Source organism: Hesperophylax consimilis, chromosome 8 (assembly GCF_061612785.1).
Source record: "Hesperophylax consimilis isolate HC1 chromosome 8, BYU_Hcon_1.0, whole genome shotgun sequence".
NCBI lineage: Eukaryota > Metazoa > Arthropoda > Insecta > Trichoptera > Limnephilidae > Hesperophylax > Hesperophylax consimilis.
The window spans coordinates 10040148-10168537 of record NC_142843.1 but is presented as its reverse complement, the minus strand read 5'-3'; the positions used below and the strand labels follow the sequence as shown (position 1 = coordinate 10168537).

The window sequence follows — 128390 nt, the reverse complement described above, 5'->3', positions numbered from 1 at the left end:
TGGGGGAGGATAGGGATGAGGGAATATTGCCGCGCAACTGAAATTAAAAAAATATTTAATTGGCAATTTAAAGATAAAATAAGGTACAATTAATTTAATCATGATTTTGTGCTATTCACACCTAAAATATGATATGTATGTCTATATTTGCAAGTTTTTTGTGGTAAAATTGCAGTTTCTGTTCATAAATTCGTTTTGATTGGAGTTGGTGTTGCATTTGTCAATATAGAAAAGGGTTTTCTATCTGCTATATCGAAGCGGTGCGTGGACATAATATTTTGTATACCAACTCCAGGCAATAATCTTTTGAGTTAATAATTTTGTAAAGGAGCATCTGATCAGTGAAAAGCCTCCTGTTGAGTAGTTTCATGAGTTAGAAACTTTTCTGGATTTCATCGTAAGATTTGTATATTATGTTGAATGATTTAAAATTGAGAAATTTTTGAAAACGCTCCTGAACTCTTTCTAACCTGTTTATATAAACAATATAGCCCGGATTCCAAACCTGTGAACAGAATTCCAGGTGTGGATGAACATGTGAATTATAGAGAACCAGATAAGTCTTAGGATGAGTTGTTTGGGAAAATTTGAACAATTCATCAAATTTCAACGTTAATTTTCGGGTTCTGTAGAAGTCCTACTCAAGTTCTGTTACTATATCATTATAGGCTAGTTGCTTGACAAAACTGAAATAAAAACAGAACTTAAAAAAATCTTTCGCAGAAGTTGAAAATGAACGTTGAAATTTGATGAATTGTTCAAATTCTCCGAAACAACCCGTCCTTAGTGTTGTTGAAGTATTTGCATGTTCTCAGTACAAAACCTAAACTTTTAGTTGCTTTGGTGACAATATGTCTTGAGTTTGGAATCCTAAAGATCCCCAAGATCACGTATATAATCTTTAGTTTTTAGTAGCGATCCAGAAATGGCGTAATCATACGATATTTTCACACAGTTGCGTGGGAATGTGACATTGCAATATTTCGGGGGAGCTTATAGGAAGAATCAGCAAATAATAAAATTTGAGCGTTGTGAAAACATGTCGTAATATCATTTATATAAATAGAGAAAGGCAAGGGACCCAAAATGGACCCCTGAGGCACACCGGAAGTGAAAATTTTCCAGATGGAGGAAAATCCACCCATCGTTACAGCCTGAGACCTATTCGTTACGTATGAAGATATCCAACGAAGGAGATCTCCATGATTAACAAGTTTTTTAAGCAGAACGTTGTGGTTGATCTTTTCAAAGGCCTTACTATAATCGGTATAGACTGCATCAACTTGCACACGTTTATCCATGCAGGCAGACAAGACATTTGTAAATATTATGAGTTTTGTAGCAATAGAGTGACCTGCAAAGAATCCATGCTGAAATTCGTTGATCGAATTCTTTACGACAGGGAATATCTGGTCATAGACTATGTTTTCGAACACCTTTAAGAAAATGCATAGCTTCGAAATAGGTCTGCAGTTATTTGCCTTGCACACTTAGTTCCCGAATTATGGATTGGTGTGATCTAGGCTCTTTTCCATTTATCTGGAAATGTATCAGTCTTGAGCGATATATTGAACAGTATTGACAACGGAAGTGACAAATGATCTGGCTCAGCTCCCTTGTTAGATCGAGACTTCTTAAATATTTAGATACAAGGTCAGCATCTATTGAAAAAGTAGTGTAATGGGAGAGGTTCTTATACATAAAATATAGTCTGTGAAATTTGTTCTTTTCAAGAATAAGTTTTATTAACGATGAGCTATACCACGTGGGGTAAGAATGTTTACCTATATGCCTTAATGGAACCTTGTCCGAGATCAGACTATTGATAATATTGTAAACATTAGATACTGCAGGATTAACAGAATCAGATAAGTTAAGGATGTTCCAATCTACTTGTGCCAGAATGTGGAATGAAGGCCGTTTGATTGGGTTTTCCTTTATACGCAGGGGTTCAGTGAATTCAGCAGAGATAGTGATGGATTTATGGTGAGCATCCTCAGGAACCAATGGATCGTTCGCGGGAATAACGCGTACCGGGAAATTGCACAGAACAGGATCAAGAATTCTTCTTGACATATTTTGAACATCATTGTAATGGTACAGGTTACAGTAATTTATATTATCGATAAATGTAGAGCTTATTGTGGAATTGTAATTGGAAGGAATTAGGTTAACTTCACCCACAAGAAGAGTCCAGCTAATATCGGGTAGGTTAAAGTCTCCCAAGATACAAAACTTATCATCTAGTCTTTCAAAAGCTTAATACCTAAATCATTTGAAAAATTTGTGATTTGAGCATTGAAATTAAAGCTTTTGGACAGATAGGTACAACAAATAAGAATGTTAGGAAATCCAGTTGTGGAATACGAGGAGTCACCCATGTTCTCATCAGTAGAACAGCATGAGTAGTTACAAATTGCTTTGAGCTCCTTTTTCAGTAAAGGAAAGGACCGCCCTTACCTTTAATTCTTCTATTCAGAGTCCGCACTTGGAACTTCCTTGATTAAGGTGTGTACCTTATGTCTACGCCGAAAGAAAAAGAGTTGTGGCTCTGTAGTGTGAGGTTGTCCAGGGAGAGCTTAACACACTCTCTCTCCGCCATAAGCGTCTCATGTAACAGAGGCTATATACTCCTTCTCGCTGGAAAAGCTACACACCTCAGGAGGTCTGAACCTAATATTTATATTGTTGACTAATCAGGTTTGTAATGTTGTCTTATTTCAGACAGTGGACAGGTGGTTCGGGACGAGGCAGAAAGAAGTTTGTTGCCTGCGATCCAAAAATCTAGAGAGGAATGATGAAGAAATTCACCAAGTTAGAATGGAGATTGCCCGGGAGCAATTAAAATCAGCCCGTCTGCAAACCAAACTGTTAGAAGGAAGCGTTGGCGACCGCATACGGAATAAAAAAAGTGTAATAAAAAAATAAAATGTTAATCTCCTTTAGACATTTTATTTATTTTTCTGTTTCATTTAACTACCTAGTCATTACATTAGACATGGTGTCCTTTCAAAGTTCATTACATATTACAAAAATAAAAACTTTTCACCAGTCATTATTACATTAGATATGGTGTCATTTCTCAGATCATTAAACATCACAAAAATAAAACTTTTCACCGGTCATTACATTAAGATATGGTGTCATTTCACAGTTCATTACACATCACAAAAATAAAACTTTTCACTAGTCTTTACATTAGCTATGGTGTCCTTTCACAGTTCCTTAATTTTGGAAATCGTTCCATCATTTCCATCATGAAAAATGTCTTTGGATAAATGAATCTCTTATCAATCTACCTGATGCAGACTGCACCACCGATTTCACAGGTATATTTCTGCCCTCATACTGCCCAAAATGCTTGTCGTTTGAAGTTATACACAAGTTGTGCAAAATTGCACAAGCAACTATAATATTTGTTGTATTAGACAATTTATTCTCTAATTTTCTTTGCAGACAAGGAAATCTCCTTTTCCATACACCAAATAGCCTTTCAACTACATTCCGGGTGGAAATTTGGGCTTTGTTGTATTTTTCCTGCGCTTCATTAGCAGGATTTAAAACTGGCGTGAAAAGGTAATTTGTCTGGCGATATCCACTGTCCCCGAGGAGAATTCCTGAATTTTTTTTCTCCTCAAACATTCGGCAGCATGCGCTTTTTAGAAATATCCTGGAATCATGGGTGGAACCAGGCCATCTGGCGACAATATCCAAAAATTCTAAACGTGGGCCAGAAACTGCTTGCACGTTGATGGAGAACCATCCTTTCCTATTGCGAAAAGATTCCCCTATTGCTCGGCTAGGGCTCTTGATGGCAATGTGGGTACAATCAATGCAACCGACTACTTCTGGAAATTGAGCTCTTGAATAAAAGAGTTTTCGATTTTCAGCATAGTCCTCAGACCGTCGAGGAAAATGAATGAACTCCATTAATCGTTGCGCCAATCCGGAGGAAATCTTTTGCACCACTCTGCTGGAGGTTGGTTGGCTCAGGTTATGAAGATCTCCCGGAACAATCTAGAGTAGTAGATAAAAAAGGTTAACATCTTGTTTTCCTTTGTGCATTCTTTGTCGATTTCAATTTGGTATAAAACTAATATTAATGAACAAGTTTCATCATAGTTGCCTATCGATAATTTAGGCCATAGTGTTTTACGGCCTAAATAATCGATTCAATTAAGATAGTAGAGCATAATTTTACAAAATATATAGTAAAACGGCGTATTTACCTGATAATTACCGGTAGCGTAGAATCGCAGCGCAATAGCTACCTGAATAATAGGAGGTACCGGCAAACCTCTGTTATTTACCAAAGCGTAATTTGGAAATAAGAGAGGAATTACTACATGCATCACAGTTATCTTTTCCAGCCGATAACGTTCTTTAAATTGCCTGTCACTATAAAATTCCACAGGATTTTCGAAATCGCGTAAGTATCGCCGTACGCTGCCCATGCCCACACGTGTGTGGTATGGATCAACGGCGAAGTCCAAGAACTCGTTATCTATTTCCATTTCCATGATTAAATCCATATCCATTTTGTTAGTTTTACTTCTTCGACAACATCCATAAATAAACAACTCATTAGATCGATAACTTCGGGCTTTTTGATTGTTTTTGACTTTTTGTATGAAACAAATTGGACCTAAAAAACCATAGATGTGCCAATATATAGACATTAAAATTCTCATTCGGAGCCTACTTATTACACTATACACCAATAAAAACTTTGAAAGTTTATTCCATAGATTTTCAGAGTTTTTCATTGGTGGATATAGTTAGGCAATCATATGAAGTCACAATATTTCGGTTCCAATTTTTGATCTGAGTTGACTGGAAACAAATCACTGTCTTTGAAGGTAAAGGTACCCCTCCATAAATAAACCACTCTATCCTACCAACCTCGAGTTTTGACAGTTCAAATCCAACGTCTGCAAGAATGCGCATGCGCCGTTCCGTAGAGACTTTCGTAGTGACATCTCTGAATATAAATATTTTAGAAATCTGATATTCTATTCAGACAAGGCGATTTTAGTTGAACGACAAAAATTGAACAAGAATCGTTCGGACGTTTCAATTTAACTCGAGCCGATATTGTTAATCAAGATGGCGTCAAGTGAAGTTATCGCTGCGTGCTTTTACGGAACGAACTTTAGATTATGAAATGTGCAAATAACGTCGTATTTAGCTAGAAAATGGATTGTAAGAAGAAACGAATTGGGTGCTTCTAACACTAATTGAGATAGTTGGCGTTAGAAGATACTGGAGGCTATCGCAATCATTTGCGAATTTTGGAAGAACAATTTGATGTACTGTTGTCTGATTCAAGAAAAAAATCCAAAAACACGACAGTTACAAATTACTCTAAAATACCTGGCAACGGGGGATTCTTTTTCAAGTTTGGCTTATGTAAAGAGTTCAAAAAAATACGATATCATTGCTTATAAAAGAAGTGTTCGTTGCAATAGTTGATGCCCTAAAATTTGTTACGAAGGTAAAAAATTAATTATTTTTTTAAACATTTAAGAGACGTGTTATTTAATAATAATAACTACTAAGTTACAGTAAGATTTTAAAAATAATATAATTGATTGCAGTGTCACGGGCATTCTTATTATTGTAAACTTCTTGCTTCTGATCCCAAAGACAGGGATGGCTTTGGTATAAATCCATAAATCTGAACATCCTACCACATTCTTTCATTGAAGTAGATGCCATGATGGTAGGTACTAGGTAGGCATAAATAAACCACTCACCAGGAACATCTTACGTCTATTTTCGACCGCAGGGAACTAAAAATTGCAAGTGACTTGAAACATATGTTCACACTTTTTTTTGTTATTTGTTTTAGGGCACATATGCCCTGATGATGGACACTGCAATGTTGTCCGAAACGTTGGCTAAAGAAGGAGTTAGCGCAACACGGCATAACACCCCAAAAACAAATATACTTTTGGCCCTGAATATTTTAAATCATATATGTTCACACGTTTCGATTCGGCAAGAAAATCGAACAATGACTCGTACTTGAACAACAAAAGTAGACGGGCTTTCAACTTTCGTCGCTCAGCTAAAAACCTGATTAACTCTGTTTAAATGCTGTTCACACATGTCGATTAGCTTTCAAGTGTCATTCAACTCAGACTCGTGATAACAATGGATAAAATTTAAATGTATTATGTCAAGTGGGCCAAAACCTCAACAAATGATGTTTGAATTTGGACGAAATAATTAAAATTTATTTTTTTAAGAAATACAAACATTCCTGGGTTACGAATAATTTGACAATATTTGAAAATTTCCTACTACCACCACAGTAAGCGGAATATGTTGCTTATGTTGTGATGGAAGACTTAGCCAGCTGAGGAATTGAACACACTACGCCTGGGTCAGACCCAAACGCGATATCAATTTAGCCAGCGACCGGTCAAAATTAAAACATCAATATTCTTTCATACTTCTCCGCCTACATCAAAACTTCCACCCCTTCCAATGAAAATGGTATCCAGGATAATAATTATAAGATCGTTAATAACGCGAATTTTTATGCGAAGTTCGTCAATTTTATGCAAAATACCTACGTTAATTTTGGCATTTTTACGCGAAATGCGCATTTTTCACGCGATATTCTGATATTATAAGAATGTAGGTACGTTCTAAATATTGTATTGTTCTGAAAATGTTTCTGAAAATTCATATTTTTTAGTTAACATGAAACCAACCGAACCGGTATATCTATGCCTACGGGAAAGTAGCGAGGTAGCGAGAAATCATTTGGAAGTTTGTAACACCTTGTGTCATTTTCTATTTCCAGAAAATGGGTTGAGAACAAACAGATCAGAATAGTTTATGAAAACGGAGAAGCTTGCTTGTTGTGAATATGGCAGCGCGCTCGTTTATTGGGACCTGGGAAGTAAGAAAATGTCATAACTTCCGTATTCACATTTTGAATTCACATTATCTTACCGTAGAAGAAATTCCTACGCAAAATCAGCTTTTTAGTGCATTTTTATGTTCCTCATGAGAAAAATAAATCGCGTTTGACAGATACATTAATCTGACAGTTGGATTGGGTGGTGTGATCTTTATTATGTATTGAACGCCCACACGTAATCTCAAATAATAATACGCCGACTTTCATAACATTTGCTGGAAACTGATTAACGAATTCTTTGTTTTATTTGCACAAAAAGGACGGCATATCATACGTAATTTAATTATATGAGTCTGAAATGTTTATTAACGGAACAAATAATAGTTAAAGTTAGAATACACGATTTTTTTTTAAATTTTTACCCACCATCAGAGTGGTTTATTTATGCCCACCATTATCGTTTTAACGTTATGTACGCAAATAACGTATTTTTATACAATATTCCCCTGACATTTCACAACACTAATCAATAGTGTTTTAATGTCAACTATACATACTTCCTTTTATTTGAACATTGTTTCGTCACTTCTTACATTCCTTGTATGAATTACAACAATTTATTTTATTCTAGGTGGAGTCGTGCGTAATTCAAGGAAACTGTGATCTCAAATCTGGACTCGAAGGGTGAGAAATTTGCCATAATAGAATAAGACGCTATGCCAACTTGGTTTTATTTATAATTTCGTAGATCCCATAAGATCGTTGGTTAAATATATTTAAAAACAATTCGTATCAGTTTAATAGCAATGAGGAGCATCTACTTCAGTCTCCGGAGAAGCAAAATAAGGCATTATATTAGCTAATTCGTTCAAATTAATACATGGATAATAACACAAGAAAATACTCTATAATTATTTAAACTATTCCTCAAAATTTATTAGGTTTTTTTAAATAAAATATGTGTAAAACATTTCTGGTTTCTTGTTTTACAGCACCAAGTTTGTGTTGGATGATACGGGAGACGTAACATGGTGTCCGGAAAATGAAGATTCTGCCGCCATCCCGTTATTCTCATGTGAAACCTACGAAATCTACAGTACCAATCTCCATGGAGTTATCATAAGATTTGGTGCTTATGCTGAACACATCATCGAATTCAGGGTAAGTTTAGTAATGGCTTTTATTTAGATTTCAATTTTACATGATTAAAACATTCCCCCTAAACGTGAATGTCATCTACTCATCTGCCACAATAAAGAACTAAGATGCGAATTCTCCGAAATAGAGCAATGGGAATAATACTTAGGCGATTTTCAAAAGTTACTGTAAATGTTAAAGGAACTAAATTGGCTAATAGTGAAACAGATGCTGACCTTGAATGCGATGATATTTATACATAAAATAATAAACAACCTACTACCAAAATACTTTTCAAACATCTCCTGCATCTATTGGTGTTTACAACTCCCAATATCTGCATGTGTCTCCTGAGATGGCAGTGTTCCGTTAGTAGTCCTTCCAGTTCCCTCAGCGAGTTTCTGTCCATATCGAATAGTTTCTGGGTTCGTCTAGGGTCTGGTCCTTTTATGAGTACTTAGGATTGTCTCATTCCAGGTGCCCTCTCCCATTCTTTGGGGTGCTGGGATTTGACCCACCTATCAATGTGTAATTTTGTGTGGCAAGCTGCTACTCCTACGGCCGTCACGGATCCTACAAGTGGTGCTTTCGCCCCTTTCCTTGCTAGTTCGTCAGCCTCCTTGTTGCCCTCAATACCTTTATGACCTGGTACCCAGATTAGGGTTATTTTATTGATGGTAGCGAGTTCTGTAAGAACAGTCCTGCATTCCATCACCAGTCTAGAGTCGCATCGGTTACTTCCCAGTGCCATTACGGCTGCCTGGCTATAAGAACATATGCTTATGTTTTTATTCCTTTACGTATATTCTCGTGTGCGCAGGCCAAGATGGCTTTCATCTCAGCTTGCACCGCCCCTCAATTTATATTGAATCTAAGGTGTTTTTTCGTTTGAATTCGGACCTGCCTATTTCGTATGGAAATTCCTATACAAAAATTAAGCCCCTAATCGAATGGAAAAAAATCAGACCATTTGTGATGTTTTTAACACTGACATCTCGCGGTGAGTTATCAAAGTACCCTTTTTTACCGAACAAAAATTTGAATGTCGTAGGTAACTCTCCAACGCTTCCACCAATATGGCCGTAGTTCTATATCGTTCCATTCAAATTGTCACTGGTGTGGGCGTGTCTGATTTTGGCCTTTAAGTTTCAAAATTAATAATTCCTAAGCAGGTGAGGGGTGGTTGAAAAGAGACCGCTTAAAAAAAATATTAACTAATTTTTTGCTATTATTAAAGAAAAAAAAATTTCCGAAAATCACGTCGGTCGGTTTCGGCAAACGTTTAAACGTTTATGAAATATTTCTCAAATTGCGAAACAGAATTTTTGTGTTTTTCGATACATTTATCGTTATGAATAATGATTTATTCGCAAAAATAGTAGCGGCGTTCATGAATTCTAAAGATGGACAATTGATTGATGTCATTTTCAGAAAAATAATTTTTAAAAAGACGATTTAAAAAAAAAAGTTTATATTTTTAATTGGTTTAAAAAGTTTAGTGCTAATCTGAACCACTATATAGGGCTTTTTGTAGATCTCGCGGCTCAGCCAATCACAGGCTGACCGTAGGGATGTGTAAACCGTAAAATAAAAGAGACAATAAAATCTTTGTAGGTACTTACTTTGGAACTTCTTCTATTTAATATCGATAATGCTTTTGAACGAAATAAAATGAGGTTTGATTATAATAAGTTTTTTTCTTAATAATAATTTTTTATGGCCATTTTAGTGAAAAAATACATCAATAGGCTTCACGCAAATTTATAAATTATACCAGGAGGGCAGAAGTTTGTAGCGGTATTAGTGGGTTCAAACAATGATTTGTTTTTGTAAAATAAACATTTTTTTGATTAAAAGTTTTTGTATTTTGCATGTTTATAATAATGATTAAATTTAGGAGGTGGGCATGGGTACCGTCGCCCCGGGAACCATTCATATATAGTATGATGCCTTTATTTTTTAACAAGTAAGTACCTAATTGCATTTTGTATATATTTTTTCGGTAATTTTTTTTATGAAATTAAATTATGTTTGAAATGACAATTTTTTTCCTCCATAATGATAATTTTTATAAAGCCATTTCTGCGAAAAATTACCTCGAGGACGCTGTAATCTACCAGGAGCACAGAAGTTTGGGAAAGTAATTTTACTATCAAAATTAATTATTTAATTGAATTTTTTTTTTAAATATTAATTTTTTTTAATTAAAAGTTTTTTCATTTTGCGTGTTTATAAAGCAAAGTTTTTACCAAAATAAAACTGAAAGCTTTCGATCAGCAGAAAGTGTACTGAATAAAGCGGTAAACTCCCTGGAACTTGTCAAGAGTGTCAGTGACAAAAGTTGGAACCGTACATATGATATGGGTATCAAACTACGCGTCTCAACCTACACAACCCGAATGGCTCGGTGAAAAAATGATCAGTAATAATCCTTGGCACTTTTTTTTCTCCAAATATTAATTTCTTTATTTAAATTTTGTAGTCACACATTCCTTGCTTCATTTACATTCAAACATCAAATCGCTTAGCACTTTTACCAATTAGTTCATCGCATGACCTTAAGTCTGCTTTAGTTTTTATTTTAATTTAACTGTCTTTAAAAGCCTACAAATTGTTAGTTGTTATCATTTTTATTTATTTATTTTTAATTATTATTTTTATTTATTTTATTTTATTTTTAGTATTTTATTATTTTTTTTTTTTACATTTTGTTAATTTAAATTGCCGTCGACTGTGGAAGTGGAGATTTCTGAAATTATGGATACGACTGTCTGAAAAGGTGCGTTTTAAGTTTAGACCTAAATTCTGTCGAGTCTGCGATCATTCTCAAATCATGCGACAGTCCATTCCAGGCTTTAGGTCCTGACACGGCGAAAGCACGCTCACCGAACTTAGTATCTGGTTTCTGGTACTTTATCTGAGTAGTGCTCTCAATGTCGGGGCACTGACAGCATTCATCGCAATTCAGACATGAGTGTATTCGAATAGAGGCACCGTCATGAAGCTGACCTGTAACAAAGAGGTTGAACAGGAACAAAGATGGTCCTAATATGCTTCCTTGTGGTATACCATAGTTAGTAGAGCACTGGTTGCTATGTATGTTATTTATTTTAACTTGTTGCTTGCGTCCATTTTTGGTAGCTTTTAAATAAGTTAAGTTCTTTGCCCGTAATATTGATTTTTTCAAGTTTATGTATTAATTTGCGGTGGGATATTGTACCAAAGGCTTTAACTCCTGGAAAAACAGCAAGCTTCAGACTCTCATCTCTTCTCAGAACGTGTCCAAAGTATTGGAAGACACGTCTCAGACATATTGAGGGCCTGTCTTTGATTTCGTTGCAGAATTATTGTGTTAATGTGTCAAACTGCCGAAGTTGTCCTATCTTTTTATTTTCTAGTGTCTTGATAGTTGATGATTCAATTCCATGTAGAAACGTAGATACAATTCTGAATTTTGCTAAGCTAGATCTTTGGGGATTACATTGTGGGGAAGATTTATAGTGAAATGTTATTTTCTTTTAACAGGCCGAACCATCTGAGCCCGTGGACAGTGTACTCCTCTCGTGCGATGGATGGTGTGTTCTCCACTGTGTCAGGATTGTGTGCGATGAAACTGAAAACTGCCCCAACGAGGAGTTCAGCCTGCTTCCAGCTGTGGAAGAAGGGTTCTTCTCCGATATGGTCATCGAGGCCCAAGATCATAAACAGGTGAATACGATCACATACTTTTCAGAGTGGCAGATACTACCAGTATTGCTTTAGTGAGAAACCATCATTCAGAATCGAACCATTGCTGACAAGATCTGAATAGCCAGGTACTTTTCAACCTTCCTCTGTCCTCCTCCTTCCCTATGTTTTTCAATCTCACAACATTCTCCAAATTGAGATTTCCATAGTACCACTAGTTCCAGGTGGCTGGGACTTTAGGATTGTACTGTTTTTGCTTTTACATTATATTAGAATGACTTTTGCAAAAATCATCTCCATTATTAGGACCGATTTGTCCTGGGGGACGGATCCAAATACAAATTTATCCACTCCTTCTTTTTCCTTTCCAGTTTCACGTGCATTCGAGCATTCTGGGCCTACTCGGGACCGATATGTCCTGGGTGACGGATCCACCTCCTTTCTCCGGCCTGCCCGAAGGAGTTGTAGGCTCCATCCTCCACTGGCTGTATGCCGAGTGCCTGCCCAATGCTATGACGGAAGAACTGGCTGTTCAGGTCATCGAGGCCGTCAAGGAGTACCCGTGCATGTCCAAGCTCGTGGCTGACTGTAATGAATACCTTAAAAATATGGCCTTAAAACAACGTAAGTCTAACTAAATCTTACCTATTATGTCACAAATTCCAATATGTACAAATTAGTTTAGATAATTTATTGTTGTCTTTATTAGGGTTGTGATTCTACAGTTCGAGCTTAGCCTGTGTGCTTCTGATATCTTTTAACCTTGTGTGGGACTACTTTATTTCCTCCCACATGTGGCAACACTAACTTGAATTAATCCGCCACTAGACGCAAGCGGGCACGAGAAGAGAAATCTTCATTCCGGTTTCAACCTTCGATCCTACCGCCACTCTCTCTACTTTGTCTGCCACCGTCTCCGCGTTCTGTAAAATTGTAATATTCGTCCTCGAATAAATTTAATTAATACCGCAGACACTCATTTCAATCTCCCATCTCCTGAACACAATTTACGGTTCGGGCAGGCACCGTAAATTACAAATACACACATACACACATCGCTGCCACACTTGTAACACCATGATAATATATATAAAAACAGCACAGTGGTTAAAATTGATATTTTATCATCTTTAAGTACAGCGTTTCTCAACGGCTAATACTTAGCAAATTCTCAAACCAATACATAGTAGTTTCACCAGAGTACAGATTTCTACTATAGGTGCTAAGTAACTTACTTCCACACATTTGGTACATTTTGAATTGTTTATAATATTAAAGGTATAAAATATATAGAAAGAATTTAGTTTGTATATGTATAAAACTATTTATTATTTTTTTAATGATAAACTAATGTTCAGAAGACAAGGTTTTTATGCATAGCACAAAGTAAAACAAATTATTATAAGCATTAATTACTCACCTAAAATATCCATACAACAAAAAAAAAATTGAAAATATCTCCCGAGTAAAAATAAATGCCGCTGATGGGAATCGAACCCGCACCTTCTGATGTCCGGTCAGGTGCTCTGAACCACTGCGCTACGTATGGATATTTCAGGCGAGTAATTAATGCTTATAATAATTTGGCGGAAACAAATAATTCATCCTCAATATTTTGAAGCATAACTTGCAAAAAGTTTTCGAAAATAATTTAATCAGCGCCATCTATGGAAGAGCAGATTATGAATTCTTTGAATGAAAGTATGTCCTTTGTTAGATTTGTAGAGCCATAGGAATCATCTACCAGCCAGACACGGTAACCAGGCTGTAGTATTTATGCGATGTCCACACCACTGTAACGGGAACGGCGAGCCGGCGTAGAACGCCCTTTGATTCGCATCTGGCTCGCGAGTTACATACACTGTACGCACATTTATTTTTGGCAATGGTCAGTTCGCAGATGTGTATGGGGCTTTAGACAAAAAAAGAACAAGTTCTCCACACCGCATAAGCATGTACAACGGACACAGTATGAGCAAACTGGAAGCCGAAGAATTTGAAGCCGTTTTCTTATTTTGACAAAAAATTTGTTTGGTGGATCTGAATTTTTTTTGCCACTTCTTTAACAGGGAGAGAGCTTGTGAATAAGTGTATTTGCGTTGAGCAAATCATTAGTTTAAACAATGTTGGTGAAATGGAATTGATTAATCCTTTGCTATTTTTTCTGCCAGGGGTAAAATTTTATTAACATAGCATTTGCTATTTTGGTTGATGAATGTATTGATTTTTAATTGTACATTGATAATTAAATGAAGTTTTTCTGACATTATGCATTTTGTTACAGAAATAGTTGACTTAGTAAGTGATATGCATGCGTGCGCCAACCAAATAGTAGAGTACTTCAATACCCCGGGAGAGTGCTTGGGCTGCCAGCCGGCCAAGCTGTGCTTAGTTGTTAAGCAATCTGTTAGAGAAACTGCAGTAGGTATGTATCACCTTTATACACCATGTTTCACGCTCATGCCACCAAACCTATTCCAAGACCTTCAAAACAAGAGAAAGGTCAATGTCTACGGTTGATTTTGAAAAACTTTGTGTAAAGCATGGGAAATGCCGGGGGACTTCACCTAGTGTTAATATAAAAAATGTATTCATGTATTCCCACAAACAGTTCTCCAACTTGTCGTGGAAGGAAATTATAAATAATTGATTCTTTGTGATAAATCAGGGATTTATTAATACTTCGCGTATTACAATGGTGACTCGATAGTCGACCTAACTAGAAGCTGGCTAATTGAGATCAGAGATACTAAGTTTGTCTGGGAGCATTCTAACCGGTCCTGGCGACTACTGGCTACTAGCTGCCATCTTGCGGACTTCCACGCAACTCTATGCACTGCCCTCTATGAGGGCATCTGTGAAGCTCTTACTTCCCAACACTTTTGTACTTACAAATCATCAGAAATACAAACTAAAACGTTAACAAATTTGAGTTGCAAAAAATCTTTTTTGCCACTGTGAAATCTTTTGTAGACGAAATACTAATTCAGCCAATACACGGGAAAAAGAAGAAAGAAGTTTTATTTCCATAGCTATCTGCTTTCACAAATAATTTTAATTATAATTAGTTTTGTATTATTTCTAAACTTTTTACGGTTGTTTATTATTTATTTCAGCTATAATAAAACTGTTACTCCTTTGCGAGTTGTTTACGAAGAGGAAGGGAGAGCTGTCCAGAGAGGAGAGGCACGAGATAATCAGATACGCGCGCTCTCGACTGCCTATTTTCATGTCCCAACTGCGAAGGCTCTTGGAGTATTTGAATATTACCTTTAACTCTATGACGCATGCCCAGAGGCATGAAGTAGCTACCTATATCGTTCCAGAGGTAAGATTTCAAATGTTTATAACTAATAACAATTGTTTCCTGCTTTTCTCGGGATATGAGGCACTAAATCTCATAATCTTATATATGTATTCTCTCTGTACATAAATCTGTACCTATTATTATTTATATAAAGACGAGTATCCGTGGCGGACGGCGCGGATTTGTTTTTTATATAAGTGATGAAATTTTGCATACTTGACCTTCAAAAAACAAGGAAGGTCATTGTCTAGATTCATAAAACCACCCCATCCCTTAACCTATTAACCGGGGAGTTCAGTTTTGAATTACGCAGCATACAACGGGAGCGAACTCCTTCACTAGGACGTATCAGTACGTCACGCCCGGTGGACGTAATTTCATATTTTTATTTTTTTTTATTTATGCATAAAAAAAAGTGAAAAAATCGAATTAAAAAAAACAATTATAAAGATTACAAAAAATATAAAAAAGGTTATAATTACAGAACAATAAATAAAAGCACACAGATAAAAGAGAAACATTGAGTTTAAAAAATTAAAATATGTAAAAATTAAAAACTCAATTTCCGTGTGATATGCTCGGAAATATACGTCCCGCTTGTTCCAGGGGGCAACATATATTTCAAGGACGTATTCATACGTCCTACCCGTACCCGATACTGTTTACGTTTGACATATTTATACGTCCCGCCCGGTTAACAGGTTAACCACTCGGAACATTAGAACGTCAAAAGACGTAAATATGATAATAGCGGTCAAGACATTAGTACGTCTTTTCACGTAAGCGCGCGAGATTTTACAAAAATCGATTTATTTCCATCACTAGTATACGGATTGCCATGATTTAAAAAACAGAGTATCGATAATGAATAACGCTACGCGTCTGCATTCAAAAATATCTATGGAATCTAGAGGTGCATTTTCTGAGTCGATTGAATCTGTCAGCTTGTTCGTTCGTAATTTATTGCGTTTTTAAATAATTTATTAAAAATATTTTAGTTCGGACGGTTAATATTTTGAGGTGACCAATAGTTTTTAATTATATTTCTTCAATATATAAAGTGTTATTTCTTTATGATACTCAGAAAAAAGTACATTTTTCACAGCTTTGAAATAATGGTCAGCGATTTTTACATATTTTTGACGTTTTCAGAAAATGTATATTTAGAAACGCAAATATTTACGTATAACAAAACAATACGATAGTGAATTTCATAATCTTTCCAAAACATTTTTTAGAATGAGGCTACGTTTCCCAAAACGTGAGTTATGGAGCTTTTAACAAAACTCGTGAATAACACAAAAATTTCCGCGTTTTGACAGTTCGCAAAGGGACACAAAGTAAATAAAAGTCCTTTTCTGAGAGGTTAAAGCAGAATTTTGATTCTTCTTGATAAAATTTTGCACACTTGACGTTCAAAATAAGAGGAAAATAATTATTGTCTACATCTGATTCCTCAAAAACTCTGCATTGCCCGAGCAACGTCGGGGACTTGAGCTACAATATTATATAAAGAAGGGTGTCTGTGGTGGCGTGACTTTGTATTTTATACAAATCTACGAATTTATTCCGAGATTGATGAAATTTTACACACTTCACCTTCAAAACAGGAGGAAGGTGACTGCCTACAGAAGACTTCGAAAAACCACCCACACCCCCCTTTCCCACCCCTTAGCAGAATTTTACACAATTTATTCAAAATACCAGAGAAATTACTGTCTTCATCTGAGTTTGAAAAACTCTGCGTAAAGCCCAGGCACAACATCGGGGACTAGAAAATAATATAGTTGAAACCATTGGTGAAAGACGTTAATAATGGGGTGATAAAATTCAAACAAACAACACAATATTATAAAAAGTAAATAATTGAAACAAAAACTAAATTATGTTATTATGAAAAATACATGTAAGTAATGAATTAATTTTGTTTCTTTCCAGATAGAGGCAATACTTAGCATGATCTCTGCTCTGATATTTGAGGTTAAGATAGCTCTGGAACAGATAATGCAAGCGCTCTCACCTGCTGATGGAGGAGAATCCTCTACTCCTGCGAGCAGCGGAAGACCGAGTACTGCTGCTGACGATGCTTTGGGCAAATCACTGAGGGATGTCTTCAGGATAAGAGAACTGTCGAAGCTCAAGAACTTCCACAAGAAGGTGGCGTTCAGTCTGATGCATTTGTTCTATAAAAAGTAAGTAAGGATTATGTTACAACACACAATCTTTACAAAAAAGTCCAACCATTTTCTTTTACAGTATTTTTCTTGATTTCCTTTAAGCTTTAACTTATTCTTCAAAGCATACTCGATGTGTATACAATACAGGCATGTATTGAACTCTTTTTCAATGTGTATATAATAACAGGGATGTGTTGAACTCTTTTTCAATGTTTATATAATAACAGAGATGTGTTGAACTCTTTTTCAATGTGTATACAATAACAGGCATGTATTGAACTCTTTTTCAATGTGTTCACAATAACAGACATGTATTGAACCCTTGTTCTATGTGTATACAATAACAGGCATGTATTGAATTCTTTTTCAACAACATTCTCTTATAAATCAGTATTGATTTTAGTTTTATTACATTAATTCAGGGGTTTTTTACATTCACACAGGAGACCCTAAGGAAAATTATTTCCTCATGGCCTAACAACGGCAAATCGTTCCACAAACAAAATCATGACATTGATATTACCACATAACTGAATGGTACCTACCCCACTCGATTACTTTTACATGCATGCCTAAGTACCTCCCAATTGGAAATAGTGCTTACCTGTCAAATGGTATATCCACACATAATATCATTATTATTACAGATTACCAAATTCTTATTTGTTTTTATCTTCATTGTTTTCCAGGGAAAGTTTTGCCGGCATGACAGACAGCAATAGGGTACGCTCAGTATCACGCAACTTGGACCAGCTGATCGAAGAGTTGCCGGTATTTTTTCACCGATTGGAAGAGGTCACCACTGCTATGGACGACAGGCTGCAATGGAGAGAATTCAAGTTCTGTTTCAGGGTAGCAACAAGCAAAGTTGTAAGTACAAAGAACAACACAATTCAAAATTAGCTATTTTTTGGGAAACAGTTTGAACATTTTTAATTATTCTTATAATATCGTGAAACAATATTGACACTTACTGCTGTCTCACGGCAACTTTTTATAGTTTGAGTATGTTCTTCTATCAGTAAAAAGCACAAGTGGAAATGGTTAGTTTTGACGAAATAATTCAGATGTGGATATTTTTTTTGTTGAAAAAAGTGATATATTTATGTCTGTGTGTATTCAAATAGACTGGTGTCGTAGGACGTTTTTTCGTCCACCCGGCCCATTGCAAAACTTCTGATGGGCGCACAAACAGTCGGACGGGTGTTATTTAAAATCAGTTTTCTTTCCAGTCAGTGTAGATCTCCATTCTTAGAAATTGATATTTAGCTAAAATTAAATCCTCGAATAAATCGATAAATAAAAAAAACAAAGAAAAAACATTATTATTTCAGTCTGGCATTCTCAACAAGTTGGTCCTGCACCGCGACACGCTCCACGAGGTGATTGTTCGGATGTGCTCCCTGGTGCAGCGGGAGGCCTTCACCCAGGGCCTGGTGAGTCTGGGCCTGCTCAGCTCCGCAGCCCAGGTCACCACCGAGCCGGCGGAGGCTGCCCAGGACCAGGTACCCTCTGAGCCGGAGAAAAACAACCCACAGCAGAAGCACCAGCAAAAACCACATGGATTTAAGGTTGGTATATCATTTAACCCTTTTCATTTGTACGGAATAAGTAGAGCCATTGTATCTATACATATATTCATTTTTGGGATTTCTACAGTTTACATTGTATCAGTTTATACATGTAGTATATAGCCAAAATAAAATTAACTGTGGATTTCCTCTTTGTGACTCTAATAAGGCAACATATAAAAAACATAAACATGATGGAATTATGAAAATTATATATATAAAACAAAAAAACGCTCATGACAAGTAAGAAAAACATTTATTTTATGAAGGTTATTCTGGTGGTAATTGAAGATGTCACATTAAGATAAGATATCGTATGATGAAAATAAGACAGAATATAACCTAAGGGGAACGTATAACGATTGCGCAGCCTTTTTCATACAATATTTAAATTTGTATTTGAGGCCAAAATACCCATGCAAACTGAATAATTATTTTTTTTAAATATTGAAGACAATATTAGTGATTTTTAAACGCAAATCTGAAACAGAAAAATCAGAAAAGGAAACGGTCACATCTGGGACTCGAACCCAGGACCCTTGTCTTTCCGGGACAATGCTCTACCAACTGCGCGAAGTATGATACAGTTAAAAGTGACCGATGAGGATAGGGTCCCATTAGCGCAGTTGGTAGAGCATTGTCCCGGAAAGACAAGGGTCCTGGGTTCGAGTCCCAGATGTGACCGTTTCCTTTTCTGATTTTTCTGTTTCAGATTTGCGTTTAAAAATCACTAATATTGTCTTCAATATTTAAATATTATAATTTGAGGTTTTACTCAATAAGTTATTCCGAAAAATAATAATTCATTTTCTAGACTTGCAGAAAAAGTCAATAGATGTCGCACATTAAAAATAAAAACAATAAGATAGGTTTATCTATAAGACGCTGTCTAGGATTGCATTTAGTTCGGGTTGAATCTTGCGATCATACATAAAGATAGTTGCCAATAAAAATGTGCGGTGAAAAAAATGAAGACAACGTTGGTAGTTCTTATTCGAAGTATGATACAGTTAAAAGTGACCGATGAGGATAGGGTCCCATTAGCGCAGTTGGTAGAGCATTGTCCCGGAAAGACAAGGGTCCTGGGTTCGAGTCCCAGATGTGACCGTTTCCTTTTCTGATTTTTCTGTTTCAGATTTGCGTTTAAAAATCACTAATATTGTCTTCAATATTTAAATATTATAATTTGAGGTTTTACTCAATAAGTTATTCCGAAAAATAATAATTCATTTTCTAGACTTGCAGAAAAAGTCAATAGATGTCGCACATTAAAAATAAAAACAATAAGATAGGTTTATCTATAAGACGCTGTCTAGGATTGCATTTAGTTCGGGTTGAATCTTGCGATCATACATAAAGATAGTTGCCAATAAAAATGTGCGGTGAAAAAAATGAAGACAACGTTGGTAGTTCTTATTCGAAGTATGATACAGTTAAAAGTGACCGATGAGGATAGGGTCCCATTAGCGCAGTTGGTAGAGCATTGTCCCGGAAAGACAAGGGTCCTGGGTTCGAGTCCCAGATGTGACCGTTTCCTTTTCTGATTTTTCTGTTTCAGATTTGCGTTTAAAAATCACTAATATTGTCTTCAATATTTAAATATTATAATTTGAGGTTTTACTCAATAAGTTATTCCGAAAAATAATTATTTTTTTAATCAAAGGATGTAGCAAAAATATGGTACAAATATGTGATACTTTATTTATTTGTCTTTCAAATTATTAAATATGGGCAACCAAAGAAATCGATTTTTTACAATTTTGGGCATGTTTAGCAATTATTTGGGACTTAAAAAATAATCTTACCTTTTTTACTATAGTGATATATAAAATTTTAAAAATATCAATTTAAAAAAAAAACTGTTTTGATCGGTTTAAATTTAATTTTCATACAACCGATTTATGTTGAAACATAAATTTTAAATTCTGACACAAAAAATGCCTTTTGTATGATGTTTTATATTTTAATTTATATTTCATTGTATTTATATAGTAGGATTGAAAACAGAGGCGGCTCGTGACAGAATTTGCCAGCAGTGCATTTCACAAATAATGGTAACATGTAAAATAGGAAAATAAAGTGATTTAAAGGGAACTACATACCCAGTACAAATAATTAATTTGTAGAGAAAATCCATTCGCCGCTCTTTCATTTGAGAAAATTCTTCAATTACAAGATTATTAAAGTCTGGTATAGACGAGATCAAACTTTTTTCGAAGCTCATCATTGATAAAGCATTGAGACGATCTTGGGACATAGTATTCCTCAGAAATGTTTTTACACATTTCAACGTAGAAAAACACCTTTCGCACTCGACAGTTGTCATCGGAATAGTACAAATTATTTTTAACAGTTTCACTATTTCACTAAAACACTCCACCAAGTTACACTTGTAAAATAATTGTAAAATTGATATTGCTCCGTCAGCATTCGCAAAATCATCTCTAGAGTAAAGGACACGTAATTCATTTTGAAGTTTCACTTTATCCAAAAAATCGTACACACTCGTAGTCACTTTAAACTCTTCCTCCGGGAAATTATTTTTGTACACAGGGAACATTTCAGTAAAAAATAATTTTGCTGCTAGCAAATGCTGCGTGAATTTGAAACGGTCAGTAATTCCGGCTGTTATAAGATCGCAAACTTCTGCACATAATGCAGAAAAAGGTCGTTCTAGTCGTATCCTTTTTGCTGGTGGCTCCACTCTTCTATCCAAAGAATTCCTAACGTTTTGAATGCACTTTTCAAAGTTTTCAATGAACGATTTTACTTGGATAGTATCAATTGACCGTCCTTGCAATTGTTTGAAAAGTACTTCACAGTGTGGTAATACATCATTAAAAAAAGAAAGCCAAAAATTGAACTCTTCGTCGTTTAGATAATGTAATAGCATTTCAGCTTGATTTAGAGTATTAGTATCTGTTGTCAATGAATTTGTTATATTTTCCATGCACTGTATTAATGAGAGTCTGTGACCGAATATAGTAGAAACAGTTAGAATATTATAGCTCCATCGTGTTTGGGGGACTGATTCTATTTTTTTGGACACAATTTCATTTAAAATAGCGATGCGTTTTGCTGAGCGCGAAAAAAAAAATGGAAAACTATGTAAATGTGCAAAAAAATTTTTCACATGTATATTTTTCGAAACAGATTTTTCAAGAATTAAGTTAAGTTGATGTGCATAACAATGGGTAAAATGTGCGTATGGATAGACCTCTCTTACTTTTGCCTGGACTCCATTTAAATGTCCACTCATGACACTCGCCCCGTCATAACTTTGTGCAATAAATTTATGTTTGATGTTTTCCTTGTTCTTGTTAAATTGATGTACTTCAGTCAAAATGACTTGGCTTAATCCTGATGCACTTTGGTCTCTGGGCGTTAGGTATTTCCAGAACCGTTCATATATTACTCCTTTCATTTCGTATCGTACAATTAAAACCATCTGGGTTGATATAGAGACGTCAGTGGTCTCATCGGCTTGGATCGAAAAAAAATTGGCTTCCGAAATCTCTTGCAAAATTTTCTCTTGACAATCACGTAATATTGCGTCCAATAAGTCATTTTGAATGGTCTTAGAAACGCCTTTAAATACATTTGATTTTTCAAGATGATCCTTCATATAATCAATTTCAGCTACAAAATCTATCAGACCACGAAACACTCCCCTATTGGTAGAATCTTCAGATTCGTTATGTCCTCTTAAAGCTAGTTCAAATGCGCCACAAAATCTAACACAGTCTATAATTCTGGACAAAATCAATCTGTTTTGGCGAACTTTCTCATTAAATTGTTTAACAGATTCGCGAAAACCAACATCAAGTTGTTTAAAAATACAAAAATAACAAAAAAAACAACAAAAAACATCAAGTTGTAATCGTATATCAACTCGTCCCAACAAACTAAATTGTAATACGTTATTTATGTGTGCTTGGGACAATGAGTGTTTATTTACTTTTCAGTAAAATGAGCAATATCATTTACACCACTTTCACTCCACGATTTATCACCTCCGAAAATTGTACACGGAAAACAAAAAAATGTGTTTAAACGCCTGGTAATTATTTACCTACGACTACCGTTTTTAATTATAAACAATACCGCATTTAAAAATAAACAATCATTTGATTCATCTTAATGACAATAAACAACAACTTTTTGCATTTAGGATTTTGAAAAATATTGAATGCTTTCGAGTAAAGTTATTTTTTAAATGCTCTATTCACAGTTTTTTCCTTAACCTTACAAACTTGTATTATGTTCAGCAATGGTTTGGGAGGGCCATTATTTTTCAAAAACAAATTATTTTCAAATGAACTTCTGTTACTTTTGATAAAATCAATGTTAACCGCAATGTTTTCATTAGCACTCATTTTTAAAAAGCTTTTTGCAGAGCAAAACTCGCAAAAACCGTTAAAACGTCGCGTCAATCGCCAATACTGAATACTGTCAAGTTTGCAGATATGTAGATCGCGCCGGTAACGCTAGAATATTATAACATTGTTAATTAGTTCGAAATCTGTCAATCCTAACTAATGAATTCCAAACGTTTTAAGTAAGTTTAAGGTATTTGATATAGATCAGGATGTTTCGGCGCATGCGCCGATAATGCACCGACCATCTTCTATCTCCACTGCTCTAACACATCAACAGCCGTTATGGGTCTCTATCTGTCTCGCTCATTTCACGGTTCCGGCCTCTAGAGACAGTGCCTATAGAAGGTACATGGCATGTCTCGGCAAAGCGAAAGATGCACGGGTTGATATATTACATTGTTTTTCGCATGCGCGGGAGTCTAGTACAAACTTTGATTGGTAAGAATATTAAAATGATCTGGCGGGAATTCTTCGTGAGTGGATATACGAATTTACATTTCTGACGTATATCGATGTTTGGCAGTGCAGTGCACAAATGCACTAAGGCAGGGACCGCCTCTGGTTGAAAAAGATTGTTTTTTTAATAATTAACATTATCTCAAAAAAAAATTGTTAGTCACCTATACTTGACCAAACTAAAATATTATTTAGTTTAAATAAAATTGCATTATTTGTAAAAGCTCTATGGGCGTTTAAATTAAATAAATATGTAAATAAAAGTGAAATATGAGGAATTCTCATCTTGCAGATGTCTTGTTGGATTAAAATACTTTGTCTCACATCAAATTCACTTGCGAACCTTAAATGCCGTATTTGCCACTATTGACACAATGCAAAATCAAATGTCGTAATCAAATTGTAAAGCTTTCAAAAAAACACTTATTTTGACACATTTTCAAAGACGTAAGGCCAGAGGAGCCACAGTTTGAAAAATAAATACACGGAGTGATAGCCAAACAGCACATGTCAGAACATAAACTATCCAAATGTTATTATTAATGTTTTTACAGTGCTCAAATTCAACTCAAAATAAATAGGAACATTTCTGTTTATGAAATTAATTATACACGGCTTTTGCAATTCTGAGAGCAATTTACTAAAAATTCCAGTAACCTTTTACACTTCCACTGGTAAAAGTTTCTAATGCAAACACTATCTGCAAATAGCCCAACATCAAAAACCCAAACCTGAAATAATGGAAGTTAACCTCAATTCTACATCCACCACGAACCATAAATTACTATTCTACTTTGCACCTTTTCAGATACTTACAAATCAGGGGTATACTATATCGAGGCAACTCCGAAATCAGCGTCAACGTCAGCGTAAACCAATTTTATTACATGTACCTACTCTCATGTACTCTACAAACATATAATATGCGTTGTGACATACATGGGTGAGGAAATAAAGGCATGGTTTTGTGTGTATCCCGAAATCTAATTTTGAATATTTCATTACTTTGAATGCGTTGTTCTTTTTATTTCAGCTGAACTTAGTAGACACACTAATGAAGCCACCAGCCATTAGCAACAGTAACCTCTCCAAGGCTGCCGGGAGACTACTGAAATCAGAGAGATTCGCAGACATGGTCTTTGAAATCCCCATTCAGACTCCCGTCCAGAATTGTACAAAGTCAGGCGTCGAAAATTCTATCACTTCCAAGTTTTTACCTTCCAAAGTGCTTTGTAAGTACATTATATTTATATTTTACCCTTGAGCACTAAACTCGTGCTAAAAGCCTTATAGCATTACTCATTCATGACACCCACGAAGACATGTCGAATCCGACTGAAGCGATCGATTCGGACTCGGGACCGATTTGTGGTACCAAGTAAGGGGCAGGGCTGGACGGAGGCGTTACGTATATATCTGGCACTAAACTTGTCACATGCATAGACAGAAAATGTCAAGTACAGTTGTCCATGACAACAATATTCTGATGGCGTGTTATGTTTCAATTTTAGTTGAATATGTAATTGAATGATTTGTATAATGTTGTTTTCATGAAAAAATCAATCAATCTCAAGGGCGCTTTATTAACCTTTCCTTATCTGTGGTGTGTATTTACTACACATTGCTTCTAATATCTTTAATAACTCTATAAATATAATAAATTCTGGGTGCAGATTTTAAGTATTCCTCCGTTATACATTTATGCACTGAATTAAAAAATAATATTGTACGTAGTTTTCAAATTCAATTAAAAATCAGAGATTTTTGTCAAAAATCGGGAACAAATACACCAATACAATCAACCGTGTGATACCAATACGCGAAAAGTGTGGGAGGAAATGACACGCTATGGACGTCCCGCTTTAATTCGCTATGCAGGTACATGAGACATCCACACGTCTGCAGTTATATTTTGATTTAGTCCATCGATACCTACGACCGCACAGCTGTGTTTGTGCCAGCCGCCAGCCGCTAGCCAGTCGGCCGCGAACCGTTGTTGGATGTGGACCCCTCGCAAGTTTCTTTAGCATCTGCCGATGGTTTTTTCATGGTTTCAGCAATTAAATTACAATTATTATCACTTTTGATATAAAATACAATAAACATAATCGATTAGCCATGAATATTAATATTTTTCCGATATTAAAACGCTTATTTTGAGATGTGTATTGACTACACAGCACCGGAACGCGTGGATTTTTTTAGCACAGTAAGGGAAAGGTTAATGTTAGGTAATCCGATTTTTTATTTTATTTTTTTTTTTTTTTATTATCAATATAAAGTTTCTTTTACAGGTTTTTTTTTTCGATGTCTGTCTCACTAGGATAAACCTGTGTCGAGACAGACGTATTTGATACATTAAAAATGTTTACATATTTTTTGATACATTAAATATTTCACTACATTAAATGACATTGTGAAAAAGATAGAAAATAATAAATAATAATAATAAATGATACATTTGTTAATCAGCATCTAGTTGGAGTACATACTTATGTAGGGATTTTTATAAAAAAATTTATCATGGATCTGTCTTGGCTGATGATCCAAGATTTGATGTCTGTTTTATATTTCAGAAAAAATTCGTTCAGTCTAATGGCTAGTGGGAGAGCATTATATAGCCTTGTTGCAAAATATCTAAAATTTCTCTGGCCAAAAGTTGTTTTAGCGAAAGGGATTTGTAAGAAATTATGTCCTTTTGTTCTAGTATCACGAGCAGTTTGGATATTGTCAAAAGTAGTTTTGTGTTTGAAGAGGTATGTTAGTATGTTTTTGGCATAAAGTTGCCTAATGTCCATAACACAGATTTTCCTAAAGATTTCATCCGAACTGCTTGTGATTGGTAGTTTGAGGATAATCTTTATTATAAGTTTCTGAGCTTTAGATATTGGATCAATGGCGGCAGCGTTTGCTCCTCCCCATGCTATGATACCATACTCTATTAAAGATTGACAAAGTGCATAGTAGATTGTTTTGAGCTGGCTTAGGTTGAGAAAGTTGCGAGTTTGTCTAAAAAAATAAATGAATTTTCTAAGTTTGTTTGCTGTAGAGGTTATATGTTCTTTCCACTTTAAATTGCTATCAAAAATAATACCTAAGTATTTAATTTTAGTTACCTGTTCTAAATAAGGACAATCACATATTATCGGATTTGTCAGGTTGCAAGCACAAATTTTAATTTGATTTTCTGGGTTTCTTAAGGAAGGATTAATACTAAATTCAATGTATTTAGTTTTGGTCACATTCATTGTAAGTGTATTATTGTTTAACCATCTTTTAACCACAGTTATGCCCCTGTTAGCTTTTATGTATACATCATTCCAATTGCTTGATTTGAAGAGGAGAATCGTATCATCAGCGAAACTTACAATTTTGGCATCTATTTGAAGATTACATAATTCATTTATGTATATTAAGAACAGGGTAGGACCTAAAACACTTCCTTGAGGCACGCCGTAGCTAATTGGTAATTGATTGCTATTGCAGTTGCTGATTTTCACACTTTGCTTTCGGTTTGACAGGTAATCGCTAATAATAGTAAGTTCATCACCATTTATACCAATATTAGATAGTTTTTGTAAAAGTTTAGAGTGAGAGATAGTATCGAATGCTTTGCACAGGTCTAAGAATATTGATATGCATTTTGATCCCTTGTCTAAGTTTTCATTTAGAAAATCGGTAACTGTTGCCAGGGCTTCGGAGGTGCCTTTATTTTTCCTGAATCCAAACTGGTTGAGTGATAGTATGTTATTTTGTTCAAGGTATTCAATTAGTTGATTATTAATAGTTTTTTCAAAGACTTTAGATAGTGAATTTAGTAATGTAATTGGACGATAGTTCGTTATGTCCGCTCTAGAGCCTCCTTTATGTATTGGGATTATGATTCCGTGTTTTAGATTGTCGGGGAATCGGCCTTTTAGGATGCTTAGGTTAATAAGATTTGTTAAGGGAGTGGTTATTTCTGATACAAGTTTTTTTAAGGCAATATTTGATATATCGTCCAAGCCAGTTGAAGACGAGTTTTTTAATGAGTTTATGATCAATCTAGTATCTTCATTTGAAATTTGTTTTAGACTAAAATGCAAGTTGTTGGGCAAATTTGTATTACAGCTTAGTGAACTGGAGTTGGTATGGTTTACATCGATATTTTTTGCGAGTTGTTCACCTATTTTTGAGAAGTATTTATTTGCATGATTAACAATAATATCGGGATTACTAGAAAAACTAAATATTTTATCATTTACTTTTAGTTGTTTTAAGTCATTCGTAGGATTAGGTTGAGAGTGGGTGGCTTCTTTAAGTGTTTTCCAAAGTTTTTTAGGATCATTATTACAGTTTTCTATTTTCTGTTTGTAATATATCTCTTTAGCCTTTCTTATTATTTGGGTACAAATGTTTCTATATCTTTTATAAAAGTTTCGAAGTTGTATATCATAAGGATTGTTAATAACGTTTTTGTGGAGTTTGTTACGTTTACGGATAGATTTAATAATAGTGTGGTTAATCCATGGCTTAATTGGTAAAATATTATTTGGTATATGTTTTATAATTATGTTTGTATGTTCGTTAATGGTAGTCTGTAAGTAATTGATAAAGTACGTCCAGGCGTCTTCTGGATTTGTAATGTTAAGTAATTCTGACCATGATTTACTCATCAGAGATTGACGAACACAATCATAATTGATTTGAATGATTTTTTTCTTATTTGTTGTGTTTTTATGTTTGTCTTTTCTGTTGCATGTTTGTATGGAAAGAATAGTGGTGTAGTGGTCGGTAAGTGAAGATTCATATACAATAGATATTACTGGGCAGTTGGATTTGACCATGATGTGGTCGATGCATGAAATGGAGTCTAATGTAGCACGTGTGGTAGTGTTTATGGTGCTTTGGAATCCATGGTAAGTGAGCGTATTTAAGTATTCTTGGCACTGAGGATGTTCGTTTGTGGGCAGAATATTTATGTTGAGGTCACCAGCAATAATACAATTTTTAATATTACATAATTCAGTTAAACAGTTATTAATTGATTTTAGGAATGGTGAAATATTATAAGAGGATGGAGAACGGTATATTGCTAAGATACATGTGTCATTTTTGAGAGTTATTTGCAAACAGTTTGCACCGCTGACTTGGATTTCCTTGACAGATAAACCAATCAGGTCAGTTCTGGTATAGACAACAACTCCATCATTTTGTTTAGTATGTATTGAAGTGCTGTAGTGATCATACCCTTTCAAAATTTTAGGAGCATAATTTTTTGGTATCCAGCATTCAGTAAGAATAATTATATGAAAAGAGGTTCCAATATTATCAAGTTGTAGCAAGAATTCGTCAAAATTCTTGGAAATTGATCTAATATTTTGCTGTAAGATTTGAAGAGAGGATGAGTGTGTTTGTAGTACATTTTTACAGAATTTAGGATTTGACGTCCTATAATTGGTAATACATTCCATTTTTAATAATATCCATTACAGTAAGGGTTTTCTCTAGAATTAAAAATCTACAATACCATTTTTTTAATGTCACTTTCATGTTTGACTTGAATGATTTTTTCCCCCGGACCCTTACGAACGAGTAATTTATTGGCTTTAAACCATACAAATTCGAATTTTGTTTCTTTAGCCTTTTGTTTTGCTTTCCACAGCAATTCCTTATAGTAAGGCGTAAGCACTTCACTAATATAAATGGGTGATTTTGGGTTAAGTATTTTGGCTGTATTTTTGAAAGATAAGACCATATCTCTCGTTTTCTGGTTGTAGAAATTTACTTGCAGTTTATCGGGGGCGTTAGTTCTGCGGTCCTGGGTCCTGGTCACAAGGCGTAGATCCTGCTGCAACAATGGCATACCAAGGGAATTGGCTACCCGAAGAACGGCTTCAGCTGGTTGTTCTCCCGGCCGCAATTCAACACCCGCCATTTCCACACAGTCGCAGAGATTATTTTGTTCCATAGTGGCTAGTCTGGTTTCCAGGCTTGAAATTCTTAAGTCATTCTTTATATTTATTTCACGTAAGGATTGTGTATCTTTTTGTAGGTCTTGTAGTACTTTAAAATTTGATAACAGATCTTCATATTGATTACTTATAAATTCGTTGCTTCTCTTCAGTTCCTTAATTTCGTCTTCGAACATTTTTTTAAGTTCAGTGACCTTTTGGTCAAAATGTTTGGTCAGACGAATAAAGAGCATATCATCATCGTCGGTATTTGCAGCCGAGGATGTAGACGGTGATCCTGGTCTGATTAGGCATTTTGGGCATTTCCAAGAAGTTTTATTTTTTTCTGCCATTTTTTTGTATTTGGAATCAGAGATATTGAGGCAATTATTGTGAAATGTTATTTTGCACTTGGTACACGTAAACATATACTCATCTTTATTTATTGGGTTTAGGCAACCTTCACAGTTAAGCATTGTGGTTAATAATCCTCAACGCCTAAAAAATAGTTTTCCGCAAAATTTTAGCACGAAGCGATCTCACTTTTGACCAATAGCGAGATAGGTATATTGTTTTGAATTTTGTTTAATGTCAAAGTAATTATGGACACTGATAATATGATCCTAAATTTCACTTAGATACAATCTTAAAACTTAAATAGGTGTTAACTTTTCACTTATCAATATAGGTAGCCACAGAGTAATTTTTAGACCGTTAGGTTTCACCGTTTTACACACGATTTTACAGATTTAGTTTCACTATTTTATCACTTGACTATTTCGTTTTTTTTATACTTAATTTGTTTATCACATTTATATAAGCAGCGCGAAACGCAGTGATGACACTGTGAGTAGAGTTTGACACTTTTTTGGTTTTATTACAGTGATTTTGGTGATGTTTTTTAGATTTTTATGTAGAGCGTTTGACAGTCGACTTGTAGGTAGGTAGGCTAGTTGTTATTGTGATGATTGCTTGAGCCCCAAGCCCCTTTGCCCGGTGATTCATCCCCCTCTGAAACCCCTCTCAGCGGCCCTGCCTAAAGGCTCTAATTTTGATGTACCATAATAAGACAGTGACATAGAAAACATTGTGACACAAAAAAATCCATAAGTGTTGCCCTTTTTTATCTGAATAATTCGATTTGTGAATCATTATTATTTAACACCCTAGTTGTTTTAGTACTGACTTTTAGCAGGGTAAACTTAAAATTATTCATAATTTGCTCATTCATAAATGGTGTTAACTTAATAATTTTAGGAAAATACATTTCGAAAGTTATGTTTCAAAATATAAAGATGATTTACACCTGTACATACGTTTTAAGAATATGAATTTTTTTGTCCGTATAAAAACTCGATTCTTTTGAGGAAGGTATACAAATACAAAATTGAATTTGTAACAAGCAAAACTTGCAAAAGTGTTTTTTCCTAAAATGATTAAATTAGCACCACATACAATAATTTTATGTTTACCCTTAAATATTATGAGGACAGCTTGAATTTCAGCAGATCTTAAATATTTAATGTGTCACCCCTTATAAGCAGACTCCAGACAGAATCAGAATAATAATAATTTTAAGAACCACTAATACTGAATTACCATTTTTAAGTTTGTTATAGTTAAGCGCACTTCAAGTGAAATAACACTTAAGTGCGCTATATAAATGCCATGTTATTATTATATAATATAAGTCATATAATCTGTTTCAGCTCCTCAATCGACATTGGCGGACAAAGGCAGCGACAGTGGACCACCTGCCAAGGACAATGCCTACGGAAATGTAGAACCCAATGGAAGTGTCATAATGAAGGCGCACCGCGTGATAGTGGCTGCTAGGTGTGACTGGTTCAGAAGAGCTCTGCAGTCGGGAATGAAGGAAGCCATCCATAGGTACGCAGACTCTAAGATTATGGTATTTTGTTAAAAGTTACTCTGCAAAATAAAATGTTATATTGCCTTTCAAAATGCTCTCCCTTTGTTTCTATTGATGAACTGTGGAATAGAAAACTACCTTATTTTAATCCTTCTAAGAATATGTATTTCTTCTATATATTAACTAGATATAGGTAAGATATACCAGAGCCGTACAAGAACGTAGGATACTATTTATGCTCCCACCGCCCATGTAGAAGGTCGAAGCACACAGGATGCAATTGCAAAATTATCTAGCCTTGTTCATAATTCTTTATATAAATCATTAAAATGCATCGGAATTTTCGTAAAACTCAAAAAAGCGTTCAATAGCATATCACATGATAAATTTTTAAGTAAATTAAGTAATATTAGATTAAATGGTACAGCTCTATGGATAAATAACTACCTTTTCCAACCCCAAGTGGTAGAAATCAACGATGTGCTTAGTCAGCAAAAAATAAGTAATTTTGGTATACCTCAAGGTACAGTCCTGAGACCGTTACTATTTATCATCTATGTTAATGACATTTTTATACAAAAGCTAAATGGTAAAATAATATCTTACGCTGATGACACTGTCATAATAATTGAAGGCACTGACTGGAATACTATTAATAATCTACCAAATACTGGTATCAATATATTGAAAAACTGGTTTGATAAAAATTTCCTGTCCTTAAAGACTGAAAAAAACAACATTTACCCCATTCTCTATCAATAAATTTAAATTAAAACCAGAATTAATAATTGTAATATACCAATGTAAATGTAGCAGAACTAATTGCAATCAAGCATGTTCTATACTTAATCCAACTTACAACATTAAATACTTTGGGTATATATAGATCAAGATTTTAAATGGAAAACACGTATTTGTTAACTTGTCAATAGAATTAGGAAATGTCTTTATATTTTTATAAGACTAAGAAATATACTTAGACTAGAAAACCTAAAGAGAGTATACTATGCAATTGTTCAATCCACATTACAATATGGTATTATTGGCTGGGGAGGAACATATGAAAATATTTTATATCCAATTAAAATAGTTCAGCGATATATAATTAACCTTTTAACCGCGTTAATTTGCTCCGTTTTATCTATACCCGTACGCGGTACATATTTTCAAATACCTATGCACGCAACTAAATGTCAAATGAAAGCATTCTGGCACGATTTATTGGACTATATAGACAGAACAGATTATTCTCCACAATATGATAACAAATCCTCGTGTGTCAGCACTCTTAGATGTTTATAAAAACAAAAACATAAAATTTAATACAAAGACGTACCATATCTTTTGAATGTGGTCCCGCCATTCACTCGGCGTGTGTGTACTTAGGCCACTGCGTTGATAGACACAAGTGGGACACCATGAGCACTTATCATTTTTAGTTATGAAAACTTTTTCTAAAACTGAACATTTAAATTTTATGTCACATAATATAATAACAAAATTGGACTAACGCCATCCGTTGACAAAATTGTAAACTATGGCACTCGAAGGCGCAAAGAGGCTCACTTGATTATCGATGTTTTTTAATGAAATACAATTTTATTTTCGAGAAATTCTTGTAGATGTCAGCATCGTGATAGTTCTACTAATTTTCAAGCGAGCGGGAAATAAATTTATGTCGAATGACCGCTGGAATATCGGCATTCAAAATTTCCGTATCAACTGTTGATACAGCCGCGTATGAGTATGGACTTTTTGCCGTAACAACAGTTGATACGGCCGCGTGCAAAGAGTTAAGGAATCACTTAAAAAAATCATCTACATTTTCTACCGAAATTGTCTTTTCAATATTCAATGTAGGTACCCACAATAGACAAAATGTATAAAAAATATTCAATTCAACAAATTTTTGGAAAAGCAATTAAATAATTTATAATTCAATATATCAGCAAGATATCAGAATAATATTAAAATCCCAAAATTTAATACCAAACACATTCAAAATACCTATCTCTATCTAGGTACAACTTACTTTAACAACCTTCCTTTAAATCTAAAGATTATCGAAAATATTCATAAATTTCAGCTAAAATTGAAAAATTATCTTAGAGTCCACATATCCGTTATTATTTTTTTTTAAATCTTAAAATCTACTATTCATAAAACTTGCGTTTTTATTACTCATCTTTTTGTTATTATTTACAATGTATTAATTACTGACATAATTTAGTATAATTGAGCTACAATTCCCTCACCAAGAGCCATGTCTTTTTACGGTGAGGAAAGGCTATTTTTTTTGTTTTTCATAATAATACTGTATGACATGTAAACATTGTATATTCATTGCAAAAAATACAAATATTAAATAATAAAAATAAAAGTAGGCTCATATGATGTAACTCGACAAATGGAATTGATTGAGCGCTGTAAAGCCAAAATATTGTATCTATAGATATGGCATATTGCCAAAACACGGGCGCCATGGTATGTATTGCAGATCTTCAACAAATTTTGCCAGCTTCACCTTTCTCATGGTGCACCGGAGTGTTGGTCTCAAGGAAAGACTTAGCAAGATTGATAACTATTAAAAGCATCTTTAAACAAAAATAGACCCATTAACAAACACGTTAAAGCAACCAATATCTATTCTATTTATATTTACCTAGAATACACTTTAGTGCTTGACTCCAGTTCCAGAGTATCCTATCTGATCACTAGCCTTCCCAACATAGGATAGGAGAAGAAGCTTATAAAGTTAATTAATTTCCATTTGCAGGCGAATTGTCATCTACGACACCACTCCCGCCCTCTTCCGCAAGCTGCTGGCGTACCTCTACACCGGCAAGCTGGACACAAGGATCACCACCGGGGAGCAGTTGATTGAGCTGGTTCTGCTCGGTGACAGATATGAACTGGATGCCATGAAGCACTCCTGCGAAAGGGCCCTGGCTGGGAGGCACCTGGACAAAGATACTTCCTTTTATTATCTCAATATTGCCGACCAATATAACGCCACTTTTCTGAAGGTTAGTCTCCAAACATGTTTTGTTATAATATAAGGCGAATCGATTTACCGTTTTTTGCCAGTACCAGTATAAAATTTTCATTATATAAAAACTTATAATATGTTTTTATATAATGCTGATGAAGGTTCAGGGTGAACCGAAACCGGTTGGTTTTATATATTGAAAATATATACAATAAAGTGGTATTGAAAACAATGTTATTTTATTCTTATTATTAAAAAAGTATTAGTTTTTGATTTGAAATTATATTTATTTTTTAGATTATTTATGGAAAATTTAACATAACTTAGTGTGTGTGTTCTGCCAATTTATGGAGCGTAAATAACTTTATAATACTTCATTATTACGTCAAATATCAAATTTCAGACTTGTCAGACGTGTAATATTGTCGTTGAAAACCTTAAAAGCCATCCAGATAGTAAAATAATTCACGAAAGTTTATCCTGTAACCTGTAATTCCTCGAAACAAATACATATTATTGTGTGACACCTCAATTTTAACCAATATTCTTATGCTTATTTTTAATTATCGTAGATCACTGATGTCATGTCAACCCGATAGAATTGTGTTGAGGGCGTGTCTGTGTGTCAAAAGTGAGCTCATTTGTCCTTTAGTTTTGTTGAAATTGAGCTGTCGAATTTCGAATTTCTTTTTTTGAACCGATATTCATCATAATTGGCTTATCTGGGGCTTAGGAGTATTTTCTTAAGTCGGTATCACACTTCTCTTAATTTTCAGTTCAGTGATTTCAACCCTGTCTAAGAGCGCCCTCAAACGAGATACTTTGTCACGGTGACAATTGCGAACATAAAAATCCATTATGGTATATGGCGGTGCACACACGAGCGATACAACAGTTGGGAGATTTAAAAGAAACTTTGTATGAATATTGGAATAGTTTGAAACTGTCTTAGTTAAACTTAGGGGGCATTTCACTATCTCTGATTATGTTCTGACTAAGCACTAATCCGCGGATTAGTCATTTTTTCGTTTTCACTATATCTGAATAACGCTAACGCTCGGGTTAAAGTTCGATTTGACTAATCAGTGCTCGAACCTCACGTTAGGCGCTATTCCTCGAATCAAAGATGGCGTCAAAACATTCCGAGTTTGACAGCGGAGAAGTGAGTCGAATTTTGTTGCGAATTATTATGGATACCGAGGTTTTTGATTTACAGAAGCAGGTGAAAGGGCGGCGATGCGAAGGCCGCGAGTTTTAAGAGCTCGAATGAATTTGAATGCTTTTATGATCCATCCTGAATTATTTGATTGTGTTCAAAATAAGAAAAAATGTATTAAATCGACACGAATCTATCTAAAATGACCTGATAATCAACATAACATAACCAAAAAAATGCACACTTTGCGGTGTGCGGACTGTGGCGGGAAACTGGATGACGGCGTTGACCACAGATCAATTGGCGTTGACGCTAGCATTCCATAGACATTGCGGCAAAACATGACAGGCGTGGCAAACATTCGGCGATGTTGCCAGACTATTTCGAGTGTTATCTATCCGGAAGCTCGGCAACAATGGTGAAACGGTCGCCGTTGAATAACGAAGTTATTCTGATCTTTTAAGCCAGCCAACGGCTAGCTAGTCAGATATTTAGCCCGACATAGTGAAATACCCCCTTAGTATAACTATTATTTATGTACCTCTTATGTCTGTCTCGACACAGGAATTTCCCAGTGAGAGGGGCATTGAAAAATCGATTATAATAATTATGTTTTATCATGATATATACTAAATTTACAAACAGGGTATTGGTTCTACATATATAAACACACACTTCACCACAATCTATACATCTGCCCTGATGATGAATACTGTAACGCTGTCCAAAACGTTACCCAAAGACATAATGACCCAACTTAATACCCAAAAATAAATCACAATAATACTTTTGGCCATGAAAATCTCTAATTTTATCCAAATGATTTATGTATTTCAACCCTGTCGAAAATTGAGACAACACTTTATTCAGCTTTCCGCCATTTATAACAAATAAATATTATAAAATAATATTTGTTCCAGGATGCATGCATCAGGTACATAGCCTGCACCGGGCTGACAAAGTGCGAGCTATTCGCAGACCTGCCCCGGCAGCTGCAGACAGATATCCTCAAATCGTCAGCCAATTGGCCCCTGGACGAGGAGGGGTTGCAGTTTCTGCTCGGAAGCACCGCCATCGATGATGTTAGTTAACACACAATTATTTTTTTTTTTATTAAAATTTTTACAAGTCCTACATAATGAGCGTTTTTATAATTCCTAAGGTTAACGGCACGTCAATGGTGTTTCATTTCTTTAATACGTGTGACGAAGAAGTATGATAATGATTACATTTTTTTTTTGGAGAAAACAAATATTTTATTGTTATAATTTGGTTGTACGCTACACCACTATTATTAAAAGGTTCGGGATTATTCATATAAATGATACTCCGAGATTGATTACTATGTTTATTGTTAACCGAGTACAAAGATTACGGATACGTGGTTACTAGTTACACGCTGAGATATGAGAGGGAGATCGAACTAAAACATGGGCTTTTATACATCTGTTATACATATGTCTCGCTCTACACTGTGCTTTTGTGCTAAAAACCAATAAATATATTTTGGATTTTTTTTTTCATTGAGGGGGAGGGGGTTGACAGCAAAATTCAAAAGTTAAGGTTTCTGTTATCATTAATAGATGTCGTACATTAAAATAAAAATAAAAAATAAGATATATTTGTCTAAAGACACTGTCTAGATTGCATTTAGTTCGGGTTGAATCATGCGATCATACGATAGCTGCCAATAAAAATGTGCGGTGAGAAAAATGAAGACAATGTTGGTAGTTCTTATTCGAAGTATGATACAGTTAAATATGACCGAAGGAGATAGGGTCCCATTAGCTCAGTTGGTAGAGCGGTACCCCGGCAAGCAAGGGTCCTGGGTTCGAGTCCTAGATGTGACTGTATCTTTTTCTGTTTCAAATTTTCGTTTGGGAATCGCTGATATTGTCTTCAATTATTAAATATTGATTAAAATGGATTCATAATAATCGTATGTTAAGTTAAAATTGCGAGTATATTATCGATGGTTTATATTCAAAATATATCCAAATTTGCTTGAAAATGTCTTGAGTACTGAAATGTACTAAACATTGCCTACATTTTTTGGGTTCAAATATTGCATATCCTAAACCTACCATCCCAAAAATACAGACATATTAAAATGTATTGTTAATCCTCCGGGTAATATATTTATGTGCACATATATTGTATCTTCTTAACAACATAATGTATCTTACAAAGGTCAATGCCAAAATATTGTATTTACATCAGATTCAAATACCATAAAATGCAAATAAAAACTTATTTTTATAACATAAGTTTTCATGTTGTCTATGGACAAGTGAAAACAACAGCTGATTCTGACAGATCCATATTTAATGACAAAAGTAGTGAAATTTAAGCAAATTTAGCAAGTAATCAAAGTTGAAACATATAAACTAGTGAAAAATTAATCAAAATAATAGTGTATTTCGTGTTGACAGTGCGAAACAACTTTACATATTGCCCTGAAAAATTACGCATAACGAATTCACTGTCATTGTAAGCTATAACCACAGACAATTTATGTTTTTGAATTTTTTAAATCTTTTTGAATTTGTGAAGAGGTTTTTTTTTGTCATAGACAAATAAGTTAAATTAATTTTAACTCAATAAGGGGTATTTCTGAACAACTATAAGAAACCTACCTACAAACTAAGATATAAATCAACCAAAATGTCTAAAACTCGCAAGGTTTGCAGTGCAAAGAAAGATACATCTTCACCTTTAGCAACCACGTCTGGCCCTATTGATTCACCGTCGGCGCATCAGTCAATGATTAACATTGACACTGACTCATTAATCAATTTTTTTGAGTCGAAACTTGAAATCATGCGCACTGAAAACAAGAAAGCAATTGACGCTGTTCAGTTAAAATTAGATGCGCTATCTAACGAGTGGAAGGACCAATACACAAAAATTCTGGGATGTGTGAGCGTTCTCCAAGAAGAAAACTCAAACCTCCGGCAAGAAGTCCAGTCACTCCGAGATGCACAAGATGAGATGGAGCAGCGCAGCAGAATATGCAATGTAGACATCCATGGGATTCCCGAAGCAAAGGGCGAAAATTTGATGACATTAATAGAGAAAATAGGATCCAACATTAACGTCCCGCTTCCAAGTAGCTATGTGGTTTCTGCGCATCGCGTCGCTCGCGGCCACTCCTCGCCCTCCAACCGTCCGCGCAATATAGTCGTACAGCTATCCACAAAACGACTTCGTGATGATGTCATCGCTGCAGCAAGGACTCGCCGCGGCCTTACCACGGAACAATTAGGATTTGGTGCTCCCACCACCAATTTTTATATAAACGAGCACCTTACATTGAAAAATAAAATCCTATTTGCCAAAACACGAGCCGCCGGAAAAGCTAACGGCTTTAAATACATATGGGTGCGGAACGGCAGTATTCTGGCGAAGAGAAACGATCTCTCTCGGGTTTTCACCATTCGCCGTGAGGGAGACCTTCAAAAGATAATCACACATGATCAGCAAAACATGTGACTTCAAACATGTTACTGCTGTCTTTGGTATCCGCTTTCTCACAGTATTCTGTATCCTGTAATTTGTTTCTTTCAAAGCTACTTTATATTTTTGTTTAGCGCGCAATATCCCTATAACTTTAAACCAATACCATGTTTCTCACATATTCATTCACATTCTAAAATGTCAACATATTTCACATTCATTGATCTAATAAGTAGTCTATGTTTTTTATGTAATTTCGAAGCCTCATATGCCCTGCATAATGTATCACTCGTGCGATTGTGGAATATGTCAAACGGCACTCCCACTCTGGTGAAATGATCTCATCATCATCTATAACCGTTTATTACCAGAACTGTGGTGGTATTAGGACCAAAACCCAGGAGCTACTAATTAATGTATTATCGAATAACTACGACGTTATAGTTATAGTTGAAACATGGCTTGTAGCAAATATAAATACTGCTGAATTCATAGATTCGCGTTACACGGTATTCCGACGTGACAGGGACCGTACACTCACTGGTAAAATGGATGGAGGCGGTGTTTTGGTAGCAGTGCGCAAGGAGCTTGCATCTTCCCGGCTCGATGACTGGGAAAATGGTCAAATCGAACAAATCTTCATTTCTATTCCGGTAAGGTCTTTCAATCTCATCATATGTGCAGTATACATACCTCCTGCCTCACAACCTACGGTCTATGATACGTTCTCCAAAAACCTGGAATCTGTATATTCATCACAACCAAATAATACTTTTTGTGTACTAGGAGATATGAATCTACCAACTCTGACTTGGTCATTTTCCGAAAACAGCAGTCAAGGTCTCGCCTCCTCAAATACGGCTGCATCGAAAACGTTGCTTCAAGCAATGTCATTGATGGACTTATTCCAATATAACTGTATACCTAACCATAATGAAAAATACTTAGACCTCGTATTCTACAGTCGTGAAACAAATGTTACACGTAGCAACAACCCTCTCATCTCAGAGGATAGACACCACCCAGCCCTTGAATTTGATATATCCTTCGTAATTCAACCAAAAATCAAAAACAAAATACAGCGTAGGCGCAATTTCAGGAAAGCTAATTATGCTCAGATTAATGAGGACATTAATTGTATTGATTGGTTATCTGAAATCGCAAATTTATCAGCCGAAAAAGCAGTAGATCGATTCTATTTAAAAATAAACAATGTAATTGATAAGCTTATTCCAGTATTGGCACGACGAAATGACAAATTCCCCATATGGTTTACTCCAGAACTTATTAGGTTATCAAGGAAAAAAGATAAAGTCTGGCTCAAATGGAAGACATATAAAGGTCTTTCTGATTATCGTGAATTTTCCTTCTTACGTGCTACATACAAAAAATTGACTTATGAAACCCGAAGGTTATTTTTTGACAACATCGAAAGTTCATTTCAAAATAACATCAAAAGCTTTTGGTCATACATATCCTCATTAAAATCGTCTGATGGATACCCTGCTGCAATGTCCTTCGAAGGGCGCAAATCTGACGATGCCCAGGAAATTTGTGATATGTTCTCTGAATTCTTTAAGTCAACATTTGAACCTTCCTCTATCAATGACCCAATTATTAACATTGACCAACTTGAGGAAGTTCAGGACTCTGGACTTGCGCACATTCACACAATTAAACTAACGGAAAAAGAAGTGCACTCGAGTTTAAAATCGATGGACATAAACAAGGGTGCGGGTCACGATGGAATACCGGCGTTTTTCCTTAGATCTGCTGCGTCGTCACTGTGTGTGCCGCTTACCATAATATTTAATAAATGCCTGAGTGATGGAGTTTTCCCTGATAGGTGGAAGTTGGCATATATTATACCGGTCCACAAGGGTGACTCGCGTCAAAGAGTGGAAAACTATAGACCAATATCCATTCTCTCGGCGATCCCTAAACTATTGGAAAGACTTGTCCATAACAATATATATCCCCAGCTTGCTGCCAAAATTACTGAACAACAACACGGGTTTGTAAAAGGCAAATCTACCATGAGTAATTTACTTATTTACTCAAATTTCTTATTTACTAGTATGGATCGAGGCCACCAGGTAGATGCAATATATTGCGATTTCAAAAAAGCTTTTGACAAGGTTGACCACCTTATTCTTATCAAAAAAATTATGTACAACGGAATTAGAGGAAATTTATTACGTTGGTTTATCTCATATTTAACAAAAAGACAACAAGCCGTATCATTACGAGGACACACTTCTACATGGGAACCAGTTACTTCTGGCGTGCCTCAGGGGTCAATCCTGGGTCCGCTGTTGTTTATTCTTTTTATTAACACTGTTACTAAATGTTTCGTGCATTGTTTATATCTTTTGTACGCTGATGACATAAAAATATTTGCCATTGTTCGGAATCTAAACGATTGTCTGCTCATACAAAGCGACTTAGTAAGGTTCGAAACGTTTTGCAATGAAAACAAAATTTACCTAAGCTACAATAAATGTAAACAAATAAGTTTTACTAAAAACCACAACGCTATCAAACACAATTATTGTATTGGTAATTATTTACTCGAGCGCGTTTACTGTATAAGAGATCTAGGCGTTCTTTTTGATTCCAAACTCCACTTCGATGCGCACATTGATAATATTGTGAATAAAGCTTACAGCATGCTAGGATTTGTCATCAGAAACAGCCGTGAATTTCGAAAACCTGAAACATATCTTCTTCTTTACCACACTTTGGTCCGTTCTCAACTTGAATACTGCACCTCCATATGGAATCCACTTTACGATATCTATAAAGAAAATATTGAAAGTATTCAAAAGAAATTTCTGCGTTGCCTCAATTACAGAATGAGCGCACCCAAACGCGGGTACATAAATATGCTCTCGAGTTATAAAGTCTCCACTCTATCTAACCGGCGAACATACCTTGATCTCATGACTCTGTATAAAATCTGTAACAACGTTATTGACTGTCCCGACTTACTGAAATTAATAAACTTCAAAGTACCACCCAGAGTAACAAGGCTTAACGACTTATTCCACATTAGCAGGACGCGTACAAATGCTGGTGTCAGGGATCCAATCAGAAGAATGTGCGAATCACTTAATCAGAACCAAAACCTCAAGGACTCTGACTTATTCTTTGATACACGCACTACTTTTAGTAGAAAAATGAAGACTGTTTTCCTACAAAGTTCACAGTAAAAAACTTAGACATACTTGTTTAAATATGTATATATTTTTTAATTTCTGTTTAACATTGTTTATCTATTTATATATATATATATATTTTTTTTTTTTTTTTTTGTTTTACTCTCTAAATTTTTTCAAAAATAATTTGTAAATTCTTATAAGGATATTGCGCATTTCTTTCATATCTCTATTGTAAAATAATATTCTTATGTATATATTTTTCCCCTATTTATAAGTCAAAATATTTGTAAATGTTTTTAACTGCTGTTTAAGTTAATTCGTGAGAAATAGTTTGGATGCAGGTAAATTCTCTAGTTGATGTTTTGTATATTCTTGTCAATTGATATCTGTATCTGTTTTTTCTCCTAAATAAAAAAAAAAAAAAAAAAAAAAAAAAAAAACACAAAATCTAATTTTCCAAGGTTTAAAAAGCTTTCAATTTCAGTTTTCTCATTACTATGATTTATGGAGATACAATATTTAACCCAAAGCCATCATTACGTAATTTTATTGCTAAGGGGCCGTTCAAGTATTACGTAAGCAGATTTATTACAATTATTTACCCCCTCTTCCCCCTTGTCACCAAAAGTAAGCAAATCTCTTACCCCCCCCCTCCCATGCTTGCGTAAATATTGGTACCTATATGCATTTTTCTGTTAATGTATTCTGTTTTTTAAGCGAGTACCTAAACGTATTAATTATTTGTGGGAATCCCCGAATATGTATTCGGTTTTCAAACATAGACAATGTGTGGGTTGCCAATGTGTAAAAAAAATAACTACTGCTGAGCAGTGCTGACGTAATCACTATCTCGACCCCCCCATGTCATCAAAAATAAGCAAAGCAAAGACCCCCCTGCCCCCCTATAGTGCTTACATAATACTTGAACGGCCCCTAAGCATGTTTTTCAAATTTTGTCCATATGTATTCTCATTGTTATTTAAGTGTTTCCGGGTTACATGAAACTTACAAAAATAGCTTGAAATCAGTTATAAATAAATAATTTTAGTTGATAACTCTCAATCTAAATTGTTTCTTCTGTAGGGCTCCAACTCGGAATGCAGCAGTGTTGAGGAGATATCCATCGATAGAACGCGTCTTAACGACTGTCTGGCTCACTTGCGAGACGTGCTGGGGCCACACGTTCCGCTGGACGAGCTCAACCGCATAGCCCTGGCGGCGGACTGCGATGCCAACCGAGCCGTCAACTTCTACTATTCACAATCAAGAGAGTCATAAACTTCAATATGCAAATTACTAAAATCTAAATAATGTACACGGGAGACAGACTCCCCACTGCGACATAATTCTCCGGAAAGTATTGAATACCGACCGGAAACTGGTCATTTTTTGACTTTGCTTCAAAAACACGCCTGGTAAATTTATCTAATGAATACTGTTTTCACTTTTCTACTATGATGTCTTTGAATGTTGGCACTTGCATGCTTGCAAACTAATGATATAACATTAAAATTTGGCAAATGTTGATACTTGCAAACTAATGATATAACATTGCCAAAAATATATACATATTATGTTGGTACTTATGTACTTGCAATCTACATAATGATTTAAAATTTGCCCTTTGTTGGTACTTTCTTGCAAACTAATATAACATTCGCCATGAAGTTGGTACTTTCTTGCAAACTAATATAACATTCGCCATGAAGTTGGTACTTACTTGCAAACTAATATAACTTTCGCCATGAAGTTGGTACTTACTTGCAAACTAATGATATAAAATTTTCCATTTTTGTAATTAACACACTCAATCCATTCAATTCCATTTTTGTAATTAACACATGATCTCGCAATCATGATACATAATATTTTTTTCTAAAGTTAGCATTGTTTCTGAGTATTGTTGTTTTTGTACATTTGTGAATAATAATTTATGAAATGCGTAACGATTCATTTGGTGATTGCTGTTAGTAAAGTTTTACCGAAAATAAAAGCAATAATTTGTTTTATTGGTTAAACAAAATAGGCACAGTTCAATGAGATGATTTTATTTATAAAAAAAAAAACAAACAAATTTTAATGTTTAATTTTTAACACAAACAGTTAACAAAAGAAATCTTTGTATGAAGAGAAAAATTTAACTGATAAGATTTACATATTTTTTACGTCAGAGATAATCTGTGATTACAGTAATGCTATGTAACATGCGGTTACAATGCATTAGAATCACAAAATGTATATACATTATGTATATATGTACAAGCGAGGTTCAAATTAAGCTTAAAATTGTTTTTTTTTATTATTATGTATAACTGATATGCTGAGGAAAGTACTGTTTCAGCAATGATCTCTGTTTTATTTTTCCTACAGCCTTACCAAATTTTTAATTTTATTTTTATTTATTCTGTGATATACCTTTTTAAAGGTGGCTTTCTTTGTTAAGTATTGTTTTAGGAGTTGTATAGTCAAAGCAGTTTATTCGTGTCAGTTTGTTGCTTTGAGTAAGGTTGGACTGTATTGTTTTAATTTTAAATATATTCTTGTTGATCAAATTAATTAATTTGATCATTCAGCCAACACCTGTAAATTTACCATTCAATAGTTTTGTATTATGTATTAAATTGTAATACAGTATTCTCTCTCTGTAGTCCACTGCTCGATTATCCAACAATTACTGTAATCCGCTGTTATTTTGACTAGTTGACAGCACAAAATCAAGCTGTATAATTCTCCAGTATTTGTATGACAAATTGAGTAGTCCGTCGCTTGCCTAGTTTCGAGCACCAGGCTTAATTACTATATCGCCGGATACCAGCTATACCAGCTGGTAATTTTAGCAGACACCAGGGTTCTTTATTGTTATTTTAGAACATTTCCGTTCCTCTGTGTATTCTAGCAACCCTTGGTGTTCGTTGTTCGTTCTATTCTGCCTTGCTTGAATAAGTTTACAAAATTGAGTCTTCTCACAATCTCGTACAAGTACAAGTTTAAAATTTAAATATTTTGTATGTATGCACTATAATCCTCCGCTTTCACTAATTTGACACTTGCCCAGTTTATGGGGTGACGGATTAGTGGGAGAGTACTGTAGTAAAATCATAATACATTGAATATTTCATAAGTTTATTTAACATGCGGCAACATTGAAACAATAAGTGAGCACAAACGATGTGACATTTTTTGAGAAGTCGGTGCTTGAATAGGGGGTGATCCTTTCATGAAATGTGAACTTTAAAATAATGTTACTGCATTGACAATTATTATAATTATTGAGATCTGCGTACCCGTCGCCAGAGTGGAAAATAAGTCCAATTTTAAACTTGTAAAAGACCACCTTTTCAGATATGAAATATTGCTTAAAATGGCCTTAGTTGTGTATGACCCCAAACTACACTACTCCTTCCCCGACGTCTTGTGATCTCTTATTTAAAGAAAATAATATCAATCAATATATATTATAAAAGTAAGTGTACAATGTACGAGTCCCGGTACGATCAAGAGAGTTATATGGTCTGGTAGCCCTCTTTCCCCCATCCTTGAAGAAGGACTGGAAGTTTCGCCCTCTAGAAATTTCTAGAACTGTCCAGAACATTCTAGAGCATTCCACAACATTCCAGAACATCCTGGAACATTCTGGAATTTTCGGGAATAGTCTGGAACGTTCTTGAACATCTGAAATCATAATGAAATAAAAACGAGATTACATGCCGTTTCCTGATAAAGTTTTAGCAAATTCGTAATCGTGACAGTACTTTAATAAAATAGTATAAAATAGTCACTATTCGCGTCTGTCTGTTTGTGCGCTTATTTCTCCTAAACTATGCAACGGAGTTTGATAGGGTTTACACCATCATTTTGAAAGTTTCTTCCGGAAGGTTTATATATAATACATGGATATTATATTTATTGAAAGGAGAGAAAAGCTGAGCAATTCCGGATACACGTCAGCTAGTAATTATTAAATCAATAACTCATTTTTATAAATTAAACCATCAGCAGTGTGATTTTTAAAATTAAATTAACTTAACACCAAATAGTACCTATTATTATATTTGTGTGAAAAATGACATTTGTGAGATTTTAATGTATTTGAATGTAATTTTTTTTTAATAAAGGTTTTTGATATCTAGATGTGATCCAATATTATGAATCTTTGATACTTCTATCGAGTGTTTCTCTCGAGTTTTTATTCCATTTAAAATATTTATTAATGTGTTTATTCTACTATTAGATGGTAAATTTACTATAGTTCAGATTACTAATAATTATTGCTCCAACTTTTTAAAATGTATTTTGAATGTCACAATGTCGTTACTATGGTAAGAAATCATCCATTAAAAATTAGTCAAGAAAAATGTTATCTCAATGCATTTCTGAATACAGAGTGTCCGGGGTAAAGTGCACTAACTTCGGGAGGTGATTCTACATGATGGTAGATGTAAAAAGAATAAATAACGTTTTTTCAAAAATCCATTTTTTTCCATTCAATGAATTTCGTATGAACATATTTCGTTGGAATTTCGAAAAAAGTTTTTTTTTTTCACCTCTCGAAGTTTGTGCACTTGTACAATATTTTATTTTCCAGTTAAAGTTTATGTTGTGCTTATATTGATTGATGTTCTAACATTCCTTTTTTATGTATTTATTTAAAAACTAAAACAGTATTATTTTATACTCCAGTAGGAATTTAGTTATAGACAGGAGATTCTCACATATTTTTACTGTGGTATATTTATATAATACATTTTACTGTATATCCATCACCATTTTTATTGCATCCATATTCACTGTTTATGAACCACTCCCTCAATCAGCCATTGTGCAAGTAATTTTTGTGGGTTGATTTTAGTTCACGTAAAATGTTCACCACGTTATTACGCATTGAATTGTTATTTAGAAGTTGTTGACTTGTTAATAAAATATTTGTAAAGTTCGTAATATTGTAATCGCCTAAAAATATTTAGCATACTTTTTATACTTCTTGGCACCTAACTGGAAAATATTAATTTGAAACTTATCAACGTTCAAATAATACTTATTGCACTAAAAGGCCTTGTGCATAATATATCTATAATTTTCTTGTTATTCCATTGTTTTTTTTTGTAATTGGAACAGAGTGACAATTCGCTAAAAATCGTTACCGCTGTTTGTTCAATAACAAATAAATAAAGTACCTACTTACCCACAAGTGTAATAAAATAAATCCATAATACATTAGTGGATTCTGTGAGTAGGTCCCCTGTTCTATATTTGTTTTTAGGCCCAGTTGTTGGTCAAAGATCCCCATTAAACGCTGATTCTATGTGCGTTTCTGCTTAAGGCGAAGCTTAATGCCAAATCACTATTTTGATTAATCTTTATAACGAATTGGTGTACATTATGAATACCAAAAAATATGCTTTAGATAAATTGAAAGTTTTCCTATAATTTCGAAAATACTAGTAAAAAAATAAATTACTCAATAAAAAATATAAATGTAAACTACTAAAAAAATTATTTTTCAATACAAATGTATGAACGCGTAAAGGAAACAACTTTAAAAAATACAGTATTATAGCTAAGTTTCACTTGATTAACTTTTTTGCTTTCTTATAAAATTATTTACAAAATAAATAAAAACTAAAAAAAATAAAATAAAAACTAGTTTTGTGGTTGAAATCAAACGTTTCTAGACTCCATTTGTCAAGGGATTTTAATGCCTATTACCTACAATATAAGGTATACCAAGAATATACACATCTTGTAGCTTCCTCTTAATATCAAATTGTAATAAGCTTTGTTCTAAAACTGAAACGGACTTGGAATCGACATTTGAGGGAAAACTTTCAACTGTCAAAAAAACAAAATGGCGCTAAATGGCCATTTGATGACTTTGTCACACGTGAATTTCTGCAAAACAACTGGGCCTTATACTAAAGGTTGAGAAATATAATGTAGGTGTATCAAATAAATTGTGCTAGTCATAAAAAAATAATTGGATGATGTGCCTGAGAATTATGAAGTTTTTTCAAATAGGATTCACGCTTCACAAGAAGCTTCATAATTGTATAGACTGATGGATTTTTAATAAATTATCTCTGTATGATATCTGTACTTCTAAATTAATTGGATTTTTTCTTGTACGTAGTTTCGGTTAGCATACATTAATAATATTGTAGAATAATACACTTTTTACTGAACTCCACTTACTTCTTATGATAAGAATCTATTTGAAAAAAATAAATTTTCGCAACCAAAGAACGAAAGAAAATCGTATGAAATATATTTGTAGAAGACTACTAAAATTTTAAAGAAAATGCTTTTTAGAGTCAAAAAGAATTTTTTATAAAATACAAGTAAATTGTGTGACGATAACAAGGATGCTTACACGGTTTAGTTAGAAAGAGTTATGGTGGGTAAACGGATTAGGTCACATTAACAATAAATTATACGGTCTCTAACATCAGCTTACCAGGAAAAAGAAATTGAGCTTTATATTATTTTGTTGTAAATGAATAGAATTTGATTGCAATGTTGCAAATGGTCTCTATTCATAATAATATTTTGTAACATTTTATTACTAGTCATTTTGTAAGATATATATTACATATATACATATGTGTATGCTTTGAACTATGAAAATTTTTATATTACCTAAAATTGCACATTTTTTGCCTTTTTTGAAATAATAATATGTAATGCCACTTGGTTTCTTGTTTTATTTCTATTTTTTAACTGCTCAAGCCCGTATCTATTTGATGTGAAAAATTTGTGTCCATTAAGCGCTGGCATATCCAATTAGTTATCAGATATGTCGGCCCACTGTGTCGTGGGAGCTCGTCATTTCAATGTCCAAAAACACCAAAGGATTGCTCACTGTAAAGAAACAATCAACTGATTCTGCATGACTTATTTAGGATTAAGGCCAGGAATACATGTCCAATTTTTCCATCCGATAGTCTGATGAAGACCTTCGATAAGGCCTTTGCGTCATACATCTGTTGAAACAGTCTGTTCACATCCGATCCGACTATTGGATCGAACGGCCAAAGAAGATAGGGCATGGCCAATTTTATTACCGATCTGATTGTCTGAAGGCGCTCGGTGCATACTCTACTGAAACTGAAATGCACGTCCGACTTTTTCTTCCGACTCTCGTCAGTTTGCAAATGAGTATTGACACCTATCTACTTATCGCTGCAGTACAAAAGTACCAATGCCTGTATAATATAATATTATTATTAAATTTCAGAGGAAAAATTCCCCAGAATAATTTCGAAATTACCCAGATTATTTTGATTTTTCCCCAGAATTATTACCTTGTGTAGTCAACATTTGAGAATTTCCCTAGTTTTTTTGGTAGTTTCCCTTTTCCCTAAAACAATCTTCCCCCGAGACAAAAAATGCTGTCTGTGACTGCATCTATTGCGCCTGCTGAACTCCAAGTCCTCCGAGTGGTGTGACATCTCTAGTTAGTTTAAAATATGGACCAAACAAGCCCTAGACGGAGAAATTCGACAACAATTTGAAGCCGCGGGGTGAGGGGGAAGATCCCATTCCTTGTGTCATCAAATACTCAAAAAAATCATAAGCCGAAATAACTGTATTAACAACACAAAAATAAAATATCAATAGTTCATTATGCACCACTTTGAATACAAATCAGTTCAAAAGTAGTCGTACAAGATGCCAGGCAATTTCCCCTCACCCTAGATTTGGCTTCAATGACATTCATACAAAAATGCATCAATGTTCTGTCCGGGGTTTTTTAGGTCCATGGATTTGGCTTTCATGCCATTCATAGAAATTCGCACCAATGCTCTATCTAGTAGCGTTAGGCACAATCGATGAATTATCGATTGTGACAAACGAGATATTCTTCCCGCGGGTGCATTGCATTACGTACTACCTAATATGATTTGATAAGCACTTGGGAGTACGTAATTATTGTTTGGTAATTGTGTTATGTTGGTAATGTTAGGTCTTAGATATTAGCTGTTTAATTATGATTTTTTTTTTTTTTTGTACAACAGAACATTCATTCAAGTTACAGTACAATTTTACATCATATCAGCATTTAGCTAAGTGACTCTTCAATAATTGTTTTAGGTCATTTAGAGAACAGTCACTTACATCCAAATTCTTTGCTAGTTCGTTCAACAGCACCACTCCCCTCGTCATGCTATGCATTGCCAGGATGTCGGTTTTGCCTTTTGGTACTCTGAATAAGTCATGGTATCGACTTCGGCTGTAGTGGCTTGGTACATATAAATCATAGCATCCCAAGAGGAATGGGCTATCGATAAAATTTTTCCAAATTTTGAAAGACATAATAGCTAGACTTGCTTTCCGCCTAGTTTCCAGACTCACATTTTCATATCATCTAACAACCGAAGAAGCTACGAGTATGTAAATAATTTAAATTTAAAGGGAAATTATTTTCTTCAGGGCCGTGTGGAGTTAATATAAAAAAAAAATAAAAAAAATCATTTTTAGTAAGGTCGAGATTTACGACGCCCGCACATTTAGATAAAAAATGGCATTCTGACTTATAATAAGTTGGGAAGGTTATTAATAAAATTAAATTGACTTCTTGATTTAATTTTTTGTGAAAAACCTAAAAAACTATGAAGAATCTAGGGTTGACACCTATTTTAAAGTTATGTAAGGAATTGTTTTGAGAAACCAAATCAGGCCGATATATTAATTTTATTTTTGGTTTTTGTTCAGCGTCCAGGTTTTTATGTCCGTGGGGATGAAATATTGTATTATTTCTTCTACCGAAGAATGTTTTCAGGCAAGTACAAGTATTCAAATTCGTAGACTAAGAAAGTGGGCATAAAGAGTAAACAATAAACATATCATTGCAAGTGTAAAAACATTGATCTAGCCCATTTATTGTAAATGAATGAAATACTTACCTACCAAAATGTTGTAATACGAATGAACCATATTTACATACCCCCTCCCCCCTCCGATAAGAAAAAACGCAGTCTCTGTCCGCAGCTACTGCTCCCGCTGAACTCCGAGTAATTAAATCAATTAATCACTCGATGTTTCAATCAAAATATTTCGATCATGTAAATGTTTCAAACCTGTCCATCACTACTGTCCAGGGCTTTTTAGGTCCATGGTTTAAAAATCGAGTTGGCAACAATGGCAACACTGACCGCCTCATCTATGGAAAATGTTTACTGTTTTGCTATGGTTTTACCGTTTGGCATTTGAGTGTGAGTGTCAGAAAGAACTAAAAAAATCATGATTTTGTAAACATTGTCCTAGCGTAAAGTTGATCAAACACAAATTTACAATGAAGAAAGAAAGAACGGCTGACAATTGTCGGCCTTTTAAATTATAAGTGTTCTTTAAATTGTGGAATTATCATTGTAAATCAGAAGTTGACAGATGAAACTAACTTTATATTTCTATTTTTACAGCTCATCAAATCCTCAGTTTAACTGGAATAAGCTTCGAAAGGAGAAGTATTATTGTATGTAATAATAAAATATTTGTTTTGGTCAAGTTTCTTCATTCATTATTTATACTAACTATAATTTATTGGGTTTTTTTAGGGTTTTGTAGAACTGACTATAGTCCCACTCCGTGACAATTTGAGGTACATCAGACTAAATGCTAAGCAGTGCAGGATTTACAGAGTTTGCTTAAATGATCAATATGAATGCAATTTCCAGTACTGTGACCCATTCTTGGACATTTGTCAATCGAACACCTCGACGTAAGTAAATCTATTAAATCAAAATTATTGTTAAATCTGGCTCTTTATAAGCGAAAATATTATTGCACAGTAATAATAATAAATTATCAATGCTATTTTCGCCAATGACGTTACAATATATATGTATATATATAAAAACGCATTGTAGAAAGTGGCAAACAAAAAGTATGTCATTGGTAGTACTTTAATATTAAACTGCCACGCGTCGTGTATGGTTGTATTCTACCTCTAATCTCATTAAAAAAGTTTCAAAATACCCTCGTGTGATGAGAAAATATTTTCATCACTGGGCAAAAACTTTTAAATGCCAAAGAATAACATTTAATTTGTAGGCACATGCAAATTACTATAAATAATACATTTCTTTCCCACCCAAAGATTCTATGCGTCATCGAGAAAATGCATGGCCGACTACAGTACAGGTCTGGGTGCACAACGGCCAAAATGCGAAGTCAGTGTCGTTGCTAAGTAAACTTCAATGTTTAAAACAGTCTAATCACTCAGTTTGTTTATATGCTTGTAGTAAAACCACACACAAATCAGCAGTTAAAATCGACAACAATCACTGCCATTTGCAAACTCTCATTGCTCTATTGTGGCACGGCACTGACTTAATCACTTGACACCTCAAAATCTGTCGGGCGACTAGACCTATAGTCTATTTGGCCTCGAAGTAGTGTTCAACTTTTGAATACGAAAATGCCACCCGGTACCGTTTATTTAGTTCATACACAAATATTTTTTTAATGTCTGTCTTTGTCGTACATGAACAATGTTTGAATTAAGAATTAACTGGAAACATAAGAGTCTTACTTGCCACATTTTATCTTAATTTTGTGAGACAAAACAAGTCTATATGTTTGTAATATCATTGATTTTCACCATGTTTTTAATTATTAATGTCATATTTTTATAATGGAGTTTTTAAGGCGTCTTAACCAGCGGACGAGAATTCAAATTTTGTTAAAAGGCGGTCTCGCGATCGGACGTTTTTTTAGAACGAGACAGAAATACCGAATTCATTCCATTGTGACCCGTACATCCTCGCGGCTGACGAAAACTACAGCATGTTTCCGATGAAATAACAATTATTGTTGTTTAATTCTCGGTTGTAGCTTTCTTCCTAATAAGTAGTTACATACATATTTGTAAATTATACGTCGGAATGCGTAAACATAAATAAATATAAATGCAGTACGTTGACATGGTAGATATAAAATATGTAGGTAGGTATATACATTTAAAAAAAAATTCAAATATTTGTTTAATTTGTTTTTGAAAAATTTATTTTACATAGGTTTTCCAAAGGTGGGTAAAAATCTTTTGTTTTACATATTTATTCGTTTGTCCGAAAAGTATTACCGGTAAGTTTTATTTCTAATACTTATCTTTAAAGTATTACATGATTTGAATCCTATAATTTCTATACCCGCTATATCCGATTTTTTGACAAAATGATCTGAGTATGACATCTTGTTCACATTTTTGCGAGCAACAAGAGGAGCCTAAAATTGAGTTTCAAAACCCTCCTTATCGCGACCAAAAACCATGTTAAAATTGCGAGTGAGAAACCAAATCCGCTATATCATACAGAAAGTTACTATCAAAACCCGCTATATCGGATTCAACGAATCGCAAGCAGTTATTTTGCCAAAATACAATATGGCCGCCGCTCTGACGCCACGCTCGTGTGTCAAAATGATCCACGCGTGAGTTTCTAAACCCGCCATGTCGGCTCAGTTGACTTTCAAAATCACGAAGTGAGTATCAAAATCCGCTATATCCATTTTATTTATCGAAATTACTTAATTATTGCTAGACATATATAGAAAAATAAATGCTTTTCGAAATTTTATTACTCCAATTCATTATATAAAAAATTGTAATGCATTTACTTATGTACGCTAGAGATGTGACAGTTTTTTGCGGTTTTCTCCAAATCAATGAAAGTTGATATAGCGGGTATAGAAATTACACGACTCATTTGATACATATGACATTGAAAATTGGGTTTATTCCTTACAACTGAAGTATAGTATATATATTAAAACTAGGTTTTATTTCCAACTATTTTCTACGGTACCTACCTACATATGTAGTTATGCGATTGCATAATATTGTATCGCTTTTATGTATTTGTTTTCATGATTAACGGAGCGACCTGACTCGTCTAATTTTCGAAATGTTATTAAATTCACAAGGTAAATTTAGATTGAAAAATCATAGGCTAGTACAGGGCTTCCCAAACTTTTTTCAACTGTGACGCCCTTGGGAAGTAACCATATTTTTGGGACAGCCCACTGTGCACAGTGTTTTGGCTTGCAGTGTAAATAAAATATTGTAAACTAGACAAAGCATACTCATATGTAAAGCATTTAAGCATTAAAATGATTCATCAACAAAAAAAAGATTTTTTTTCAACTTTAGAATTTTTAAAAAAAAAATCGCACCTTGCGCCACAATATGAAGTATGTCAAAAAAATACAAATACATAGTAGTATTATCTGTGTGTAAAGATAGAACGGCCAACCTTATGATTCCAGAGATAGCCTCATTTTTAATGTCAGCGCCATACAAATTTTTCTTAAAAAAATTATAACTCCTTCATTTGTACACGCAATTTCTTCGTACGACATTTTATAGCATAGTAATGATCAGCAGAATCCATTTCTAGCAAAAAAAAATACCCTTGAAAATTCAAGTCCCTATGTCTATGAAAGGCGATTTTCAGCCCACTGTGCGCCCCTGGGATGATCCCGCGGCGCCCCGGGGCGTCGCGACTCACAGTTAGGGAAGCCCTGAGTTAGTATGTCAAAAATAACCTTGTCTTTTTTCCTAAAACAAGAAGCTCAATTCACAATATGACATTATGAAACTGACAAAAAGTAACACAAAAAATATTAAATATGTTGAATTATACCAATGTAATAGTAATGTAATAGTGAATTGGACAATAAAATAGAAATTATGAACAAAAAAATGATTTGAATCGCACATCACGGATCGAAATTCATTTGGTTCGTGGCACTTTTTGACTACCAATCACAAACAGTTTCACGTACTTTGGCATAAGTTTTAACACTTATACATGAAACATCGATGAGAGACATAAACTCCTGTCCATAGTTGATTCTTTTCCCTGGAAATTAAACAACACAAAATTATCGCCAAATGTTATAAAAAATATGTGCTTATTCTGACTGATTCTTTCGGACGACCCTGTAGCATATAAGTACGTACAATGTACACGGATAATAAAATATAACTAACCTTGTTTTTTCTGAAAATATATCTCCCACGTACGTTTTTGATGTCGTAATTTGTGCTTTCTAATAAAACTTTTTTCCAAGGGTATTTTCCTCCCCATTTTTAAGCGAGGAATTTCTTTAAAATGTTATGAACTAGACTGGCGTGAAATAGATGTCCGCTCGCCGCCCTGTCGCAGCGGAGAATGATAAAATTTCGGCTTGCGCCGGGATCACACAAGACTGACGCGAATCGAAATTAATTACTATTATATACTTTAAGAATATATTTTTTGTTCATAAATTATTTCTAATGTTTCAATAATGTCTTGGTAAATTATTTTTCTAAAAAAATCTGAACTATACCAATTTGTAAGACCAAAAATAAATAGTCCAATTGAGGGATTTTCGTCATAAAAAAAGTGCTCGGATTTATTTATTAGTAATTTTATTTGAAATAAAAACAAATTTCTTATACATACTTATGATGGATAATTTATTGATTGTTTATACTTTATTATTATATGATTTGAAATATTTGTTGTATAATACAACTTCACCTTTGAAAATGCAACAAATCTGCGCATCGTCCAACGGTAACACTTTATTATGATATGAAAATAATAATATTTTTCAAAATTTAACATCTTACTTTACTAGATAAAATAACGATCTTTCGAAATCAATTTGTGTTTTTTTCTAGAAAAGTGTCCATACGTCTAAAACTGGCCTCAAAAATGCCAAAGTTCAGGTCAAGTCTACCTATTTCGCCTTAAGTACACTATTTTGTAAAATTCTAAAATTCTGCTTCACGCAAATAATACTTTGTTTCTACTTAATTACTACAAGAAACAACAACGATTGACATTGGGGAAGATAGTAACAAATGCATTGAATTAAAAAAAAAAATTTCAATCAAAGTCAAAAAATTTCTGTGTTTTGGCATGTTTGATTTTGTTAATATGAAGTGATGTTTGCTGAAAGGTTGCACTTAACAAATAATACGCATAAATTATTTAAATAACCCAATGTATGAACCTGTGTACGTTTTCCATCTCCCTGATGGAAATAGTATATATAATGAAACCAAGTATTATTCCAATAATTTGTGTATATACGCGTGAAGCGGAATTCTTGAATTTCACTCCCTATTTTAACTGATGTGCTGCTGGAAATGATGCCGTCTCGAAATCAGTACTCCATAATCATTTTAATGTCGCCATGGATAAACCCTTTGCATAATTTGCATTAAAATTTTATGAATATTTAATTTACAAAAACCAAAAAAAATATTAAAATTAAAACTTATAAAAAATAAAAACTTTCTTCTACAACACATAAATACTTGTCACACCTATACATAACCACGTAAACACCTCAGCACAGGTTCTCCTAGTGAGGTGTTCACGAAACATACAATATTACTCACATACAGTTTCACCTTCTCAAACCTACCTTACACACAACATATTATAGTTATAAGTTTGAAATATATCATGTACAAATATAAATAATTATGTGAACACTGTAAATATTATATAGAAATAAATTATTGTACAACAACTTCTGGACACTTCACAAGCAAGATTGAGCACCTAAATCATTGAAAGAGGTTTCGATTTCTTAATTTCTGTCATGAATCTGTAAAAAGAAAATTGCTTTGTACAATTCTAATTGACTCTCTGAACACTGTACAACAGCCATAATAAAATACTTAGCCCATTGATATCCAAGATCCTGTAACTTCTGTTCATGTGACTGAACGTACTGTACAAACTGGAAAGATGCGTATAATGCACAGACATATTAATATGTCTATGGTATAATGTAATATGTACTAAGCTCATTTATGAGATTCTAAAAGTTTCTCATCCTGGGTTTTTGTAAATAGATAATCAGTTTTGGACTTAACTTCACTTTTTCTTACAAATTTCCCTCGTGGACGGGACGGCTTATTACTCTATATGCTATATTTTGCTCATTAACAACACCAGTATGTTATTCCTGCAAGGGCCTGTTTTAAACCTGAGTTATTAAGCTTAGCTTATTTATTAGTAGATACATAGGTATATCGCCGCTAACTATCATAAACACTGCATAGTTATAATCTAACTAGTTGTTACCTGTTTAAAATTAAAAATGTGTTCTTTTCATGTTACTGCATAGGTAGGTAAATTTGTTACACTTTTAAAAATGGTTTGCAAAAGTATGTCATAAAACATTAAATAGTATAAAACCAAGTCGCTATCCACGTCTGTCTGTGCTCTTAGTTCTTCTAAAATAAGCAACGGATTTTGAGAGGGTTTTCACTATCATTTAGAGAATTTCTTCCAGAAGGTTTATATATGTGTAATACATGCATATTATATTTATAGAAAGTTCAACCGGTCAGTGGCTGAGTTGGCATCGCGTTTGGGTTCCACCCAGGCGTCGTCCGTTCAATTCCTCGGCTGTCTAAGTCCTCCATCACAACACAAGCAACATTTTCCGCTTACTGTGGTTGTAGTAGGAGATTTTCAAATATTGTTGGGTTATTCATAATCCGGGAATGTTTGCCTTTTCTGGTGCTTAAAAAAAAACTTTTTCGGGCGCTTACATTGCTAACGCTGGCATAATGTACTACGGAAGTATATTGGATGTTTGAACAGATTCTTTTTCCAATGTTGAAAAGTTCGCCCTCTTTTGATCAGACAAGAAAATTATGTTGTTCAATTATTTAATTGCAGGCGATCGCTGGAGGTGTTCTCCAACTGCCACCTAGTAGCCGCCCAGAAGATTGACCCTGATCACAACTCAGGCGAGCTGCACATTGCGGTGCCCCCGGAGGCGGCGCATCTTGTGGGGGAGGGGCGGGGACTGCGCATCGGAGTAGAGTTCTCCCTTGAGAACCCCCAGGGGGGCATTCACTTTGTGGTACCGGAGGGAGAGGGGACACTCACTGAGGTAAACCCACTAAAGTAGCTTCATGCTTAACCTTTCCGTTGTATCCTCCATGTATAATTTTAAATAGTTTTGGTATTTTTGTATTTCTAAAATACATACAGACACATATCCTAAATTCACAAATCCAAAATTTGGTAAATGTATACTCCGATATTATACTGATTTATTTTTGGGGTTTTATGCCGTGTTGCGCAACCTCCTTTTTAGCCAACTTTTCAGACACCAATACAGTGTCCATCATCAGGGCAGATTTTTATGTATGTAGATGTCATACCGTGTTGCCAACCCCAATCCTCTAAGAGCTGGTATTAGAATATATGGTTGAAATGGTTTTCTGCGCTTAGTTTTGGTGTAGCTGTCAATTATCGGATTAATTTTAAAGGCAAACTTTTACGTCCAACAGTCGGTGCTGTTTTTTAAAAAAATCATGTTTTTACCTGTCACAAGTGACATCTATATAAAATAATATGATATAATATTGATTAAATAACTTCAAGCAGAAAATAAAGAAATAAAACTACAAATTAATAAAATGGAGCAAAATGAAAAACAAAACAACGTCGAAATACAGGGTGCTCCTTTTAAGGGAAATCAAAATATCACAAAAGTATTTAATAATATACTGGAAACATTCAAATGTGATAAAGAAAAGATTAAAGTGGCAAATATTTTCAGAAGCAAAAATAAAAACCCGAACAAAAATCCTCCCATAATAGTTTCTCTACAAAACAAAGATAGTAAAGACATAATTATAGCACATAAAAAAAAAAATTGTATTTTATACGCAAAAAACATAAATTTTGAAGAAAACAACACATTATATATTAACGAACAACTGAACCAATTTATTAAACACCTACTACATATACCTAGCTAAATCGTCAAGACTTGGGTACAAATTGATTTGGGCAAAAATGGAAAAATGTGGATGAGAAAAAACGAAACATCTCCAATCTTACAAATAAGAACCTCGGAAGACATCCCCTCCGAATAAATAATAATAAAACCACATAGCAAACAACTATCAACCTTCAACATGTCTGAAGAAAACTATATACATGAAAATTATAAATGTAATAACCCATATGAACTAAATCTCCTTTTTAAAAATGTTAATTTCTCGATCTTAAACATGAATATTAGAAATTTAAGGAAACACTTCGATGAGCTCTGTGTCCTTATTAATAACCTAGATTTTTCTCCAAGCGTAATTGTTTTATCTGAAACTCAAATGAAAGATGTTATTCCATTTAACTTACCAGAATATACAACAATTTCCTCTGCCTGTAAGCATACTGGTCATGATGGAGTCACTGTCTTCTATCATAATACTCTGAAAAATGTTGCCACTGAATTTATTGAATTTAAGTCAGCCAATGCAATAAAACTAACTTTCTGTCAAAACAACTATAAATATCATATACTAGCTATATACAGATCCCCATCATTAAATGATATTTTATTTGTAAAATAACTAAAATCTTTTGTTAGAAATCTTGACAGAAACAATTTTAATTTTTCCATTTTGACAGGAGACATTAATATCGTCGCATTAATTCGTAGAATGTGTAACCACCAAATGTAAAATTTTACAGGAGGCACAAAAAACCTCGTAGTGAAAAAAAATGAAAGACGGCTCATTCTTTTTATTTATGTTTCGAACATATAATATATTTGGAAATTTATTTTCAATCATTAAACTTTTGTAAGTTAAGGCTTTCTATTTCAAATCGGAGTTAGGAAGTTTACATAAAAACCGAGAATGGAGATACGTATTTTACAAAAGATACATACTTTTCTGCGAACAGTTTTATGAACAACCTAGCGGAAAATTTGGGAGATAGGAATTTTACATTCACAAAATAAAACACAACAATGTATGTGTATGTCGAGGCAGTCTATTTAGATGCATTTTAATGATTTTAATTATGCGGAAGGTTATCGTAAAAGGAGTGGTAATCCTTTTCTAATGTCTGTTTTAAGTCTTGTAAATGCTGGTACTTTTCCTTCCTTAGGGGCCGTTCAAGTATTACGTAAGCAGATTTATTTCAATTATTTACCCCCTCTTCCCCCTTGTCACCAAAAGTAAGCAAAGCTCTTACCACCCCCTCCCATGCTTACGTAAAAATTGGTACCTATATGCATTTTTCTGTTAATGTATTCTGTTTTTTAAGCGAGTACCTAAACCTATTAATTATTTGTGGGAATCCCCGAATATGTATTCGGTTTTCAAACAGACAATGTGTGGGTTGCCAATGTGTAAAAAAAAATAACTACTGCTGAGCAGTGCTGACGTAATCACTATCTCGACCCCCCCACCCCCCATGTCATCAAAAATAAGCAAAGCAAAGACCCCCCTGCCCCCCTATAGTGCTTACATAATACTTGAACGGCCCCTTAAGGGATTAAATCTGACTCTCAAGTGAAATCTTCAAACTCTGGAGATCATTACAGATTCGGCGACGGTTTTGTGTTGGGTGAGATCTACACTGACCGGGAGTAGTCGTGTCAGAGATGCTCGTTAAGTGACGCTTGGGGTTGATGAAGGAGATTGTAGAAGAATTTGATCTGACATTGTCGATCACCCTTGTTGTTCTGTAGAAATAAAACTGATGTACTTACTAGGGTTCGCAAGACCCGGGCAAAGAGTAGCCATGACAGGAAATGTTGTAAAAGAGACTCCTCAGAGTGTGAAGATAGGTGGGAGAGACTTGAAAGTGGAACTGGTGAGCAAACATGTGCTTTAAGCGTAGAAACTCTTCATGCTCAGCATCACTTTGGAGTAAAGTGAACGCTTCATCTTGCCTGGCTGGTCGATCCCGAGGCGAGAAGAAAGGACGTCGATAGATGCGTGCGTTCCTGCGTACAATGCAGGACAATTGACCCTCTACCATCATCCCATGAAGCGGGTAATCTTAATGTTTTGACAACCTGGAGTCGCTTGGCAGTTGATGTTACTCATTTCGGTAGGAAATGTTTACTCACATTTATCGATTGCGGTCCAAGTAGATTTGCCGTGTGGCGGGAAATCGAGTCAGATAATGCAGCTTCGATTATCAGACATTTGGAAGAAGTATTTCGGGAAAGAGGCCCGCCCAAAGTAGTTCTCATGGACAATGGTACTGCATTTTGTTCCTACAGTGTTACAGATAAGTGTAAGAGATGGAATGTTCGTCAAAGATTTCGCGCGGCATACCGACCAGCTGGAAACGGTATAGTTGAACGACATCATCAAACAATAAAGAGAACTGCAGCCAGAAGTGGAAGCGATCCCCTGCAGGCAGTGTTTTGGTACAATCTTTGGCTGCAAAAAGTCAGGATGATCGAGGTATTGCGCTGTCTAGTATAGTTCACACTTACTCGTGGAGACACCCTTCTGCGCAAGTGAATATAGAAGAGAAAGTATTGACTGAGTTCTAAGTGGGCGATCTTCTTGCGGTTAAGCCAGTAGATGGGAGATGCACATCGTGCATGGAAGGGTGACAGGACTTACTTCAGTCAACAACATCGAAGTAGATGGCATACCAAGACATGTGCTTGACCCGCGGAAGATGCCTGACAGAGAACGGACTGTGTCTGAGGAGAGACGAGATGGAATTGCCGAACGTTCCACCGTCAATATTTTGGGTTTGTTTGAAGAGGACAGTGAAGAACCGGATCCGGATATGCATCAGGAGGAGATCCACTTGCAAAGAGATGGTGACCTTGAATAAGAGATAATCACAGAACAACGACCTATTAGGTAGGACGCGAAGGGCTCCGGGTTAGTTAAATCAATTTGTGCAGTGATGATGACATCAGGAGGGCGTGTGGTGATAAGCAGGTACCACTGTAAAAGCGGTGAACGCAACCGCAGAGGCACATAAAACAAGAGAGCTACGGCAGAGCGTCACACGGTGCAGAAGACGTCAGTTTAGACTACAGATACAAAACACTATTCGTGACTTCACAATTGAAATTAAGGTTATAAAATGTTCAAAATTGATTAATCAACTTATCTCAGTTAATTTCACGGTAAAACTATTACACCGTAAATAAATTTCCTCAGTCAAAAACACAACAAGCATGCACGGCTCACCGGCCAATACTGAATTAAGGAGTTACGAAGTATTCGCGAGTAAAAATGGCACCATAATTTTACGCAGTTTCCTAATTTGTGTTTATCTAAAAGGTTAATTTTTTTTTAAATTTTCGAGTTTTACTAGTCGATGCGGGTCTAATTTTAACACCAGATGGCATTCAAAACGTATTTTCGAAAAATTTGGAGTTACGCAGTCTACGAATTAATGCGACGATATAAATATTAATGATAGTAATAAAAATGTTAATTGTCAAAATGAGTATCTAGATTGTTTATCAAGCTCTGGATATATATCATATATTAGCTCACTAACAAGAGTAACCTTAAGTAACTCTGCATGTTTAGACCACATATTTGTCAAGTCGCACAAGACGGCTAATATTATCTCTTCATTTCTCGAAACTAATATCACAACATTACCCGACCTTTTATGGACACCATTTCAAAAATACTCCTTTAAACCGAAATTCTGAAACTCTAGAAAAAGTAGACATTGATTATGAAACTCTAAACTCTTTACTTTAGTCAGGAAACTGGAAAAAATTAATATCAATAAAAAATCCACATTTAGCATTAGAGAATTTCTATAATACTCTCAGAGATCATATTCTAAAAAGTGAAAGTAAAATAGCTGTCACTAACAGAAAATATAAAAAAATTAAACCTTGGATTACAGTTGGATTAATTATATCAATTAAACAAAGAGATAAATTATACAGAGAAATGTTAAAATATCAAATGGATTGCCAAAAGAATAATCTCAGAACAATGCCTTATCTGAAAACAAAATATGTAATGTATCGAAACTTACTAAATAGGCTGATACGAAACTGCAAAAAGAAATACTATTGTGAACAAATTGAAAATGCTAAAAGTAATACTAAAAAAACTATTATAAATGAAATGCCAACAAATAAATTATGTCTTAAAATATTGTAAATGAGGTTAAATAAATTATAACTAACAAATCGACCATTGCAGAAATGTAGTAGACGAGGTACTCGAATCATCCGGCATTAATGTTAATGATGATTATATGGAGACATCTCCTCAATTAGATTCTAATAACGATTCAATTAACTCTATAGAATGTTTTTCTCCTGTTACATTTAATGAAATTGAAAAATATATCGATAGCCTAAAACCATCCAACTCTAAGGGAAATAATGGACTATCATGTGATGTGATACATTAAAAAAATAAAACAACATGTCTTAACTCCATTGCAACATATTTTTAATATATGCCTCAAAGATGGTCATTTTCCAGAACAATTTAAAATCTCCACTATAATACCTATTCATAAATCTGGGGATATGCATAAATTAGACAATTACAGACCAATTTCTCTTGTTTCAAACCTATCAAAAATATTCGAAAAATGCATCAAATTGAACTCTAAGAAAAATATAAAATTCTACCGAAAAACCAATACGGCTTTCGTAAAGACCTAAGCACCGAGGATGCGATATATGAATTGACAAAAATTGTAAAAAATAACTCGACTGGGCTTCAAAACTGCTCTCAAACTATCTTAAAGACAGAACACAAAAAACAAAAATTGGGAATAATTATAGTTCAGAAACACAGATAAAAAATGGAGTTCCGCAGGTGTTCTTAGCCCAATTTTATTCTTAATTTATTTATTTATTTATTAGATACAAATAATTACATACATATTAAGGAAGCTTTGGGTGTCCAACTAGGAAATTTTCCCGTTTTAGGACAGCCAAATTGCCTGGTTTAGTTAACATTTGTACACGCTGCTGTTATGAATTATTTTTCCATACTTTACATTAATAATTACGCTAGTAATATAGTCTATATACATATATATTTATCAAAGTAATCAAAAAAAAAAACTTTTTCAGACATATTTGTACACCCGCATATTAGTTTTTTTTTTATGAAAACACCTGATAAATTTTATCAAGGTACATCTAATAATATGCAATTAAGGAACACTGTATCAGGGTACATGATAACATATTGGATTAATTCAATTTATAGTTACAATATAAGAAAAATATTAGGTGGGTTTCTTCATTTGATCGCTGTTACTGTGCTGTGTATTAATTTACATAATCAAGGTACATATAATATAATATACATAATCAAGAAAAATATAAACAAGGTACATGAAAACATATTGTATAAACATTATCAATCACAAAAATTATCAATCGCATTGTATAAATCAGATGCATGGTAGGAATTTTTTATTTAACTGCCAATAACAATGAATAAATGTGAGTACAGAACATTTTTGTTTATCTGTTGGTCATCATAAGTTCGCTTTCGACTCTTCCTAAGTCTAGAAGCCAATAATAAACTAATTTACGCAGAATGCTTATGCTTTTCGATTTCCATAAATCGGGTAAGAGGTTGAATAATTTTGGACCAAGGTAATAGAATTGTCTTTGGGCAAAGGATGTCATAGTAGTAGGTGGAACAACTGGATTCCTCCTTGAATGTCTAGTGTCGTGATAATGATCAATGGAAGGGTAGTGGTGACGTTGTTTTTGAGTGTGTAATATAATTTTTTTTATGTATAGTTGCCTTACATCAAGAACTCGTATCTCTTCGAATAATACATCACTGGGGTACCTAAATGGTTTTTTTAGGATGACCCTTAGCAGTGATTTCTGTGCTTTTGCTAAGGGATCCAGTATTGTTTTGGTACATCCGCCCCATCCCAAAGATGCATATTCAAGTAATGAGTTACACAGAGCATAATATAAACATTTAAGATCTTTTGTGCAGAGAATATTTCTAATGCCCAGGAAAAGATGAGTAAGTTTTCTGACTTTTGTGGAAATTGAGTCTATATGTAGGTCCCATCTCAGAAATTTGTCTATCATAATTCCTAGATATTTTATACTATCTACGCATTCTAGGGTGTTACAATTACAAGTAGTTAGGTTATTGCAGTGATGTATAATAATGTTTTGTGTTTCTTTCATTAAATTTATATTAATGATTTATGTAATTTTGTAATCCCTGGTAAAATTGTTTCTTACGCCGACGACACGGCAATAATAGTGGATGGTAATAATTGGACAGAAACTTTTTGAAAGCAACTGAATGTATTTCACTTGTTTCAACATGGTTAAAATACAACAAGCTCGTTTTAAACTACAACAAAACATTTTACTTACCTTTTTATAAAAACATTAAAAACAAACCTAAAGACAACCTTAAAATTAGAATCCATAATACAAATTGCAATCAAGAAATGTGCTTCCTGTGCAACGAACTCGCTAATGTCGAAAATATGAAATATTTAGGAATATCAATAGATACAAATCTTAATTGGCAATCACATATTAATCAAACCACTTCTAAACTAAGATATCTTACCTACATATTTTATAGACTTAAGGAAATTTTAAACATTAAAAAATTGAAAATGATCTATTTCTCCCCGGTGCAATCTTCAATCACTTATGGCATAATAGGATGGGGTGGTGCACCTGATACATTTACTAAGCCTTTACAAATAATTCAAAAACACACAATTAAAGTCATATATAACAAAAATAAAACATTCTCGACCGACTTACTTTACAAAGAATCTAAATTATTTATATTACAAACTATGAAATATATATTTAAAAACCAAAATAAATTAACAGAATGAGCAAAAGAACAAACAATATATTTTAAACCCCCAAACCAATACTAAATTAATGCAGACACACAAACTCAAATGATAAATAAAATGCTGAAATATGTAAAAGAGGTAAAATTATGGCTGAATGACGCAGATATTGAAATGCTTTTTCTATAAATTTATCTATCCTTCTACAACTCACATGCTGTAACTTTCTTAACTGTAGAACATTATGTTTTCTCTTTACTTTTTATAATAACTAAAAAAAAAAAATCTTTTTCACTTATTCTACTTATGTATTTTAATCGTTTTTATATTACCCACACTCAGGCAGTGCCTCAGTTGGTTTTCATTTCTTGTTTATACTGTTTGTTTTTATATACTATTTGTTATTATGTATTATATGTGTAAAGAAATGAGAATAAATAAAGTAAAAATATAAAAAAAAAAAAAAAAACACAAAACATTGAGATTTAAGATTTTGAACAAACAAACATTTAAACTGTGAAACTTTGTGGCATGATACATTTCGATTTACATATAGAAAAAACCTACATTAAAATGTCAAAAATTGCAAAATTAGCGCTTGAGCTCCTTTGGTGCCTCAAAAGTAATTGTGTTTTGTTAACTTTATCAAATATAAATAAGGCATTATCAATAAACTGTTTTTGTACATTGTTGCAGAAATCGGCGCACATGTTCACCTACGGTCACTCGGCACGCCTCTGGTTTCCCTGCGTGGACAGCTTTGCGGAGCCCTGCACCTGGAAGCTGGAGTTCACAGTGGATGAGAGCCTCACGGCTGTGTCCTGCGGGGAGCTGGTGGACACCCTCTTCACGCCCGACTACCGCAGGAAGACCTTCCACTACGTAGTTAACACACCGGCCTGCGCGCCCAACATTGCACTGGCTATTGGGTAAACAGATCTACACCGCTCCTTTTGTTTTAAATGTAAAATTGTGTCCAAATGTCATATGAGTTTGGAGATTATGACAATAATATCAGCTACATAATCCCTCTAATTGTTTTCCGGGGAAGACCAGTACGGCTCTTTCCGTGACTCTATGTGTGTGACATCCAATAATAGATGTCAAGTGGATAATAATTGTTGTTGTTATTATTTTGTAGGCCTTTTGAAATCTACGTGGACCCCTTCATGCACGAGGTGACGCACTTCTGTCTGCCACAGCTGATGCCAAACCTGAAGAACTCTGTGCGCTATATGCACGAAGCATTTGAATTCTACGAGGAAACCCTCTCCACCAGATATCCGTACTCTTGCTATAAGCAAGTATTTGTCGATGAGGTATGCAACACTATATAATAATTATAATTGGATGAATTCTATAGCGCCATTTTTGTGACAAATCATCTCAAGGGCGCTGAAAATATGTAATAACATGCCCTTAACCATAGTGGAAATTTAAGTGAGCGTACGATATAACTTATTTATTTATATTGTACGCTTGACCGGTCGGTGGCCAAGTTGACATCGCGTTTGGGTCCCACCCAGGCGTAGTGTGTTCAAATCCTCGGCTGGCTAAGTCCTCCATCACAACACAAGCAACATTTTCAGCCTACTGTGGTGGTAGTAGGAGATTTTCAAATATTGTCAGGTTATTCGTAACCCGGGAATGTTTGTCTTTCTTTTAAAAAAAAAAAATTTAAATTTATAGAGCGGAGACGGTTTACATATAGTTTCCTTGAGCACTTAGGCCATATGCCCATTGTGCTATCTCCCATTTTACCTCATTCCAACAGTCACCCAATCCCTTTTATAAAGTTCAACAGGGTTGTCATTGGATATGTGGCTATGTCTTCTGGTTCCACAATGTGTCTTTCCAGGTCTCATCTCTCCTCTCCCCCTTGGTTCCCTGAAGGCCCCATAAGGGAAGAGTTCACAAAGGTGGCCTCGTCTATCCTCTCCACTCCCCCTTGGTTCCCAGAGGTCCCGACGAGAGAAGAGGGCTTCATCTCTCCTCTCCAATCCTCTTTGGTTCCCTCAATAAAACTTAAAATATCAGCAAAAAGCCAAAGCGATTCTGATCCTGACAAAATGCTACGAAAGGACTAAAAATATACCGACCACCTTGTTGTCACCAAACCAAGCCATAAAGTTATTGTTTATTGTTTATTGTTGTTGTTATACGCCCATAGGGGCTTTTACATAGATTATAAATAAGTTTTACATAAGTTATCGAGTTAGAATTTATACTAAGAGTTATAAAAGTGAAGAATTTTAAAAAAATATACAAGTAGTTTTTGAAGAATATGGCGTAAAGAAACATTTTAAACAACATAATATTTAACAATAACAAAGAACAAAATATAATATAAAACATTACAATAACATATCTAATCGTTAAATCTATTACAATAATTTGTATGATTCCACAAAGTGTTGGTTTAATTTGAATTTAAGATTATAAAGGGAATCATGGAATATATCTATAATACCACCAAACTTGTTGCCCAAATCATGCATCCTATTGGTAAGTGAGTTTGACTGATAGTTGGTTTTATATGTGTCGCAAAAGAATGTTGTATTTTGTCTAGTATTTCTTGTCGGTACATAGAGTTTAATAGCAGCAACGATGGCAGGGCTGTCAATAAGGTTGTTCATGACTCTGTATAATAAAATTAGGTCTGAAATGGTTCTTCTGTCAGACAGCGTAATTAAATTAAGTCCATTCATCAAATTTACATAATTAATGTATTCTATTGGAATTTTAAGCTTGAAATTTAAGTACCTAAGAAATTTGTGTTGAACCCGTTCTAATTTGTTAGAGTGTACTTTATAGAAAGGAGACCAAATAGGTGAATTATATTCCACTTGGCTTCTAACTAGTGAAATGTAGAGTGTTTTCATGCAATCCAATGACTTAAAATCAGTTAGGGTTCTACAAAGGAAGCCAAGAATCTTTAAAGCCTTATTAGTTATATCATCTATATGCGCTGTGAATGTTAAGTTTGATTCGAATATAACTCCCAAGTCACGAATTTGTGATACTGGTGTTAATTTAACATTATTTAAATTATATTCATGTAAGATATGAGAATGAGTTCTGGAAAATCGTATTACTTGACATTTCTCAATGTTCAAAAATAACATATTTTGTTCGCACCATTTAAAAAATTTATCTAAATTAGCTTGTAAAATTAGGCAATCATATATATTTCGTATTCTTTTAAACAATTTTAGATCATCTGCAAAAAGTAGGACTTGTACATCTTTAAATATGTTTACAATGTCATTAATGAATATTAAGAATAATATTGGGCCAAGGTGGGACCCTTGCGGGACACCACTTGTGGCCTCGAATACATAGGATTCTATAAAATTAATCCTGACACAAAGAACTCTATTACTGAGGTAACTAATAATCCATGTCAATAAACTACCTTTGATGCCTAACAGTCGGAGTTTGGATATAAGAATATGATGTCGAACCTTATCAAATGCTTTACTGAAATCGGTGTATATAGAATCCACTTGTTGTTTCAGACTGAGCGATTCAGATATGTAATTATTGTAGATAGTTAAATTACTTAAGGTAGATCGACCTCTGATAAAGCCATGTTGGTTAGGAACAATAATATTGTTGATAGGTTTTACAATGGTATCTAATACTAATGACTCGAAAAGTTTGGGTAAAGCAGACATAATACAAATAGGTCTGTAGTTAGATATATCGCTTTTGTCGCCTTTTTTATGAATGGGCGTTAAATAACTCTTTTTCCACAGAGCCGGAAAACAGCCAGACGCTAAGGATTTGTTAAAAAGTTTATGTAAGGGATATATCAAACTATCAATGCAAGTTATTAAAAATATGGGAGGAATACCATCCGGTCCAGCAGATTTATTACTATCTAGTGCTTTTATGCTTCTTTCTATGGAATCTAATTTTATGAAACATTGACTTAGGTTTAATGACTCTTCCACTGACGTACTGGAGACTGCTTTGATGGGAATATCTTTGTCGTAGACACTTTTAAATGAGTCAGCAAAAAGATTAACTATACCCTCAATACTGTCGGCACATTTTTCTTTAAAGAACATGCTATTAGGATATCCACAGTTGTCTTTTCGTTGAGATTTAGTAAAATTCCAGAATTTTTTCACATTGTGATGATGTACCTCATTTTCAATTACGTTAACATAGTCACTATAGCACTTTATTGATAATTCTTTACATTGTTTTCGTAGTTTAGTAAATGCTATATAATCGTTAGAATTTCTGGTATGTTTATATTTTCTGTGGATACATTTTTTTTTATTAATTAAATTAGTTAGTTCCCTTGTAAACCATTTCGGATAATTAGATGATGTAAAGCTAACCTTGGGAACAAATTGTTCTATAGAGGTATTTAAAATCGAGTAAAAGTATTCTAATTGATCATTTATATTATTTTCCTCATCTAAAAAGGACCAATCTGTTTGGGCAAGGTACTCCGTAATATGATGGTATTCAGCTTTGGAAAAGTTATACGATGGGACACTTGTTTTTTTTGAAGATGTTAAAGGCCTATTTGTTATGATAATGTCCAACGGTGGGTGGTGTTGATCTAATGGTAATAATAATTCGTCGGATAGCTCAACCACTATTTTCGAATCACTTGAAAACACTAAATCCAACATTCGATTGTTAAAGTTGAAAATCTTGTTTGATTGAGTTAGTCCCAAAAATAAAGACATATCACGAATTTCACTACATTTAGCACACTGTAAATCGGCTTGGTTTGTAGCAGGTCCGTTGTCATCTTGGCTGGTCCAGTTAGGAAGGTTATAATCACCAGCAATAATGAATTTTGCTTTAGGATATTTGAATTTGAGTACTTCTATGTCCTCATTGTGATTTTTATACGTTTGCAAATCCGATGCAGGTGGGATATAGACACAGCCAATAATAATTTTTCCATTAGGTATATTGAGCAATACAAAAATTTGTTCAACACTTTTGTGTTTTACCGGTAATTTAGTAGATGATATATTCTTGGATACGCACAGCATCACACCTCCTCCGTTAGACTTTTTGCTCGTAATAGAATTTCGATCAGAACGATATGTGGTATATTGATGTAGGCCTAATTCTGACGAGCTGATATCAGCATTTAACCATGTTTCAGTTAAAAACAGAATATCGTGTGAGAAGATTGGGGAGTTAGTTTTAAGTTGGTGCAATTTTGTACGCATTCCCCGTACATTTTGATAATATCCTGTAAGTCTAGAAAATCTGTTCTGTTTGTTTTTTAGTTTTTTGCTTGGGTTTTGATGATTTTGGGAATTCCGTTGAAATGTTTGATTCGTAAATCGACTTCGCCCTTTTCTTTCCTCTCTTCTAATTCCTTCCAGAGGTCAGTTAAGTGATTTCTTTGTTGTAGTGTCCTGTCAGGTTTGATTATAATTCCATTGGACAGAGTAGTTTTGTTAAAGAGTATTAGTTTCGCCTGTTTGACTTCATCAAATTCTAATTTAATTGGCCTGGTTTTGTTTGGAATTTTACTTCCGAGCCTGTAAATTTTCACATCTTCTAGATTGAACTCGCTATTAATTTCACTAATAGCTGCTAATACCTTTTTTCCATCCTCCAAGACGCTCACTGTAGTTGAGTTCGAATTACACTCGGGGACGTTGAGTAAAATTATGTTCTTCGAGCGGGTCTTGCGTTCCTCTATCTCAGCGAGCACCTCACAAATTGGCGTTGTTTCCTGTGGTAATACTTTCTTTTCAATGATTTTTTCGAATGTCATAACTTTTCCTTCAAGAACTCCAACAGTTACACCTAGGTCTTGCATAGTTCCAGATAGATTAGAAAGTTTACTGAGTATTTTTGCCATTTGGTCTTTTGTTATTTTTAAGACAGGATCGGTAATGGCATTGTGGATGCTATTAATCTCCTCCTTAGCTTTGTTTAGGAAAGCAATTGCTTCATTATTATTCATTTCGAAAGTTAAATTTAAATTTTTTTTTTTTATAAGAAAATAATATGAGTGACAACCCTGCTCGCAATGTACAGGTAATTAACTCAAGTAGGTAGCGGGAGCGTCCACAAGTGTTATCCAGTAAGTGCGAGGGAGAGAATACCTTATCCTGTTACTTGTTAGAGCGAGACGTAGGGAACACTGTGCACAATTGATTATTAAACAAATTGATTTATAAATTTTATAATAATGGTGAATATTTACGATGATTTCGAAATGATTATTAATAAATAAACGTAGTGCACTAAATTATGTTGCAGTATACTGAAACTTGTTTAAAAACACTGTTTTTTTTTGTTCTATTTATAAGTTTCTAGTAAGACACAGAAAAAACTCGACAGCTGTCAGTGATATTTATTGTTGTTGTTATAAATAATAGATAGTTTCTATTGCTCCAGCTGATATCTGTTAACCAAAATAACCAAAAATGGATGCTGCTCTGTATCATGCGTTTTCGAATTCTGAAGTGTAATTAAAATGTTTTCATGCATCATAATTATTGATTTTAAAAATGATATAAAACTCCACAATCCGAAATGGTTCCAACTGGCTACAACGTCGTTATAACGTAAATAACGCTACTGGCTGGTAAGACGACTGATGTGATCAACAATGCGATATTCACAAAAAAATATGACTGTCATTTTGGAGACAAATTAAAAATGGCATATTTTAAATCGTAGTTGAAAATTTATTCATCAACACAAAAATAAATTTATATTGCTTTTTTTATCGTAATTTTAATTATGTGTGATAAATTAAATAAATTTCCCCGTTTTTTGTAGGTTGAGCAAGATGTGTCAGCCTATACCACAATGTCAATCATGAGCACCCACATCCTTCACTCCATTGCCATCATCGACCAGACCTACATCACCAGAAAGGCCATGGCGCAGGCCATAGCGGAGCAGTTCTTCGGCTGCTTCATCACCATGCAGAACTGGTCCGATCTGTGGCTTGCCAAGGGTATTTCGGAATACCTCTGTGGACTGTACGCCAAGAAGTGCTTTGGAAACAACGAATACAGAGACTGGATTCAGCATGAACTTCAAGATGTATGTTTTTTGTTTAACATGATAGGAATACTACCCAGTTCACCCAACATTTTAATTCTTGTATACATACATTATTTTCGTATCATTCCCTTATTTTTTTCCTGAAAACAATGAAAAAAAAATGGGTAATGTCATATGTACTTGAGAGGAAATTCTGAGAAGGAAAAAGGTATATATATATACAGGGTGTATCGGCACGTACCCGACAAACATTAACCAGCTATTCCTTAGCATATTTGGAGTAAAAAATCTTATGTGCACTTTGCTGTCCGGTAACGTTTTTTTTAATAAAAAATTTATTATTCATATTTTCACCACATGTCACCACTGTTTTATCCTTTGTCAAAGTTTGAAAACCCATCTGGCAAATATTTTATTCGAATTCCGTTGAATAATGCACGTGTGTACCTATATTGGCGCTCACTTACAATCACAACGAAATGGCACGGCACCATTAGTCTCATTTTTAACTATTATTATTTAGTGTGTGCGAAAGAGCGAAGACGCTTTTTGACATACTTGCTTATAACAGCTGTTGAACACGAAACGCAATGCCAATGACAGTGATGTAGTGTGGAAATTTTAAATTTTTTTGTTTTTAATTGAAAAAAAAATGCTACCGGACAGCAAAGTGCCCTTAACATTTTTTACTCCAAATGTGCTAAGGAATAGCTGGTTAAAGTTTGTCGGGTTAGTGCCGATACACCCTGTATAGGTGGGTAGGAATCTGGGAGTCAATGTATTCAGGAGAGATGGACATATGAATCCATCCCTCCCACCACAGTGCAAGGCGATGGGTGGAGAGATCAAAGATACTCCCTCAACCGGCCTCTACCAATCTGGCCCGCCATGGTGGGCAAACGCATCTGCCACCAAGACCTGGACAAACCGCACCACGTGAACCCGGGCACCCCTGCTAAGTCACTAAGCGTAGCTACCCGCTTGGGGTTATCTACGGCAGAGGTGTTAATTATCCAATTAATGGTTTCCGGGGTGGCGGTAAACGTCACCGCAAATTATTTATTCAGAGAGCGCTGCTCTGTTCTTGACATTCCATCATACACCTGTATATGTGAGAAGCACTTTTGTAAAATATGGAATAAACTATACAGCATCTTGCTACATCATAACTTCTGATGTAAATTTCATTTCAAACTGAAAATAGTTGCGATAACCTTTAAATTTCAGACAAAATAACCTTTGCAAGTTTTATGACATTTCCTACTTCATAATAAAACTAGAAGAACTCGGTGTTGAATTCGATAAAGAACTTTTGGAGATTTAAGATTCTGAACAAACAGACTAAATTATTTTTTAACATTTTTTTAGGTGGTTACTTACGAGGAAAATTATGGTGGAATAGTGCTGGATCCGTGGCAACCTCCTGTTTCCATCACACACGGAACTAAAGACTCCTTTTACTTCCCCGTCAGAAACATACATACAATGTCACCACGTTATGTTGGGGTGAGTACTCTTGGTAAATATGTATACAGATAAGCGGAACACTGTTAACACATTGTAATCGGATCACGTATTAATACGTTTTTAGCAAATTAATGCTAGAGAGCGGATCACGTATTTATACGTTTTTGATAGATTGTTAGTGGAGCGCGGGTCACGTTAAAATACGGGTTCCAATATACTTGAGTTTTCGCTATATAGCGTCTGTAGGGTTGTAGCCATGCAATAATAATTTTTATTTTACATTTAGAAATAATTTTTGTGTATAATTTGTAAAATAAAGGATGTTATGTAAAAAAAATATTATTTTTTTCAAAACTTTCCTACTTTATGTGAAATTCTGCACTAGTTTAACGATGAAGAATACATTTCTAAATATAATAAAATAAAATAAATAATTTGCAAAAAGAATTATTGAAATCAAACAAATATTTTTGAAGTTATCGCAATTTTTCTAGAGGTCTACGTTAGCGCGAAATTACGCGAAAAATCACCCGTTACCAGCACTAGTACGCGGCCGAAAACTGCCCGATCAAAATGTGTTAATAGACGCATTTTATTTTTAAAACAATTTTATCAGTTGGATAACAATGAGAAACAACTATTTCTAACTCAAGGCTAACTATCCATGCAAAATATAAAAATTACATATTTTCGTTTTTGTTTGAGCATAACAAAGTCCTGTTTTAACTCGACTGTTTTGCATTTCGTCTGTCTTGAAATTCGTTTGTACATTCCGTTTCAGTTTTAATGGTTTAGTAAGGATTCTTTTTTCAAATGCGAAATCGTCGTATTTATTTGGATTTCTTATACGCCTGTTTCCAATATTATGGTATCTACCTGCCTGAAGAAAGTTTGATAAATGAATTGCCATTGAAATAGTGACGTTTCTTTGGACAAATTGTATAATTCCTTATTTGAAATAATTTTTTTTACATAAAATGTATGCATGGTTTATAATTAAGTAGGTAGGTTATTTAAGGACCTACTTACAAATCGTATGATTTCAGCATTGATATAAATACAAAGATGCGTTACGTTCATACTAATCGAACAAAAACTATGGCGCGTTCCTGTTTCTAGATTTAAATCGAATAAGGAAACGCACAAGAAAAGATATTGAGAAATTTGTGTGATTGAATGAGATAGCTACAATAAACATCATACATAGCTAAATCACGGAACGCATTAGAAAGAGATAGCCATTCAAAGAATATGCGTATGGGTGAAACGACTATATTATTATAAACGCCCCTCGTTTCTCTTACCTCCTCGCTACACCAGTTGCAAGCTTAAAGCTGTCTACTGACAGGCGAGCGTGTCCACGGCAAGTATAAAGTAACAGGCCAGCATTTTTGTATCTATTTTTATGTTAGTGGGCCGCTTTTACCCTCATTCTTGGCTAACAAACGAACGAGCAGAGTAGTAGAATACGACGTACTGTCACTAGGTTGTCCCTCTTATGTCTTTCTGCGTTCGCTGTCTCACTTCATTCATACGAAAAGCATTATGAATAATTGTAATTATTGAATAATAACAGATTTTTGAGTGCATGCGAATAGAAAAAAACTCCATCAGTTTTTTTTTTCTCGAGAATTATTTGTGCACATCTCAGAAGCATAGGAAGGCATTTTTTCACAAAAAAGAGCCTAGAGCAACGTAGAGTAGTGATGTGAATTTTGTTATTTCCTGGTGTCAGTTGTGAATGTTGGTAGATTTGAAATATGTTCCCATCTGGTAGTTGAGTTGTTACTTATTTAGATAAAATAACACCTCAAAGGATACTCATAGGCACTATCTGTAACCCAAGCCCTGGGGGATAACCTTGGATAGTCCTTGTTCAGTATGAAGTGAGTTGTTTCAACTCGATAACTATAAACAATAGGACATCAGTATTATAAAGGCTAAAAAAATATCTCCAGGTGATGCGCAAGAAGGCTCATCTGGTTCTCCGAATGCTGGAGCAACGAATCGGCCAGGAGCTGCTCCTCCAGGTGTTCAACAAGCAGCTGTCTCTGGCCAGCAATGCTGCCAACACAAGGATCGGCGCTGGCCTGTGGGGCCACCTGCTGCTGTCCACCAACCTCTTTGTCAAAGCCATCTTCACCGTCACGGGCAAGGACATGGCCGTGTTTGTGGATCAGTGGGTCCGCTCGGGGGGACACGCCAGGTTCACGCTTAGCTCGGTGTTCAACAGAAAGAGGTAGGAATAATGCAGACATACATTGACGCTACAACCCCTGGAGATTCTTGACTGCCTCCACTCCTATCAGTCTCCACACCACCCACTCACCTAGGCTTAACTCTTTACGTTGACCTTCCGATGCTAGGTGCCCTTGTACGCGCATTTTTCATTGGTATGTGTTCGAAGAATAACTGTTGTGATGACCGTGTACTCAGCACGGCCGCTTACAGGTTAAGCTTCACAACACTCCTCCTTCTGCAGGTTTATGAAATAGAATTCTTTTCAGAGGTTGGTTTTATTCCATTCTTTCATCGATCCATCCCTTTAGGAACCTTGATATTGTCGGCTCTTCAAACAATTGATATCTAATATGTGCATATCTATTTTTCAGAAACACTGTTGAGTTGGAGATCCGTCAAGACTCTGTATCGCAAAAGGGCATCCGGAAGTACGTGGGTCCTCTACTCCTGACGCTTCAAGAGCTGGACGGCACTTTCAAGCACACCCTGCAGATAGAGAACACGGTGGTCAAGGCAGACATTACCTGCCACTCGAAGAGCCGAAGGAACAAGAAGAAGAAGATCCCTCTGTGCACGGGAGAGGAGGTGGACATGGATCTCTCAGCTATGGAGTGAGTATTAAACCTCAGCAAAACTAACGCCTAGTTCTTACAATTCCAATATTTTTGACATACCACTTCTTGGTCGTCTGAACGACTGAGAAACCCTGAGGTTTGGTCTAATTTAATGTTGGGTTTTCTTATCAACTCTTATATGAACGGCTAAATTAGACTAAGAATAACGCTAATTAATTACATGTTTGTAGTGACTCGCCGGTGTTGTGGATCCGCCTGGATCCCGAGATGTCCCTTCTCCGCAGCGTGGTAATCTACCAGCCTGACTACCAGTGGCAGTACCAGCTGCGCCATGAGCGCGATGTGACCGCACAGAATGAGGCCATCTACGCCCTGGACAAGTACTCCACGCCCGCCACACGGATGGCGCTCACCGACACCATAGAGAACGAGCAGGTGTTCTATAAGGTCCGGTGCAAGGCCGCCCTTTGCTTGACCAAGGTAATATTATTACTATATTATGGTATTGTGTGATTTTAAATACTGGAATAAATATTGGAACAATTTTAATAATCATCAAATTATGCACATTGCAGAGCACACTAGTAAAAGGGTTATGGCTGCAACTGCAACGGAATCTTCCCGCTACCTTCTGGACATAACATCTATTGACTCATATAATACTATATATCTATTTACATCATTTTAGAGGAGATGTGATATGATGCAACGAATATATACGTCTTTTATAATGGTTGCGATACGGTACAATAAACTTGCAGTAGTATATAGCCTGTCTGTTAGTGTCTCAACACAAACACTTCTATACTTAAATAATTATAAGCAATAATTAGTCGCCCAAAATATTAATACAAATTGAAAATATCTTCCGAGTAAAAATAAATGCTGCCAACGGGAAGTGAACCCGTGCCTTCTGATGTCTGGTCAGATGCTCTGTATCCACTGAGCTATGTCGGCTTATTTCCAACCCGCCAAATGATTCAACATGTACTAGTACCTCAATCAACAATTACTGCTTATTATATTTTTTCCACCTGTAATTATAATTATTTGTTATCCTTTATGCTATGCATAAAACCTTGTCTTATAAACATTAGTTTATCATTAAAAAATAATACTTCTTTACTTGATAGTGTCACACCCAAAGATAATATTTTTTTATTACTGATTTTCACAGACTTCACAAAACATGTGTCCTGTGACAACATGTTTAGTATTACCTGTTATCTATCTTCCGGCAAGAGTCAGTCAGTGTGTTAGCATCTTTATTTATCACAAACGAGTTTCAATTACTAAATCGCCACTAGGCTGTATCAGTGAAGTTTTTACTAGCATCCTTAATCGACTTGTGTGATTTATTTTATGCAACATCTGTATAAGGCAATATAATTCACAAAATGTAAATGAATTTCAAAGAAATGGTCAAAAGTGTGTAGCATTATTTAATATCCTCTGCCTGCCTCTACACCTGCCTCTACCCTTTTGTGTTAGTGAGATTTAGGAAATATTCGAACTGTTTCAGGTGGCGAATGCAATGGTCAGTTCGTGGGCAGGTCCCCCGGCCATGCTGGCCATCTTCAGAAAGATGTTTGGCTCCTTCTCCGCCCCACACATTGTCCGCCAGAATAACTTTGACAACTTCCAGCACTACTTTCTGCAGAAGACAATTCCCGTAGCAATGGCTGGTCAGTAATACCAGCACCACTAAAACTTTTAATATTCACATTATATAACTAGTGGCTGTTGTGAACCCGGCACTGGTTGGGATTATGGATGGTTTGTTTTGGAGTAAAGATAATAATAATAAGTGGTGCAAGTAGCGCTAGTGCTCAATGGTGGTAGAACGGCGAACCTATTGTTAATGATGTTCTCCTTTTTACTGACATTTTTGTGAAACATATACAGTAGAACCCCGATAATTCGAAAAAACGCGTAATTCGAAATTTTCGCCAAAAAAATATCCACAGAAAATTTTTTTCATACAAAATGGTTTTTTAACTCGAAATTTGTTAATTCGTAATTCGAAATTTATTTTTGTACGCACACGAAAATTTGTTTGTGTAATTCGAAAAACTTAGATTTTTGCGAAAATAAATCATAAAATTTCGTAAATCTGAATCTAAAAGACAGCCACAACGGTAAAATGCCGATAAGTTTATTTTTACGTGGTTATACATCACCCTAATTAGTATTATTATTTTGTAAATCTGAATCGATTTACACTGGAATGTCGTATTTTTTCCAATTTATTCCGAATATCCGAGTTTGAAGGGCCGAGAAAATTCGTTTTATGCGGAAATATATCGTATTTTTACATATTTATTATAAATATCTGAATTTAAAAGGCGAAATTTCGATTTACGAGTAAATATATCGCATTTTTACTAGTTTATTTCAAATATCTGAATTTCAAAGATACAGCGCGATGGAAATCGACTCTGAAATTTCAATTTACGCGGAAATATATCGTATTTTTAGGAAATTTACTTCAAATATCTGAATTTAAAGGATCGGCTGCGAAATTTTGGTTTACGCATAAATATATCGTATTTTTCGAATATCCGAGTTTAAAGGACCGACCGTGACATTAATCGACCGCGAAAAATTGATTTACGCGGAAATGTGTGGTATTTTTATGAATTTCCTTAGAATAACCGAACTTGAAGGGACGATCGCGACGGAAATCGGCTGCAAAAATAAATTATTATTAACCACTCAGAACATTAGAACGTCAAAAGACGTAAATATGATAATAGCGGTCAAGACATTAGAACGTCTTTTCACGTAAACGCGTGAGATTTTACAAAAATCGATTTATTTCCATCACTAGGATACGGATTGCCATGATTTAAAAAACAGAGTATCGATAATGAATAACGCTACGCGTCTGTATTCAAGAATATCTATGGAATGTAGAGGTGCATTATTTAAGTCGATTGGATCTGTCATCTTGTTCGTTCATAATTTATTGCGTTTCTAAATAATTTATTAAAAATATTTTAGTTTGGACGGTTAATATTTTGAGGTGACTAATAGTTTTTAATTATATTTCTTCAATATATAAAGTGTTATTTCTTTATGATACTCAGAAAAAAGTACATTTTTCACAGCTTTGAAATAATGGTCAGCGATTTTTACATATTTTTGACGTTTTCAGAAAATGTATATTTAGAAACGCAAATATTTACGTATAACAAAACAATACGATAGTGAATTTCATAATCTTTCCAAAACATTTTTTAGAATGAGGCTACGTTTCCCAAAACGTGAGTTATGAAGCTTTTAACAAAACTCGTGAATAACACAAAAATTTTCACGTTTTGACAGTTCGCAAAGGAACACAAAGTAAATAAAAGTCTTTTTCTGAGAGGTTAATTATTATTTCCGTTTAAATCTTTAAATAATTGGTATTAATACGAGTTTAATAATAATAATGATTGGATTATTTATATAGCGCCGTTTTCGTGAGAAAATCACCTCAAAGGCTTTACTCCAAAGATACCACCCGAATGTGAAGGGGCGGCTGAGGAACTTGATTTTCGCCGTTTTTTTTTTTTTTTGTTCATAAAATTTCGAATTACGTGGGAATTCGTCGATTCGAAATTTGATTTTTGATGTCTGCTGGATTTCGAATTAACGAAGTTCTACTGTATATCCTAATTTAGGTGACCGGGTATCTCATCAAAATGACAGTTCAACATACCTACAAAAAGTGATATAAAGTCATGAAAAGTGATGAAACAAAACTATGTTAAATAGGTTACATAGGTAACTATATAACCTAGTTTTTGTTTCATAACTTTTAATGACAATATCACTTTTTAAAGGTGTGTTTAGTTGTCATTTTGATGTAATATCATGGAACCGTTAAAGAGACCTGTTTTTGGACTTATAAACCCAGTGCTAGAAGTCCGAAAACAGGTCTCTTTAACTGTCAGTGCATTTTCTATAGCACGGCCTGTATTAACAAAGATAGCAGTGCCTAAACCCATCGGTGTACAAAGCTTGGCACTCACGTCTAGGCACGCCGCGTACTTCTGAATTTCTTATACGAATACAGGCAAATTAATTAGCTTGATTTCGTGCTTTCAACTGAGGTTGAAAGAGTACTTCATATATAAGATTATTACATGTATGAAATGCAATGAAAATGTCTTGAAAAGAGAGCTTATATGGCTTTGTACTGATTCTAATTATACATTGTATTCATCTTGCTCTCGATACAGGTCTCCGTAACACGCATGGAATCTGCCCGCCAGAAGTGACCCGCTTCCTGCTCGACCTGTTCAAGTATAATGACAACTCCAAGAACCATTACTCGGATAACTATTACAGGGCCGCCCTGGTGGATGCCCTTGCTGCCACCATCACGGCCGTTGTGTCCGTCGTTCACCAGGTAATCTTTACTCATAGTCAACACTAGACATTGGATTATATGACCTATCAAAATAGTAAAATATACATTATCAATGCTAAAAATACACACTAACAATGCCAAAATCTAACACAAATATGTATTTGGGAACCTGTTATTTTCTCTCTCTCTCTCTCTCGTGTAATTCCACTGCAAATCGCTTCTACGCACAGCGGTGCCCTACCTTCCTTTCTAACTACAAACCATATGCAGAACTTGATTGCCTCCTCTTCTTGACTGTTTTTTTTATTGTACATACATGCATTTTGGTTGTTGTAGGTACGCTTCCATGCCACATCTCCCTCTGTTTCTATTATCAATCATTAAACCTTATTTATCTATCCCAGGGCGCTCCCATAACGGCGGAATCCCTCTCTGCTGACACCCGACTGGTGTTGGAGGAGGTGACCAGGGTGCTGAACCTGGAGAAGGTGCTGCCGTGCTACAAGAACAGTGTGACGGTGAGCTGCCTCAGCGCGGTGCGGCGCTTGCAACAGTGTGGCCACCTGCCCAGCCAACCAAACCTGTTCAGGAGCTACGCAGAATACGGACAATATATAGGTGAGTCTTGCCAAGGTTTCCATATTCATATTTTGTGAATGATATTAATTAAATAATGAAAGCAAGGAAAGGGGCGAAAGCACCACTTGCGGGATCTGAGCCGGCCGTAGGAGTAGCAGCTTGCCACACCAAACTACATATCAAGAGGTGGGTCAAATCCCAACACTGGAAGGAATGGAAGAAGGCACCCGGAATGAGGCAATCTAAAGTACTCATAAACGGACCGGACCCTAACCGAACCAGGCAACTACTCGATATGGACAGAAACTCACTGAGGGAACCGGTAGGACTATTAACGGGACACTGCCATCTCAGGAGACACATGCAACTGTTGGGAGTGGAAAACATCAACATCTGTAGGAAATGTGAGGAGGAGGAAGAGAATCCAATTCACCTATGGTGCCAATGTCCCGCTCTGCTGGGAATAAGGCTCAGATACCTGGGAAGACACAGTGTGGAACCAGAAGACATCGCCACATATCCAATGACAGCCCTGGTGAATTTCATAAAAGGGACCGGGTTACTGGCAAGGGAATGAGGTAAAATGGGAGATAGTACAATGGGCCTATGGCCTAAGTGCTCACGGGGAACGTAATTAAACCGCCTCCGACTTTAATAAAAAAAAAAAATTAAATAATATGATAAACACCCATCGCTTGAGTGGTTAAAATTCCTTGGAAATATTTAATGAGAAATTTTACAACAGATAAACAACCCTCTTTGGCTATATAAATAATGTGTATATCTTTCCATTAACTATTTTATGGCTGTTAAATGTCAGTTTCTATTTTACATTTCTAAGGTTTTTACATACACGGTTGTTTATAAATTATATAAAATATTCACTATGTTTAAGGCTGTAATTATTCAAATGTCTGCATAAATCATACTTTTATTGTAAGAAATAATTAGTGCACGTGTTTTTGCAAAATACTAATAATCTTATGTTTTTACAACCTCAATCATCAAAACAATAACGAAACTATTATGTTCTGACATAGATAATATTATGAAATTATTGTTTATGAAATTCACTGTATGGTTTTGAATTAACACTCTTATCCGAGGACAGAATATAGTATATTATCATCTGGCATCTTGGTTCATTTGTAATTGGAAAATAAGTAAAACAAAATGCTGATTAAATATTTGTAATTTTATTACATGTCAAATTAATTATGACCAATACTATTTAAGAGTCTTATCCTGATGTTGAAAATTCATAAAAAACATTATAACATTTACAAAATATTTTAACAATAACCTAATATAAAAATAGCATACAGATACATACATAATAACAATTTTGAGATAGTAAAATAAACATATATTAATATTATTGCAAAAACAACATCATAAATAAACTCTCAATAATCCGAGCTGTTGGCGATTGTAATTTACACTAAAGCCGCATTTCCATTAGGCAAATGCCTTGTACATGCAGGTTGCATGAATTTTGACTTATACAGGAACAGCGCGCTGCGCTATTTCGCCGCAAAAGTTTGAACCTGCACGCAGGCTACCTGCCTAGCGGAAACGCGCAACGCAAGCAAGCTAGTACTTGGCCGCAACTCACTGAGGTGTGTGCGTTTTGTGGTTGTTTTGATTTTAAAATAAACCTGGCCAAGTGGGGAATGACTGGGACTCTCAGCTTTATAGAGGAATAACACAGATGAGAATGTTTATGGGATATATCGTCGTCGCTGATGCGCGTGACAATGCAATACGCTCTTTCATCACCACCATGGATGTGACGAATGGGATAAAAATGAGGTTTCCAAGGAACATGTGTGCAAATAACCTGCATACAGGTGTGACGTTACACTTGCACGCTGGTCACTTGCCTAGTGGCCTAATGTGGCTTAATCCACAGTTTTTAAGAAATGTGTACACAATTGAATACGGTGACAAATATTTGATGAAGGCACTTTAAATTATTGTCCTACAATATTAAAGAAATTGTTGAATTCAATGTGGACGTTAAACCTTTGATGAAGATTGCATTTGACTTAATCCAAGGTTTTACAAAAATTATTGAGATATATGTTCATGACTTAAACTATTGATGATGCCACTTGACTTAATCCACAGTTTTAAATATGACGGCACTTAAATTCACTCCATAGTTTTTGCTCTATCCTTGAGATAGCTGTGTATGGCTTTGGCAGCCTCCGAGACTGCGTGTTTGGCCAGCTCTCCGGGAAGAATAAGCTTGGTGGCTGACTGGATGTCTCTGCTGCTGAGAGTCCTCGATTTGTTGTAGAGGACTAGCCTGCCTGCCTCGCTGGCAATCCTCTCGAAGAGGTCCGACACAAAGCTGTTCATGATGCCCATGGACCGACTGGAGATGCCTATGTTGGGGTGCACCTGCTTCAGGACTTTGTAGATGTAGATGGAATAGCTTTCAATCCTCCTCTTCCTGATTTTCTTCTTGTCGTCCTTGTGCAAAATGGGTGCCTTGTTCTTGGCTGGCATTCTCTTTCCTCCTTTCTTTTTCTTTCCTTCTTCCATCACTGCTGTTTATTTTCTTGCTATTGTTTGTAATGCTCACAAATAATCTGTTTATACTTTTTGGATTTAGCGCAATATCTTTAAGAAAATTAAAAATTAACTTATTATGACCGGTGATCAATGGTAACTTCCTTCTAGTTTGCTTAATAAATAATAATCCAAAGGAACCTGATAACAATAAATCGTCTGTGACAGTTGCGTTTATTGTTTTATTTTGTGTAGGTAGTTTTATTTTGTAAATAAAGGTGCTATGTTTGTCAATATATTTATTAAGTATTTTTTATTGTCATTTAGTTTGTTGCATCCGAAAACTCATCACCAATTACAGCTTTAGATGCACTGTGAAATGGACTGTACATAATTAAGACGAAACGAAATGAAATGGCGTTTGCTGGAATTGGGTGATAGTATATGTAGGAATGAACAAAACAATAGCACTCGAATTTGCATTATTTATTTTCAATTGTCAAGTTTCAAATTCAAATAGTTTTCCAACAAGGTTACATAGAGGTAGGAATTGAATAAAAGATATTCCGGGAGGAATCAAGCATATTCTCATTTTAAAACCAAAATTATTTGAGTTGAGTGTATTTATTACTTTCTATGCTTTTGAGCAATTAGTTTAAAATATTTTTTTGGTGCTTTTTAAGCTGTATTGATAAGCGCATTAAAATTTAGAAATTAACCAATAGATTTGTACTCGGTTAAAGTCAAGATGCAGATGAATCATCCCCACTAAAGAAATGAACTGTATATATTTTTTATTTTTTTTTTAAAGAAAGAAAAACATTCGCGGGTTACAAATAACCTGAAAACATTTTAAAATCTCCTACTACCACCACAGTAAGCGGAAAATATTGATTGTGTTGTGATGGAGGAATAAGCCAGCCGAGGAATTGAACACCCTAACAATATCCCAATACAACTTATTTTCTGATATAAAACAGGAACACAAAATAAACTGCATTTAAATTTGTCTTTTTGTTGACAAAATCAGGAAAATTTGTGAGGCAGGTATGGGTACCGCCTCCCGGGAACCATTGATTGGATAACCAACACCTCTGTCATAGGTCGCTCCAAGTGGTTTGCTACGTTTGGTGACCAAGTAGGGGTGCTCGGGTTCATGGGGTGAGGTTTGTCCAGCTATTGATGGTATATATTGATTGATGGATGCATCTGTCCACCAACTGCATGACGGGTGGAATCAGTTGAGGGAGACACTTTTTGACGTCTTCAGCTGGACTCTCAACCCATCGCCTTGCATCACAGTGGGAGGAATGGATTCCTTAACTCCTGGACATACTGACGCCCAGATTCCTACCCACACCTCATACCTTTTTCCTTCCCAGAACCTTCCTATCTTTCCTTTCCTTAAAAAGACCCTCCACACAGCATACCCAAAGATGATATAGGTCCTGAGGGAAATTATTTAATTATTTGACATTATATGTTAGATTTTGCCATCTATGAATATAGATACATTTTGTAGGTCCTGTTCTGTCCATAGAAGAGATATATGGATTTGCTTTTCACGCATACAGCAACATTTTTTATGCTTTCGGAAGACGAGATAGAGGGAGGAGGAGAGTCTCAAAACCGAAATATTGCTTGTAATGGTTTTAAGATGATATTTAATGTATTTCAGATGTGCGTCTGGCTGCCTTGGAGTGCCTGGTGGACTTTGTTCGGGTGGACGGGCGAGCAGAGGACCTCATATCCTTGCTGACCGTTGTGGAGAACGACCCCGACCCCTCGGTTCGCCACAGCCTGGCCAGACTCCTGGTCAAGATGCCGCCCTTCGGGAAAGCCATGAAGCACCGCCTGGACACGGAGAGCCTGGTGCAGAGGCTCTGGGGAAACATCAACGGGCTGCTGTCCAACGACGCCAGGCTGAGATGTGACATGGTGGATCTGTATTATACTCTGTACGGAACCAGGATGCCTCTCTGCCTACCCCTGCCTGAGATCCAGGCCATGATGAGACAGGCGCACCACCGGGAGCATAGAGAGAGGGAGAAGGAGAGACAGAGGGATAAAGAAAGAGCCAGAGAAAGAGAGAGGGAGAGGGAAAGAGAACAAGAGCGAGAACGAGAAAGAGAAAGAAATTTAGGACAAAATTATGAGGTCAGTTTTTTTTTTTCATATCTATTTATAATACAGAGTAGAATTACAAAATGTTGCGACATTGTTATTACTTCTAGCTAGCCGTGATTATGACGAAGAATTCACTTAATATGTTTTCAATGATAATCAATGTTTTATTTTGAAGAAGTATATTATTTAGTGTTTTTATTAGTCTTTGTTATCATATTCAAACTCTGAAGGAATCATTTTCAGAACAAACTATGTCTAATAATGAGTATGATTCATTCGTTTATACGTCATTGGCGCTTGAAATTTATAAATAAAGTCTGGTAATCTCATAATACATATGTATTTTAGTTATAGTATAATGTAAGCGATCCATTAATTATGTTTCAACGTAACTTAAGTAATGATAATTTCACATTTTTGTCAACTACACATGGATATCACCCTGTTCAAGAATTTCTTCTTTTGCTGGCCTCTTCTATTGGAGGTTGGCTATCAACAAAAAATAAATTACCCCGAATTTTCTGATGCAAGACAACTCCGTGATGCTGCAATCGTATAGGTCAGAGAACACCATCCAGAAATAACATTGTTTGAGTCAAAGATGACACAAATTAGTCTTTATGGTCAATCCGCACCAAATCATCCAGAAAATTTTGGATTTGTCACCCACCATCTCAGATTTTGATGAAACTTTAAATTTTTAATCCTTCCATATAGATAAGAAAATATACCAAATTTTACCTTCCTACCTCAACTCGTTTTTTTTTTATGGGCAGTTGAAGTTTGGGCAAAATAAGCGTTTTTACATATTCCGAGCACTCCGGAAGAGCTTGTACCTTCAATGAAAAAAAATTGTATCTTTGTCATTTATAGTGCAAATGCAATGAAAATTTTCAATATTATCAAGAAAACTATGCTGATTGCAGAAAAAAATAAATAAACCCTTTACATTTATCTACTTGACTACCAAAAGTAATTTTTTAAGTAATTTTTGGGACGGAAAAGGTACTTTACATAAAAGCAATATCTCGGGAAGGTACAGTGTTAATGAAGTAATTTTTTTTTTATTCATATCTACAAATAGCATAGAATCACATACAAAAATAAAATTCATGGCATTTTACTTGCTTCAATAAATAAAATCCATTTTAAACTTTTTGTAATTTTTTTTTTATTCTTATCTACAATAAACATAGTACAACCTAAAAAAATAAAACTCCTGGTATTTGGTGTGCTTCACAGTGTAGAAACGTTTTTAAAATGAGAAATCTTAATCATACAGAATTGTTCCAAGTTTTTTAAAATCTAGATACTGTATTTGCAAATAAAAAAAGTCAATCTTATTCGGTCCTTTAAAACATGCTGGTAAGCTTGCAATGTAAGCTTAAGGCACCAACAAAATAATGTACCTTGTTCCTTACCCTGAATGCATACACCATAGCAATATTTTATAACAAGATCAACTTTTTAACTCTTTTCAATACAAAGTTAACTCTTTAAAAAACAAATACAATAAAAATAAAACAGGCAATGTAGGATTAGGTTAAATGAAAGTACATTACAATAATATTGTTTACAAATAAATGTTCAAGTTCATTTTTTACTTTTATTCTTGATCTGACCCATAAGATGGTTGAACTTTTGATCAGCATGATGAACGTCTTTTTCAAGAAAGTAGTAAGCTCTTCCTGAACCTTTTGTTGTGGGAGGGTCAACGATATTAAAAATATTTTGTAGTGGAACAAAACAAATATCTTCTTTTTGATGTGGCCAGTAAAAGGATGGAGCTGGGCCAAAAGGATGCATAAACTTGATTGATACATCACACTCGTCTTCATCTTTGGAAACCACAAGTCCAAAAAACCAATGGTTGTCATATACGCAAGCTACATAAGAGTTTGTACAAATTTGTACCATACTTAGTTGCTCAGAGCGATTTCGTTCCCCACTGAAGTTAAAAATCAAAGCATAATCTGAATCTGAACTTATCCTTTTTGTGCCAACTTCATTTTCAGACAGAGGAACAAAGCAGTGGAAACCTCGAGTGCCTGGTATTGTTTTAGCTTGTGAAAAACGCTGCTGTAATTGTTGCCTGCAAGTGAATAAGCTTTCTTTTCTCAGCAAGTAAAAATATATATTTTCTACTTTCGACTGACAAAACTTAAAAGTTTTGTCTACAGTTGTGATAGTGTTGCCAGGGCCAAGTTGCAAACTTTCTCTAGTTAGAAGACGTTTTACTGTTCCACCTATTCCATCACAGGGAGATTTCCCATGACTCGTAGCAAAAAACGACCAACATGCTTTCAAGTTGAAGTCTTTTTGATGGTGACACAGATTTAAAAAGTTTTTGCAGTTTTTATATTGCGCTGCGCAACCATCAGTAAAATAATGAACACTTTGAATTTGGGGACATTTTAACAACGTACACCATAACATGAAACAACTACTGTATTTATATAGATGATCACTGCTTTGAAGCTGACTCAGAACTAAGCATGTCAGAGGAAACAAAGCATGTAGTATCCTGCAAACTTAGTGATGAGGCAGATAGTAATTTTCATGTTCTGTCTTGTTTTTGTTGCAGATACATCATTTCCATGTAGTGACTTGTCTCTAGGACTGTTTCTTTGATATTAGTCCATTCATTCAACCTATATTACTAGCTATATACCTAAACTATAACTTGCCCAATTACAAACTAAAAATAGATATAAAAAAAATCACAAAAAGTTTGAAAAAAGTTTAAAATGGATTTTATATATTTTTGTATCTAGATTTAAAAAAACCTAGAACAATTCTGTATGATAAAGATTTCTTATTTTAAAAACGTTTCTACACTGTGAAGCACACAAAATACCAGGAGTTTTATTTTTTTAGGTTGTACTATGTTTATTGTAGATAAGAATAAAAAAAAAATTACAAAAAGTTTGAAAAAAGTTTAAAATGGATTTTATTTATTGAAGCAAGTAAAATGCCATGAATTTTATTTTTGTATGTGATTCTATGCTATTTGTAGATATGAATAAAAAAAAAAATTACTTCATTAACACTGTACCTTCCCGAGATATTGCTTTTTTGTAAAGTACCTTTTCCGTCCCAAAAATTACTTAAAAAATTACTTTTGGTAGTCAAGTAGATAAATGTAAAGGGTTTATTTATTTTTTTCTGCAATCAGCATAGTTTTCTTGATAATATTGAAAATTTTCATTGCATTTGCACTATAAATGACAAAGATACAATTTTTTTTCATTGAAGGTACAAGCTCTTCCGGAGTGCTCGGAATATGTAAAAACGCTTATTTTGCCCAAACTTCAACTGCCCATAAAAAAAAAACGAGTTGAGGTAGGAAGGTAAAATTTGGTATATTTTCTTATCTATATGGAAGGATTAAAAATTTAAAGTTTCATCAAAATCTGAGATGGTGGGTGACATGGCCTGGATGATTTGGTGCGGATTGACCCGGAGTTAATATAAATAATCTCAATCTGTTTACCTCATTGATGTACCTATGTTTCTACAGTAAAAAATGCTATTTTTAATTATCTTCCATAAAATTTTAATTAATCCTGTTTTATCGCTAGCAAAAGCCAGTAATCTCCCCTTCTGGGAGCATCATCAAGACCGAGATGGGGGCCATAAAGCGGAGGGCCGAGTCCCCCCTGCCGGCGCCCCCGCGTCCCCCGCAGCACCCCCTCAGCCCGGGGCACGCCTTTGCGCCAGGTCTGAACCTCGATCACATCATCAAGAAGGAACCCGTGGAGATCAAAACGGAAATGCCAGATTATAATGAACAACCTGCCTTGTCGATGCCGAGTGATAATATTATACATGTCATAAAGGTTAGTCATTTTTTTATTGATTGGTTTAACCATAGACATATGAATATTAGTAGACCTGCCCTAAGTGATTAAAAGCGTATTATTCCCCACTCCCCATACCGGTTCCATTGGAGCCGGCTGGGCTCGCGTATGGCTTCCCGTGAATCTTGAGAATGTGACGTCATCATTCTTGTTCGAACTAGCGTCGAGCTATGGTCGAGGCATTTTATGAAATAACACGGCAAAATAGTGGCTTGTGATATGAAAACTTGTAAAAATATATGTGAAAAAGAGAATAAACCCAATTGTCGTATTACATTCCATATGTAAGCATCATTTTAAGCTTATTCACGTCGTATAATATGAATCAGTTGTAGAAACATATACTATCACATCGAGCCAACATTGGTCGAATGTAGCGATTCTCAAGTGTGCGCATCGTTGTTACTGGGAAGTAAATTATGAACACTTATAAAAGTGTCTTAACTAAATACGTAAACAAAATATTCGACTCTGAAAATAGAAGAATTTTTTTTTTGCCGAATTTGGATTTCGCAAATTTGTTCATAACGTGGCGAGTAATTTGCGCTCCCATGTAAAAATGTCTATTCATTCAAAAGCAGATTTTACTTTTAAGAACTAAATTGTGATATTATAATGCGAGATGCCTATATACTGTCAGATTGATTTATTGACGAATCACAGTCAGCTTTACCCCCTTCGTTCTTCAACAGTTGATTTTACCCCTCACCTTTAATTTCTAGTCTATATATTCATATGTCTGTGGTTTTAACAATCCCTTTGTATTAAGTTCACTAATAATAAAGAATTAATTCAGCACAAATTTCTTAGGTAGGTAAATTTTAAGCTCGAAATTCCAGTTGAAAACTATGTAAGTTTGATAAATCAATTGCATTTAATTACTGCTGTGACGGGAAAATTATTTCAGACCTGGTTTTATTACACAGAGTCATTAAAAACTTAATTGACAGCCCTGCTATCGTCGCCACTATTAATTTTCATGTACGGACTAGGAATACAAGACAAAATGTAACATTTTTGTCAATCAACTATCAGACACTCATTAACCAATAGGATGCTAGATCAGAGCAATAAGTTTGGCGGTACTATTAATATATTTACTGACTCCATTTATAGAATTAAGCGTAATCTATACCAGAACTAAGAATCCTACTAATTATATTAGCGTAGGTAATGTAGCTGTAGTCGCAAATATTATCTAAAAATCAATTTGTGGTTCTATCCATAAAGTGGACTGTAATCAATAATTATAACCTTTCAAATGGAATATTTGGAACAGTTAGTTTGTCACAGTTAATTGTCCCCTGGTCTTCTGATTCCCTGGTCTTGCTGTGAATCAATATTATGGCCCTGAGGGACACCGCGGGTGGTAATCACTGAACAAGTTTTCGTAATAAATTCGATGTTATACATACTGAGGGAGCACTTAAAGTGTTCACGGCACAGGCTTCTTAACAGACTGGTTTGTACAATTGTTGCAATCTCACTGAGCTATAAGTATGTACTCCACACTGTCAGACAGGGATAGGTAATTGGGTAGAGGAATGCAAGAACATAGGTTAGAGGGAGATGGATATAGTTGCATCAACGGTAGTTTTAGTTACTGTTTTAATAATATTTAGCTTATCAGTTTTGCACTACTGCATTTACTGTGGACTTCGGTGATTTTGAGAAGAAAATGATTAATTTATTTCAAAGCCGTCAGAGAAGCTGCATACATCAAACAAAAAGTCTTTTCTAAAGTGATATTTAGCACAAGCTATTCTGACCTTGTTCTTCCTTAGTTCCTTTGTATATAAGAGTTAAAATCGCTTTGAAAAAATCATCGATTTTAGTACGGACGACACCGGAGTCCCAAACACAGTTTATTATTTTCGATTATTCGTTTGGCATATTCTGTTCTTACAATCTTTGTAAAAGCCCAGCTGGGCGTAAAATCAAATAAAAACAATATGTTATTCAATCCTTATAGTTTTTACCATAATATTTATGTTTTAGGATGATTCCAAGCGGGAATATCTGTCGGAGAATTCCGTGTCGTTGCCCGGCCTGCAGGGGCCCCCGGGACCAGTTGGGTTTGAACCCGGAATGTTCCAGCCCAAACCAGACACGCCTAGCTCTTCCAAAGTAAGTCTGCTTACAAAATATATACTACATGTACACCGAATCAATTCTCAATTGAACCTGTTTTTACATTGGATACTTGGCTCTGATGGCATAATTCTACCACCGTACCAAAGTATTCTCTAATCAATAGCTAACAATTTATTTTTTACTTTATTTTGTTGTGCTGTTTACATCAATTTTTACATTCCATAAAATATAATATTGATAAATGTGTGTCCCATTAATCAAGGTCAATATTTCTACCCGTGATACTTTTGTCTTGCTTAAATTGATCCCCATTGATCAGGGTTAATTGTTTAACTCATATTTCAATGTGTAGGCACCTACCTTCTATGTATCCATGATGGTTTTTTCTTGCTTACATTGATCTCTATTGATCAGGGTTAATTGTTTCACTCATATTTCTATGTGTAGGCACCTACGTTCTTTGTATCCATGATGGTTTTGTCTTGCTTACATTGATCTCTATTGATCAGGGTTAATTGTTTCACTCATATTTCTATGTGTAGGCACCTACGTTCTTTGTATCCATGATGGTTTTGTCTTACTTACATTGATCTCTATTGATCAGGGTTAATTTTTTCACTCATATTTCTATGTGTAGGCACCTACGTTCTTTGTATCCATGATGGTTTTGTCATGCTCACGTTTCGAGTGGTCTATTGATAATTTTCGTTTTCATCATTTTCACAGTCGAAAAAACGCAAGAAGGACAAGAAAAGGCATAAGCACAAGCATAAACACAAGCACAGCAACAAGGACCACTCCTCCTTCAAGGAGAGGTCTCACAGCATCCCGCGGGACCGGGAGCGGGAGAAAATGGGGATGAAGGACCCCTCCCGAAGCATCACGGAGCAGCTGAAGGTCAAGGAGGACACCAGAGAGACCCTCAGCTCCTTCAGTTCCAGCCCTAGCCCTACTCAAGACATGCCCAGCTCCAATTCTACACCCATTCATTTGAATTAAACTATTGACTAAGGATTAAATAATAGTCCCATTTTACTTGTACCAGTCAATTTGTTAATCATGACACTGTACAGTCACGGGCAGAGACCAAAGAAAATATAGACCTGCCCATAAAGGCGAGGAGAACAAACCAATTTGTGCAAAGCGGGGGAGTGGCGTGGGCGTGTCCCTTTCAGTGATTTGTTAGTAAATTAATTCGACAGCCCACAGGCAACTCCCACTGTAGAATCACCATTTAGTCTTCGAAAATAACATCTGCATACAAATAACTAGCCCTTTTTACAACAGCGCGCCAATTGCTCGCTTCTTAATACACATAATTGAGAATCCCAAATCGGGCTTACAAAGGTTTGGCTCGTTTCCAAATCGAATATTTTGTTACAGTACGTGTATGGTTAGACACTAAACACTTGAAATATAAGAGAACGCCTTGCGCAAAAAAGTTCCACAACGGACTGCGGTGCAAACCTTACAAACTTTATTTTTCTGCTCAAAGTCTGGTTTTCCAATGTGCATTCAACGGAGGTCAAAGAATGATGTCATAGATTATTAAAGGCATTTAAGAAACTTCTTAGTGCAAAAAAGATTGTCACTTGGTTTTCCTACAGCTCATCAAAATGATACCCACATTTTTAGCTAGGACATGTCTATGTTTTCTTTGGTCTATGGTCGCAGGCGATCGCTAGATAACACAATTAACATAATTTTTCAAAAGCATGACAGAAAACAATCCCTCCCATATGGGAAGCTCTCACACCATGTATCAACGTACATTACATTGATAAGGTGCCATAAGTAAAAAATTGACCTGTACTTGCGGCCAATCTGCTGGGAGAGTGCTGCTCTTGACTATGCGTAATCTTTACGAATGACTGGAATGAAATTTAGTATAAGACGTATATATTATTATATTATAAATTCATGTTATGATCAAATGATGAATTTATAAATAACTGTTTTATTTATTTTTGTTATTTTATTCACACCTGAAATATCAATATAAGAATTAAAAAGATTCAAAAGATTTCTTCAATCAACCCTTCGAGTCTAGACAATAATATCATTTTAGTTTTAAAAAACTCTAATTAAAATTCTAAATTAAAATTTTAATGTAAGGAGAAAGCTTGGTGTTCCTCTCTTTTTTAATATAATAATAATAACATGGCATTTATATTGCGCAGTTTAGTGTCATTTCACTTCAAGTGCGCTTTATTATAAAAAACTTAAAAACGGTAATTTAGTATTAATGGTCATGTTCTTAAAATTATTCCTAGAGTGTGCTTACCCAATACTGATCTAATATTATAACACTAAATATACTGTTTATACAAAGTGATGACAAAACTTAAAATAATAATAATACATAGCAGGATAGGACAAAACAAGAAAACATAATATAAAACAGGAGGCAGTTTGTGCTCAGAAATTAGAATCTTCCGAGCAGACATTTTAAAAGGTACAAGGAAGCAACCGAAACCAAACAATTACCGGAAGTTAGAATATGGCTTATTATAAAATATCGAAAAGAAGTTGAGATTTATGAATGGTAAGATTTTTTAAATAATTTTGTTTTTAAAGCCCGTTTAAATTCAGCCAAATTTTAAAGATTAGTAAGAGCTGAAGGAAGTCTATTCCAGATGAGCGGGCCTGTTACACTAAAAGAGCAATCATAGTAAACGGCTCGATTTAACCTAGAAAGTTCTATCAGATGATTACTAACATCTAGATCTGCTGACCTTAGAGTAAGCTGTCTATTGCTTAAGTTTTGTCAGACACATAGTTCCGATATATAGGCTGGCGCCATTCCTTGCAAGGCTATGAAGGTCATTAAGCAGATCTAATACGCTATTCTTTCAGGGCCTCGAAGCCAGTGAAGACGATCCCTTAGAAGTGGGGTTATACGACAATACTTAGATTCACCAAAAATCATTCTTGCCGCAGCATTAAAAACTGACTGGATTCTATTGATTTGTTTCTGAGGTAGGCCGGCATATGCACTATTGCAATAGTCCATATGTGAGACGATGAACGAATTTATGAGTAACTTTGCACCATCAGAGGGAAGGCATCTCCTGATGGATTTTGTCTGCCTTAGATGGAAAAAGCTGGAACTCACAGCTTTTGAAATTTGTGATTCAAAAGAAAGACTTTTGTCCATAGTGAAACCCAAAAATATTAATATCATAATATTATGTCTGACTATAAGAAATACGGAAATAGAACGAGCTTTATGAAAACGTGTCACTTGGTGGCAGATATGGTACAAGTTGACTCTACTGCTATTGATGTTTTGTGCCAAACATGCCGCTGTCTGCTACCGGTTAATACGTACGAATAAATAGGTTGTTAAAACCAAAATCACCTGAATGATTCAATTTTATTTGTCTTCACCACGGATTGTTTACATTTGAAAATCAACAATGCTCCATATTCTCCCCTGCATTCACGGTTATTAATCGATAATCTTTTCCAATTCCCATTGGTACTGATACTCTCTCTTTCGTTCAAAGTTTACTCCTTCCTTTCCTCAAATATAGCATCCAGACAGATTCCCCAAAGATGAAATAGGCCTCGTGTTAATATAAAAAAAACGCTGACCTGTTGGAGCACATCGGTCATTTCTAATCTTACTTCTCTTGTCTGACATTTATGTTTGACTATCTTCATTTTCTTTTATGTAATATCATTATCATTTTAATAAAACACTTTCGAGCATCAAATACTTACCTACATTATATACCTTGAAGAGAGGATCACTTGAATATCTGAAAGGTTTCACCATAAAATAACGAACTAACAATCACGCCTTTCCCCGCAGAGAGGACGGACTGCCAAACAACTCGGTCTTGGCACACACTCCTTGCCTCATTCACATTCATACATCGTCTCATACATACTCTTCTGTTATTCTGACTCTTGACATGGCCCTGCATAAAAATAATTTCTGTGCCTTCGATAATGTGGTATGGTAGTGTACTTCCTCTACCCCCAGCCAGCGAAACCATAGGTTATGATTAAAGATACCATCAAATTTATTTAATTTTTACTTTTATTTTATAAAGTATAATACAAGTATATTTATATGTTTTACAATTTATGATTTTCAAGCACCGAAAACCTATATTATATATTGACGAAGGAAAGGATAAATGGTTAAAGAGAATGTACTGCTTAAAGATGCTTTAGTCTTTTATCCTTTGCTGCGTTGATATTAATATGTATAAGCCATTTTGGGCTAACATAACTGTGTCACAGATATCCTCGGTCTGTTGAAAAGAATGTAATTTATTGTAATTCAAATCAAGGATCATTCTGGTTTGGTAGGAAACCTTATGCAACATTTGTGATTCTCAAGCACCAAGTCCATTTAGATTTAACGACTTCCATACCGGGGAAACTAATCCAGGTTCCTTTACCACTCTGCGTCCACTGCAACAGAATTAACTAATTTTATTCAGATTTTCTTCTCAAAACCATAAAATCTTTTTTTTGGTTAATAACAAGAAACAGGCCAATAATTGATGTTTAGCTTTTTGATTGCCAATGTTAAATTTGCGCTTCGTATATATATTTATAAACAGTATATAATCAAAAGTAGCTTCCCCAGAAAAGCTAGTTATATTCAGAGAAATGGTTTTTTCTTGGCATACGCTGGCGAACAAGAGGAACGAGAACTGATTATCAATTTGATGGTCAGTCAAATTAAACATCGGTTGAATCATCCAAGTAAAGTATTGAAGGATTACAACAAAGTTTGTTACAATATCTTTTTGCCTACGGATGTTGGAAATTTAACTAAGGTGAAGATAAGAAGGCAAATATGAATACCAATCGTACAACAGTACGGAAAAAAACTTGACAAAATAATGCAACAACCTTATACAAAGCAGAAAGCTAATGATTTTTTTTATTTTAAGTTTTAGTGCTTTGCCCATCAAAGTTTACAAATGTCTAATATGTTACTAATTTCATACACACATCATAACATTTTATAATTTATTGCATTTTGTTTTTATTACTGTGGCTCTTACAATCAAGCTCTAATGCAGTCATACTCAACCTGCGGCCCGCCGAGCTATTTTGTGCGGCCCTCAATACATTTAATATCAGGAGCATGATTTACAAAATCTGGCATTCTATATCACGTTAAGTTGAGATTAATTGCGACTTTGACGTACAGACATTGAAACCCGAAGAGGATAGTATAAGTATAATATACTATCTATATAATATAATATGGTATAAGAGTGTTGCTACTGCACACCATAACTGCACAAGCTTGGATCTATCTCTAAAAAACAAAGATTTGACAGACAAATATGCGCGCAAATAATTTTGCTCGTGGCAACACATAAATTTTTGACAGTTCCAAAGTTAAATGGTTACCAGTGTTACTTGTTACTACCAACGAAGGGGATCTATCGCCATTTAGGCTACTAAACATAACAAAAACCTATCTTTATATATCTATTCTATTTGATATAATATTTTTTGCGGCCGGAAATTTTCGAAAACGGAATTCCGTAGCTACCCCCCCCCCACATGGATTTCGAAAAATTGTTGTGGGGAATTACATATGATGCTTTTGGCTGTGTGGAATTTTTTTTCAGCGAAGTTCTGTAACAACCCCCCCCCCCATGAATTTGAAATATTTCGTGGGGAGCACTCATTTTGAATTTTTTTTGTGGGGAATTATTATGTTTTACAGAAATTCTCTAACAACCCCCCCCCCCCCCCCATGGATTTCGAATAATAAAAGGGGGAATCAAGCTCACACCGTTGGCAACACTGACCAGTATAGTGTTGCGGCCCGCGTAGCTTTACAAACATATGAATGTGGCCCCCAGAAGAAAAAGGTTGAGTATCACTGCTATGTATCGATTGGTGCAGAATTTATGGTTTCCGGCAGTGCATATAGAATTGTATTGCTTTGTACATTAAACTATTACTGCACAATAAATCTAAGAACAAAACATTTAGAATAATCCTGACCTTCAATGGTATCGTTTTTGAATATCCCAGCATAAAAATTTGACTTTGATTTAAATCCAAGTGGTTAGTTAAGTCCTCCACATAAAGTTGATTATTTTTGGGCCATTCCAGAACACTTGCGTAGACAGTGGTAACCACTCCCTTTAGTTCATCGCTGTGTGAAATGTCACTCATGACGTTTTGTTCCTTTGAAGCTGTGTACCAGACATTCCCATTAGCCGTGTCGTTTTGGTATATCCACGGTTGAGTTTCGTAAATGGCTTTTCCGTTAAGTCTCAACCATCGCCCCACACCATGCAGGCGGTCTTGGTGTATTGGAGCGATTATTCCATCTTTCGTTGGTCCAACGTTCAGCAGAAGATTACCTGAAAGTGCATAAATATAATAAGCAGGAGTGTGCAGTCCATTTAGGCTCATAAGCATTGCCTACCCTACCTTACTCGTATAAAAATATAAATAATGTTAACATTTATAAAATTATTGCAAGAAACGAATCTACGCATTAAAAAATATGTGTAAAGGGTGTGCCTTTTGATACAAATCACAAATCTAGCAATCAATATCAACTGTTGGTACTTCTATTAATTAGGAGTTCTTTCATACAAAATATGGAAATTTTACATAATCCAGTAATTGGCTTGTAGTATCCATAAACGAAGCGGTTATTTGGAAATTTGATATGGCTTAGGTAATCCCAACGAACATAACAATAACCTTAGCCACTATCAGAGAAAACTTACCATGTAAAACATAACTTTTTTTAATATCGATTAATTCACTATTTTTCCTACTGCATACACAGATAAAACTCTGTGCACGCCACTTATAATATATGTAAACATAACATGAACACTCAAACACCGTATATTGTATTAAAAAAGATGATACTAATTATAAGCTTTTTTTGTTTACCTCCACAACTGACTATTATAACCAGTAGGTCTATTAGTTCTTTCACGGTGTGAAAGTCTTCCAATTTAGCATTTCTCCTATATCCCCATGATTCCTTATCAACAGAATGGCAACCCTCCCACTTGGGTTTTTCCAGTACCTCTGAAAAAAATCGCAGAAAGTTTTTAATCATAGTACACATTTTTCCACAAAAAAAGCTTTTACCATAGACATATGAATATTAGTAAACCTGCCCTAAGTGATTAAAAGCGTATTAAATCCCCACTCCCCATACCGGTTCCATTGGAGCCGGCTGGGCTCGCGTATGGCTTCCCGTGAATCTTGAGAATGTGACGTCATCATTCTTGTTCGAACTAGCGTCGAGCTATGGTCGAGGCATTTTACGAAATAACACGGCAAAATGGTTGCTTGTGGTATGAAAACTTGTAAAAATAGATGTGAAAAAGAGAATAAACCCAATTGTCGTATTACATTCCATATATACGCATTATTTTACTTTATTTTAAGCATATTCACATCGTATAATATGGATCAGTTGTAGAAACATATACTATCACAATGAGATACGTCTGAACACAAAGCTGGTTGGTTGCTGGGAAGTAAATTATGAACATTTATAAAAGTGTCTTAACTAAATACATAAACGAAATATTCGACTCTGAAAATAGAAGAAATTTATTTTTCCGAATTTGGACTTCGCAAATTTGTTCATAACGTGGCGAGTAATTTGCGCTCCCATGTAAAAATGTCTATTCATTCAAAAGCAGATTTTACTTTTAAGAACTAAATGGTATTATTATAATGCGAGATGCCTATATACTGTCAGATCGATTTATTGACGAATCACAGTCAGCTTTACCCCCTTCGTTCTTCAACAGTTGATTTTACCCCTCATCTTTAATTTCTAGTCTATATATTCATAGGTCTGTGGCTTTTACTAAGCTGAATCTTTTTCAAACTAAATTTATTCTTACTCTAATTAAATTACATGTAATTTTTTAATTTGGTTAAAACCTTTTGTTTGGTTAAAATTAGGAAGAAAATTTATGTCATTCCAAAAATAGATAAGTAACATCTGTATGAAAGCATCTAAATTAAAAACACACGATAATTATATTTGTGAATTAATGTAATCTGCAAAAATTCAATTATACACGTCGTTGGTATTGTTAAGTTATATTTACGTGGATTCCATCGATCGTGGCAAGTGTGAAATCCTCCGTGGTGACAGGGGATGTCCTTGCCCCATCGGTCGTTGACCAAGATAGAGTCCTTCACTGTACTGTTGTTGTACAGCCAGGCAATAATGTCTTTCGATCTAAAATAATCGTCTGTCGCTTCCCAATCACCATCAGCCCACAACAATTCTGGTTTGTAGTTTTCAAACAACTCTACGAGATCTGGAATCATTTTTTGGTCGACATATTCTCTCGTATTAAAATGATTGCGCCTGTCTCGCAAGTACATGGGATTGAACCACTCCAGGAGAGAGTAATATACTCCAAAACGCATTGGGTTCTTCCTTTTCCGGATTGCTGTAGATAGTTCCCCGACCAAGTCCCTGTTGGGACCGACATCCACTGAATTCCAGCTAAAGCTGTGCTTCGAGGGCCATAAAGTGTATCCTTCATGATGCTTGCTTGTGAGTACTACATATCTAAAAAAATATTTTATAATATAAGTCTAGGCATTTATGTAGGAAGGTGTAGCAATAAGTCCCACGCGATCCTAAATCAGGCGTCCGCACCGCCCTACTGAAGTTTCCAGGAGGTCTCTTTTGCATGGTATCGGAAGTTTAAGTGAATATATCATTTTCATCACATGTTATGACAATTTTATCATGGTCTATTAAATCTTACTTGGCACCTGCATGGTCAAACATTCTGGCCCATTGATCCGCATCAAAGAATTCAGCTTTAAATTTCGGAGCAAATTCTTGATAAGTAAATCCTGGTGCATAGGACTGGTTCATAAACTTCACATAATCGGAATCATTGCCTAAAAATACAAGAAATTGATTTTATTTGCATGCGCAAAAGTCTAAAGTATTTGAACTTCACGGGTAGAGGTAATGCTAATAGCGCACCAATTGGAAGAGTAAAAAGTAACTATTTTCTGAAATGGGTTTGTTGTTAAGTGACACGGAAGAAAACATTTTACATATTTGAAATAATGCTTTGAAAAAAAAACCATGTCAGTAGGTACCTACTCAGTCCCGTGTAGTATTTATGCGCCTTTGTCGAAAGACGTGAGGCTCGAGAGAGCGATTACAACCACTACACAATCAATAAGCAACCAAGAAACAGGTAGTCGGTTTTACTTACCTTTCCAATAGGCCCAAAACCATTCGCTTGAGCCGCCGTAGCTTGGCACAGAATAGACTCCCCAGTGGAGGAATATTCCAAATTTAGCATCGTCATACCATCCCGGATTGGGTCTGGAATCCAAACTCTCCCAGGTAGGCTGGTAGGTAATGTCAGCAATAGTCTGTTCAATTTGTTTGCAAAAGATACTATTTTGCAAGAAGCATGTCGCAAAAAGCAACGCCCAACAATAATAAGCCTTCATGGCTATTAATGGATGTTTATTTCTGAAAGCATAAACAAATTATGTATAACCATTTTGTTTATCTGATTGATTTCACTTATAGATCAACAAAATCTCTCAAACTGTGAGTTATAAAACAGCCTTTCCTGTTAAGAAATTTAAAGAGCAACACCAAATAATACCAACTATCAAAAAGCCTACTAGTAGTTCTGTGAACAACAGACTTTGCATAATGTTGATTATTCTGATTTGACAGCACCATGCTCTGGTGGAATCAAAATTTAATTATTTTACATAAATTAAAATGTTTTACACATACCATTTATAAAATTGCTAATTGATGTGTAGCTATTATGGGAGACTGAAAAAACTTATGTCTTTATCGCAATGTACACGGACCTATTCACTTTCTAAAGCGTTAAGTAAATTGGTACAGACACTGAACATTTATGCTGAACTGGTAGTTATATAATCACATTGCTAGCAATAAACAATAATATTTGATAATTTAAATGAAAATATCTATTTATTATCGATAATAATAATTGCTGATTTAGTCTGCCTATTTATTGCAAGGACATTAGATAAAGCAATATTTTAAATTTTAGGGGAACAGTTTTGGATTTTGGACCAAACTGCATAATTATTTTTTTTCTAAACGTGTAGTAAATATCTAGAACGGATAAGTGCTACTTTATTTATCTACGGTTAATAAAAATTAAATATAGAGCATCAAAGAGTAAATTTTTAAAAAAAGATTTGCTCTGTATAGTGTATATGAAATAAAAATGATGAAAAAAAGTATTTTAATGGACGTAAATTCAAATTACAAACGACCAACTTACGTTGAAATAAAAAAAAATAGTCAAAGAAACTAAAATTTACCCCAAAAAACTATTTTTTTGAGACTTTTTATTTATTTATTTTTTTCATTATATTAAAACGGTAGGTAGGGTAAGGTTATTTTTTTAACAATTGCAATTAACTCACACAAAAAAAATACAAAGTTGCCTCTAAAATCCTCCAAAATTTAATTATAATGACCTCTAATATATAATTAAAAACACAAATAAATAATGTAGAATGTATCCATCCGTACTATATATTTGCTAAAACTTTTGATTAAAAAAAATGTTTTTCAGTTTGGTCTAGTATTTTGTCCTCAAATTTAAATTTAATTTTTGTATGAAAAGGGTTATAAAAAGCTGTTCCCATTAAATTAAAGACGTATAATATTGTGCATTATGCAAAAACTCATTTCTGAAAACATTTCACAAGCAAACAATCTAGCAATTTCGTTTTAATTATTGGTATCATGGTAACACAATGTACACTTTGTATATAGACTGATAACTTGCTGACCCCGATAACAAGAACTATTTTAATTGGGACGTTAATCATACTGTGTCTTTATATGTATGGTTCAAAATAATAATTATATGAAATGATTTATCACCCTATCACCTGATATGCAACATTGATTGGTGCTCTGAATTGCCCGATATCTTCAGTAGCAAATGTAATATATTGAGAAATAGTTATTATGGTGTTGTTGTTTTGAAGACATTCTTTAATGTAGCTTTTTATTATCGGAATGTAAGAACAGTATTACTGATCATTAATCAAAAATCATGTATGGTCAAATGTGAAGATCGGGAAAATGCAATACATGGAAGCATAATGAATAAGATTATGAAAGGGACGCTTAGATGATTTGGACATGTAGAGCGGATGAACGAGGAAAGGAGTGAAAGGATAATATATTACACAAAAGTGAATGGTAGAAGTCAGGGACACTAGAGGAAGACATGACATGATCAAGTGGATCAAAATATATGCAAAAGTAAATGGTAGGAAAAGACAAAATCTGCAGTGTGCCGTATGTGTGAATTGGTACTTGAGGTGTTTCCTTACAGAAATCTGAGTTTTTTTTATTTCAAATAAGGAATTATACAGTTTTTCCAAAGAAATGTCTCAACGAAAATTATTTTTTCAAACTTTTTTCAGGCAGGTATCATAATATTGAAAAATGCGAATAAGAAAGTCCAAATAAACACGATTTCACTTTTCAAAAAAGAATCTTTTTATGAAAAAGTAAATGGAACACACAAACAAAATTACAGACAGATGTAGTAAAAAGTAAATTAAAAAGTAAATTTACTCAGTCAATTAATAATATCCTGACTTTCATTTCTATTTTTAGATACATGTAGTTACTGTTATTGAATACCATTTTACTACCTACGACAATACGTTGCGAGTTGGACTAGCACATTACGCGCATTCGCTAGAAGATTCTAGCCTGTTGCCTAGGCATAATTTCAGAGCCAACGAAAATTCCAGTAGCACCCAGACTGAGCGAGTTGTCTCCATTTTACCCGCGATCTCGCGCAGGTACTGATGCTATCGGCCGGGCTATATAAATAGGCCCGACGCAGCGAGCAGTCAGTCAGTCAGTCATTAGTCAGCCAACAATCCGCAATCTCGCGAGTGACTTGCGCGCCGCACCTCGGACCTCCGATACTTACACCCAGCTCTGCACGGTTCATCCAACAACATCCAACGGGATCACAGCGCCCTGGCACCATCGTGCCTGACCAGCGCTACACCGGATTACAGCACCCTGGTTCCAGCACATCTGACCAGCGCTACATTCACGCACCTAGACCACGCGGCATCCCGCTTGACCAACACTTCACCGCCTGCATCCGGAGTCTTCATCATCGGTCCTCAAGTCATCTCGTATACGGCAACCTGGCTCCAATAAAACACTGTGACCTTCACAACTCGTTCATTTCGTACCTCCTCACCAGATCCCCAAACATTTATTAATTTTCGGAAAATCGACAGTTTACATTTAATCAGTTTGTACATAAGTATTATATAGTAAAATAAAACCAATTATGGATTTCCTCCTTGTGACTTTACCTCTACTGAGACAGAATAATATGGAATAAGTAAATTAAATTTGTGAGAAAGGAATATGAATTAAAAAATTTATACAAAACAAAAGATTATATAAAACGAAAAATTTACAAAACAATACATTTATAGCCATGGAGAGAGGTTGTAGATATAAATCAAATCATAATAGAGATATAAACAATAGAGACATAAACATTATTCACAAACCATCAAAGAAATATTCTTTTATTTAGAGTTCAGTGTTTATTTTACTTTAATGTGGATTTAATTCAGGATTTTACCAGAATTGAAGATGTAGAATCATATGACGGGTCGTTTGAGTTTGGTTGACCTTACCATTCTAATTTAGTTCATAAGGGATAAAGCTTCTTGCAATTGACGTAAATATTCCTTTTCCATCTCGTCTTCAATAAAAACACTATTTAAATAATTACTAACTTTTTATTTACAAAAAACCAATGTAATAATATTAACATGAATAACATAATATACATAAATAGGAATTCAAATATCTGTTTTTGCATTACAATAATTATACAGAATGGTTATTGCCTTTTCTTGGCCTTGACCGCCTTGGCAGCGGGTTTAGTGGACCCGCCAGCGCCACTAAAGTAGGAAGTGATCATTTCTGAAACGTCAGGCATGTCCTGCATCTGGGTGAAACTATTCGGCAATTCCATATCCTTCTTAGTCTCGGGGTCGTTCATCATCTTTGGTAAAACCATGATGAGGAGAAGGGGAAGAACCATCATCAACACCATCGGGTTGAACAGGAAATCTGTCATTCTCCACTGCTCACGAAGTTGGAAATACCTGAACCTCGAAAGAGCCTTCATTTTGAGCGGGTAAGGAACTTGGATTACGAGAGATGTCTGAATATGGTTAACCTTTCTAGCCCTGAATTTGCCCTTGGAATTGATTTCAACTCTCACAGGTTCGTACACAAAGTCTGGATTAATAACTTCGATAATGTATGAGCCTGAGGGCACGTTGCGGACCACGAAGGACCCATCGTGTCTGAGGAATCCTAGGAATTCCCCAGCGTTTACCTGAACTTTGGTTTTAGCTTGCCAATTGATCGGTTCAAATGTGTCAGGTGAGTGAACTCGACCCTCGATAGAATACCTTCCATTTCCTAGTTCTTCGTCGACGGTTAGGTCACCGGCATAGATATTAGACACACATAATAACAACGGTAATAAAATTAAGAAAGAATTCATTTTCAGCGATATTACAAATCATTTAAAATAAATTATGAATACTGGCGTCGAATGAAAAACTAACAAAAATACTAAAGTAGAGTCATGTGTCAGCTGTCATAATATGTCATAGATAACGAAAATAATAGACGTAAATTGATAAAACAATCCCATGGAAGATAGACGTAGTGATGGGCACGATCGACATATTTTAATCAAACGGATCGAATCATTTATAATTTAATCGATTTAATTGCTCGTTTATCCCGGTTAAAATATGTCAAACATACTACATATATTATGTCATACAGACAAGTATTTGTTCTTAAGTATTACGCGTCTTACGTACACATACCGTGGGCGGAGGATATCTATAGGCATCTCGCTTACTCACATACATAAGAAGAGTGTTTTCCTAGTAATCAAATACTAGAAAGGATATGATACTGAATTTAAAACCAAAAGTCTCAGTACTCTTTCTCGCTTATTCGCCCACATAAGAAGAGTGTTTCCCTAATCCTAATGCTCGGGACACCCGTAAAGTTTTCGACGTTCGAAGTACAAGTATTTTAATACTAACTAGTAAAGAAGTATTATAGTTCGGACGATACTCGACACAACGTACATACATAGCGGTGACCGAATAACTCACCAAAATTGCAAGTCGACACACCTATAAAAAGTGTTATAAAGTTATGAAAAGTGATGAAACAAAAACTAGGTTACACACGCAACTATTTAACCTAGTTTTTGTTTAATCACTTTTAATGACTGTATATCACCCTTTCAAGTTGTGTTGAATTGTCATTTTGAGGAGTTATCATGGAACCTTTTAACTTTGTAATTTATCAAATGTAAAAAGATGCATATTTGTAATAAGCATTTACTTTGTGGCTCGTCATAATTTACAATAAAAGATATAAATTTGTTTTAGACCACTTTAATTTAAATTGTACTCTACCGGTTTCGGAATCACCCTTCCTTCGTCAGGAGAATATTAAATATTATAAGTTTTAAAATTCTCCAAAATTAAAGTGGTCTAAAACAAATATATATCTTTTATTGTAAAAAAGATGTACCTACCACGTGGAATTTAAAAGTTTTGCATGTGATTTACGATATCAAGGTGTTTGATTGTTAAAGACCAGTTGTTGTCAATCAGGGAACGTCAGATATTATTTTATATAAGACTATACATAATATTATGCACTATTTAAAGACAACTACTCATACGAAGTGGTCGACCAATTCACCTACCTGGGCTCCAGCCTGACAGAGAACAATGAGGATCCAGCAGAAATCAGAAGGAGAATCACAGCAGCCAACAAAACATACTTCTCTTTGCTGCCAGTGTTTAAGTCACGTAGTGTCCACAGAAAAACCAAAATAACCATATATAAGACCATTGTAAGAACTGTATTGGCATATGGATGTGAGGCGCTGACACTGACGGTAAAGATGGCTGAAATGCTGGATACTTTTGAAAGAAAGGTGCTGAGAAGAATATGTGGACCCGTGAAAGAGGGCGAACAGTGGCGTATCCGGCACAATATAGAATTGTACGATATATATAAGGCCCCTAGCATCTCTGCACACATGAGACTCCTCAGGCTGAGATGGGCTGGGCATGTACAGAGAATGCCGGATACACGCGTCCCAAAAAGAATTCTGACTGGTCACCCAGGTGGAAAGAGAAAAGTGGGAAGACCCAGACTGAGGTGGGAAGATGAGGTAAGAGGGGATGCAGCACAGCTTCTCCAGGTGACAAACTGGAAGTCAGCCGCTGAGGACAGGAGGAGTTGGAGGCGACTGTTGCAGGAGGCCAAAGCTCGATATGGGCTGTAGCGCCATCGAAGAAGATACATAATATTATACCGGTACCACTAGATTTATGACCGATACCTCGGTTTCAAAATGTGACGTTTGTAATTTTCAAGCACCATGACCATTGTGAAGTGACAACATCCATATCGGGGAAAAAAATCCAGACTCCTTCACCATCCTGTATCCACTGTAATAAATATTACATGTATTACAACATCGGTTATATTTTAATTTCAAAACACAATTAAAAATCTTTTTGAAGGTCTGCACAAATCATGTTTCAGCCTTGTAAATATTCGTCACTCATCACATTTGAAACCATCAGGCCCAAAAAAAGCGGTGGCACTAGCAAATGCCTCGGTACCTACTGAACATATTTTGAAAAACATCACCCAGGTATACTCGGTTATACCTCACGGTCCTCACATCAAATAGGTTTATTTTTATTTATACAAAATACATAATATGTACCAGTTATACAAAAAAAAAAAAATCAGTAACTATATGGGTTAATTAACTACATGTTTTGCATCTCATTAAACACATTTGCATTAAAAACACCTCACTAGGAAAACTGGTGCTGAGGTGTTCGCATGTTTTATGCTGCCAGCACATGTTGGGCCAACGTTGGCCTTATGTACGAGTAAAGTGTTATTATGTCGTCATAAGTAAAAACACAACAACGTCCCTGAGATTCTCAAGGAAGATACTGTGATTCTATCCTTAGGTACATTATATATTTATAAATATGAAAAGGTACCAAAATTCAGTCGGAAAAGGCCTTAAAACATATGAACAAGTGCTGCGACAATTCATAATCAGCCATATGAAAGTCCTCGGTAAATATGCGAAGAAATTTTTCTCTCTTTTTTTTATAATCATTTTTATCATCCCCAATATACTTACCTATTATTTAAGCAACACATCGGTGGATATCCCCGTACGAGGTTGTCGCATATATTATGGATCCACTAAGATTTACACAATTACATAGTAGTCCAGTAACCCTGTCGCCTGATAGGGGGAGAGTTATTTATGATGTTGACCCAATGAATAATCCAAGTTTCCGACCTCGACGATCGAACGCAAGATTGTCAAAATTAAATGAAAACCACAAAATTTTCAACCTTCCTTCAGTTGTTGGCGATTTTAACCCCAAAGGACTAGTTTTCTGTCGTCTCTACAGACCTACTAGTTTCCAAAATACAGCTGTTCAAAATTTAACAATTTTTACAATTTTGCATCAATCAAACGATCTGTTGGGAGCATGCTGGGATAGATTGTATTGAAAATGTCAGCAATGGAAACGTTATGCAAGCTGCCCACTCATAAGTAGAAACACAAAAATCAATTAATTGACACTACACAACAATCTGTAAAAAAGAGGCAGGTTATTAAAAAACATAAATAAACAAATAAAATATGCTGTGTTGGCTTTTTTGTCGACCATCTAAACCTCTAAGCTCAGATGATCATCTCGTGATAAGAAATAGCTTGCGCGGTGTAGAACTATCTAATTTATTTTACTGCGGGGAAACAGCGCGATGGTTACTTACTTAGTTAGTTAAAATAATCACTTACTTCCAATGGCGATTTGTCGTTTCCTAACAAAAACACTTCAGTTGCTTTTGCATCCACATTGTTGGTCAGCCCTTCAACATAAAGCTTCCTTTTTTTGGGCCATTTAAGAACAATTGCGTACACAGTCGTAACTGTTCCCTTTACCTCATCGCTGTGCGATACGTTACTAAAGTATTTCTCTCCCTTTGAAGCAGTGTACCAAACATCATCATTACTCTTGTCTTTCTGGTGTATCCACGGCTGAGTTTTGTAAATGGCTTCTCCGTTTATTTTCAGCCATTGTCCCATCCCTCGCAAGCGATCCTGGAATATTGGATCGATCACTCCATCTTTTCTTGGTCCGACGTTCATAAGTAGATTACCTGAAAATAATTTATGTTAATTTGTGCCTTTGCCTTAGTCAATAGAAGCAGCTGTAGTGTAGCTGTCAGTCGTGACACGGGAATCCTCCCAGTTAGACATGCATATCAATTGCCTTTGTAATATGTCTTAGCAAAATAAATAAATTATCAGAAGTTTAAACGACTAAGGTCCTGTGCAGAAACGGAAAATCCGTTTGATAAATTCCCTACCCATTGCTTCTAGTTGGGAAACACGCCAAACGCATGCCTAGTTTATACACAGTTGACACTTGTCTCACGAGATCTGGGTATCTAGCAAAATCGATCTATAAAGAATTTAACAATAATGTCGATAATTTGTCATCGTTCCCGACCTCGACTGCTAACCGCCAACGAACAAACAATAGTTCACAACGACAAGTGTTCACAATGTATTCACTGTGAACTGTCATTTGTACTTCAGTTAGTGATTTTCAGTTGTGATTTTATTGATAAATCATTTGTCGATTGACCATGCTAGGTACCCTGGGTTGCTTCTACGACCCGTTCTTGTGTTCATTTCCGACGTTCGTAAGTATATTATCTGAATAAATCTATGTTAATCTCTGTCAGATTGTTTGGTTTGGTAGGCCATTTGTGTAAAAATAGAGTTAATTATCAACACTTAAGGATACACGATTTAAATACTTAATTTACGTAGTTATCATTTAAGTATGGCGATTAAAGTAAGCAGTTTGAGTAAATTGATGTGTTCTAAGAACGAACAGGGGTTGGAATAGCCGCACTTTAAAGGGCTATTCCACACAGATAAAGTATAAATGAATTATATGGCTTGTGACAGGCGATGCAAAAACACAATACATAATGTTAATTCACAATCAACTTACCGGGAGGAGATGGTGAAATCTGCATAGTGAGCATCATCTGTCAGCACTGGGACGTTTAGCGTGGTTGTTAGTACTCGTTATTTTAGATTAAATTGCGATAAAAATACGTCTTATGATTATTCCGATTAGACAACCGGCGATCGAGAGTTGACAGGACGAACCGTTTTTGTGCAACTGCTCGGCCCACGGCCTCCGTGGATCCAGCTGACATGTGCGAAATTTAAACTATACAGTTTAAATTCTGACGGTACGATTGGCTAGTACACAGCCTGTCAAAAGCAATCAGCGTTACGGAACATTCCGCCCACCAAAATACAACAACGTGTATTTTAAAGAAAATTTAGAAACCAAACGGGCAATGCTGTGGAACGTTGCGTGAATGAAGAACAGTGAAAAGAAATAAGAAAAAAGAAAAAAAATATATATTAATAATAATAATTAAAATGATAAGAAAGAATGCGCCGCGGAAGCGAAGATGATTAGTCACATTGACTAGGCAATGGACATAATTTGGTTAATGTAGAGCGATGTAGAGCGTCTATCACAAGAGAAGTAAGCTTAGATTCGCGAGGAAGTAGGGCAGGATGTTTATACTCGAATTCGAGCCCAGATCGAGATAACCTGCCACCCACCCTGAGCACACCGTGGTCGTCAATGAAGGGATTAAGCTTCCGCATTTGTTTCGACATAAGGTTGCCCTCTTTCAAGCGCGTGATATCATCATTAAAATGTACATGTTGAGTGCGTTTAACTACTGTCAAAAGTGGAGTGTGAATTTTGGCACGGTTTAATGGAAGATACAAACGACGAGATTCTTTATTCTGTAGGTTGTAGATGAATCTAAGACAGTAACCGAGAATGCGTTGGATCTTCTGAATCGAAGAAAATTTAATTAGTAATAGGTCCACCAGATTTTCGTCCTGTTGGACAAATAACGATCGAACTCGTTCCTCAGAGTGAAGTTCAATTTCGTCGACATTGCCATCGAAAGACGGCCAAGAATCGAATGACTGGATCCGCCACGAAGGCCCTGCCCACCATAACGTGTGATCGATCAGATCCGCTGGATTATCTCCAGATGACACGTGATGCCAGGAAGTCCCTTCGAGAGCATCTTGAATGTGACTGACACGGTTAGCCACGAAAGTCTTCCAGCGACACGAAAGAGAACGTAACCAGGCGAGCACGATGGTTGAATCCGACCAAGCAAAGGTATTGGAGATCGGAAGCAATGGTACGTATAAATCTTTGACGAATTTTAATAGATCTGCTAGAAGAACTGCCGCACACAGTTCAAGGCGAGGCAATGAAATCTTTTTTGTGGGGGTGACTCGAGACTTGGCGCAAACCAAATATATTTGGACTTTATCGTCAACATCCATGATTCGCAAGTAAACTACCGCGCCATATCCAAGTTCCGAACTATCTGAGAAGCCATGAAGTTGACACGACTTCATGTGAGGGAATGACACCCATCGAGGGATTTTGAACGACTTCAAGAGCGGTAATTGTTTAGTATAACGATCCCATTGACGAACAATGTCAACAGAGGGGGTGTCATCCCACCCAACCTTTAGAACCCACAACTTTGGCACTAGGGATTTGGCGAAAAACGTCAAAGGGCATAGAAAAACGAGAGGGTCAAAAACCCGAGCGACTTCACTGAGGATAGTGCGTTTAGTAAACTCGCGATCGAGGCATAAGACTTCGAATGAAAATGTATCATATCGTGGCTCCCACTTTAATCCCAATACCTTGAGAATGTGAGAGTTATCAACATCCATGGACACCAAGTCATTGAGGCAGTATTCCGGAGGCAGATCGGCGAGTAATTCTGGTTTGTTACTAGCCCACTTCCGCAATTCGAATTGACCTCGTTTGAACAGCTCGATAACTTCGGTTTTCGTTTGTTGAGCTTGTTCCAAGCTGTTACAACCGGTGACGATGTCATCTATGTAAATATCCGAAGTTAGCACACGACGCGCTAGCAGTAAATCATAACCTTCATATTTGGTCAACTGTTTGACAGTACGACAGGCTAAAAATGGGGCGGAGGATACACCATAGGTTACAGTGTTTAGTTGGTACTCTTGGATGGGTTCCGACGAATGAAAACGCCAAAATATTCTTTGGAAAGCACGATCTGGTTCTTGAACCAATATTTGGCGATACATTTGTCGTACATCAACAGTAAACACTACCGATGGTATACGGAATTTTAGCAAAAGCTCCAGCAGGTTCTTTTGAAGCTTTGGACCGATAAGCAAGGTATCATTTAACGAGGATCCGTTCACATCCGTCGCTGAGGCGTCGAAAACCACTCTTAACTTAGTGCTAGCGCTGCTTGGACGAAGAGTGCAATGATGAGGTATGTGATACTTTCCCTTGTGCAAATCTTTTCCAGGAACACGAGTCATGGGACCACTGTGTAAATAATCAGTCATGAAAGCAGAATATTGTTCACGTAAGGTTGGATTTGCTATGAGTTCGCGCTCGAGGGAATGGAATCTACGTAAAGCGATCTCACGCGACCCTGGAAAAGAGATATCCCTTCCCCTTTCTCGGAAAGGCAAGGATACGATGTATCTTCCCGAAGTGTCCCGTGAGTGGTCAGTGTAGTACATTTGTTCACAAAGTTGTTCCTCAGGAGTGAGGTGTGAAGACTGGGGAATGGTGTCTAACTCCCACAGTGGCTGGACCTCTTCGTGGAGCCGGTCTTCGTTAGTAACGATGAAAGAATACGTTTCATGAGCAGTGTTCGAACCAACTGAACCTAGAAGAAGCCACCCAAATGCAGAATTGAAAGCTAATGGCTGACGTGGACCACCATTCAAATTACCAGGTCTCAGAAGAGAAGAGAAAACCTCAGCACCCAAAAGAAGATCAATCGGTCCCGGTTTGTGACAGTCAGGATCGGCAAGAGGCAAGTCTCTCAACTGATGCCACGATGACTTATCTAGACGAACAGTTGGCATGTTGCCACAGATACTAGGCAGCGTAAGTGCCTTGATGTTGAAGAGAACCCGTCCCTTAACACCGATCTCTAATTGAATGATTCCTGACGTGGTTGCGGAAGATTGGCCTAAGCCGCTAACTCTCTGAGAACTGGCTTGACGAGGGATGCCTACGAGCTCCGCAGCACGATCGGTGATGAAGTGAGCTTGACTGCCCGAATCGATCAATGCGCGAAAGGTTTGGAAACGGCCGGACGAATCGCGAATGCCAACATTGGCGGTTGACAATAGTACTATGGACTTGTCTCCTAAGTTGGTGAGGACCTGAATTTTAGAGTCGGAAGAAGGCTCCTGGTCCGTAGACGTCGTGGAGTGTTGATACTGATCTTCCAAAGAAGCGTTTTCGTCTCGATGGAGCAAAGTATGATGTTTTTGCTGACATTTTTGACATGTAAACAAAGATTTACAATCTTTAAGATAATGAGAAGAATGAAGACAATTGAAACACCAACGGTGTGATTGAACAAACTGTAGGCGATCCTGAACTGACTTGAGTGCAAATACCTTGCACTTGGAAATGGAGTGGTCTTCCCCGCAACAGGAGCATTTCAGGTAAGTGGTGGAGTTCGAGGACCTATTTGTTTTAGGCTGTCCTTTCTTAAGATCGCAAAGAAGCGCTGAAGTGCGTTTTTTGGCAGCCTGATTAAAGTTCCGTGCAAGAGGTTTGTCAATAGTACTGCTATCGCGAGTCGAAAAATGTAAGTCTCGTACAAGAGCTTCGCATTTGTTATAAAGAAACTCTTTGAGTTTCAAATATGAAGGCAGGTCGGTAGGAGACTGCAGTTGTTCGAATGCGCATCTTGTAGGTGAATCTAATTTCGACAGAATTAAATAACAAAGCACGAAGTCCCAATTATCTATTGGGAGATCCAATTCTTTATAATTGTTAAATCCTCATTAAATACATCGAACACGCGACGAAATTCAAAAGGATCGGTAGACGGAAAATTTAAATTTAGCATTTCCCGCCAACACGTAAATGCGAGTTCACGCGCGTTACGATAGCGCGCGATTAATCTTTGATATGCTTCAACGTAGTGAGCTCCTTGTACTGGAAATGTCCGAATTAACCCTAAAGCTTCTCCAGATAAACATGAGAACAAATACTGCATGCGTTCGATGTTGGATAAAGATTTGTTTTCATGAATCAGAGCGTTAAACATGTCGTAAAATTCGGGCCATTGCTTGACATTTCCAGAAAATATTGGAATGTTTATTTTTGGTAATTTAACGTTTGTGCACGCATTCGCGGTTTTACAATCGAGAGGCTGACTGATTAACTCCTGGTAAATTTCGACAATTTGATAATACATCTCGTCAAAGGTTTCGCGAATTTTATCCTCATCAATTTCGTTTGTGTCATCTAAAGCTAATATTTCCGCGTGAGACGTTTCAAATTCAAGAACTATCTTTTCCAGAGTAGTATAATGCGCTAACAGTAAGTTGCACTTAGTTGCATCGTGCAAAGCGCTTTTTGCTATTTCATGTGTCTTGACTAACCTATTATTCGCTAATGTCCGTTTCCGGCGCAATGTTTGAATGGCTGGGGCCATGTTGAATAAACACGATTGGAAACGTACCCAAAAACGAAACAAAATAAATGATAATAATTTAATCTATTATAATTATATGCGCGGTAGGTCGTAAATACTCAAGCGCTAGGTACCTACCTAATTACTGTTCGAATTGATTATTATTCAAAATTTAAGAAACATTCCACAGCATTATCCGTTTTGGCATAGATAGATTATAATCTTAAAGTTCCCTAGTTTCGGCACCAAAAATGTTCTAAGAACGAACAGGGGTTGGAATAGCCGCACTTTAAAGGGCTATTCCACACAGATAAAGTATAAATGAATTATATGGCTTGTGACAGGCGATGGAAAAACACAATACATAACGTTAATTCACAATCAACTTACCGGGAGGAGATGGTGAAATCTGCATAGTGAGCATCATCTGTCAGCACTGGGACGTTTAGCGTGGTTGTTAGTACTCGTTATTTTAGATTAAATTGCGATAAAAATACGTCTTATGATTATTCCGATTAGACAACCGGCGATCGAGAGTTGACAGGACGAACCGTTTTTGTGCAACTGCTCGGCCCACGGCCTCCGTGGATCCAGCTGACATGTGCGAAATTTAAACTATACAGTTTAAATTCTGACGGTACGATTGGCTAGTACACAGCCTGTCAAAAGCAGTCAGCGTTACGGAACATGATGTAAGTACCAACCTTTTCCGTACTCTCCACAAATTTAAATGTTTCTAAAATAAATCAAATAAACCAATATTATCAACTCACCTCCACAACTGACGGTCGTTACTAATTCTTCGATTAGTTCTTTAACCGTGTAAAAGTCAGAAATTTTAGCATTTCTTCTGTATCCCCAAGATATCTTATCCACAGCCATAGCGTTTTCCCACTTGTGTGTTTGCAGTGTTCCTGAAAGAAAAGTTTCAGATAATAATAGAAGATAATAACCGAAATTACCCGATAGGCTGGGTATTGTTGTGTTGTGTGCAATTATTAATACCCTACTCGCCATATTGAAGAAGCGTGGTAAATAATTTAATATTATAAATACAATTTCATCTAGGTATCTACGTACCTAACCTACATAGTTAAAGAATACTGAAAAGAAAATACGTTTTAAAATAATAGTAACAAAAGACTTATTGGTTGCTTTCCTGTTCTGGATCTGCCATTAGGTATGAAAGATCACAGAACGGCTGGATTATGGCTCTTGCTGAGTATTTATTAAGGACAGTGATAGGATAAAATATTATAATACTTGTAAAAAAAATAGTTTGAAATGGGTGGAACATTTACGTGGATTGTATCGATCAGTACAAGTGTAAAATCCTCCGTGGTTGCAGGAGATGCTCCGGCCCCACCGCTCATTGACTACAATGGAGTCCGTGAGTTGTTGCTCTTTTAGGATGTTTCATCGAAGCAAGGGACCCGGTGCCTCATGAGGCATGAAAAAACATAACATATTTATTTAAAAATAAAGTAATATTTACGTGGATTGTATCGATCAGTGCAAGTATAAAATCCTCCGTGGTGGCAAGGAATGCCCCGACCCCAGCGGTCATTGACGACAATGGAGTCCTTCACTGGACTGCTGTTGAAGATCCAGGCAAGAATATTCTTCGATCTCCAATACTCTTCCTCTGCTTCCACATCACCATCAGTCCACAACACATCTGGCTTGTAAGTTTCAAGCAACTCCATGATCTCCGGAATCATCTTATGATCAACATATTTCCTTGTGGCGTAGTTCCGGCTCTTGTCTTGTAGATAAATTGGATTGAACCACTCGAATAGCGAGTAATACACCCCGAAATGCATCTTGTTCTTCCTTCGAATTGCATGCGAAAGCTCCTTTACCAAGTCTCGGTGGGGACCGACATCCACTGAATTCCAGCTAAAGCTGTACGTCGACGGCCACAAAGTGTACCCTTCGTGGTGCTTGCTTGTGAGCACCACGTATCTGAAAGTTTTATTAATGTTAGGTGTATTTACCAAAGAATATTTTGAAAAGAATTAGAAATTTCAGGTCGAAACATTGCAGTACGCTTTAATGATAATTGGCGAAAAAAACTTGTCGAAAAACAATTGGGAATGGCCTTCTGAGTCTACGAAAATGAGGAAAAAGATGCAATCTAATACATTATTATGTATTGTTTAACCGTCCAAAGAAAAAACATTTAATTTGTCTTGATCATGACGTACTTGGCTCCTGATTCCTCGAGTATGTCCGTCCATTCTTCTGCATCAAAGAATTCAGCCTTAAACTCAGAGGCAAAATTTTGATAGGAGAATCCTGGTGGATAGAATTGTTTCATAAACTCCATACTATGTTTGTAATGATTTGCTAAAAATAAATAAATCTTCTGTCATTTTGAATAGGACATCATCAGAACCTGAATATTAAATTTGATATTTTATTTTATTTGGATTTACACCCAGCCGGGCTTTTGCATGGAGTTTAAGAATAATAGGTTTATGGATATATGTAGTACGTGGACAATTGGTTAATGTTAATTAAGTGTTAATCTTAAGTGACCTACCAGGTAAGTATGGTTCTGTATATTATCTCCATATATAGTTAGTAATAATTAATAACATAGATAGATAATATATTTGTATAGCGCCCTTGAGGTGATTTTGCAGAAAAACGACGCTATACAAATCATCCAAATATTATTATTATTAAGAACAGCATATACCTAGCGTGTTATTATCGAAAATTATACACAAAGTTTTCAAAGCATGAAATAACGTTAAACTGATAAACCGAATATGAAATAACATTAGCAAAACACGTAACAGTAACATAAAATAATACATAAACTAGAACAATACTACATACCTATAAGACAAATCACTAAAACTACATTACTAACGCTACTATAATTTGTAGGATTCAACAATGGCTGGTATAGATTACGTTTAATTCTATAAATGAAGTCAGTAAATATATCAATAGTACCCCCAAACTTGTATCTCAGATCATGCATCCCATTGGTAAGTGAGTGCCTCTGATAGTTGGTTGTGTATGTATTGCAGAAGAATGTTAGTAAAAAATATGCTTACATTTCCAATTTTTCCAAAACCATTCACTTTCAAAACTCGGAACAGAATAGACTCCCCAGTGGAGGAATATCCCAAACTTGGCATCGTCATACCATTCTGGATTGGGTCTGGAGTCCAAACTCTCCCAGGTAGGCTTGTAGTCGGTCTCGGGATCCTGAGAGTGCCTTTTAGTTCCATCAAACATTTGGCACGAAACGCTTTCCATAAACCATATTATAAATGCTAACCACACCCGCCACGATGTGTTCATGGTAATTATGGGATTTCAGTGCATTTTTTTCTGGAAGAAGACATAAGGTTGTCGTTAAATAATCTGGTGTGAAAGGAGATAGTGTGATGATTAAAGAATTAAACACGAGTAGAACGTTTTCATAGACAGATTTAAAAAAAATTACTTCGTATTACTGAGGGCTATAGAGACAAATGGGACACTGTCAACAAAAATATAAAGCAGTACAGTTAGCATTAAAATAAATAATTTATTGTAATATAATGTATATAATATGAGATATTATCCCCTTTGCGTAATATTATAAAAATAGATAGATAAAAATTGCCAACAAGTATTTATTTATTTTATGGTTTAATATTAATTTATTTTAAGTCTTAATATTAATTTAATATACGGCTTTGGGTGGAAAATATACAGACCAATTATAAATGTTCACAGATGGTAGAATTGGTAATACACGACTTAGTGATTGTAGTTGACTAAGTATTTAGTGAATGTAGACTAAAATATAAAAATCAGAAAAAAGTAACAAATTTAAAAGCCGAAATAATTAACAAGTTTAAAAAAATGGAAGTTGAACAAATGTAATACACCTATATAATGCATTATACACGAATATTTGTGTTTATAAGTATACAGGATGGATAGAGTTGGAAAAAGGTTTTGGCGTTAACACTACAAAAGAAACAAATATTAAGAAAATAAAACGGAAAACACTTTGTGTCCGATACTATCGTACTCCCCTTACTATGCATCTAAGTAAAATAATGAGTTAGATTATTTTATTAAGAAAAATACTAACCGTGTGAAATACGGTAAATATTTATTAAATCACAATACAAGGTATTCGGAGGTGAAGTGTAACTCGGGAAGATAATTCTGCAAGTTAAAAACGGAAAATATTTTATTTCGTAATTTCGATGTTTTAATTGGTAGTTTTAGGTAAAAACAAAAACCTTCAATTGTGGGAACGGAAAAAATCTTCTATCTTTTGATATGCGAAGAAGTTATTGCACTCTCTTCCCGAACACTTTGTACCATATCAACCAAAAAGATTTACACAAGTATTTAAGATGAGAACAACTTACTGCGTTAAAATTATATGACCAATCACGGCTGAGATCTGTTTCGTAATGAACCCTGCCTAATACATCTGGGATCGTAAGTAGGTACACGAAAGTGTATGGTGCAGGTATTATATTTTTATTTTGTTCGGGAAAACAGTGAAAGCAGTGCTTGCCAACGCCAGCCAAAAACATTTAACGTCTTATGTTTGAGTTTTAAACTTTAAAAGAGACAATTTACACGAATATTGATTTTGGAAAAACCTTCTTACTTCTTAGCCGTGAAAGGTTACACCATTACTTTTCTCTCTGTTCAAGAACGACTTGCAGTATCTTAGCGGACATGTAGGCATTTTGCAGTAACCTACTGAAGCCCGTCTTATCTCTAGGTTTTTTAAAGAGGAAAATAATTTCCCTATGCCTATGTCATCTTCGAGGAGGCTGTATGGAGGATATTTTTAAGGCAAGGAAGGAGAGAAAGTTATGGGAAGGAAAAGGGTATGAGGGGTGGGTAGGAATCTAAGGTTCAGTGTGTCCAAGAGTGACGGGTGAATGAATATAACCCTCTCACTGCGGCGCAAGGCGATGGGTCGAGATACCAGTTGGAGAGGTCAAAGGGTCTCCCCAAACCAGACTCTCCCGATCTGGCATTCCACGCAATTGGTGGGCAGTTGTTGCCCATATTTCGAACGCCGATTCCAGTTATTTACCACAATGAACGCAACAGCTAAAATGAGTCGGTTTTACTTAATAAATGGTAATGTTTAGTAAATGGTTGTTAATCAGTTGCGTAAAATTTAAAATAAATTTTATTAGTATGGGGGTAAGTATTTAGTAGAACATTATTGCGAATTGAACAAACTTGTTATTAACATCGCAAAATGCAATAAATTAACATTTACACGTAATAAAAATAAAATATCCTTTGTATACACATAAATCGATGAAGTAAAACATATCAGGGACCTTGGGGTAACACTGGATGTTAAATTAAACTTTATCCTACACACTGATGACATCATTAACAAAGCCAATAAAATGCTGGGATTTATAATTCGCACAGCAAAACCCTTCCACAACTAAAACACTCTATATTCCCTTTCCACCTCATATATTCTCCCGCACCTGGAACACTGTACACCGATCTGGACTCCTTTATACCAAGCCCATATTGAAAGAATAGAAAGAATTCAAAACACATAAATTATAAACTAGACACACTTCTCAAATTATACCGAATTCATTAAATTTCACAATTTTAACTCCCTCCTAAGACGACGCCAAATTTTTGATCAAATCTTATTGATTAAAATCCTAAACAATGGTCTGGACTCACCAGTGAGATGATTCTTCCTTTCACCCTTTGAATTTATTTTTTTTTGTAATACCTAAGTGACCTTAAGCCACTGGCATTAAAATATCCTTAGAACTCTTTCTCCCTTTGGTAGCTACGAAGGCTACTCATGGTTTTTAAGTAATATATATATATTTATATAAAGACAAATGTACTTGGTTAATTAATACGCCGGTTACGACCTTCAACGTAACTCCCTCGTATTTAGTTGTAATTAAATCCCACCAAACGTTGTGTGATTTTTTTGCTTTATGGTATCGGGTTTTTAATTACTTTGTTTGGTAACCCCTAGTTCTCTTTAGGACAGGGATGAAGTCAGAGATGTTAATTTCAAAGTTAACGAATCGAAGTTGGATCAATATACCTAAAGCCCCCGTTTTCTCCATACTGTCTACCTCCCTTAATCCGATCTCCTTAGAAGTTCACCTAAGCCGTCCTCCCGACCTGTCATAAAACCTTAATACACAAAACGGAAGTCAAACATAATTTGTTAGTACATTGCAATCATAATTTGCTCTCCGGGGCCCTCTGGCTTGCCGTCCTCTCCTACTAGATGGGGTAAACATGAGACTAATTTCAAGCGTGTTAGTACGATTCAGTTGTTGCATATATGACGAACTCGGAATATTACTTTGCTTAGCAAGATCTGGCTCCTACCTCCTGCAAGACGTGAAAATGATCCGTATCGATCTGGGTTTTGCATGATCATCCGACCCAATCTCCTAGTTGGTGCCTCAGTCACCGTGTCCTAGTCGACCATTCCTGTGGCCGTCACATACTACGTCCAGATCTCAACAGGGTCCTCACGCTCCCAGATCCCAACTCCTCCGAGAATTACGTCTACTTAGAACGAACCGGTTTCGTTCTATATGCAAAAATATACTTGCGGTTTTTTGTGGAAAGCAGTTTCCTAGGCTGGTTCCCATCCTCTGAGAGGACGTGTATGCAGCCGTAGTGTATCATCCCGATAGTTACCAGACTACATACATCTCCCCTGCAGACAGTACATATAAAGAAATATATATAAATTTACTTTGTTTTGTTTTTATAATCTGCAATGTACTATTTATACAGTACATCCCAGACCAAGCATCGCCGAGAAGGAGTTGTGAATTCCAACCAGTTCGCCTGATATATACATGCTAATATACACGCCAATAATTTACGATACACATAATATATTACGATTTTTTTGTTTGATGATTTTATTTATAGAGATCACCAACTCAGATATGACCTTTAGCCATGTCCCCAGACTCCACCTCTCTCCTGTCTGCCGCCCTGTTTATTCAAATTTTCCCTCAGGCACCACCTGACCTTGGGATCCTCCCGTTAAGTGAATTTAGCTATGTTCGTAGACTTTCAATCGCAACTCAAGATTTACTTCGATTATCCCTCAGGCACTGTCTGATTTTGGGATCCTCCCGTTAAATGAATTTAGCTATGTTCGTAGGCCCTCAATTGCTGCTCAAAATTACTTCAATTATTCCTCAGACACCGTCTGACTTTGGGATCCACCCATTAAATGGCTTTAGCTATGATCGTAGACTTTCAATTGCTGCTCAAAATTACTTCAATTATTCTCAGACACTAGCTGATTTTTTGATCCTCCCGTTGAATGACTTTAGCTATGTACGTATCCTCGAAGCAAGTCTTTATTACCCAAGTAGCCATTCATTCAGCCGCCGTATTTTTTTTCAAAACCAACCCCCGCATTCCAGACTCAGCTGTTCCTAATGTCCCAGTTAATCTTCAAGGCCGTCTGCCCTTTCAGACCCTAATAAATCAACCTGCCTTCAGCACAACTCGAGTCAATGCCCTATCCATTTTAAAGCCGGTTTGAAATGAATATTTTTTTTCCTCCTTTGTATTATCGTGTTACAAAAAGTCGGCTCGGTCGACCCACTTATTTGAATTGTCCCCACGATAAATAGGTACTTTACCTACAATGAACTATAATGACCGATTCCGATTTCGGTCCTAATCCATGTAATAATTAATAATTGTTTTGTCTTGGAATAAATGATATTTATTTTTATCAACTCATGCATTTATTCATATATACGCATACATGTGTCATTTGATAATACGTAACATAATTACGGTCCCAACTGGCGCCTTCCAAATAACTGCAGGAATAGTAGCCTCCATCCTTGGCCTGCAAATATATTATAATTGTGCAAATCGCTTACCTGAGCCCCCCCCTCCTCTAATCCACCGGGATAATCGACGGCAAAACAACCTGTTCTTTTGTCTCCGTCCACCTATCAATAATTCCTCTATAAGATTGTAAATGCCTAGCTTAACCGCGCACCCTGATTATCTCCTTGAATTGAGTTCTCTAATCTCAGTATATTTTTTTTTGTTCTTACTATTTGTTAAAACGAGGTATGGTTATTATTTATCGCACGTTAGTGGAGTACGCGATTTAATTTTCCCTTTTCATACCAGTATTAAAAGTATTATTATTATTTCTATCATTTTCGATTGAATTCGTGAGTTGACGTGAACACTGAATCTGAATAATTCTCCGAAGTCCGAAATTCTCTGGATCCGATATTAATTATTTTATCTTTAATTATTGTTGTTATCATTTTTTTTCCTAGCTTAAATTTCTCGCAACGAAAGATCGCGTTAATCTCGAATTATAGTCGTTTCCCCTCTTCCAACACTTCGTATTAACAACTCGGTTTATAGCGCGACACCGTAGTGTCGTTTCTAATTCCTTACTTTTTCACTGAATTTAAACTAATTAAAATTTTCAACCTTAATTTATTGTTACGCCAAATACTGTGTTTAACTATTTCTTTGAAATTCTAAAATCCTCTAAGGTCCGATATTAATTATTTTTCCAAACACTGAATCTAACTGTATGTCTTTGACTATGGAATTTTCCTAAGTCCACAAATAAATACCAATCAGCGCGACGTGTTTGAACGGTCCCCGGCGAGTTCCAACTCTCTCAAAAATTCACGAAAAGACTTCCCGTTTTTTCTAAATTCAGCCCTTTTATAGTCCCGTTTCCTCATTAATCACGTCAAATACATGCTATTCTAACCTTTATCGACTCGTATGTTCTTTTCTATTTAGTCCATAGTCGCATCATGCTAATTAGGCCATTCTGATCATTTCAAGAAAGTTAACACCCTGGCATTCGTCTCATGTGACAGAAAAATCAGGCGTGGACTGGGAAGCGGTCCCGTATTCCCATACGGCGTTTTCTATATAACGCTCTAGTGCGAGCTGTCCTTTTGTAGTGTGAATTCCGGCCTTTTATTTTTAAATGCTACCGTGTCCGCACAATTTATTTAATGGCCGTCGTTTATGGTGTGATACGCTTTGTCCTTAACGCTTTCACGAGCTTAGCTTTGATCTTCTTCACTTTGCCTTCGACAATTTAAACGGTGTACACGTCCGTTTCCCCCTCTACCTTCCAAACCAATTCCTTCCGACAATTCAAACGGTGTACACGTCCGTTCCCCCTCTCAGTGTATGTTAAATCTCCCGCGTACGATCGTCTCCTACTTCTAACATTTAGTTCTCTTCCCTTACAAACGGTCTAATATAGCTATTCCATTTTTTTTCCCGATTATTTCTATTTAAGGCTCCCATCGATACTTGCTTTTAGTTAAGACGTCCCAGTTTACATCATGTCGTTTATGTTTTTGCTCCCCGTTCTAGATCGCATCGGTTTGATATCCTGTCTATTCTTTCGGTCAGTTTTTTTTTCCAAGAATTATTACTGGATTCTCGCGACCCCTCTCTGTAATTTTGGGTGTCGCCTCGGGTGGTACCTCTATACGCCCATCTTCTATCTTTATCTCTTCTTCATTTCGCATCAATCAGAGGCCTTAATCTCCTGTCAAAACAAACCCGAATGTACTCTCTCATAATTTCCCCACTAATTGTTTATACATTAATTTTAATGTGTTTTCGTCTCCATAAGACGCGGGTTAATTTTATTACCTCGTTGAATCGTTATCAGTGCCTTGATGGCCCAAAACCATGTCCGTATTTTTTTTCCAAAATCAGCGCTTTCAAGTGTCTGAAGCCGCCAACCTTTTTTTTTCTTGGTATCCCTTTCGCAACTACCTTCGCGCCATCATTCTCCTGTAACCTCAACGCTGTTTCTTTGCAGTCCCGCGTCATGTTTCTCACCTTGCTTGAAACACGTCCCCCCTCGTTTGTCGATGGTTCACGATCCCGTTCGCCGCACCCTTGCATTCCAACCCCATGACGTCATCGCATCACTCCACTAACAAGGTTTCCGTTTTTTTTGTAATAAATCAAGATAGCCCCGCCCTGTACAAAGTCCACTCCTTTGTCTGTTTTGGTAATCCACGCCCACTTGCCGCCTCGCATCTCTTGGACCCTCTTGATTGGTGGAAGGTTTAATCGAGGCCTACGATTGGTCCACCTCTCTACCTCACAGAGACATCTGCCTTCGACCCTGTAAAGCTTTATCCTCCCATCCATTTGATTGTAATTACTTATTTCCCGACTCTGACGCTAGAGGCCTCCGTCTGTATTATCTCAGTAAGAGTGCATCATATCACACCAGTACTTACCAATTTAATAAATCTTCATATTCCATCTAGATCAACCCGACAATCTGATTTATTTTATCTACCCTCGTGTAGAACAAACATTCGAAAAAATTCCCCAATTCCTCGTATATGTGCACAATATAATAAAAAAATTTACAGCATTGACATTTTTGGTAATAACCTAAAGAAATATCGATATGAAGCAATGCGTACGATCGATTATTAATGTGAGAGTATGGAATGTATCGGGAGCATCTCCTATCCTCTTCCTATTTTCCTCTTCCTCTCTCCTTCATTTAACACCAAATTAATTTTAAGATATTAAAACTTCATTTCCAATGAACTTTAGCATAAGAAACTTCTGTGGCTTGACTTCAGTTAACTTGTATATTTATATCTATCATTGTATATTATTTAAAAGCTGTTTGTTTCTTACAAATAAATAAATTATGATAAGATTCCGGGAAAATAAATTTGCTAATAATTGATCTAAGTGGGCGCTTTTATAATTCTTCGGTTTATGCACGGTAACGGCACAAATAATACAAAAACGTACGTTCTTTATCACAATAATGCTGCAGCTCTGCCTTACACATTACATAATAGTGTGTAATAGGGAGCTGTTCAAAACGATGTACGTATGTCTGTTTCCCTCAAAGGAAAAATGTTATCATTATCATACATCTCCCTAACATACATTAAAGAAACGAAATACGATACCGTAGCCGTTGCCGTAGCCGTCACTGTGCCGTTGGTTGCCGTGGGAATTATAAAAGCGCCCATCGGGTTAGTTTTGATTAATACGGATTTTTACGTTTCGAGAAATATGGTTTTATGAATCATTACATGAAAGGATAAACCATTTCAGAAACATTATTATCATAGAATCCCGTCTGACTTCAGGATCGAGCATTGAAGACCATTGGAGAAAGATACTTGCTCCCACAATCTCAGATCCGATGGATTCCCGTGCTTCTCTGCTTTAACTTAATTTCATTTTCTATTTAATTTTTAATTTATTAATCTCTTTTTATTTATTTTACTATATGTAAATATTATTTGTACTTATATCCTCTATGGGATGTGTGGGATTGCACTAACCTCCCCACATCCTGGAATAAAGAATTTATTATTATTATTATTATTTTGATTAATACGGATTTTTACGTTTCGAGAAATATGGTTTTATGAATCATTACACGATTTACACGCAGAGTTTATAGGTCTCCAGACACAATAAGCTTGGGAACTTCATTAGCAATTGTATCCATTTCTCTGGTGAGAGTTAAACAGCGAATTTTTTTGAATAAAATATTTCTCAAGTGAACTACTGGCAGCTCGCAAGCAACCATTTGAGGACCATTTCGTTTACAGAAATACAAGTCTCCTTGTTTAATGTTGTGAAACGTGGAATGTTTTATTTTTTTCACGTATTATTAAATATTTGTCATTATTCCGCAAAAGACAAAAGAAAATTGCTGGTCTTGGGTACTCAAAACACTTTTGAGTACCCAAGTAGTTGAGTACAAAACATTGCTGCAATATACAAAGTAATGTTTAAAAAACATCGTTTTATACGTCAGCGAAGTAGTTAGACTTGTTCGCATCAGCGAAAAAAAAAACATCACAACGGTCTTTCGTTTCAAATGAACTTTCAACACATGTTGTTAATAATGTTGATCCTCTTAACTACACATTAATATCCTCAATCAAAATAAACGAGGCATCACCTTTAAATACTTCTCAAGCACATACATATTTAAAAAATGACCCGGAATTGACAGGCTACCCGGAATTTTTATACGCAACTGTGGTAAATATATCTATCTTCCGGTTTGCACCATCTATATAAAACACTGACCGGAGAATCGCTTCATCTCAAATGGAAAACAGTCATTATTACTCCATCTTTAAACTGGTGATAAATATGATGTTAAAAACTATCATCACTAGAATTTCGCTCATGTTCAACATTTATTGAAAATTCCTACTATAAACTTTAAATTTTTTCATAGGAAGCAATTAATTTGTGGTTAGACATTATATTATAAAATAAAACACAAACACTTTGTGTTATAACTCTGTCTTAGCATTTAGTTATTATTATATCCTGAAGAAGCTTGGTCGAAGTGAAACCGGTCGATATATGAAATAATAAATACGTGGTTAAATACAAAGTGTTTGTGTTTTATTTTATAATAAACTTTAAACTTAGTTTTACTTATTTCGTTTAGGAATTATCAGCGCCTAGGTAATTCGGCAGCCGGAGCGGACTGCTCCAATTGCGCTCGCATAGAGTCGGCCTTGCCCACCTCCCGCCTATCTGGCACGTATCATTTGTAAGATCAGTTAGTGTCAAAGAGTTAAGAGTTCTTTTTTAAAAAACCAAGTAGACCTGAGTTTAGAAAATGGATAAGGGAATAATTGGGTACTTACTGTTCAAAATTTTTTATAAAATAAGATATTTACAATACCTCTGCAAGGAAAGTGATTGAACAGAATTTTGTTAAAAGGGATCATGATACTGTTGAAGATCCGTCTTCCTCGACTAACTAACTAACTAGCTTACTTACTCCAGTGAACAACTCCGTGACAAGTTGTGAGGCTGCCATAGCATTTGATGACGCTTTAGTTCTGCTTTTAATGCTTTATGGGGTGATTTTTAGAAATCTCACGTAGACATTGAAACCTATTTGTTTTATTTGAAGCCCAAGTTTTCAAAAATTTCATCACTCTCGGAATAAAACAGTTGATTTATGTAAATATCAAATCCACCCGACCGCTCGCCAGAGACACTCTT

At 35.4% G+C, this 128390-nt stretch overlaps 6 protein-coding genes across 6 annotated transcripts; 2 read left to right on the top strand and 4 right to left on the bottom strand.

The window, feature by feature from the left end:
• The first annotated feature begins 6821 nt into the window (after nt 1-6821).
• Nucleotides 6822-48834, top strand: LOC149421551 (uncharacterized). The gene is made up of 15 exons (XM_089634863.1): nt 6822-6913; nt 7506-7558; nt 7867-8035; nt 11537-11719; nt 12070-12322; nt 13983-14123; nt 14815-15026; nt 16944-17197; nt 17872-18052; nt 18517-18753; nt 24622-24820; nt 31231-31411; nt 34171-34420; nt 36460-36621; nt 43240-48834. The coding sequence occupies exons 1-15, from the start codon at nt 6881-6883 to the stop codon at nt 43432-43434; spliced, it is 2703 nt and encodes a 900-aa protein (XP_089490989.1). The 5' UTR covers nt 6822-6880; the 3' UTR covers nt 43435-48834.
• A 2521-nt stretch (nt 48835-51355) lies between these two features.
• On the top strand, nt 51356-94533 carry Taf2 (TATA-box binding protein associated factor 2). The gene is made up of 18 exons (XM_089634437.1): nt 51356-51490; nt 51572-51625; nt 51708-51871; nt 57843-58059; nt 66438-66670; nt 66883-67060; nt 72522-72791; nt 74121-74258; nt 76178-76458; nt 76832-77071; nt 77266-77515; nt 78558-78720; nt 81262-81431; nt 81797-82010; nt 86167-86645; nt 90197-90454; nt 92474-92602; nt 93296-94533. Exons 1-18 carry the CDS (start codon nt 51446-51448, stop codon nt 93566-93568), a joined length of 3756 nt encoding a protein of 1251 aa, XP_089490563.1. The 5' UTR covers nt 51356-51445; the 3' UTR covers nt 93569-94533.
• Nucleotides 84117-84698, bottom strand: LOC149421550 (late histone H2B.L4-like). Its single transcript, XM_089634435.1, has one exon. The coding sequence runs from the start codon at nt 84519-84521 to the stop codon at nt 84126-84128; it is 396 nt and encodes a 131-aa protein (XP_089490561.1). The 5' UTR covers nt 84522-84698; the 3' UTR covers nt 84117-84125.
• A 2066-nt stretch (nt 94534-96599) lies between the features above and the next one.
• LOC149421548 (alpha-L-fucosidase-like) lies at nt 96600-102544 on the bottom strand. Its single transcript, XM_089634434.1, has 7 exons — nt 102339-102544; nt 101797-102062; nt 101332-101470; nt 100657-101129; nt 99473-99613; nt 98561-98925; nt 96600-96997 (listed from the first exon to the last, which is right to left on the bottom strand). Exons 2-7 carry the CDS (start codon nt 102038-102040, stop codon nt 96899-96901), a joined length of 1461 nt encoding a protein of 486 aa, XP_089490560.1. The 5' UTR covers nt 102041-102062; nt 102339-102544; the 3' UTR covers nt 96600-96898.
• A 933-nt stretch (nt 102545-103477) lies between these two features.
• Nucleotides 103478-106281, bottom strand: LOC149421547 (ER membrane protein complex subunit 7 homolog). Its single transcript, XM_089634433.1, has one exon. It carries the CDS (start codon nt 106162-106164, stop codon nt 105490-105492), a length of 675 nt encoding a protein of 224 aa, XP_089490559.1. The 5' UTR covers nt 106165-106281; the 3' UTR covers nt 103478-105489.
• Nucleotides 106282-107179: 898 nt separating this feature from the next.
• Nucleotides 107180-118668, bottom strand: LOC149421546 (plasma alpha-L-fucosidase-like). The gene is made up of 7 exons (XM_089634432.1): nt 118394-118668; nt 117530-117671; nt 116818-117287; nt 116096-116236; nt 109549-109910; nt 108017-108154; nt 107180-107349 (listed from the first exon to the last, which is right to left on the bottom strand). Exons 1-6 carry the CDS (start codon nt 118641-118643, stop codon nt 108053-108055), a joined length of 1467 nt encoding a protein of 488 aa, XP_089490558.1. The 5' UTR covers nt 118644-118668; the 3' UTR covers nt 107180-107349; nt 108017-108052.
• Between the last annotated feature and the right edge of the window lie 9722 nt (nt 118669-128390).

Coding starts and splice junctions, on each gene's coding strand:
- LOC149421551 (XM_089634863.1), top strand. CDS start 6,881: ATGGCAGCGCGCTCGTTTATTGGGACCTGGGAA. Junction 6,914..7,505: donor CGTTTATTGGGACCTGGGAA/GTAAGAAAATGT, acceptor ATTTTATTCTAG/GTGGAGTCGTGCGTAATTCA. Junction 7,559..7,866: donor CTCAAATCTGGACTCGAAGG/GTGAGAAATTTG, acceptor CTTGTTTTACAG/CACCAAGTTTGTGTTGGATG.
- Taf2 (XM_089634437.1), top strand. CDS start 51,446: ATGAAGAAAGAAAGAACGGCTGACAATTGTCGGCCTTTTAAATTA. Junction 72,792..74,120: donor TTCAGCATGAACTTCAAGAT/GTATGTTTTTTG, acceptor ACATTTTTTTAG/GTGGTTACTTACGAGGAAAA. Junction 76,459..76,831: donor TCGGTGTTCAACAGAAAGAG/GTAGGAATAATG, acceptor TCTATTTTTCAG/AAACACTGTTGAGTTGGAGA.
- LOC149421550 (XM_089634435.1), bottom strand. CDS start 84,521: ATGGAAGAAGGAAAGAAAAAGAAAGGAGGAAAGAGAATGCCAGCCAAG.
- LOC149421548 (XM_089634434.1), bottom strand. CDS start 102,040: ATGAAGGCTTATTATTGTTGGGCGTTGCTTTTTGCGACATGCTTCTTG. Junction 101,471..101,796: donor GTTTTGGGCCTATTGGAAAG/GTAAGTAAAACC, acceptor TTGTATTTTTAG/GCAATGATTCCGATTATGTG. Junction 101,130..101,331: donor TTTGACCATGCAGGTGCCAA/GTAAGATTTAAT, acceptor ATATTTTTTTAG/ATATGTAGTACTCACAAGCA.
- LOC149421547 (XM_089634433.1), bottom strand. CDS start 106,164: ATGAATTCTTTCTTAATTTTATTACCGTTGTTATTATGTGTGTCTAAT.
- LOC149421546 (XM_089634432.1), bottom strand. CDS start 118,643: ATGAACACATCGTGGCGGGTGTGGTTAGCATTTATAATATGGTTTATG. Junction 109,911..116,095: donor AACGACCGTCAGTTGTGGAG/GTGAGTTGATAA, acceptor AATTATTTTCAG/GTAATCTACTTATGAACGTC. Junction 108,155..109,548: donor ACGACAAATCGCCATTGGAA/GTAAGTGATTAT, acceptor TATTTATTACAG/TGGATACAGGATGGTGAAGG.